Source organism: Lynx rufus, unplaced genomic scaffold (assembly GCF_022079265.1).
Source record: "Lynx rufus isolate CCGP_SWC_20201006 ecotype Redwood Valley unplaced genomic scaffold, mLynRuf1.p SCAF_44, whole genome shotgun sequence".
NCBI classification, from domain to species: domain Eukaryota; kingdom Metazoa; phylum Chordata; class Mammalia; order Carnivora; family Felidae; genus Lynx; species Lynx rufus.
Window position 1 is genome coordinate 1484113 of NW_025814861.1, and position 118788 is coordinate 1602900.

Here is a 118788-nt window from a genome sequence, read left to right on the forward strand (position 1 = left end):
CACCTCTGCACTAAAAACTGCATTTCATCAGACCAAGGAAGGGACGGGACGTCGGGCAGGCCTCAGGTCTGCCCTCTGCCCCGAGTCCAATTCAAAATCTGCATCTTAGTGGGAAAGAGACGGCAGCTCGGGCACACGGAGGTGGTGAATGCACTGAACTTCACATGCAATTTCCTGGCCTTTCCTGCACAGAATAATTCAGACATTATATATAAATAGAGCAGTGAAACATTTACTGGTTTTCACCTAGACCTACAACATCAATACATATAAATAAATTCTAGTGTTTTGTGTTTTTTTTTTTTTTTTATTGGGGAGGGGGAGGAGAGAAAATACAAGGGTAGAGAGAAGGGCTGGAGAACAGGTGACCTTGTTTTTATTTTTTCTCAAAACAGGGAGGACTGTCACCCTGCCGGCAGGTCTGCCTGCAGGGTACGTCTTCTTGAGTGTGTAACAGCATCCACGACTGTTCTGTTGAATTTCAAAACGAGAAAACCTTTTTTTCCTTTTGACATACAACGTGCACCGGAATTAGGTGTGAGGGTGTGGCCGTGTTTCTAAGTGTACAGGGGAGCGAGGGTGGCTCCTGCGGGGGCAGGTGGTGGCAGAGGGGAGCTGTGGGCAGGGCGGCTGGTCACGGGGACAGCAGTCACACACTTGCAGGGGAGAGAAAGAGCAGGGGCGCACACGGGGGCGGTTGAGTGCGGGCAACTCCTCGAGTGAGCGGCCCTGCGAGAATGGACCTCAGAGTAAGCTGAGCTTCAGGCATGAAGGTGACCAGCTGGTAAGCAAGGTCTGAGGGTGGAGGCAGGAGGGGGAGCGCGGCAAGCTGCAGACTAAGCAGCAGCCCTCTCCGGGTGAGCCCCGCAGACGCCCGGCACCCTTGCGGGCAGGACGTGCCCCCGCTTCCTTAGAGCAGGGAACGGGGACAGGGAGTCGCGTGCGCAGTTCCTGAGGCCCTGCCCTGCCCGGTTCTGCACTGAACATACAGCTCAGAGCCACAGGGTGTTACACGTCTGTGGTGGCACTCAGGGTGGACTCTGCGGGGCACGTCCCCACTCACCGGCTGCTTGTCCTCTGAGCCAGATCCTCCCAGGAGCCGCCAGCGGGCTGGCTGGTTAGATGCTCTGCAGAGCACGTGCATTACTTGACATTTCCCTTCCCCTCTCCCTGGAATGACAAAACCTGGGACGATTTCCTTCTAGTTCTTATTTTAAGAAGAAACAACAAAAAAACCAGCATAAAATGGCTCACACAAACAGTTTGCCAGAGGCATCGCTGCAGACTTAAGAGGCTGTCGTCTTCCCCCGAGGCCGCCCCCAGGCTGCTGAGGAACAAGGGTCAGCCCTCAACCCTCCCTGGCCCGGGACCCTGCCCCAGTCGTCCGCAGAGACGGACACCCGCTGCCCAGCTCTCCGGTGCCTCTGTCCCAACAAGCCGGGTCTGCCAGTGGGAGCCAAAAAAAGAAAAAAGAAAAAAGAAAGAAAGAGAAAAAAGAAAGGGACCCCTCCCAGCAGCCTTGCACGCCACACGCCTCTGCCGCAGACCCAGTCAGACAACCGTCCGTGCGCCCCTGTCCCCGCGAGAAGGGGCCTCACGATCTCCGGGGACGAGCTGGGCGAAAGATGGCAGGACAGGAAGATCCAGACAAGAGACAGGCTCAGCAAGAAAAGAGGAGGGCATGTCACGGAAGGCTTCGAGAAGGGCGTGCGGGTCAAACAGCAGCCCCCAGGTGCTGGAGCCCCAGACGCGGAGGCGCCGCGGGGCCCACGGTGCGGTCAGCTCGCACCGTCCGGGTCACACCGGGAAACGCCGGTGACTGTGTATCTCCGTGGTTTCCCTCAGGTGCCCAGGGGTCAGCATGTCCACCGGCCGTAGAAGGGTCCAGGACAGAGACTCTGTGTAATTCCTATGCTAAAATCGTCATCAGCTTCACTGGGCTGTCCCTAGACTCCAGGGGTCCTCAGGCCAGGGGCGAGAATCCAACCGTGACACCGACCCACCTCCCCTGTCTCTCTCGCTGCTCCCAAGCAGGCAGCCGCCCCCGGCGTGGCCCGGCACCGGTTCACCGACGGAGGAAGCGCGGGGGGTGGGGGGCGCCCGCCTGCGTCAGGTGTTAAGGGATCGCAGCGACGGACCAGAGGAGCGGCAGACGCGGTTAAGGGTAGGACCGGAACAGGAGGAGGTGAGGGAGAGGATGGCAAAGTAGAAAAGTTCAGCTACGCAGACATAGCTTGTGTTTTTGTTTTTCTTTTCCTTCCGCCTTTGTAAAAACTTCAGCTGCTTTTTACAACAAAAAGCCTCCAACTACAATGGCCCTGCTGACAAACCACTGTGCCTGGGGCCGGGAAGGCTGGGGACCCAGCGGCGGAGCGGGGTGGGCGGGGGGCGAGCTCATCTGTACTGCACGAAGGTGGGAGTCACTCCACAGTCACGGTGGAAAGGAGGCGGGGACGACGTGGGGTCGGGGTCATTTGCTTGCTTGCTTGTTTCCTATTAAAGCGAGCAGGTCAATGTCACGTATCCACGGGGGCAAGCCGGTTGGACGATGGAGCTCTCAGGAGTGGAGAAGAGAAGGGAGGTCTCTCAGTCCGGGCCAGGTGGTTGGACGGTGGATCTAGTGAGATGTCAAGGCCAAGCGGGGGCCCTGTCCTCAAGGCGGGGGGCGAGGCGTGGCCAAGCACCTTCAGGCCTTGCTCTCCTCCACTTTGACCGCCCGAGGCTTGATTGCTCCGGTTCTCTTCATCTGGGAGGCGGCCGAGGGGGCCTCCTGAAGTTTCACAGCTCCCAAGCTGGGTTTTTCATCCACTCGTTGTTTGGCCTTTGGACAGATGAATGGGGACAAAGACAGTTACCCTTCTGCAGAAACACCGGTCTGGATACACAGCCCCCACCGCCCCCTGACTGCTTCTGAGTCACAGAGAAAAGCCACCCTAAGAAGCCCATCCTTTGGTGGAAGGACCGGACTGAGAAGGAACTGGCGTGAGTAGGAAGGACACTGGCGTGAGATGCTCTCTCCCCTCCCACGGGTGCTGAGGGCGGTGATTCGGAGAGGCAGGAAGAGGCTGGGTCCTCCGGGAAGCATTCTGTGATGCCCACGGGCCTCTGAAGGAGCAGCACTTCCCAGGCCGACCCGAGAGACCTTTTCAAATCAGTGCCCCCCCGTGGCCCGAGGGTAAAAAGCCCCCGAGCAGATCCAAGTGCACCCCACGAGTCGGAACTCCCGGATGTTTGCCGAGGGGCACGGGGCCACTAGGTGGACTTGGTCCTCCCCGATCTCGGACCTCCCCTGCCTCCCGCTCTGTGGAGACCTTTCCCCAGGACCCTAGTATGCCCTCGAGATTCCCAGCCAGGGTCCCATTGACCTGCAACTCTGCGCAGTGGACGGGTCACAGAGCAGCCAGCCTCGACTCTGCCCCCCCCCCCCCCCACCGGGGTGCAAACTCTGGAAGAAAGCTTTAGCAGCTCAGTTCAAGCAATTCAAGGAGCGACCCTCCAGGGAACCAGTCAAACTTCCACCTCCACCAGCCAGGAATGCGGTATTAGTAAAAAACCACGCCTGATGCGTGGGAGCTCTGGAGCCCCATCGCGTTTTAGAGCAGTAGCCGAGAACGGTGCCTGAAGGCAGAGACCCTGAGAAACCCCTTCTGTCACAGAACGGGAAGGCGTCGTTCCACGTGTAATCCCACCCAGCCAAGACAGAGACGAGACACAGCACTTACTGGAGCCGGCACGCGCACGCACACACGCGCACACACGCACATGCACACACGCGGCTTCTAGAGCTGACCCACAGACCTAACCGAGTCCCAGCGCCTTCACAGCCCAAATCGCTGTGGAAGGAGAGTCCACCTTCTGGCACCACCTCCTCAGAGGAATCCGCATCCTCCCTTCTCTGCAGGACAAGGAAGGATCCAGACGCCCGTCAAGAGGAGAAATGCCTTCGCCAGGAGGGACTCAGGCTGCCGGCTGCCGGCTCCCGGCGCCACACTCTAAGCGCTTAGGGCTCGTCTCTCTTTATAAGAGGAGCACTCAAATGGGTTGGACACAGTCCCTTCTCTTTTGGCGCCTGGAGATGGGCCTAAGCGTCCGGGGCTGGAAGGTCTGGAAAGCCATCTTCTACCTGTTGAACGTAGTGTCCCTGCACAGAGCCCATGTTAACTGCTGATCCAGAGGGCTTCCCACTGGGGCTAGCAGAGCTAGGCCTGAAAAAACCAAAGGCAGGGGGTGAGAACACGCGCGTCGCCAGACAATGGAGTCAAGCCTAGCACACAGCGCGGCCCTGGCTCGGGCGGCACCCTCTCCGACAGAGGAGAGCCAAGACCTCGGACAGCCAGAGTGCAGAGGGTGCCGGGGCGGCTCACGCAGACGCACCCGAGGGCACAGAGGCCAAGGCCCCTGCCGTGGGCAGACACTGACCAGACGGGTGGACGGGCACCGACCGTCTCTCAGGGTTTGGGGGGGTTTGGGCCAATGGGATTCTGTGACCCAGACACACGGTCTATGCAGCTGACTTAAGGGCGGTGCGGAGTATTTTCTTAGGTTTTCACTTTTGTATACGATGGGGGTGGGAGGGGCGGAAAGGGAAACCAAGAGCAACAAAAACCTTTCAGGACGTCTTTCTGAATGTGTTCCACTGACTGGACAATCAGTTCTCGTGGACGCTAATTGCATGCCACGTGGAGAAAAAGATTCTGTGGTCAAAAGCTTGAGAAGTGCTATGTGCTGAGTTTGTCAGGACCCGCGATGGCAGGGGTACCTAGACCCCCCTCGTGCTGAGGAGCATGACCCCCAATAAGCACGTCCGAGGACCTGACCGGAGGGCCCTTTTGTGGCAGGACGTGCCTCAGAAGCTCTGCGTCCAGAAAACATGGGAAACACTGCTCCGTGAAAATATACCAACTTTCCCAACCCCACTAACGTGCCGACCGAACAAAGGCTATCCGTTAACGTTTATGTTTTCTACATAGTCTTTCTCCAAAGCGTCGGCTGCTGCCATTCCTACGCTAAAGAGACACGGACGACTCCTGTTATGTGAGTCTCCGTGTTCTGGTTGGTCTCTGTCCTTGGATGCGGCTAAATGCCACCTGTGGCAGCCGCGGAGACACAGCATCTGTTCATCTGCGGAGCTTCCTCTAGTCCCACCTGCGCTCACTGTTTGTGTGGCTGTCTGGCTGCACCTTTCCTACAGTTCTGTTGTTTTGACCTTTGTGAAAAATATGGCTGGGGAACAAAACAAATAAAGAAAAATAAGTGAAGCCAAGAGAATAAAAGAAGAACAGAAAAGATGATGAAATGGGGAAAAGGTCACAAAAAACGCCTTTCTCTGGAAATGTGGAAGTATGGAATGACCAGACGGACGGGACGGAGGAGAAACACAGCCTCGACACTCCAGGAGCGACGGGGCAGCGCGGCCACGGCACGAAGACTCGAGATGGCGACCTGATGTGCAACAGCGTTCCCTTCAAGGGGCCCGGGCCGCCCCGGAGCCGGGCTGCTAACCTCTCACAGGGCAAGGGCGCTGCGAGCCGTGCACGTCTGTTCTACCCACCCCCTGCCCTGCAAGCCCGAGGGCTCTCCAGGCTTCTCCCACATGAGACAAGAGTTGGCTGCACCCACCCGTGGGCCCCACGCCACAGCATGCTGCCTCCCGTCCCCGCACACTTCTCCTCAGGGGCGAGCAGGTCAGCGAACCACTGGTTCTGCCACTTTCTAGTAGAAGGAATTCAGCACAGGGATTCACACAAAGCCACCTCCAGACCCAGCTAAGTAAGGGACCTGGGGCAGCTATTGGAGGCAGAGACCGAGGCCAAGGACGCAAAGAGAAGGTGCCGGTCCGCGCTGTGGGGAGGCACGGACGCCCCCGTGAGGCCAGCAGCCACCGGCCTGGCAGGGCCAGAGGCCCGGTGCAGGGGACAGGCAGCCCTGAGGAAAGGGAATTCTCCCCGCCTTCCAGGGCGTGTACCTTCCTGGCCAGTGAATCCTTTGTAAAATCTGGTGAGAAAGCTGTGAGCAGTCAGGATGGGCCTCACACTAGTAAAACATCCGTTGTTCCTTTTCCTACCTTTCCAAAAAGCTCTCCCAAACCAGAGCATTTTATTATGATGATTAAAGGCAAACTGCTCTGACAGTTCCTGATTTCTCCATGGTTAACTAAAACAGGAGCGTGTCCCAGCACTGAAACTTCAAGGTGACACGTGGCCTCCAAGGGGACCCAGCCTCAGGGCCCTTCCGGGGCTCTCCCTGGTCCCTTAGGACTCGCCAACACCACTGAGTCGCATCTAGACCAAGTACTCGGCGATGCAGCATCCGACTCCCAGGGCATTTCTTTACCTGTAAGTCTGCGGCGATGGCACGGAGCCTCCTGAAGGAACATTCTGTTTACTGTCGGCAAAGTGGAAGCCCTTCATCTCCATCTGAGAGGACTAAAGACACCAAGAAGGAATGAGGGGTCACTTGATGGCCCTGGAGACACCTGGCCCTCACTGAACCACCCGTGCAGAGCCGATGAGGACTTCTGCGGACAGAGGAATTCTCTAAAGAAATGCGTACCCCCCTGCCCCCCAGTCTAGGCTCAGGAGGCGGCTTCTTGGAAGTGGGAACCGTACTCTGTGTTTTTGTTTTTTTGAAGTGCAGTGGGAAGAGAGGCCTGTGCGTCACCACCAGGACGGCCATCAGCAGAGCCCAGGCCAGACACATTTTCTGGGGATCTGGGGGACCGGTCTCTGAAATGGCCCCACAGCGGCTCCACAGGCCGAAGGGCCCAAGCATCAGCATCAGCTACCACACTCCTCCCCTCTGCTCTGGGCCTTGGTTCCCATCGCTAGCTTACACAGGAACCAAGGGGGTCCCACCATGGGGTTCCCCACGAGCAGGAAACCAGTGGTCTGGTGAGGCCAAGAGCTTGGCCCTCACCTAGACCTCTGGCACTTTCTGCCACAACAGTGGTTCCTGACTAGCCAATAAGGGTTCTCCCCAGGACGCGACAGGATGAAGTCATCCTTACCTCTCTGCTGGTGTTAAGGACCGAAGGCTGGGACCCAGGTGGAAGGATTCGTCGGGGAGCCCCGACGGAGAGGCTCTGCCCCTGTGGCAGCTGGATGGACTGTGGCAGAATCAGGGGCTGCTGCCCGGAGCCGTACCGAGGCAGAGGCAGCTGGGAGCCAGGCAGCGGCATCGTCAGCTGCTGGATGACAGGGACAGTCAAGAGGAGGCATGGATGTTGGGGAGAAAGCCACAGACTACTGGTCACACCTGCCCCCAAGAGTAAACACAGATTATGCTTCAGGTTCTCGTTTCAAGACAGCTAAAGAGAGGCCTCTGCACAGCCATAGGTTCTGGGTTTCTGTTCGAGCACACCCTCTGAGGGAGGGGCAGGTCTGATCGCCGGAACAAGGCAGGGGGTGAAGATAAGCCCAAGGCCACGCACGCGGCTCCTCTCTAGGGCTGCAAGAGCCACGTGCACCCCAGACCTTCCTGCTCGCACCCAGCAAGGGTCTGCTCGGTGCACGTTACGTGCCGGGGAAGCACCAGGACATGGTCAGACCAGAGCAGCAAGGACCCAGCATGTGGAATGTGGGCGGCAAACCCCATGTGCGTGGGGGATGGGGAAGAGGAAGGGAAGGTCAGGAAGGCTTCTTAGGAAGCAACGTCCAAGCGAGCCCCCAGAGACGAAAGCTGTGTGGATGTGTATCTTTGGCCTCTTTGGTGCAGCACAAAAAGGCAAAACTCCTCTGTTGCTTTGCTGTTGCTCTAACGGGGATACAAAACGAGACACAGCTGGGTTCTGGGGTTCTGGGGTTCAGGGGTGCTGGAACTGAACTGGAGACTCTGGATCCTTCTGAAGGCCGTTGTATCAAAAGAAAGTGGGGGTGGGGGGGGTGACAGGGAGGAGAGGGGCCTGGAGACTCGGGACTGCGCAAGGAAGCCACTTGTCGTCTCTCAGTCACTCTCCTCTTCACCCCCTGCGTTGAGTCCACAGTGGAGGGTCCGAAGGATCTACTGGAATCGCATCACTGAGACGAGCAGCAGCCAGAGCCTCCAGACCCCAGACTCCTCCCCGCACACAGCAGGGAGTGGGACGAGGGGGAGGACAGCGCTGTACTTCGGGAGACTCGTGTTCCGGGGGCACCCTGGCTGGTGTGTGGAGAACAGACTGTCAGGCCCAAGAGCAGAGGCGGGAGACCAGGGAGGAGCCCCCACAGGAGCCTGGATGGGGAGGAAGGTGGAGGGCGGGGACGAGGCATGGCTGGATTCGGAATGCTCTCCACAGGTAGGGCCAACAGGACCCCTGCGGAAGGATCAGAGGCGGCGCGAGGGGAAGTGGTCCGGGACCTACAGGGGACACGGACACGACAGCCAGGAGGACCAGGAGAACTCAGGTCTTGGACACGGTGCCAGCACGTGTCACGCAGGAGATGCCGCGAGACGCCAGAGCAGAGGCGACACGTAGCCCACGGGCTGGAGAACACAGCTGGGGGGCAGCGGGAAGACAGGTTTGGATGGGACGTAGAGCCGCAGGGCCAGACAGGGGTCGGAGAGCAGAGCCCGCGGGACACGGAGAAACCACAGACCAGGCGGGTAACGAGGAGGGTTTCGCCAGGACGGTGCCCGTGAACTGAGCGAAGAACAGGACTCTGGGGGAACGAGCATCTCTGGGTCAAGTGTGGCCGACGGGGCAGCAGGACGAGAGCAAAGAATAACCATCGGGAACTGATGCGTGTGCTTACACAATTTTGTTGTTTTTTTTTTTTTTGAAAGGAGGAACAATAGGGTTGTCTGGGTATAATCCGGAGGACCCTCCTCCCCAGAAGGTGGCCCTGCGAGCAGCTCGTCTGTGTGCTGACGGGACATGTGCTGTAGGAGCGAGCAGGAGGCTGGCTGGAAGGGACGGGGGGGTGAGGGGGCCTCTCCCGGGCACGACTAGCCCACCCTTGTGGCAGGAGACCCGACACGAGATCTCGTTTCTCTAGGGACACGTAAGCAAGATGCAGACGGGTGGAAGGTGGTGAGAGGAAGCTCCAAGTCAGGAGCGGGTGCTGGGGCGGCGGGGAGGGACCGGGCCTGAGTGCGGCTGCCGGCGTGCAGCCGCAGGTGGTCTGAGCGGGGCTGGTGTTCTCCTGGCACAGACAGTTGTGCAAAGGCGGGACTGGACTCCACCAAGGTGGAAACACTGCAGGGGGGCCCAGAGAAGAGAAGAAGTGAGCAGAGAAGGAAGTGAGCCCATAGGGGGAAGGTGATAAAAAGGTGGCTGGAGCCGGGTGGCTAGAGGGAAAGAGCTAAGAAAGCAGAGGCGGTGACTAAGTAGGACCCTTAATCTTGAGATAAAGAAAGAGGTACAGTTTCTAGCAGTGACCAATCCAGACAGGATCATGGGCACAGCGGACCGCTGGCGGCAAGAGGGCCGCGGTACCGGTGGAGGGAACAGGTCTGTGTGTACAGAGACGACGTATCATCTACGCAGACATCGAAACCACCAGCAGCTGTAACAGGAGCTGTGTCGCAGAGACTGGGCCAGGGGCCAAAGGAGGAGAGGGGTGACCCCCGAAGGTGTCTGATGTTGCGGGCGGTCACGGGAGAGGATGACATGAAGCCAAATGCTAGATTCAAAATGTGGACTCACGGCAACACGGAGGCCAGTGCGGTAGTCCAACACTATGGGCTCCAGAGCTGGGGTTTCAGGGAGAAGGGAGGGACGGCGGTCTAGAAGCATCGGTGGGAATGCCAGGAGGACGCGCACACCTCATCTCCAAGCCCCCCAGGTTGAGGGCGGGAGAGAAGCCGCGGGAGAAGCAGCACTCTTGGGATAGGCACATGAGGTGGGAGACCTGGCCCCAGTTCTAGCAGCCCGAGGACCAGTCGCAAACAGCACGTAAGTCAGCACGCAGCGAGAGGCAGATACGAGGGAGAAAGCCGTGGTGGAAGAAAAAAGCCCAGTGTTTTGGGCGAGAGGGGCTGAATTCCTGACCTGTGGAAGCTGGGAGTCCAACAGCTGCGAGGCACCCAGGCCAGCAGCCTGGCCGAGCTGGCCCTCGTAGACCAGGGCTTGGTTTCCGCTCATGGGCTGGTAGGGGGAGCCGGACTGGGGCTTCACCATCTCCAAGGGCTGCATGCCTGGGAAGGCCGAGTAGGGAGGCTTCAGGGCCGTGCCTCCAGAGAGGATCATGGTGCTGGGCGGTGACAGGCTGGGGTGCATGTACACCTGAGATCTGCAAAAGCCAGACAGACAGTGGGTCGGGTGCAGGACTACCCCAGGGGGTCTCAAATGAGGGCACGCCCCACCATCCCCCAGAGGGCTTGCTAAAACCCACACTGCTGGCCTCGCCCTCAGAGTTTCTGACTCAGAAGTGCCTGGGACAGAGCCTGAGGATTTGCATTTATGACAAGCTCCTAGATGGTGCCGATGCTGCAGGTCTAGAGACCACAGTCTGAGCATCACTCGATTACACGAGCGAAACCATCCAGGCTGCACAAGGCACAGGAAAACCCAGGGGATGCCAAAAGCACAGGACCTCAGATGCGTGGGAAGAGCCCACCGAGGCTGGCGGGAGACGGGAAGCGGAGGGGCTCGGGAGGGGTAGGGTGACAGGGAAAGGAAAAACAAGGCCATCCGTCGAGTGCTATCAAGCCCACGGCAGCTCCTGCAGCAGGTCAATGACGACCCTGCAGTGCCGAGACCACCACACGCCCCGACCCACGGCCAAGCAGAGAATTGTGGAGCGGCAACAGTCCAGAGGGGCACGTCCACAGGCCGCGGGGGCCCGAGCTTCTGGCTGCACCTCACCTGAAGGGCTGTAAGGAGCTGAAGATCTCCTGAGACTGGGAGACGGGGAGCCCGCCCCTCAGTCCAAGCTGGGCCTGAGCCTGCAGAGACGTGTGAAGGGAAATCGGGATCTGCTGGGCAGCGGCAGCCTGCGGTGGGAAGCCGGGCAGGTAACCGCAGTGCCCTCCGGGGTGGGTGTCTGCCCCCCGCCACACCCCCTGCTCCACGCAGCAGCTCAAACACTGCCCCAGATGCAAACTGGAGCATGGCCTTCCGGTGCTTTCCTTGCTCTTGGGGAAAAGGCAAAAACTGGGTAACAACCCCAAACCATGATTTCCTACGCTGGGTTCTATACAACAGCAAGAACGAATTCTGGCTACAGCTGTCCACAGAGGTGCATTTCAGCATGCACCTGTCAACGGGAAACATACACGAAAACTACATTCAGTATGATCCGGTTAGGTGAACATCGATACATCATAAATCTCGACAATGTAACGTTTAAGAACATGTTTCGTAAAGAGATCAGGACAGGCCAAGTCCTCTGTTCTCTGTCCCCAAATCTACTTCTGCCCAAGGGCCCCACCATCCAGGCACACAGGTCCATGGGGTGCCAGACCATCAAAGGCCCCACGCCAGGTTCAGGAGGGAGACTTCCAGAACTCTGCCCCTTGCAGCACAGAAAATACGCCCATCCTGCACGAAAACGAACACCTGCACATTTCTAAAACTACCTCTTTCTAACGCATCCATGCCTGGGAGTCTAGGCCTTTCTTCTCTTCATCAGAAGGATACCTGATACCAAAGGATACCAAAGAGAATTCCATTTCAGCTAATTCCCCAGCTAGGACACAGGAGGAACTGACAGAGGGGATCTAGGAGTCTAGAGTGCCAAGCTCCATTCCTCTTCCCTGCCTCTCCTGTGTTCGTTCACCAAACACTTCCTGCCTGCTAGGATGGGCTGGGTGCTGGGCGGTCCACGTGAGGGGACACAGAAACAAGACAGTAAACAAGTCGAGGAGGGAAATTAATTCCACCGTGTGCTGCATCCCCATCCCCCACGGGGCCACCCGTCCGGCTGTCATCACCTGCTGGTAACTCTGCTGCTGAGGTATCGTCTGAGGAACCAGCCGAGGCTGACCTGCAAACACGTGGCCGTCCAGGTACAGAGGTGGCAAGTGGCTGCCTGCAAACAGAACCCGAGAGCAGACAGGACAGAGTCAAGCCTCACCCCTCCTGAACGTCCACGCACGCACACTTTCCTGGGGAATCAGTGGGAGGGACGGAGTGTGTGCAGAGCCTGCACGGTCCCCTGCTGCTGGCCCTGCGCCCCACAGCCCCACAGGGAACACGGGCCCAGGGGGGTGGACAACTGACCTCGCTCACCAGACCCCGGGCCCACTGAACCACACCCTGGGGAGGGGCTCCACTGCAGCTCAGGCAGCCCTGGTCTCAGCCCCCTACTCCTCTGTCTCCCTGCACGGAGTCCGTGGTGGAGAGCAGGGTGGTCCACTGGAAATGCCATCGAGGCCCTGGCAGCTGGGCCCTCAAAACTCCTGCCCTCTCCCTTGGGGGCACCAACACAGCGGTCTACCACTGATGGGCCACCTGTGAGGGCTTGGCTGACACCAAGCACTTTGCAGGTGGACTCTGTGTCACGAGCTAACAGCCCAGAGACAGCCAGGTGTATCTCACAGAGGAAGGAAGGGGCCGTGGCCCGGAGGGCTGAGCCACTTGAAGGCGGAGAGGACACAGCCCCTGCGTGTGACCCGGCTCTGACTCCAAGCCCTGTCTCTGCTTGCCCCTGGTCTGCTTCCCACACCACAGAAGGGACGCAGGGTAGAGGGGAGGGCCAGGGGTCTGTAGCACCTGGGAGGCCAGGACCACCCGGCCCATCAACAAGCTCCTACTTTTGCACACTCAAGTCAGGGTAGGGGGAGGCGCTCAGGGCCAGCACCACTTTTCTCCTGACAGCGAAGGGAGCCTCCCTGAGCTGGTTCAGGTGAGGGAGGAGATACCTGGAAGAGAAGCAGAGGGTGCTACGGAGGCCACGGGCATGGGCGGCATGGAAACTCCGCCGAACGAGCTGTAGCTGACGCCGTTGGAGGCGCCCACAGAGGACGGGGGCTGGATTCCCGAGCCCGCGCCTCCCGGGGAGCTCTGCTCTGGCAAACTGGGTGAATTTTCCCAAGCCTTGCGTGCGGACTCCATCTGGAAAGCAAGGGGAGGGAAGAATTACTTCCAAGAAGGCGGGGGACGGCACAGATCGAGGCCCCAGGATGGGCGGGCGGGCGGGCGGGCGGGGCTGCGTGCTCCAGCCCTCGGCCAAGCTAAGGCGCCCCGCAGCCTTCGCCTAGCGCCGGCCTGGCGTTACCTTCAGGGTGAGGTCGGCGGTGGGGAAGGACATTTGGGAGAGGCCGATGGCCCTCTGGATGTGATGATCACGCCGGAGGATGGGAATACTTTGTGTTAACCCAGCCTGGAAGGGGAAAGGAGACCATGGAACACGACAGGCACAGGGCCAACATGACAGCAGAGCAAAACGCACCTTGGGTTTTGCCCGCGGGCGCTCAAGACCCCTACGGTGAACCTGCCGGGAGCAGACACCCAAGCTGATCTGCTCCGGTCGGTGGTCTTCCCCGATTCTCTCAACAGAAGTCTGTGGAGAGCCACCTGCACACCCACAGCCCACGGAGCACTCGGGCAGGGGCGGCCGCGCCAGGCACAACGACCGGCTGCCCGCACAGAGGCGCCGACGCCTGGCGTGGAGACCCCCAGGTCCCGTCTCCGCCCCCCACCAGAAACTGAACGAGGTCCCTGGTAACGTTTCTTCACACATGTGGCCAACAGACCCTCCCATGTGTGCCCAGTGCCCCTCAGCGTATCAGAGGGATTCTGAGTAAACACATTGGTTTATCCCAGCACTACCAAACATACGTAACTAACCACAGAACGTCAAATAACCCGGACCTGAGAAGTTCTGTTTTCCCGTGGTAAAATCACAAAACCGGGGCACGGGACATTTACGCAACATGCCCGAGGACACGCAACCAGCTAGAGAACGCGCTGTGCCACGCACCCAGGTCTGCCTGACCCCAAAGCTGGTGTTGGCCCCCTCCTCTGGCTTCAGAGCCCCCCAGAAGCCTTGCTCCTTTCTCTCCAGGGCCTGCCAGCACAAGAAACAGAGGGAAACGCACACTCACGTTACTGGCCAAGGCGTCCTGAAGTTTGACGACCGGATTCCCTGCGGGACCAGAGGCAGAGCCAGGTGGCAAGCTGAAATCCGAGTCCTGAAGAGAAGGAAGAGCTCACTGAAATCATCTGCCCGCTTTTCAGAAGAGGCACACATTAATTTGATCCAGTCTCCAAGACTCAAGAAATCTAGCGGGCAGCGTCCACCAGATAGCACCCAAAAAAGGACGCCACCCCATGACCCTCCCTCCGTGCTCCCTGCCTATGCCCACTGGCCAATCCCGAAAGAGACAATGAAGATCACTAGTGTGCCCAGCCGGAGAACCTGGCTGGTGTCAGCATAATCTAGAAGGCAGCTCAGTGGCACCCGCCTCATCCTGCAGGCTGACACACTCCACCAGAGAGCTGCTCAGCTTCTGTCCCCCGGCTCTTTCTAGGTGACAGCCCCGTCTCAGCACCTCCCCTCCCTCTCCAAGTTCAAAACCACGGGGGACTTGTGAGGGGGGCTGGGGGGTGGGAAAGAAACACATCCAGGCCTCACTTTTGGATTGACTCCAAATTCAATGGGCGGCACCGGCAGCACAGAGTCCACGTGAATCTCCACCCCGTTCACGGGCGGGACGACGGCTCCCTGCAGCCGCTCGGCCCCCTCTGAGCCCTTCCTGTTTTTCAGAGAGCGCTCATTGCCAATGGGTCCCGGTCTGTGCTCCTTGCTCTGTCCTGAGCCTTGATCTGAGTCCTTGATAGAAAACCAGAGATGCTGAGAAACATGGGCTGGAAGGACCCCAGTCCCAAGCTCCTGAGCACCAGGAAGAGGGGAGAAGACAAGGGACGGCAGTCCCCGGCCCAGGCCTCCACGGAGGGACTTCCAGCTGACCTTTGGCTCGGGCTGCTTCTGGGCCTGCTCCTTGTGGCCGTCAGCCTTGGGCTCCAGGCCAGGCCCGTTCACGTCCTCGGGCTTCAGAGTGCCATACGGGGAGCTGCGCTGGGAGGATGTCGCAGACGACTCCCGAGACTCGGCGCTCAGGTCAACGCCGCTATCCCCCTGGCTGCTCTTGAAACCCTGCTGTGCAAGGCACAAGACGGGTGAGAACCCTGACCCCCAAACTCCAACACGGGACTGCCCGGGAAGTGGGACCAAGTGCGTGGCTGAGACACCCCCCCGTAAGCCTGTCCTTTTTAGCCCCGTCCTGACTTGGGCCCTGACCCGCCAACAGTACCCAGCAACTGAAGACGCGATCAAAACCACCACGGTATGCAACGGGCGCCAGGGACGGGGCCGCCAAGCTCATTCCCTTGTGGCCAGGTCAGACAGGGCGACTGCCACCACGGGCCCGGTCGCCCACCCTCCCCAGAAGTCAGGAACAAAGACCAGTGCCAAGCCAGGGCCAGTGGAATCAGGCTCTGGGCCAGGCTCATCGGCGCGGCGAGGAAGAGCTGGGCTGGGCAAGGGTGCACGAGGCCCAGGACGAGCCGGCCACGGGGGCGGCGGGCTCGCGCGCTGCCCGCGAGTGGCTCAGTGGTCACTCACCTCGGCGGAGCCAGGCTCGGCGCTGTTGAAGGCAGTTGCGGCTTTAGTCCAGGAGTCGCTGGCCGGGGCCTGGACGGGGAGGGCTGCCCGAGGGTGCAAGACAGAGAGTCAGGGCCGCGCAGGGGAACCGCCTGGCTGGCGCAGCCCCTCCCAGCTCTCCTGCCCCATGCAGGGCACTGGAGCTGCTCTGGTAGCTTCACCCGACTTCCCAACATCCTCACACTCCAAGAAGCGTGCTTCCCTTTACTTCATCCGCTACTTGCTCGGGAAGGCACGCCAGCAACTTCTCGTTCACATCCGTGAGAAAGCTGTACCGCTACTCCGTGTACTGACGTGGTCTTAATCTTAAGCCGACTGTTCGTTCCTACAAGCCTGGCAGCTTCACAGAGTCTCTCAAGGATCTAGGCTGGTACTACTCAACCTCTGTTAGCTCGAGGACCACTCCAGGACTCCCACCAAAGCCGCAGACCCTGCGTATGTATGCAAACCCGACGTGCTATTTTCAGAGCCAGGGACCCTCTGAAGCCGTGCACGCGCCCCCGGGCTGAGCGGCCAGTGAGGCGGGTCCTGGCAGTAAAGGCCCGAGGGCAGGGGCTGGCGTCCAGCCTGCTCCGAGCGACAACCTGGGAGGTTATCTGTGGACGTTCGGAGTGGGATACCCTGCTCACGTGTGCTACCAAATCAACTCACAGCCATATTTTATGAAGAGAAGATCATACTTCGAATCAGAGGTGAACGTCGTCCAGTGTTATTTGTAACGTGTTGGAACCTAGGTTTTAGCCCGGAACGTGACAGGCCAGGAGGGAAGATTCAAAGAATCAACACCTAGGACCCAGAACTTTGAGTGTGTGTCATGTGGCTCTGGGATCACGTCACTGCACTCCAGGGTCCTCGGCTACTTTGTTTAACACACCGGAAATGGGTAATTTCTCTAGGCTCCCCTGGGAAGCATCATGCTTTTCTTCACCTGTGTACTCTCCAGGGCTCTGCCTCAAGCAGGCATTAATGAAGAATCTGCTCGATTAACATGGTTTTGTATCTCAGGAACACCTGGGTGGCTCGGTCGGTTGGGCGTCTGACTTCGGCGCAGGTCATGATCTCACAGCTCGTGAGTTCAAGCCCTACGTCCGGCTCACGCTGTCAACGCAGAGCCTGCTTCTGGTCCTCTGTCCCCCTCTCTGCCCCTCTCTGACTCGTGCCCTCCCTCAAAAACAAACGCTAAAAAAAAAATTGCTTTTGTATTTTAAAACGAAGAGTTACCAAAAAAAAGAGCATTGGGTTTGAATTTTTTTTTTTTTTTTTTTTTTTTGAGTTCAGGAAAATAAATTTTCCAAAAAGTGAGGTCTCCTCACTTTGGTCTCAAGCCTGTCTGGCTCAGGAGAGCATGAGGAGGAGTGGCCAGGAGCGCCCGGCGTCAAGGCCGGCACGCGGCACAGACAGGAAAGCTTCGGACCCGCTCCTCCGCCCTGGCGGTCACCTGGTGCTCCTCCACAAGCTGAGTTTCTTGGGTGCCTGACAGGGGCAAAGGAGTCGAGCCAACTCCCCCCGTGACCGGAGCCGGGCAGGGACGGGGCCTCCCTTGTCCAGATCAGTGGACGCAAGGAATGGTGCGCTCTTGCCCCAAATCGCAGGCAGGGGAGTTTCCAGCTGTTCAGGGGCTGCCGGTGGTGCCGAGACGGTATCTGACACCGTGGCTCCGGAGAGGAGGCAGGAGACAGGCAAACCCCACAGGCATGCACAGCCCCAAAACAGGACGCTCCCAGAGAAGAGACCCCCTGCCCTGGGGACAGCCGTGGACCAAGCAGCTGAGCCCAAGCACCCAACTCTTACCCTGGCCGCTGCTCTCCCAGATCTCCGTGCCCAGGCTGCTGCCAGGCACGGTCACGTCACCCTGCTCCAGGCACAAGTTGTTCTGCTTTTTAGCAAACCGAGGAGGAATACGGGAGGAAAGACCTCGACCCTTGACAGGCACCTAAGGAGAAAAGAGGTGACGCTGTCCGGCCCAGACGTGAGGCGTGAAGCACGAGTTCTCCCCGCCAGAACCACACCACGGGAAACTGCCCCAGGGGTGCAGGAACGCTGGCATCTCAAGGCCTCGGCCACGGGTGAATGGCAAGGCCAACCACACCATCCCCGGGAAGGGCGACAGGCCGGTGCATGCAGGCTGCAGAGGCCAAGGGTGCAGGGTCCAGGCCTGACTGCAGTTTGAATACAGGGTCCCCGGCCCTCCAGACGCCCCGGGTGACAAATCTCATCCCACACAGGCTGGAGTGGTGGGAGGAGGGGGGCCTGAGGGAGGCCTGCGTCCTGTTGTCACCTGGGATGAGTCACCTTCTCCAAGCACTGGGCTAACATCACCTACTCCCACACGACAACAGGGTTGGTGATGTCGGGGGCACAAGCACACTGCTGTGCCCGCCTTCCCCTCTTCTAGCTTGGGCCCGATTCAGAACTCTCTCTCCTCGCTCTGGGTTTCTCTGTGCCGGCCTGCCCTCCACCCCACACCCCCTACCTGCACGGCCTGCTCCTTCTTCCTCCTCTCTTCTTCCAGCAGACGGCGCTGCTTCTTGGTCAGGACCTCAATGAAGCCTTCACCCGCCATGGGGCCCACCTCACTCTCCTCCCCAGGGCTGGACCCGCAGTTTTCAATGATGGAATCTGAACCCAGATTTCACAAGAAGGGACAGTGTCTCCATTCATCGGAAGAAAGAATAACCCAACCCTACCGGTTTCTGATATCTAAGGACAGCTCAGCTCCGAAGGTCGGGCGGCACCAGGCCTGATGCCTCCAAGGAGCAGACTGTACTTGGAGTCTATGGAAATCCTGAAAGGGTCCCTTCTTCCCCCCCCACCCCCCCCCCCCACCCCAGGCCTCCTCGGCACACGGTTGTCTCACACCGCAGACAACAGTAACACTACAGTTTAAGAAAAGATGCTGGTGACCGAAGACTCTGCTCTGGTGCTAGCCAGCCGCGTGACCCTGGACACACCACACAGCCTCGCTGGGCCTCGGGGTCCCCCTCTGGAAAACTGGGGCACCGGGGCTGCTACGGGGGTGGCAAGGCTGTGAGCAGCAGGAGGGCAGGAACCATATCCGTTCTGCTCACCAGCGTCGCCCTGGAACTTGGCCCACCACCTGCCCAGAGGCCACGATGTTCAGAGAACAGATGGGCAAACCCAGCAACCCTCGAAAGCCACCGTGGCCCCCGGTTTTGAGGGGCCCGAAGATGTGAGGGGACAGACTCACTTCCATAGTTCAGGTCAAACTGTTTCATGGTCTCTCCCTGTTCGCCCGCCCTCTGAGCAACCAGCTTGGCCGCCTCCTCCGCCGTCTCACAGGAGGCCTCGGGGATGTCGGAGGCACCGTGGGCCACCCGCTCCAGCACGTAGTGGCTGCTCCCACTGCTGCAACTGAGACCCGCGGGCAAGGCCTCATCTGGGGACCTAGGAAGAAGGAAGAACCGTGTTAGCTCAGAAGCGGCCAGAGGCTGGGGAAGGAGAGAAAGGGACAATCAGCATGTGCACACGGCACGCCCGTGGACACGGGGCCCTGACCTACAGCGCGCCCCCTCTGCGCAGTCGAAGCTGCTCCCCAGCGGCAGCCCTCCTACGGCCACACTGCCAGCTCACGGGGACAACTGCTCTTCTCTGACCCCTTCCAGGGCTCAGTGCCTCGGTCCTTTCCCACTGCGTGCCAAGCTCAGCAGGGCTGCAGACAGGAGAGAACAAAGGGGAATGCCCAGAGCAGGGCCACAGCCCTTACCACTCCTGGCACGGGAGACTGACCAGGGAGTCAAGGAGCCGGGCCAGGCCACACAACAAGGCTCTCAGCAGAAGTCAGAAGCAAAGCCCCGTGTCAGCAGCTGGGGCCTGGAAAGCTAGGCCAGCCCAACACCTGGAAAGATCAGCATTCCCCTAGGGCTCCTTCTTTGGAGCTGAGTGGATTCCAATCCAGGTTTCTGGCCCCCAGGTTTCTAAGGAGACTGGGAGGTAGGAAGCGGCCTTCCTCCTCAGGCGGAGGCATGGATCAGAAAAACAGGCTGCACGAGTGAGTCTCTGCACGGGCTCTCCCCTCTCCCGGATTCCAGGCAGCCTGCAGGCAATGAGCCACACAAACCTGAGCCACCTGGATGCCTCCAGATCCCCTGAGAGACGCTCACAGGGCCTCAGGCAGCTCACCTGCTTTTGCCACTGCCTGGCTCTTCCCACCAGGAGGTGGTCAATCCCTGAAACGGAGCCGCATCTCCTCACCGCCAAGAGGCAGAGCCACTTGGGAAGAGCTGTCCCTACAGGACCAGGAGGCTAGATGGCCCAGCAGGACGCGGGGGGAGAGCAGTCCAGGGGCAGAGGAATCTGGGGGACCGGCACCGTGCACAGGAAGCGTCCCCCTCGGCGGGGCGGCAAAGGGTACTGTTGGAGGCTGAGCTCTCCTGACGGGTGCTGGGGCAGCCACCACTCGAGGACCAACGGGCTGGGGCTCTGGGTTTCGGTTTCAAGCCACAACAACAACAACGACAACAACATGCCACGAGAGAGGCAGACAAGCAGTGTGAGAGCAAGTGATGGAGACGCCCACACACAACGGCCTGGGTGGGCAGCGGCCCTCCTGGAGGACGACAGAGGGACGGAGTCGGGGCGCCGGACACACGGCAGGGCATGCATGCATGGGTGCTGCTTACAACAACAGGCTTGGTAACAGAACAGCAACAGAGAAGAGCCTGGGGTTCGGTCTGCATTTTACCTTTTGGCTTTCAAAGGCGTCCCATTCTGTTGGCTGTCATAACGGGGAGAGGCGTCACCACCACCTGGCCTAATGGACTTGTCCCCAAACCCCCCCGGCTCCAGCTTTCGGCTCTGCCTGTCGGCCAGGGGCCTCTGGCTGGAGAAGCTCCTCTTGGCCAGCTCCTTCTTCTCACCCGCGGCGGCCCCGGGCAGGCTGCCGTCCGCCTGCGGGTCGGGCTCGGCCCCCGGGCCCTCGCGCCGCTCCCGCCGCTCGCTGAAGTCACTGCTCTCGGAAGCCGTCTCCCACTCCTCGTTGGCGTGATCGGACGAGTTCTGGTACGAGAGCTCGGGGGACCCGCTCTTGTCCCCGGGGCAGAGCTTGGGCCGGCCCGGCCACGGCCCCGCCAAGAGGTGCGGCTCCTCCTCCGGCCCCCACAGGCCCAGGGACTCCCGCTCCTGCCGGAGGCGCCGGAAGCGAGGGGGCTTGTCCTGACGCGGGGGGCGCCTTCTCCGGAAGGGCCGGTTCTCGGCGCCTTCCGAGTCGGCCGCGTGGTCATCGGGGAAGAAGGGCCTCTTGTCCTCCAGGCGGCCGTCCTCGAAGGCCCTGGCGCCAAGCGAGTCAGAATGTCTGTAGGCGTCAGGGACACAGTCTCTGTCTGCGGGTCGCCGGGACCCGCACGTGTCTGGGGAGCTGTACTCCTGCCAGGAGGCTCCCGGGCCCTTGCTCTGCCAGTGGGCGGCCTCTTTGGACACAAAGGTTCTCCGGCCGTAGCCGCAGCTGCTCAGCCGGGGAGGGAGCGCCCGGCCGAAGGCGCGAGGGCCTCGGCTCTTGGCCTCCGGGCCACCGTGGTCCTCGGAGCATGCCTTGGTGGAGCGCCAGGAGTCCCTGAAGTCGCCCCTCCTCAGGGTGCTGCCCTCCCGCTCCAGGAGCGAGCCCTCGCTCCCGTTCTCCGAGCCTCGCTGCCGCCGCCGCTTGGGAAGCTCTTCGTACTCAGAGCCCTCGCTGTGCGTCTCGCTGGCGATGCGCCGTCGCGGCTTGGCCCTGGGGAAGTCCTCCGGCTGGCCGAAGTCCCGCAGCCCCCGGCCGCGGCCACTCCTCTGGCCGCCGCCGTAGACGCCCCGCGCCCCGAGCATCCCCCCACCGCAGAGGCCTGGGCCACCGCCCGCCGGCCGCCCTCGGAAGGTGAACTCTCGGAAGCCACGGCCGCGGCCCCGGGCCTGCCCTCGGCCCCCGAAAGCTTGCTCCTCGTCGATAAAGATCCAATTGTTCCTCTTTGTCACGGGCGTGTCACTGGACTCCCGGGAGGGTCTGCCCTCCCAGGCCCTGGCCGGCTTCTCGTCCTCGTCACACCTGCTGGCCTCGCGGCCCACACTAGCACGGGCAGGGCCCTGGTCCTCCAAGGGGGAGGGGGAGGAGTTGGCCAGCGCGGGGTCGTTCTCTTCATCCTCGTCCTTCTCTGCCTTGCGAGCCGGCCCCTTCTCCTTGGCCACTCGGGCGCTCTCCTCCCCCAGCTCCTGCTTGATCTTCTCCAGTTCCTTCTCCTTGTCCTCCACCTTGAGGGCTTTCAGGACGGGCTTCTTGATGGGTCCCGACCTCCGCGTCCTGCTGGTCTGCTCCTGGTGCTGGCTGCCGGGGCCCCGGGGCTCGGCAGTCCACTCGGGCTCCAGGGACTGCTGTTTGTTGGGGCTCCCGTCCTTCTCCCAGGAGGAGACGTTAAAGGGTGGCTCCTCCCGGGGTGTTCCCTTCTCGATGCCGCTGGCCGTGTCCGTGGACTCTGGCGGGTGGCTAACGTCCCAACTGCTATACTCTGGCTTTTTCTCCGCTGGGGCAAAGTCGGGCTCCAGTGGGGAACACCTGAGGTCTGGGCTGTGACCCCCAGGAGCACCCGCTTCCTGAACATTTTCTTGGGGTGGAAACAAAAGCTCCTGGCCTATTCTTTGAGAAGAGACACAGCTGTCAAAGTCTGCTGGGGCCTTCTTGTCAAAAGCACTCAAGAACTCCTCCCCTCTCTCCTCAAGGAGATCGCGCTGGGCACCTACACCCCCTGACCTTCCGGGGGGGCCAGAGTAAGAGCTTTCATTCCTGAAAAGGAACCAGAAAAATCAGTCAATGTGATTGGAGCTTGGTTCCTGGTTTCCATGCTGAACACAGAGCTTAGTTTTAAAAAGAAAAAAAAAATCTTTTTTAAAAAGAAAATGAAAAAGAAAAAAAAACCTAAGCACCAACATTTGCTCTAGCTTTAAACACGTCTCAGAGCTGCTGGGCCATGGATTGGTCGGCGGCCCCTGGAGTCCAGAGTGAAGAACGCGGGGGCTGCTGGTGGCCTCAGCGTGCCACCTGGAGGCGTAGCAGCTGGGGATCCTCTGGTTCAAGCGACAAGCTGGAGGCTGGGAGTCCACGGAGAGTCTGGGGCCCTGGGCCAGCAGGGCCAGCTAGCTTGCTCCACTTGGACAGGAAGGAGCCACGACCCGGGCACGCGGCCCCGCCAGACCCCACCCCTCGCCCTGACCCAAGGTTCAGCAGATCTGCCTCTGACCCAGGACCTCTCCTCGGCCGTCAGCCCCGCCGGCAGGTGAGCGCCTCTCACACAAAAGCGTTCCAGCAAACCTCCTCGTACTCCCCGTCCACGGAGGACACTGCCTGCGGGGACAGCGCCCCCTCCCGGAGCCCCGCACGAGCAGGATTTGGACATCCTGCCTTCCCTTGCAGGCCAGGAGGGCCGAGTTCCAGCTCACCTGACATGCATGTCCACGGCCAAAGCGTCGTTTGATTTCGGCTGCGGAAGCGAGTAGCCTTTGCTCTGCAACGCCATGTAGCCCTCTGGGCTCCACACGGGGGCCGGATCGAGGGCGGCCACTTTCCTTTCTTGCAGCGGGGGCACGCAGTTCTGGTCCTCAGAGCGACAGCCAGTCCCACCGAGGGAGTCTTGGGGCATCATGGGTTTCATCAGTCCTGAAGGAGGCACAGGCAAAGAATCACCCGCATCAGCCAGCGCAGAGAGCCGCACTCCAACCTCGGGGGCAACCCAAGGCCCGAGGGAGACCGTAGTTACCAGTTACCCCATCAGGCGGACACAGCACCCCACCTGCTCGCCATCGCCGAGCCCTCCGTGTTCTCTCAACACGGAACCTCTGAAGGCGCACGAGCACGCGACGGGAGGGGTCTGCGGATCCATTCTAAGACCTGTGAAGTCCAACCTGCGCTCCAGGTTCAGGACCCCATGCCGAACAGTGCCTCAAACTGGCAAATGGAAACTGGAAATATCTAACTAGAGAGCCCATCATGTCAACAAAAGGCTAGAGAGGTCAACCCGTCGGCCACGAGGGTCTGTGTGCGGGCAGGGACGCTGAAGTCTCCTGCCCAGGCGCGAGGAAGACCAGCCGTGTGGCCAAGAGGCACACGGACCAAGAGCTGCCGTCTGCAGGCTTCAAACCCCGAGCAGCAAGCCTTAGGAAGGGATTCTGGTTTCAGTTTTGTTTTTTTTTAATGTTTATTTATATTTCAGAGAGACAGAGAGAGAGAGAGAGAGAGAGAGAGACAAAGAAAGAGAGTGCACAAGCAGGGGAGGGGTACAGAGAGGGGGAGACACAGAATCCGAAGCAGGCTCCAGGCTCTGAGCCGTCAGCACAGTGCCCGACACGGGGCTTGAACTCGCTAACTGTGAGATCGTGACCTCAGCCGAAGTCGGACGCTTAACCGACTGAGCCACCCAGGTGCCCCCATCAGTTCCTTTATTTATTTTTAAAAAGATTTAATTTTTAAGTAATCTCTACACCCAACATGGGGCTCAAACCCACAACCCTTAGACCATTTAGAGTCGGATGCTCTTCTGAACAAGCCAGCCAGGTGCCCCAGTTCCTTTTATCTCTAGCCCTAGGACTGACTGCCACACTCCACGTTTTTATACGGTGAATGGGGGTGCACAGATGACAATAAACTGTTTAACGGGCCTGAGGTGATTAAGACACAGAGGACACCTCGGTCCCTCCAGACATAAGCTAGCAGGGGAAAGTGTGCCACCACCCCCCTCCCCGCCACCGTGGCCTATCTGTCCACGTCCATCAACCTGGGGAGAGTGAGGAGGGAGGTGGTGCAGAAATTAAACGTCTCATCAGGCCTAAGTCTGTGGACAGAAAAAGATCTGATTTTTCAGATACTTTCTTCACAGAGCTTATTAGCATACACACATGTTGTGTGGCTTTTACACAGAGATAACCTGGCCAGAAAACGGCTCTGCGTTAGGCCGGTGCGTTAAAGCTTTCTTTTAGCTCTAGAGCGCCCTCTTCAAATGCCACTGATACGTGACTCCAACATACAGTTAGTGTGAGTCAGCCGGTGGGGACCCTCTCTGGAACCCTGAAATTACACACCACTCATTAAGTACTCATTATGAGGCACACTGGCTTCTTTTCACAGCTCTTATTACCTGGAAAACCCTGCTACCACAAACGTGCGGGGCAGAATAGGTCATTACACATATCACTTGCAGAGCTGGGTTCCCAAGAAATTGGGAAATCCCCAGGGAGTTGAAACCACAGCCACCGGCCAGCGCCACAAGCCGGTGCTTCCTGGAGGGGAGCAGGGGAATACACCTGTCAGTCCTAGTAACCATGGGCTTGGACTCTGACCCCCGGCAGCACAGGGGATGGAGCTTTCTGCACAAGGAGAAGCTGCTCAAGACAGAGGCCCTCAATTCAAAGGCAGATTTAAAAATCCATGCTCTTTTGGGGCACCCGGGTGGCTCAGTCGATTGAGTGCCTGACTCATGATTTTGGCTTAGGACATGATCTCACAGTTCGTGAGTTCAAGCCCCACATCAGGCTCTGCACTGGCAGTGTGGAGCCTGCTTGAGATTCTTTCTCTCTCCCCGCCCCTTCCCTGTTCACATGGGTGGCTCGCTCTCTCAAAATAAACAAATAAAAATATTAAAAAAAAAAAATATATATATATATATATACACACACATATATATACATATACCTACACACACACATGCTCTTTAGTACAGGGAAACAACTTAAGTTTGTGTCCTGGCCTGGTCCAGTTAGGGAAAAATAGTTAGCTGCTAGGAATGTATAACTGTGCTGGCTTTCATGCAGGTTGTGGGGAGGAGGGTTTAGATGCATTCCCCAAGAGTGGTCCAGAATTTTCCCAAGTTAGAATAGCAAGGGGTTCTAGGAAGGCAAGAGAAAACATAACTGGAGAGACAGACTCTCCACTCGAGCCGTACCGGATCCCCACAACAAATACAGCTCTGTTGAAAATGAGCTCACAATCCAAAATTCCCAGCATGTGTGGGAAGCTGCCCACCACTAGCCCACAGTGAACCCACAGGGTTACCTGCCTGAGAACTTCAGATAACAGAATAATAAATACTAGAAATCAGGTTTTAAGTTATTAAAAGCATAAAAAAGGAATTAAAACCTTAAGAAAAACATGACACACACACAAACACACACACACTAGAATTGACAAAAGAAATTCCAATAATAAAAAATATAGTCACTGAAAAAACTCACTGGGCAATAAAATTAGAAAGAGAGAGAGAGAGAGAGAGAGAGAGAGAGAGAGAAATTGGACACAAGCAGAGAGAAAATGGACACAACACGGGGAGACGAAACCACAGAGGAAAGAGGAGATCTTAAAGAAGCCAGAAAGAACACAGAGTGGGTTCCCCAGAAACGAATCACTCTGAGCAGCCACAGAACCAGAAGAAAATGTACTACCTTCCTGGTCCTGAAAAAGAGACGTGCCAACCCAGAATTCTACACCCAGCCAGAGAAAGGGTGCCATAAAGACTTTTTCAGGCGAAGAAAACCTTCTGCCAGAAAAACTTCCTGAAGAACTCGACAGAATGTACCTCACAAAGAAGCGTATCGCACCCAGATGGAACACACGGGAAGGAACTAGTGAAGGGACAGGCGAGTCTGCAGAAGCAGACTGCAGGAAGCAAGAGAAACAATGCCCGATTTGGTGGCATAAAAACAACTAAAACTCGAGGGAGAACTCAGAAGACAGACTGATGGAGCTAATCAGCTCGGGTGAAGGGTGAGAACGCCCATCAGCCTATGCCAGTCACAGGTGCGTCTCAGAACGTCACGTAACCACGAACACAGTACAAACAGCACGCAGAAGTAAAACAACCGGAAGCATAGGAAAACTTGATCCAAAAAAAGGAAGAAGAAAAGTAAGAAAGGTGGGATCAACAGAAAGTATAAAGTAGGACAGCAGAAAATCCGAATATCATAATCCCCCCAAATCCAAAGAGAGGCACTTTGGCAATTACAGTCACAGATTTTCAGAGTGGGTAAAACCATACGCATCTTGTACCTACAAACGCCCCCTGCAAAAAAGGGCTCAGGGAGGCGGATGGTAAAAAGATACCAAATGAATCTTCATCAAAAGAAACCTGGAATGATGACATCAGTATCAGACACAGTGGACAGGAGAGGTGGAAAGCACAGTTAAGGAGGACAGTGCTGTGTGAGGATAAGGAGAACGAGATACATCAGTCCAAACCTGTTTGCTTCCAGACAGAGCGAAGCCCGACAGGCTTAGGGATTCAACACACCTACAGTCACAGTGGGAGATTCTCACGCACCTCTTAGTAAGTGATTGGGGGGGGGGGGGTAACAAATCGTGATGGATGTGAGAGAAACTCGCACAGCACAGCCAGCAAGTTCGATGGAATGGACCACATCCAATTGGAGAATATTCTTTTCAAGAAAACACAGAATGTTAAATAAAGAGTATGTAATAGCCTACAAAAAAAAAATCTCAACAAAACACCAAGCAATCTCGATCGGGAGCTAGCTGGCATACGAATGCCCTTGAGTGAAACCTGACCCGCCACCTGTTTTTAAAAATAATGTTTTACTGGAAAGCGACCAGACTTGTTCAATCACTATCGTCTTTGGTCATTTTTGTTCTACAACAGCAAAATGGAGTAGCTGTTCAAAGCCCAAAATATTTATTATCTGGCATTTATAGAAAAGCTTCCTGACCCCTGTTCTAGATCATACAGACAATGGTATCTGACCACAAAGCAGCCACGTTAGAAATTAACACCATCCGGATATTCTTAAAACTCTGTATTTGGAAAATTTATGCCATACTATTAAAAACCATCAACCAAAGAAAGGTAACAAATCAAAATCTGACGAGCACTGAAAACTGTACAGTAACAAAAATGCTGTATCTTAAAACTCCTGTTCATAGCAATTTACAACTAAAGTAATACTTAAATACTTACATCTAAAAATCAGAAATTACTGGGCTAAGTATTCAACGCAATTACAAAAGAGTACAATACTTTCAAAGGAATTAATGAGGAAAATTAATGAAATAAAAACCAAGTAAGATAAAAGAATTAAGAAACCCAAAAGTGGCTTTTTAAAAATGGCATTTTAAAAATGGGGAGGAGAAATCAAGGAAAAAAAGAGAGAAGTCACAAAAAAACATTAAGAATGGAAAGAGAGATACACTTCAGTAAGAAAAAAAAGAAAGAAACAAGAAAAAAAAAAAAGGAAAGAGGAACAAAAGGACGTTGCAGGGACATCAGAACTAGTTAAAACAACATATAATGCATCATCAGAAAGACTCTGCCCAGTAATTCTTTGCGACTGGTACTATCCATGCCCTCATGGTGCCAACAACAAAGTTCAAACTCAGACTGGTCACGTGAGTTACAGGAGCGGCCGGCCCGGACCCGGGCGGGCCTAAGTCCCGAGGCAACACCCCGAACACCACACCGTCCTGGACTCCACTGGTGTGGCCCACTGGGGCTCGCTTACCCGAGGGATGGAGGGCGGACGGGTAGAAATCCACTGGGGCCCGAGTGGGCGGGATCCGTGGGTCCATGTAGGAAGGCATCATCATCCACCTGGGATCGAAGCCCAGCATTTGGGGGTGGTGGGGGTAGAAAGTGCGCTGTGGGTGGGAAGGTGGGGGGTACACGGGCTGCCAGTGCTGCATCTTATATAGCTGCTCCTGAGCAGACAGAGAGAGAACAGGTCAGACCGGCGCTCGGGGCAGAGACGCACATGTGTAGACACGCACATGCACGCACTCTCACACATATACACACCACACACACACGCACACACCCCCACCCCACCCCCATACACACACACACTCACACACACAGGCACACTAACCCCGGGCTGTAGGAGTCTCGGATGGCTCCCCACAGCTCTCCATGGAACAGCCCGAGTCCCACCAGGCCCCACGTGACCTGCCCGACCGCCCACCAGCTTCACTGCACACGACTGCCTGCCCACATGGGGCCCTGGTTGCACACTGGGCCCTCCGTCTAGGAGGCTTCCTACTCCCTTGCATCCCGGCTCATCCCTGCTCCTCCTTCAGGATTCCGCTCAAAACGCCCTTCCTCCGGGCAGCCACCCTGAGTCCCTGGACGAGATGAGGCCCCTGCCTCTGCTCTGCAGCACTGGTCCTTCACCTCTGTAGCACTGACAACGGGCGATCATTTTGAGCTGCCGGTCTCCCTCACAAAACCGTAAGAAACTACACACCGGGTTCACTGTCGTATCCTTGCGGCCTACCACCAGTCACGGCACATAGAAAATCCAGGGCACAAATGGATGAATATCAGCAAAACCTTCAAAATCTGGTCCTAGACCCCGTGGGGGCTCATTTCCAGCCCTGCCCCTTCACATCAGTGACCTCCGGGGCTGCCCTCTCCAGTGCACCCAGAATCAGCATTCCGGCAGGACCCAGGTGCAGAGTCAGACAAGAAAAGCGGACCGGGCCGCACCCTTCCCATCTGCGAACAAAAAGGCCCGGGCTGGATTCCCAGGACGGCTCTGTGGGCCTCCGCCCAGAGCTCCTCCTCCTCCGTCTGGACCCCAGGCCCCCCCGGGGAACCTGACCAGACAGTCTGCCTGCCAGGCTCCTTCGGCAGTCCTGGTGCTTTCAGACTCCTTTCCCTTCCCGAAGAAGGACTTACCCGTCCCCGCCCCCCAGAAGCGTTACACACAGGAGCTCTCGCTGCTGTGTCTGGCTGGAGTCACCCCAGAGACCTTCCTGGTCAGTAGTTCTCCACCAAGCCGGGGAGTAACTGCACAGTGCTGGCTCACACTGTAACACCGTCAAAGCACACAAGGAACACAGCTTCGTGTTTACCGCTCAGGACCTGATGAGCTTCCGGAAGACCCCATAGGGGCCCAGGGGAAGGAGGGTCTGGGGTGAAGGTTTTACAGGCAACTAAATGAGATTCTGGAAAAGGCTGGAGACGCTGGAGATCCTGATTTGTGTCCCTAAGGCACACATGTTCTGCACCGGGATCGTTGTTATTAAGGATGATTTACTGCACATCTAGCTGCTGGGCTACGTGATGTCCACGTCTCATCTGTTTCCCACCCGAGTGCTGCTCATCAGTAATCACCTGTTCCCTCATTTATCACTCCTGGAACACACACGATCACCAACGGTGCTTCCAGCTGGCCACCAGAGATCAGTACGATTACAACCATCACCCACGTAATCTTCTCTGGGGCGAAGAGCAGGTCCCTTTTAAAGTTCACAAAACACTAATAAAGATGACACTGATAACGCCGATCCACCAGAATGCAGGTGCCACAAAACCCTCGCTGCCCCTCTGAGGCCGGTACTCGTCGTTCCTGGGCCATCTGAGGCCACACTCGACCCGAGAAGCTGCACGATTAGGACCAGGATGCACAGCAGTTCAACTCAACCCCTACAAACCCCCGTGCTTATCCCAACCTAGTACACCTCTCTGCCAGCTTTCCAGGCCCTCCCGGGCTTCCTCACTCCTTGGGACGGTCCCAGGGCGGACAACGCTGGCCTATGGACAGGCTGCAGTGCACTGCTCTGAACGAAAACACCACTCTTCAGCGAAACTGCACTGGGTGAGTGCACACCCCGCTGCCACTGCCTCACCAACACCAGACGAGGGAAGACGCCACCAACAACCGTTCTATTCATCCACGGGAGAAATCACTCGGAAAAACAAAACACGGCCAGGGATGATCTTCCAAGGCTGTAAGTTTTCAGGTGCAGCCCCTAACATCCGTGCCAGTGATGGGGATATTCGAGTTGTTTCTTTTCATCGAAGGGGGAGGGGACCAGAGGAGGAGACAGGGGACATCCACACTCAGCCGTCCGATCTGTTTACCTGCTGTTGCTGCTGCTGCTGGCGCTGGAATCTGGGAGGAAGAGACTTCTGGTACTTGCTGAACTCCTGTGCAGGGGACCCAGCCTCCCTGGCGCCCTCCTCACCGCCGCCACTCTGAGGCACAGCTGGAGGAGCCGCGGGGGCTTCTTCTGAAAACGTGTTGGGGGTTCCCTGGGCAGGAAACTCAGGGGAGCCTAGAGGACAAGTAACCAGAGAAACGGCTGCGGTGAGCTCACAGAAGCCGGGCCAGTCAAACGTTTACGGCAAACGCTTGCTCTCGTTGGCACGGACGGTGCACGAGGTCATGGACTCCCCACGACGCCATCGCTTCAGAGGTGAGAGAGAGCTAAGGGTCGAGAGATCAGAGGAACCACCAGGGTTCCAGAAGAGAAGGGTTCTATTGAAAAGGACCCCAGTAAATGAGAGAGCAGCCACCAGCTCGGCGATAGCCCACAGCCATCATCGGAGCGACATGAGTCAATGCAGCCAAAGGCCATGCTGGCCACCAAGTCAGCACGCATCCCCTGGCTGGTTGCCTCACCTGTAAAGGGAGGACAGCCACTCTGTCCATCCCACAGGCCTTTGTGAGCCTTAAGGGAGACAATCCATGCAAGGCCGGTAGCAAGTGCTCCACACAACTTCCCATCTGTATACTCTCTGAAATTCCCTTCTTCCTTACCTCAAGCCACCTTTACAGCTTTAACGGAGTAGAAAAGACATCGGCATTCTTGATTTTACTGCAGGGGACACCCAAACCCTGATGCAAAGCCTCAGGGACCCAGCGGTGCAGCGCAGGGGGAACACGGAAGAGCACAGAGCAGGTGCCCACACACCCCGAAGGCCAGTCTCAATTGAACACACTCACACCATGGCACCCGCGTCCTGGACTCTCCACTGCCCGTCTCAGCGAGTGTGGACACCAGCACAGGCTGCACTCGGGCCACAGTGAGAGGCGATGGGCAGGACAGTGGCGGTTTCTCGGTGTTCCTTGGCCAGAAGGGGGCCGAGGACCGGCAGACCATGACCATGAGTAAGACTCACCTGAGAAGCTTTCAGGGTCTGAAACTAACATCGGGCCCCTCTCTCCTAAACAGAGTTGGTTTTAGTTCGTTTAAGAAGGTCCCAAAGAACAAAGCTGGTCACAAAGAACATGTTCTTTACAACTGCTACAAGGCACTTTCCGACATGCAATGCTGTTCAACATCTCTTATGGAGCCGTGTGTATCCAGCCCTCAGAATCCAGGCCAGGAGAAACATACTCTAACAAACAGGCGGGCTTCTCCCCAAGGTCACAAAGATACTTTGTGGTTCTCTCTCTCTCTCTCTTTCTTTCTTTCTTGAGATAGAGTGTGTGCGTGTGCGAGCACAAGTGAAGGAGGGGCAGAGAGAGAGGGAGAGAGAGAATCCCAAGCAGGCTCCGTGTTGTCAGCACAGAGCCCAACTTGGGGCTCAATCCCACGAACATGAGATCATGACCTGAGCAGATATCAAGAGGTGGACGCTTAACCGACTGAGCCACCCCGGCGCGCCCCACTTTGTGATTTTGGTTTTTTTTTAAATGTTTATCCATTTTTGAGAGAGACAGAGAGACAGAGCACGAGGAGGTGAGGGGCAGAGAGAGAGGGAGACACAGAATCCGAAGCAGGCTCCAGGCTCTGAGCCGTCAGCACAGAGCCCGACGTGGGGCTTGAACCCACGGACCGTGAGACAATGACCTGAGCTGAAGTCGGATGCCTAAACCGACTGAGCCACCCAGGCACCCCACTTTGTGATTTTGTTAAATGAACTCAGAGGACCCTGGGCTTGCATTGAGGCCCGCCACTATCCGCATCTTTGGTTGAGCAGTGGCAGGGGTGAGAATGGCCACAGGGGTGAGAATGGTTGTACGGAATGACAACCAAGCGGGCAGCGCGCACACTTTCCGTATCTAGAAGCTGCACGAGGTGCTTTCTGTACGTTATCTCACGTGCCCCTCAGCGTGTGGCAAAGTGCGTACTAATTCCAGCCCATTTTACAGATGAGGGAACGGGCACCAGGGAGGTAAGTGGCCGCAGCCAGCCGGTTTCAGTCCCTGACACGGGATGTGAACCCATGCCGAAACTCAACGGCCGGTGCTTCCCCGCCCCCTCCAGCTGCCCGCCACAGGCTGAACCAGTAAGGCAGGGAGGCACCCACAGCCTAGGGTGTCCAGTTGATGGGACAAGGGCCCAGCGCCTACCTTTGCGGACAGCAGGGCCATTCTCCTGTGGGGGCACCTTCTCGGTGCCTGGAGATCGGGGCACTTCCTTCTCTGCCGGTTTCGGGGCCTCGCCCGCCTTCTGAGCCTGCTTACGCTTCTGGTCCAGCTGCTTGAGCTTGGCGGCACAGGCAGCCAGCCTCTCCTCCCGTGCTCGGCGCTCCTCCTCCTCCCGGCGCTTTCGGGCTCGTTCCACGGCCTCGGACATCTCTGACTGCACGAACTTCTGCCGTGGAGGTGGCTTGTCCTCTTTGTCCTCGACAGACTGTTGCCGGAACACGCTGCCCAGCGAGGACTTCTGCCGAGAGAAATGAAGTCTGCTGGAACAACAGACCCCAAACCCAGGAGACGGGGCCACCCCAGCATGGGAGCGGTTCTGCTTCCCAAGATCCCCGAGCACCTTCGAGAGGCAGCAGTCACGCACGCCGCAGACCTGGGTCTCCAGGCCCTTTCCTAACCTGCAGTGAGGTCTGGGCAAGTGTCAACCCTCCCTCCCTTAGCTCCCCACTGCAAGCTGGGGATAGAGGCGGCCCTCGGGATGGTGAGTGTGCAAGGAAGGATTCGCACCACACTCTGCATGGTGACCAACAAAGAAAACAGCACCCTGGTGCTCCCACCACCACTAATGGGCACACAAGATAAGGGCCTCCACGGCTACTGGACGGGAGCAGGGACCACACGCTCATCCCGAGTTGCAAAACGGCTCTAGTCTTTCTCCCGTAAAAATACAGAAACCTCTGGGAATAAAGAGGTACGAGAAATTAAAATGAAGTCAGATCGACGGTTACAAAGTGACGCTTCATCTAAAAACATCTCTTCTGGCGACTTCATCCACTCCTGAGTCTCTCTCACCGGTCACCAGTTACCGGACAGCAACAGAGAGAAGCCCACTCAACACCGGGAAGGTTCCTCCCTGATCTGCAGGGAGCACCCAGAATATGCACCAGCACGGACGACGGCCAAGTTCAACCGATCCCCAGCCACTGGAACTCCAGCGAGGTGACCGTCACAACACACAGCTTCCCATTCTGAGTGCTAGTGACGCACAGAAGTGTCACGAGTCCTCAAGCATAAACAAACACGGTCTGGGCCTTCTCCGGTCTGCTCGTGAACCCTCCGCAAAAGCGCTATGCGACACGTTGACCGCAGTCAAGGACTTTTCCTCCGGAGAGCTGGCTTCTCATAATCCAGAGACAACGGTGACAATTGTAAAAGATCAGAAACCTCTGACCTGGAAGCGAAAGTACTTTCACACGATGTAACTGGGGCCGACGTGTGCACTGTCCTTCACGTGGCCCTTGACCAGCCCCGGCCGCGCTCTGTAGCGCTGGGCACAGTGGCACCACAGAGCCTCCACCATCAGCCCCCAGTGCTCCCAGAGAGGAAGGAGCAGCACTCAAAGTGTATGAATACTTCCATCGAGACGGCTGACGTGCCTTTCCAAACTCCCCTAACGGTAGCTACCATTTCATAGACTCCATGCTCTGCAAAATACTTGAACTTTTCAGAAATCGGAATGCAGAAAACTACATTTTTTTCTTTCCCGACTCAGTTAATTCACATTGTTATGAGATCAAAACGAAATCTTCTTTGAATACTCACCAACCCCGATATATGAACGAAATCTGGATTCATTGCAGGGTAATTTCCAAGAATAGGTCTGTGTCAATTTGTTTTTTAATGTTTATTTGAGAGAGAGAGAGAGAGAGAGAGAGAGAGAGGGAAAAAGAGAAAGAATCCCAAGCAGGCTCTACCCAGTCAGCGCAAAGCCCGACGCGGGGGTTGATCTCATGAACCTGGGAGATCATGTCCTGAGCCAAAATCAAGGGTCAGATGCTTGACTAACTGAGTCACCCAGGTGCCCTAGCTCTATGTCAATTTTGTTTCGTTTTTGTTTTCCCCTGTACCTAGCACAGTGCCTGGTACTCAATTTAAAAAAAGCAAACAAACCTGAAGATAAAGTATTTTCATTTTATAAGATATGGAACCAGACTCCCTTAAATGGCAAAGTGCATTAAAAATGGCAAGTTTTGGGTGCCTGGGGGACTCAGTCAGTTGGGAGTCTGACTCCTGATTTCGGCCCAGGTAATGATCTCATGGCTGGGCCTGCTTAAGATTTCTCTCTCTTTTCCTCTGCCCGTCCACCGCTGGTGAGCTCTCCCTCTCCCTCTCTCTCTCTCTCTCTCTCTCTCAAAAAAAAAAAAAAAAGCAAGGTTTGTTTTGTTTTTTTCCCCCCAAATATATTTAAATTAATGCCTTTTCTACCCCTAATACTGTGCCTCCTGCACAATCCAGTCCAAAGTCATGAAGTCATGAAGTGTGGCACGTCTGGCACCAGGAAGTCATGGTGGCTAAGAGCAGGTGGTCGGAACCCGGGCAGGGAGAGGAGGATGTCCGTGTGGAGATGTGGCTGGTGTGGGAGTGAGGGCCCCATCAAGCTGGGTGAGGAGGCAATTCATAAGGAGAGGCGGCCTAGAGGGGAGATTCAGGGCATCTGTGGGGTTGGGAGTGGGGGAACGACACGGATGGTTGAGTGAGTGAGGAGGGCATCTTTACAAGGGAGAGAGGGTGGGGGCAGAAATGGGAGACGGGTCACGTATAGGGGAGCTGATCGAGGAAGTGTGAATACTGGGGACAATGGGAACAGGTGTCTCACTGTTGGAGACAGGAGTTACAGATACGCGGTGGGAGAGAACTAGGTTGGAATGTGTGGAACCAGAGATATTACTGTGAACTCATAGTTCTCCACACAGATATAGGAGTAAATAATAAAGACAACACGAACATGTACGTACGTGTGCACGCACATATCTATCTATACACACACATTTCCTCACTCTGTCCCCCAAAAGGACCCAAGAGCAGGGAGCACTCCTGGTGACCACATATTGGTTTCTCAATATCACAAGGGCTGATTCCAGACCAAGGCAGGGTAAGGACAAAATGAGCTTGGGAAAGGTTCTCCTGGTGGGCCTGAAAAAAAAATTTTTTTGAAAGGGAAAGAAAAGAGAGAGAAAAAAAAAAAAGAAAAGAAAAAAAAGCCAACCTGTCTAATCAGCAAGGCATTTGCTCCATAAGGATGGAGACACATAAAGACAGATGCAGCTTGAAGAGGTTCCAACAGCCAAACCGAAAATACTTGGGACTTCAGAGCCAACAATCAGAGGCACAGATCATAACCCACTGGTATCAGTAAATAAATTCGAAGTTTCGTAAGAAACAGGACATTCATAGCCTCAAAGTATCTCCCCACAAAATTCTCATCAATTACGAATGTGGAAGAGAGAAACCCCACAGCGTGAAGTTCGGCAGACATTATAACCTTAGTCAAGAGATCAGAGTGAAGGCTGTCAGCAGGTGGGCAGAGTGGAATCAGTGACCTGGCGGGAGGCAATGAGCCAGGGTCACTCCTGAGAGATTCTAGCCACAAACGGAAACCTTGAACCTAATCGTGAGGAAGCGCCAAACCAACCCCACTTGAGGTACATTCTACAAAATAACCGGCTTACAGTCCCCACAAGTGTCCAAGTCCTGAACGTTAAGGAAGGCTGAGGGGCTATCCTAGACTGAAGGCGGCATGTGACTCTGCACCGATTCTTCCGTACAAAGAACACCAGCGACACAAGTGGTACAAGACGGAGGGGGTCTGGGGATCAGATGGCAGTGGTTATCGACGCTACCTTCCTAGTTTTGACTGAGGTCACCCAGGAGGTAGAAAATAGATGCCAACGTGTTCTGCGGTGACAGGGCCTGGTCAGCCCGGCAACTTACTCTACAAAAGGTTCAGAGAAAAATATCCTTTGTATCCAGCTTCCAGCTTTTCTGTAAGTTTGTAACTGTTTTGAAATTTTCAAAGACAATTTTTTTTTTTTTTTAATTAAAACAGGAGAAAGAAACGTCCACCTAGGACTTTTATGTACGCGTGTGCACCTTCCAGGCTAATCACATGCACAGAACCCCTCCAGTGCCCACGATACCTGGTAGTCTGGGCCAGATGCCCAGCTGTGAAGCTTCCTAGAAGGTGGCTGAGGTTCTGGCACTTTGCGGACAACACGGGCCACACCCGCTGCTTCACCCCAGTCCTTTCCTTCCTCTTGGGGACGCTTAGCATCAGCACTGTCCGCGGAGCTCATTGACAACTGCCGCTGCCGTCGGGGGTCCCAACTGTTCCTAGGACAAACCACGGTGAATGTGAGTTTTCCCATTCAGCCCCAGTGCAGTCTGATCTTACCCATCACAGGGCCTCAGGAATTCCGAAGCCAGCTGCCCACATACCAGTGTCCTTCCCTCGAACAGACCCAGCCCCTCACGGCTGAGAGGACACGCCCAGAACACCACAATCCGGTGGCACCAACATTTACCAAGTCCCTCTTGCACACAAAGCTCTGGGCAGGATGTTTCACACCCATTACTTGGTTTACGGGAAAACAAGTCCTCACCCCCACTTTAAAGGGGTGGTAATGGAGTGTCAGAGAGGCTGGGGAGCTGCCTTCCCAGGAGGAGTGACTAGACTGGAACCTAAGATCCCAGAGGAAGGTCTCTTTCCTCATACCAGGGCTCCTTCCCTGTGCTTTGCATAAAGGAGGTGCTCGATCGATTTTCCTCAAAATAGCAAAAGAAGGCTCACTGAATAATGCCGTAACAGAGACCAAGAGGAGGAAAGCAGAGCAGACTCCACGTGAGAAAGGGGAGAGGTTCCAAAGGGAGGCTCGGAGGGAATGGAGATCCAGACCGTGCTCACCTTTACCTGCCGCGGGGGAAACAAAGGCACCAGGGAAAAACACTGTGTGCATTTACCAAGCACCTCGTGTATGCAAAACAAGTGCCCAGCACACCTCCAGGAGTTCCGAGAAAAGCAGGGAGTCAGGTGTGGCCCGCACGTGCGTGTCCGCAGGTGTCCACACACACACGGGGGGGGGGGGGTGGGGGGTGGAATGAGGCTGCGGAGGTGGCTGAGGTCACGGCAGGGCACTAAGTGCTAGTGACTACTGCCTTCACCTTGAAAGGCGCAAAAACCACACGAGGCTCCCGACCCCCCAGGAAAGATGACAAGGGCACAGTGTGAAGGAAGGAGGCGAGCCGGCTAACCTCTGAGTGGTCTGGAAAAGAAAGGATGAGGTCCCAGTGACCCAGAGACAGTGAGCGGGAAGGGCTGGGATCCAGGGAAGTGTCAGGAAGCCGTCACAGGTGGGGAGACAAGATGTAAGGAAGACCTGGGAGCTTGGAGGAGGAGACTCACAACCAGCTCAAAGAACACCGTGGAAAGATCAGGTTCAGCAGAGTGGGGTGGGGGTGGGGGGTGGTTTGGGGATTCTCAATTTGAGATGTCCTTGGTCACATTAGCAAAGCCGCGTCCAAATCCATGCCTAACTCTTTCGGTTGAATATTCAATTCACATCAACCGAAAGAGACAAGGAACAGAGTGTCCTACTGTTCCAGAAGTCTGTAATATTTTATGTCTTTGCTTTTGATTTAAATTCTTGCTCACAATTCCTTCTGAGCTTAGTGTTCCAAGAACTGACCCACAAGATATTTTCCCAAGTGCGTCTAAAACTTCAGTTAAAATCACACAGCATTAAAATAAATTAGAAAAGCCTCAAATAGTTAACTGTTTGTGTATCAGTGAAAAACTAGCAGGTCACTACCAGCTCCCTCTAGAATGGCTTTTTTTTTTTTTTTAATTTTTTTTTAACGTTTATTCATTTTTGAGACAGAGAGAGACAGAGCATGAACGGGGGAGGGTCAGAGAGAGGGAGACACAGAATCCGAAACAGGCTCCAGGCTCTGAGCTGTCAGCACAGAGCCCGACGCGGGGCTCGAACTCACAGAGTGCGAGATCGTGACCTGAGCCGAAGTCGGCCGCTCAACCGACTGAGCCACCCAGGCGCCCCCCTCTAGAATGGCTTTGAAGGGAGGAACATCGAATAACCAAAAACAAAACAAAACAAAACAAAAAACAAACCAAGGCTCGCAAACTTGGCCCTCTGAACATTCAGTTATAGACAATAAAATAGACAAAAGGAAAAACATCAAGGGGTGCCTGGGTGGCTCAGTCAGTTGAGCGTCTGACTTCAGCTCAGGTCATGATCTTACGGTTTGTGAGTTCAAGCCCCATGTCAGGGCTTGGAGCCTGGAGCCTATTTCGGGTTCTGTGTCTCCCTCTTTCCCTGCCCCTCCTCTAGTCGTGTTCTCTCTCTCTCTCTCTCTCTCTCTCAAAAATAAACGTTAAAAAAAAATTTTTTTTAAGGAATAACAGCATAGTATTAATATCTAAACAATATATAACATTGATCACGTTTTAAAGGAAATACACTAAGTCCAATAAATAAATATGCAAAGAACATAGGCAATTCCATACAAAAGAAAGCATCCATATTTGCTGGTATTCAACATAAATAAATAAAAAACAAATTAATGCAGCTGTAGGTACTATTTAAAAAGAACCAGAGGCGCCTGGGTGGCTCAGTCAGCGAGGTCCGACTTCGGCTCGGGTCATGATCTCACACTCCGTGAGTTTGAGCCCCGCATCGGGCTCTGTGCTGACAGCTCAGAGCCTGAACCTCCTTCGGATTCTGTCTCCCTCTCTCTCTGCCCCTCCCCTGCTCATGCTCTGTCTCTGTCTCAAAAATAAAAAAAAATTAAAAATTAAAAATTAAAAATTAAAAAAAAAAAAAGTACTAGCCACGGACACCTGGCTGGTTCAGTGCATACAAAGTGTGACTCTTGACCTCAGGATTGGGAGTTCGAGCCCCACGTTAGGGATGGAGTTTACTCCAAAAATAATAAAAACAGGGCGCCTGGGTGGCTCAGGCGGCTAAGCATCCGATTCTTGGTTTCGGCTCAGGTCATGATCTCACAGTTTGTGAGTTCGAGCCCCACATCGGCCTCCATGCTGACAGTGCAGGGCCCGCTTAGGATTCTCTCTCTCTCTCCCTCTCTCTCTGCCCCTCCCTTGTTCATGTTCTACCTCAAAATAAATAAACTTAAAATAAGTAAATAACTAAAAATAAAAAGTCCTAGCCAATCATTCTACCATCAATCTATTACGACAAAAACTAGAGGGACCAGACTACAATGCAGTGATTTTGCAAAAGGTGTCATAAGTAAAATGAGCCCAACGAAATGACCCAGAAAAGGGAAGACCGAAGGGGTCGAGGAAGCTCCGGAAACCTCGTATCCCCCGTCCAGTGCTTCTCCCAAGATCCCTGATGTGCACTCTAGCACGCACAACCCCGGGGTAAACGGGTAAGTTGAACCCTGGTGGTTTCCCAAACGCGCTTGGCTAGAGAAACCCTTCTGGGCACCACACCCACAGAAGCGATCTGTGGAACAAGCGGCGTATACACACACACTCGGGGGGACACCGGCACAGCGGCTGAAACCACCGGGACTCAGCCGGCCCGCCAGCCACCCGGCCAGCGCACCCTGGCTCCCGTCCCACACGGCTGTGCCACCCGCAGAATGGAAACCAAATCTGCCCCAGTGAGGCTGCCAGGGCGACGAGGCAATGCGCCTGGCACAGTGACCGGCACTGATGCGTGCGCCTCCGGCCACGGTCAAGCCCCAGGGTGCGGTGCCACGAGCAGGGCTGGGGGGCATCCTTACCACTTGGGCCTGCCGTCCTTCCCAACTTCCTCCTCCTCTTCATCATCACTGAACTTCAGTTTCTCGGAGTAGTCCACTTCCTCATGAAGACCTGTAACCAGGGAGGGCCACGGAGAATGGGCAAAGCCAAGACTCAGCAGCGCCAAGAGCGCCACACGGGGCGAGGGGTGGGGGGGCTTCCTCCGGTCGGAGCTCGTCCTGGCCCAGCTGAGGAGGAGAGCCACCCAGCCAACCGCAACCACCAGACAGACACTGCAGATCAAGTGAGGGACAGCTCCGGCTTCGGGTGACAGCAAGGCGGCCCCGTCAGATTAACCTTCCCGCAGAGGACAGTTCTTAAATCTGGACAAAGTATTTTGGAATTATATTGGAAGGTGCAGAAGAGTGAACGAAAGAAAGCAGGCAAAAACAAGACAGGACCCAGATCCATCTGGCAACACAGAGGCTTGGCCAGCGTGATTCGTGGGCTGCTGCTTGTGCCCTAGGGCACTCCCCGGCCTGAGCAGCTCAGGGGCAGAAAGTGCCCATCAGCTGGCAAGTGGGCACACACACTGTGGGAGATCCACACAGGGGAATGGTACTTTGGCCACAAAAATGAATGCAGACAGGGGCGCCTGGGTGGCTCCGTCAGCCGGGTGACCGACTTCAGCTCAGGTCATGATCTTGTGGTTCGTGAGTTCAAGCCCCGCATCGGGCTCTGTGCTGACAGCGCAGAGCCTGGGGCCTGCTTCCAATTCTGTGTCTCCCTCTCTCTCTGCCCCTCTCCCACTCGTGCTTTGTCTAACTCTCAAAAATAAACAAACATTAAAAAAAAAAAAAATGAATGCAGACACACCCCCTCAACAAGACAAACCTTGAAAAACAAGCTCAGTGAGAGAAGCCAGACGTGAAAGGCCACATTCTATACTGGTGCCTCCATTTATATGAAATGTCCAGAATAAGCAAAACCACAGAGATAGAAAGTAGCTCAGTGGTTGCCAGAGGCTGTGTGCGGGGCTGGGGGGTAAGTGAGAGTGACGGTTAATGATACAACACTTCTTTTGTGGCTGATGAGAACGTTCTCGAACTGGACAGTGGAAATGGTTGCACAACCTTGTCAATATACTAAAGATCAACGAATTGCAGACTTTAAAAGGGTACATGTTATGGTATATGAAATTTGTCATATGCACCGTATCTTAGTAAAAAGGCAAAAAGCCCAATACAATTACAAAGCAGATTTAATGAAAAAGCAAGGGCAACTATATGCTGTCTAGATCATCCATTGAAATACAACCACAAATGGGTTGAAAGGAAAAGGATTAAAGAAAAAAGACACACCGTTTACACAGTAACACCAGAGCAGTAGTAACACAGGACAAGACAGACTCCAAGAAGCACTTCCAATGATAAAGGACATCCGCAAACAATACCAAGGGTCAATGTGTCAACTCATAAAAATTATAAATGTGCATATGCCTAACAATAGCTTTGAAATCAATGAAGCAGAAACTGATAGAATTAAAGGGAGAAACAGATAAATCCACAGTCACAGTGGAGAATTTAATGCTTCATTGTCTGAGAGGATCATACAAAAACATCAGTCACTGTGTAAGGTCTGAAAGACACATTCCACAACCTTGATAGTGACTAAATTGAGATGTACAGAATGTAATAATCAACAACCGTAGAATACGCATTCTTTTCAAACGCACTTGGAATATTCATGAAGAAAGATCATGTTCTGATCATGAAACAAGTCTCAGTAAGCTGAAAAGAACTGAAATCATACAGTGCATGCTCTCTGACTATAATGGAATTAAATTAGAAATCTAGAGAGCCCCAATAATTAAAATGAACAGATAAAATGAAATAGAAACAATCCAACAACGGAGAAAATGAAAGCCCAAAACTGCCTTTTAGTAAAAGATTAATAAAACCAATAAGCCCTTGGCATAAGTAAGAAAAAGAAGAATACAGATTACCCAATTAATGAGAAAGAAAGAAGTCCATCACTACAGAGCTTACAGACATCAGAAAGAAAAGGAATTGCTATCAACTTTATACCAATAAATTCAATCACAAAGAACAAATAAATCCCTTGAAAAACACAACTTACCAATATTGACACAAAACAACAAAGGGAATCTGAGCAGCCCCATTAACTACTCACAGAAATTAAATTTATTATCACAAATGTCACCACAAAGAAAATACCAGCGCCAGGTTATTTCACTGGTGAATTCTATCAAGCATTTATGGGAGAAATAATCCCAAACTTACAGAAACTCTTTCAGAAAGTAGAGAAGGAACATTTTCCAACTCATCTTACGAGCCCAACAAAGAAATTAAAAAAAAAAAAGAAAATTATAGACCAATATCCACCATGGACACGGAGGCCAAGAACCTTAATAAAATATCAGCACATTGAATCTAGGTATACAAAAAGGTGTAGCTTAGTCTAGGAATGCAAGGTTGGTTTAGCATTAAAAAAATCAGTTGGTGCAGGGCACCTGGGTGGCTCAGTAGGTTGAGCATCTAACTCTTGATTTCGGCTCAGGTCATGATCCCAGGGTCGTGGGACTGAGCCCAGCATCAGACTCAATGCTGAGCAGGGAGCCTGCTTGGAATATTCTCTTTTTTTTTTCCCTCTCTCTCTCTCTCTCTTCTCTTCCTTGCTCATGTACATAGAAGGAAGGAAGGAAGGAAGGAAGGAAGGAAGGAAGGAAGGAAGGAGAAAGAAAGAAAGAAAGAAAGAAAGAAAGAAAGAAAGAAAGAAAGAAAGAAGAAAGCAATCCACCAGATTACCAAAATAAAGGAGAAAAACCTTATAATCACAGCACAGGAAAATTTATTTCACAAAATTCAATACCCATTCGTGATTTAGAAAACATTCAGCAAGCCAGAAATACAAGGAAACCCTCAATCTGATAAAGAACACCCAAACCCTACAGCTGACATCAGATTTAATGGTGAAACACTAAACGCTTTCTCCACAAGATCAGGAACAAAGAACTTGAAACAACCCTGTCCTGGAAGTACCACACAGCATTTAGGCAAGAAATAAAAGGTAGGGGGCGCCTGGGTGGCTCAGTCGGTTAAGCTGAGGCTCAGGTCATGATCTCACAGTTCGTGGGTTCGAGCCCCACGTCAGGCTCTGTGCTGACAGCTCGGAGCCTGGAGCCTGCTTCGGATTCTGTGTCACCCCCTCTCTCTGCCCCTTTCCCATTCTTTCTCAAAAACAAACGTTTACAAAAAAAAAAAAAGGAAAAAAGAAATAAAAGGCATATAATCTGAAAAAGAAACATAAAACCATCCCTATTTATAGACAACATGATGGTTTATGTAGAAAATTCTAAGAAATGGGGGTGTCTGGGTGGCTCAGTTGGTTAAGCATACAAGTCTTGATTTCAGTTCAGGTCATGGGAACTAGAGCCCCACGTGGGCTCCACACTGAGTGTGGAGGCTGCTTGGGATTCTCTCCCTCCCTCTCCTCCTTCCCCCCTTATGTGGTGTGTGCACTCTCTCGCTCTTTCCCTCTAAAAAAAAAAAAAAAAATCTTAGAAATTCTAAGAAATCAACAGAAACTAGTAAAACTAAAGAGCGTATTCAGCAAAGTGCCTACAACAAGGTCCACACACAAAAATCAACTGTATTATCTATAGGAACACCAAACATAAGAAATAAATTACACTTAAAAAAAAAAATCAATGCCATTTACAGCAGCATCCAAACAACATCAACTACTTAGGAATAAACTCAACAGAAGATGTTCAAGACCTCCAACACTGAAAACTGAAACAGAACTGAAGAAAGTCAGAGATTCACCCAAGTTCCTGGATGGGAGATCCAAGGTATCATCTACCCAGAAATACATTCGACGCTGTCCTACCCAAACTGCCTCTAGGCTTTTTGTAAATACTGACAGGCTGATCCTAAATTTATATGGGAATGAAAAGATCTTACAGTCAAATAACATGAAAGGGAACAAGGCCAGAAAGCTTACGCTACCTGAACTTTAAGACTTACTATAGAGCGACAGTGTGGTGGTGGCGTGAATGAATCAATACATCCAGGACACAAACAGCGTCCAGAAATAGATCCACACTTATCTGGTCGATTGATTTTTGGCAGGTGCCAAAGCAATTCAATAGGCAGAGGAAAGTTCTCCCAACAACTGGTGCGGAACCGGATATCCCGACGGATTAAAACGAGCCTCAACTCCATCTTATGTACAAGAATTAATTCCACGTAAATCACAGACCCCAAAACAAGGGTTGAAACTATAGAAAATAAGGGAATATCTTTGCTGTCAGGGAGAGACGAAGATTTTCAGATAGGACGCAAAAGAAACAACCATAGAAAACACAAACTTACAAATCAACCTTCATCAAAATAAAAAAACCTGCTCATCAAAACAGTGCTAAAAAAAAAATGAACCAACAAGACAAGCAATGGGGGAAATATTTGTAAAAAGTAAGTGGCCAAGGACTCGTATCCATGGCTTACTTGTAACCTACCGCTCAAAGAAACGAGAAAATCTACCAGTTGCCAAATAACACAAGAAAACTTATTCATCAGCATTAGTCATCAGCAAAATGCAAATGAAACGCACAATGAGACACCACTACACACCCACCAGAAGGGCTAAAATTAAAAAGACTAATCACGTGGAAGCGTCGTGAGGATACAGGGGACCCGCGTTCCCCACAGCCACCGTGGAGAAAGGGTTAGGTGGGTCTCACGGGCCCGATCACACACCTTCCCTCCGACCTAACAATTCACTCCTGGGTACCGACTGAACGAACGTACTATTCGACAGGAAGTCCCCTCAGGAGAGGGGAGGCCCTGGGGTGGGAGCGGGGAGTTGGGGGGGGGACGTCTGGGGGGAGCGGGGGAGGGGGGACATTCGGCACACATGTATCCGTTTGTCAAAACTGCATCATTAAAATGGGCACCTGTCGATGGAATTCACATGTACGTGAACGCAAATAAAAACGATTTTAAGAGAAAATCATCAGGTTGGCAGATGGGGCACGGTAGTTGTTGAAGCTAGGTGATGGGAAGCTGGGGGCTCATTACCCCATTTACAGTTCTGTTTAACTTTCCCATTCCAAAAAGTCTTTTCGGCAAGTTAACAAAATCTCCCATGGATCTGAGATCAAGACCAAAGGCCAACAGGAGTCAGTGCTCAGAGAGGAAGTCACCACTGGCGAGGTGGCTGGCTGAGGGACGCACACCTTGCTGCCGGGGGGCCTTCAGCCCTGGAAAGCAGAGGCGACCCCGACCCTGAAAGCCCCACAACCCACCTGCCCAGCCGTCGTCGGCGTCGGCGTCCAGGTCGTCCAGGCCCTTCAGGTTTTCCGCGTTGATGATCGTGGGCCGCGGCGCCCGTCCCACCAGCTGCCTCAGCGGGCGGATGGGCCGAGTCGTTCCCAGCCTGCTTTCTTTTCTGATGAGGGCGAGAAGAGTAAAGATCTGGCCTCGTGTCAAGTGCACAGATGGAAGCAAAAGCCAATACTTTTCCAAAAATATGTCCCACATTGCAAAGGTTCACGGTTGCATTTAATATTTAAATCCTCTCCTTTAAGGGAAAAAAAGAAAAAAAAAAACTTCTAACGGGGGCGCCTGGAGGGGGGGGGCTCAGTCGGTTAAGCGTCCGATTCTTGGTTTCGGGTCAGGTCATGATCTCTCGGTTTTGCGGGTTTGAGCCCCACGGCGGGCTCTGCGCTGGCAGCGCGGAGCCTGCTCGGGATTCCGTCTCCCTCTTTCTCTACCCCTCCCCCACTCGCATGGCCTCTGTCTCTCAAAATAAATGAAGAAACTTAAAAAAGTTAAAAGAAACTAATAATGAAAAGATAAAAGAAACCTATGCCGAACAAATACGTCCCAGAGAGTATCGCCTCATTCCACAGTTTTATACACTCGGCACTAATGCCCAGCGTAGCAGCCACAAACACATGCCAAAACTTCCAACTCTGTCAAGAACTTGCGATCATAATACAACCTCGTCTAGCTCCAGATCCCAGCCACCCCACACACCCTGGAGCTCTGAGTTGGTTTTCAGAGTCTCCAGGACTCTGAGCTCTGAGTTGGTTTTCAGAGTCTCCAGGAGACAAGACACCTTCGCACATGAGCCCACGATGTTGTGCAATACAACCACCGGGGGCAATTTCTACACACGGGACTATTAATGCAGTAGCCTTACCCATCTTGGTCATTCATCTGGAACTGTCTAAAAGGGACACGGGGCTCAAGACGGAGCTGGGGGAGGGGGAAAGGTCCTCGTTCCACGGTACCCTGGTTCTCTGATGACTGTGGCGAACACATCTGAAACATAACATCAATGAACAGGATTTTCCGGTAATGGCTCAAATTCTAAGTTCCCCTTGCATTCGAATTTGTTTGGGAAAAATGGAAAATGGGAAAAAGAGACAGGCAAGTCTTGGAACTTCCCAGTTAATCCTACCACCATCTCCCCCATCTGTTTCCTGCCATCAGTAAGTGAACCTGGGGACTTGTGGTGTCCGGGGCAATGCCTGCCTCTCCTTTTTCTAAAGAACCAAGGCTGAAACAGTATCTACATCACCAGGGAAAGAAGCCGAAGACCCTTAAGATCTGAAAAGGGGGAGAGCAAACGCAGAAGTAACGGACACTTCCAAGGCAGGGTACATCGGGGCAAAGACACTGGGAGGGGGAACCGAGGTGGATATTCAACCACTTAGAGTAGGTTCTGCCTTCGCAAGCAATCCGACTCCATGGGAAAAAAAGATATGCACACTCTGAAAACTTACAAAAGCAGGAAGCATGTCATGGTATGTAGGTGGGTGGTATACATTTCCCATGAACTGTGAAGCCCCTTTGCGGACAGGCTGAGCCGGGCGGAGAGAGGGGTCCTTAGAATCGCTGGTACATGCCGAGGAGGGGGCTCCGTCTCCCGCACTCGAGTTCCTGCTGCCCAGCTCAGTCGGGGAGGCGCTCAGAGACGTGGCAGAAATTATGTTTCGCCCACCGCCCTCCCTCCAGCTTGTCACATCTGGAAATCGAAAGGGGGCAAAAGGGGAAAGGAAAGAGGAGGGGGGGAGGAGGGATTGTATGAGGGTCTGAAGGTCAAGGGACCCCCTCATTCACCAAAAACAAAAGCCCCAAAAGTGCAGAGTCGAGTCAAGTGGTCGAATCTGTCACGGAAGGTGGAGGACGGACACCTGGCCAATGAGCATGAACTTGCTGCGGGAAGCCGGGCGTAAAGAGAAACACAAAATAAGGTCCACTCACAGAGAAGGCAGGTAGAAGCAAGACGTGGTCTTCATGGGTGAATATAAACCACGCACACCCACAGATCGACCACCCCAAAGAAATCAGGACAGCCCGGATGAAACAGCGTTGGGCCATTTCTCCCACGATCACTGGCCTTTACGTTAAAACTGGACCGAGTCCTATGGTACCTGGCTAGAGGAGCGTGCAACTCTTGACCTCAGGGCTGTGAGTCTGAGCCCCACTCTGGGTGTAGAGATTACTTAAAAATGAAATCTTTAAAACTGGAGTAAGTCCTGACATGTTTCAACTCTGATTCAAGGTGACATCTCTAGTCAGACAGACTCCCCAGGTCATAAGAAGCAGAGCCCCTCTCCCTCCAAGTGGGGGCATGAAAGGGTCTGGGGCCCTACCCACCAGGCCTTCACCCGAATTGGTCCTGCTCCAGCCCATAGGGCTCTCCTGCACGTCACAGATTAAAACCTTCCCACCTAGCGACCTTCCTAAGATGACGTTTCCCACTGCCAAACATAGCAAGATGTGGGGGAATTACAGGCCAATGAGAAATCAGATAAGCCTGCCCCTTCTCAGTCAACGTATGGCTAGGAGGTGAAACACGAAGCCCCTGAGTACTTGACCCTCAAGAGAAAGAGACACAGCACAGGAGCCACAAAATCAGGGTCAGCTCCTGGCAATATGACCGCCTTGAGTGTGACCTTGGGCAAGCCCTCTGGCCACTGCTCTGGCCACTCCTGCTTCTTCTCCTTCTCCTCAAATGAAGAGATGGAGCTGATCCCAGAAGCCTCTGCTAGGTCTAAATTTCTGTGGTCCTACAAAGCAGGTCATCTTAATCCCAGAAAGCTATACAGTTCTCCGCCTGAGAATTTGGTTACCTATTTGGAGCAGACAAAATAACCCACCACAGGCCCCTGAAAAGGCAGCATGCTCATTAAGGAGCCACCTAGTGATCATTTCCTTTATAGGGTGTCAGTTCTACCTCTAACCCCGGGATACCTTGGGGATTAATCAGGACAGGCAGACAAAAGTCCCTCCATTTCAAGACCTGATCAAGCCCTCCCCTCCCCCCCATCCCAAACAAACAAAATACATAAGAGCTATTTCACAATCCTTGCTTAGAACAGATGGAAAAATCTCATTCCTCAAAAAACCTTAACCTCTAACCGCTCAAGGCCACTGAAAAGAAAATCCTACCTGCAAGTATTGCTATATAGTCCTGCCAACTCCTTGGCTAGACCCCAGGTGAGGGAACTGTGGAGACAAATCCTAGACTGGCTACCAAACAATCCCCAAGGGAACATGTTAAAAAACGGAGATTCTCGGGGCACGTGGGCAGCTCAGTTGGTTAAGTGGCCGACTCTTGATTTCAGCTCGGGTCATGATCTCACAGTTCATGGGTTCAAGCCCCTGCAGTGGGTCTCTGTGCTGACTGACAGTGCAGAGCCCTCCCTCTCTCTCTGCCCCTCCCCCAGGGATGAGCTCACTCCCTCTCTCTCTCTCTCTCTCCCCCTCTCAAAATAAATAAACTTAAAAAAAACACACACACAAGAGATTCTAATTTGGCTGAGGACGGAGGAGGGCTGGAAATCAGACTTTTTAACAAACTCCCCAAAGGACCCTGACAGGACTCCGCTAGGTTTAGGAACCACTGGCTTAGAAAACAAGCTCCTGGCTCGGGGAAAGAGTTAACGCGCCCTCAGTCTGTCTTTGCCAGGACCACCTGAGCAGAGCAGAACTCACGTCTGATGACAGCTGGGGAAGCAGACAGGCCTGGCCCAACCCAAAGGACAAGAGAGGAATGACCTCCGGCCCAGCCTGGGGGGCAAATCCCACAGAGGCAGAGAGCAGACAAAGGGTCAGTAGCCATGCTTTCCAGGCAGGGAGCCTGGGCCCCGGGAGCTCGGCTTGCTGAGGACACGAATGCTTCTAACAGGCAGAGAGGCAGGAAGATGAGGGGGAGCCCCGCTGTCCCCACGGGGGCCCGGACAGGGACTGCAGCTCACTCACTCTGAGGGCGGAGGCTTGGTCCTGGCCCATACGACAGATCTAAGACGCCCCTTTCTTTGCCAGCCTTGTCCTGCCCTCCAGCTGCTTTCAGCGTCGGAAATTCCTCGGGAGAGAAGGATAACAGTCGGCTTGAGCCCCTTAAACCTGCCAAGAAAACCAGAAAGACTCAGTTAGGGAGCAAGTGAGATGGGCATCGACAGTTCTCTGCTTCAGCCGCTCCACGGGCCGGAAGCCACACTGCCCTGGCGTGGGCTCCTGTTAAGTGCCCCATCTGTGCTGGCATCTTGTGCTGGCAGGGTGGCACTGGAGACCCCATGTGACGAGGAGAGGCCAGACGCAGGCTACACCAGGCCCTAGCAGCTAACCTACGGGAGCAAGGGAGAGGACAGCACAGCCGCTCCAGCTCGGATCCTTCACGCTGCCGGAAGAAGGCAGTAAGGCCCTCCTGGTGGCCCCGGGGGACACACAAGCAGTCTTCAGGGAAATCAGCCCAGGGAGATCAACTGCTTTTGTGTGGAGGTAATGCCAACAGAAAGGTCTGCACCCTCGTTCCACTCTCATGAGCACCGGACAGCTTACACCTGCCACCTTGGGATCGATTCCCTCCTTTGCTGTCCCATCCGTTCCCCAACGCCACAGGCCCCTGAGAAGAAGCCCTGCTTTATCTCTGCAGGAGGAGCCCCTCCCGGCACTTAACACTGGGGACCTCTGATCTATTCTGGACGAACAGATAATAACAAAAGGTGCATTCTATGGTCCAGAGTGGGATCTGGTGCTTTTATCTGGACCAAATGCCCAGCACCATCTAAACTTAACACGACAGTAACAGCACATGGCCCATGTCTTAACTGAGAAATGCCTCGTTCCCTAGGCGATAAAACCAAACTCTCCCCCCTCTTCCCCACCACTGTTTCACGGACCCATGAACTACAGCAGACTTTGCAGAAAGCAGCAGCTGGGATTGGTGCAGACGCACAAGGCATAACATCCCTATTTAGCAAAAAGTCCCAGGGTCAAATACACCCGCCAGGGTGACACAATCTCCCGGTGTCACGAAGGAGCTCCACTACTCTGCGAAGGGGGACTTGGACCCAGGTTAAAAAATCCTTGGCGAGGACGAAATGTGAAAGTCATGCCTTAAACACACGCAGATCTGGAGCTTGAAAACAAACACTCAGTACTTTTATCTACCTCAGCAGTCACGAAGGTCTTACTCTATGCGTGAATTAAACTTCCCTTCCACAGACCAGAAGGACAAAGAACCCAAAATCTCAAGCCAAAGCAGCAGCATTCCTAAGGTTTTCAGTGCTCTACAACGTTCACCACCAATGCCGTGTGCTATGTGATCTCTGCCGTGAGAATCTGAGGCTGGCATGTCAGGGGCTTCTTCTAAGGTCCCAGATGGAACCATCCCCCTGGCCTCCACCCGCACCAGTCAGGCCGCCCACCCCGCCCCGGTCTGACCCAGCTGCAACAGGCCCAAACACCACTCTCCGTGCAGTGGTCTATCGACGCAGGAAGAGCCCTTCTGAACTGCAGAGTCTGAACATGTGTGTGGGCAACACCACCAAGTGCCCACCGCCCTGATGGCACCACAGACTCGTGACGGCAGCACAGGACGGGGAACCGGGGGCTGCTCCCACCTCAGCCCCAGCAGAGGCCTAGGATGCATCTGTCCCTCCTCCCGGGCTCCTGGGCCCTGTTGCCTCCCAGATGAGCAATCACACATTTACAGAAGGTGCTGCTGTGTTTTAGAATTCTTTTCTAGATCACTTATTTTTCATAAGAAACACAATCACATGGTTCAAAAGTAAGAAGCATAGAAAAGTACAAACAGACGACTCCCTCCTGCCTGCGTGCCCACCTGCCTACTTCTGACGCCCTGAGAAAACAGGCGGCTTCCCCCCCCCCCCCAGGCTTCCTTCCGGAGACTTTTTTTTTTTTTTTGATGGCACGTACATTTTCTATAAGTACACTTTCCCTCGTCCCAATTTTTTTTCATGAATAGTAACATACTCTACATATTATTCTGAACTTTTTTTTTCATTTAAGAATATATCCTAGAGATCTTGCCAGATCCGTGGAAAACTACTTTTTTTTTTTCCCTAGAGGCAAGTAGTATTTCTTTAAAGCACCAACATTTAATGGACATTTCAAGTGACTGTTTCCCATCTTTCCCTACCACAATTTTGCAATGAGTATCTTTTGAATATACACCATTTCTCACATCGGCAAGCATCATTTCTGGGGTGATCTTCCTCCACGTGGAAATGCTAGGTCAAAGGGTGCACACATTAGTATTCTGATAGCACCAAGCTGCCCGCCAAGGGGTTGTACCAATTTACTCTAGTATTTCTTTGTATTATTTTTTTTAATGTTTGTTTTCTTTTTGAGAGAGAGAGAGAGAGAGAGACACACACAGGGGGGCAGGGGCCGAGAGAGAGGGAGACATAGAATCTGAAGCAGGCTCCGGGCTCCGAGCTGTCAGCACAGAGCCTGACGTGGGGCTCGAACTCACGGACCGCGAGATCATGACCTGAGCTGAAGTCAGACGCTTAACTGACTGAGCCACCCAGGTGCCCCTACTCTAGTATTTTTTTAATACTCTCTCTGCAGGTTTTATTTTTTATTTTCTTTTTAATTTTAATGTCTATTTTTGAGAGAGACAGAGTGCGAGTGGGGGAGGGGCAGAGAGAGAGGGAGACACAGAATCCGAAGCGGGCTCCAGGCTCCGAGCTGTCCGCACGGAGCCTGACGTGGGGCTCAAACTCATGAACTGCGAGATCATGACCTGAGCCAAAGTCGGACACCTAACTAACGGAGTCACCCAGGCACCCCTCTGCAGTTCTTTTTAAATAAAAATGAATGCACGTGATTTACTTTAAAAAATCCTAACCCACAGAGTAAAAGCTGTAGAAAGCAAAGACCACTGTTAACACAGTCTAGTGAGCACTCTCTGTAAAAAGCCTCTTTAGGGGCGCCTGGGTGGCGCAGTCGGTTAAGCGTCCGACTTCAGCCAGGTCACGATCTCGCGGTCCGTGAGTTCGAGCCCCGCGTCGGGCTCTGGGCTGATGGCTCAGAACCTGGAGCCTGTTTCCGATTCTGTGTCTCCCTCTCTCTCTGCCCCTCCCCCGTTCATGCTCTGTCTCTCTCTGTCCCAAAAATAAATAAACGTTGAAAAAAAAAATTTAAAAAAAAAAAAAAAAAAAAAAAAAAAGCCTCTTTAAAGACCTAATTTTAGGGGACTGAAATGCTGGTCGCCGCTCCCCTTGCCCCCCACCCCCGCTTATCTTGCCCCCTCCACCTCACCCCATGGACTGGAGAATCCGTAAAGCTCCCTCCTGCCCTTAGCCCCTCCACAGGAGCCGGAGTCTGACGTCAGTGGGCACACTGACTGACGTGTTGGGGACAGAGCCTCCAACCACACAGGACGCCCGCCCAGAAGGGGCACGTGCTGGGTAGGAGCGGAGGGTTTAGGGCAGGCAGGATGTTCACTGTTTCTCTACACGAGCTACAGAAGGCAGCTGGCGAAGTCTTGGCCGCCAGGGGCACGCAGAAGGCCAAGGGCGCCGCGGTGGGGAGGCCGGTGGGGGGAGGGTAGTGGGAGGAAGAGCAAGCGTGGCCCGCCACTCCCACCTGCAGCCCTCTCCTTCCCGTGCGGGGGCATCGCCCAGTTTGGTCCGTACAACATGCTAGAAACATTCGAGCTATCAGTGGTGGCTGGGGGGTGGGGAGTGGAGCAGTCTGGCCGCCCTCTCTGCCCAGGTGGGCCCTCCCCTCTGCTCTGGGCCTGCCCGGGAAGCCCTCTCACCATCTCCCCCTACTGCTCCTCCCTGCCATCTCCCCTCTGCACAGCTGCCGCGGCTGAGGTCCTGCGGGCAACACCTCTGACACTTCCCGTGTCGGGCGCGACATAAACGGTACCAAGGACCGTGTGAGCCGTGAATGCTCTGGTGTCACCAACCAAAGAGCAAGCAGCCCAACTCCCAGGGCCTGGCTTATTTAGAAACCCAGGCCCGAAGCTCGCCCCACACCACACCACACCTCCTCCTTGCAGGCCCCAGGGAGAGGAAGTAGGTGCATGTCGGCCACACCGCTGAGCAGGTAGCAAGGGCACCAACCACACGGCGGAGTCCAAGAGCAGCAGGGCCAGCGCCCAGCCTCTCCACAGCCCCCAGGGGGGATGTCAGGAGTAATAACGTTCAGTGAAACCAGGGAGCGGACGGGCCTGGCAGACACAGCGCCCTCACCCCCGGGGGCAGAGGTAAGGCTCCTCAGGGTAGCAGCTCACTCGGGTGAGAGATCCCACAAAGCTTTGGCCAAGGGCTGCCTAGACCCGGACAGAACCGTCTGGAAAAGGCACTCCTCCCTCCCTCCCACCCAGCCCAACGCCACCCGACCACACTTACCACCTTCGTGTCCTGCTGGCTTTCCATTCAGCTGTGCCCATGACTTTGGTCCACCTGGCACTGAATTTGTGTTCTGAAAGAAGGAAGGAAATGAAAACAAAGCCAGCCCGGTCGGCCTGCTTTCTACCCAGCTCCCCACCCGGGCACGGCAGCCTGGGCCCCCGGCACGGGGGGGCGGGGGCAGCTCCCACGGCTGGTTCCACAGCCCAGCCAGGACTCCAACCCACGTCCGCTTCGTGCGACACTCCGGAACACCGGCAGCTACGAGACCTTGCTCCAGAGATAAAGACCAGACCCCAATTCTAACACGTGTCTCAAAACCCGTGTGCCACTGCGAACCGAGGAGCATCGGCACGGGAGGCTGGCGTGTCTGATCTTCCGCTGGAAGGGCCACCGCACCGCTCTCCATGATTACTGTCGTTCTCCAAGGCACAACTACTCAAGTGAGAGGCCTCCCTCCTCCGCTAATCCACACTTGCCTGGCTCGCACACAAGCCGAGGAGTTGAGCGTGCTGAAAACTCACTGCAGGCGAGGCTTTGTGCTGGGCACACCCTGCCTGAGCGAATCCTCCCACACCCTGGGAAGGTTCTAGTCCTATCCCAGCGGAGGCTCAGAAAGGAGCGACCGGGCCCAGCCCAGAGGGCAGGACCAGGACTTGGCCCCACTCTGCCTGTGTCCCAAGCCCCGGGAGTCCCCAACCACTGAGCCCATCTGCCCCTCCCGACAGCATTCAACCAACGGCCTTCCCCTCCAACTGAAGGTGCAAACATACAAAACAAAGCTGGGGCAGCACTTCCTGGGTCAGACCTCACGTTAAATAATCACCCTTTCTCAGCACCCCCACCTCCAGTACCACCAAGCTCAGGGCAGACGGCGGCGTCTCTCACCTCCCACGTGGAGCCAGCCAGGCGTAACAATCCATTTACCCATCAGGAGTTGCCCTCAGCGCCCTGGGGTAGCCACAGGCCCCCCGCACACACGCACACAGACCACAGAAGGGATGTGCCCGCAACGTCACAGGGCAGTGCCACCGGGGCTGCCAGGTCCCCAGGAGGCACAGGGGCACCGCCTGTCCCACAGCCTCCCACTCGGCGTCCGCAGGCCGCACGAGGATGCCCCTGCCCTCGCCCACCAGAGGCACTGACCGGTTAGAGAAGGGCTCCCGGGGCCGAGGAGGGGTTACTAACGTTGCCATTAGAAGGCTGCCGTGCCTGAGGCGAGGCTTTAGGGGCTGGGAAACGCTGGGGGTCCCATTCCCACCACGGCGGGAAGGGCTGCGCTCTGGACGGAACGAGCGGCGTGCCAGCCCCAGGACAGGGCTCTGACCTCCAGCAGTTTGCTGACAGATGCCGGGACCACACCAGGCCCCAGCCTAGACCCCGCCGTGCTTGGGTACGGCCACGTAACAGACACCCTTCGGGCGGCTCTGAAGGGGAGTCGGACATCCAGCCAGGGCTGTCAAACCGAGGCTCTCCGATCTCTGAGCTGCCGATCCCAGGAGACAGATTCAGACTCGACTCTCTGCTCTGACTGCGTGACGGCACCCATGGATGCAGGCCAATGAATACAGAGTTCCGCATGAATGTGGACCTCTCTTTCCTTTCCCTTTAGTTCCAAAGGCACAATTCAGTGTTGGGTGGGGGAGGGTGCCCTTCTGGCAGACCCATACACTGTCCCCCGTGGTTGGGTGGCACCCCAGACCTTCTGCTGCCCAGGGCACAGAACGAGAGCACACCGTTCAGGTTGTCTTCCAGAGAGCTGCCAAATGCTAGGTACCCGTCCACGCGCCTTGCGGTTTTCTACAGGATTAGGAGACCTCTCATCCGGATTTCTAACTACCAGCTAAGTACACCCTCCTGCTGGCCGCGAAACCCAGACGGACTTGGAGGGGCTGAATATATTACAAGCCCCGGCTCGGTTAAATCCTAACTTCCTGCTTAGGAAAACTATTTATTTATTTACTTATTTTAAGACTTTATTTTTCAAGCAATCGCTATACCAAACGTGGGACTCAAAACTCACAACCCCGAGATCAAGAGTTGCGTGCTCTACTGACTGAGCCAGCCGAGGCCCCCCCGGGGAAAACACTTTAAATGCATCAACAAATAAAGGGTCACAGATCAGTATTTCCCAAGTGTGTTCTGAGGGACACTAGTCTCTAAAATCAGTCAGAAAGATTTCCCAGGACAAATGAGTTGGGGGATGCTGTCCCCACTGTGTCTTTACAGAGTCACAGCACACGTCAGCACGTTAAAGACACTGATGAGAAGTCTGACGGTAAAGGAGCATGCTTCATTTTTTCAACTTACCTGACCCCAGATGTTCCCGTGGCCTAACCAGTCCCCACGGAGCACATTCAGGGGACCCTGACCTAGCGTATAGCTGGCCCCAGCGACCGTGCCTCCAGGTAAGTCACCAGGAAGCAAATTAGGTGTCCGTATTCCGTTCTGCATCTGGGGTCTTTCTCCAAGAGCCGCGCGTTCAGGCACCTCCCGGGAACCAGGACAACCTCCCACGCTCGTTTTCCGCAGCCACCCGCCAGGCTCACCCCTGGAAGGAGCAGGTCACGCGGCACCTACCTCCTGGCTGCTCGACTGTGTCGGCTTCTGTAAGCTGGAGACAGGCCTCTGCAAACCCGGCTGCGGCAGCGACTCCGGCGGCTGAGAGCCCGTCGCACTGGAACTGGACAAGGCAGGGGGCGCAGGGGTCAGATGGGCACGCGCGGTCCCCTCCGCGCTTCCCACAGCGGCGGCTGCTCGGTGGCCCAGGGGCAGCACAGAACCTCTCCAGCAGACTCTGACGCCTCAGAGCCCACAAGAAGCCGGGCCCCATCCGAGGCCTGCCCGCTGACGTCTGCCGGGCAGGACGGTCCTCGGCCCCCTGGCGGGGCTTTCCTGCAAAGGCTAGAGGTTCCCTACAAACAGGTGCTGCAGGGGCTGCCAACAGGGAAACTGAGTCAGCACAGCGAAGGGGCTCTGAGCCCCTCGCTCCTGACCAAGAGCTCACAGCTGTACAGGGGACTGATTGCTTCGCGACGTGATTTTTTTCTTCTCCTGGCTTATAGAAGAAATACATGCCCATAGTGAAAATAAATGTATAAATATAGAGAACACAGGATTTGTCACAATCTCATCCTCCAGAGAGAGATGCCAAGCAGATTCTTCTATATATATATATGTATGTGTGTGTGTGTGTGTGCGTATATATATACACATATATATATATACATGAACATAGTATTTTTTTTAACACCACACATACAATCCGTAACCTGTTTCCTACTTACTGTATCGAACATGTTTTTAGGACAATGCCTGGATCTACCTCTTCATTCTAGTGACACAGTGTAGCCGGCTAGATAGGCCCTAACTTAACAATCCCCATCTTTTTTTCCCATTACCGGCGAAACCGCAATGAGCACTTTTTACACATAACTTGGCACCCTTTTGTGTAGGTAGTCCAGTAGTCTAAGTTCTTAGAAACAGGACTGCTGGATCAAAAGAGGTTTTGAAGCTTAAGAGATATTGCCCAAGCGTGCTCCCCAGAAGGCGGGGTGAGTCGAGACACAGTCCCCAAACAAAAAGGGGCTCCGAGGAAGACGTCTGCTCACCCAGAGCCTTCCAGCCCACTCCCTCATCCCGATGGGACCCAAGGAGGGCAGCAGTCTACTCCGCCAGTCGCCCAACGCCAGGGGCTCCCCAGTAAGCTGAAGCCAAATGCTCCACACACAGGCTTCCAGGGTTTATGTGATCCAAGGAACTCACCGGGCAGGATTCCTACGTAATGAAGGCCACTCATCTCTTACTTCACCTCCTACCTACAACAGAAGCTTCCAGCGAGTGTTGCTTTTGTGTTCTCCAAACCTCAGCATGGAGTCCCAGCAGCTGTGGCCCTCACTCTGTCACCTCCCTGACACTCCGAAGGAGGACGTGGCCCCGGGGCAACAGAGGACCGGCGCCTGGGGTCCACGGCCTTGTCCAGTGTTCTGTTTCTACCTCTTCCCTGGCTGGCATGCTTCAGCGCGGCCGGCCCCATGAGAGCCGCCTCATCCCTCCCGTGCCCGTGTCGGTGGGAGCCGATCCAAGGAGGAAGCGATGCCTCGTCCTCTCTCTGGAACTTCCCGTAGCAGCAGCATCGCAACACTCGTGCTGGAATGTACGATGTCCGTTTCATCAGAGAACCTGTAGCATCTACCGTGTGAACTCTAGAATGACAGGGGTGGTAGCGGCACCTGCCCGCGCGTCCTCTGCCAGGTTCTGTGCCAGGTGCCTGACTCGCGCTGCCCGGTCTATTTCTTACAACCACCAGGCAAGGCAGTAGTCCTACCGCACAGAAGGACGCCGGAGCGCACCGATCAAGCAATTCTCCGAGTTCCACAAAGCTAGTAGTAGGTAGCCTGGCCACACCCCCGGCCCAGTATGACCCCTAAACAAATCGTGAGAGAAGTTTTAAAAACAGCTTTCAGACCCTACTTTGTTACTGCTACCCTATGCTCATCCGAACGAGTTACGTGCTCACTCTCTACATCTTGTGTGAAGTAACTGTGCGAAGTTTTACAGAAGCTACCGCGGCCGTTCCCAGCGAGAGAAAAGGACACTGGCTGGCAGGCTGCACCCTGGGTCGTTTACTGTCTAGATCCCGAGAGATCCAGGCAGCCAGGGCACAAGAGATCGAGGGCAGGAAGACGCACGGGACCGAGTTTTGTTCTCATCCCCCGATGGGCAAACCCCAGCATCAGTGTCCCATTCCTCTCTGGTCCCTTCCCAGTGCAAATCCCAAATCCTCTCCCCTGGCTGGCGCCCAGAAGACTTGCAGTGGAAGGGGAGGGACACGGACTTGGGCAGGAGGGAACGGCCCAGGTTACGTGCCCGGGGCAGAGCTGGCACCGGCCACACTACGCGGCAGCAGCCACGACATTCACTCCGTTGCCGTGATGGGGATTTCTGTGCCAGACCCTGGGCCTCCGAAGGCTCCCGGAGGTGGTGTGCTGGCAGAGGGGTGAGCCTACAGAGGCTGCACACCCGCCCCCAATAATGTGGATTCTGGGTTGCCACCCTTCATAACTGGGTCTGTTTGGAGCAACTAACCGCAGCAGTCTGTGTGGGACGCCGCTGACCCCGCACTTAGAAGTCGGCCTCCTCAACCCGGAGCCCAGCACGCAGGATGCCCCAGAATGGAGCGTTCAAGCACCCGCTCTGGCCACAGTGGCCCTTACTGGCTCAGGCACTGGCTCGAGGCATTGCATAAGCCCCTCTGGGGGGAGGAGGTCCTTCCTAATAAGGCACAGGGGACACTGGTCACTGGGGACAAGGCGGCCCACAGAGGCAAGGCTGCATCAGCTCCAGAAGCCAGGAAAAGCAAAGGCAGGGAGGAAGAACCAACCAAGCGGGGGGGGTCCGGGCAAAGGCAGCCTCCCTCCTCTGGGGTCAGCCGGTTCTCCAGCTCTGCCTTCTGCAGAAGGAAAGGGAGCTGCCGGGCTCCGTGAGGCCCCGGCTCGCCACCCACACCCGCCCCCTCGGCTCCCACCTCTTTGGGCCTTGCTGATCCTGCTTGTTTGCCCATCCCGTTCCGTCCTTGGGAACTATAACGATGTTGGGGTCGTTTCCTCTGTTTTCAGACTTCAAGCTTGGCAGGTTTGCAGGTGGCGGCATACGCCGGGCTGTGGCAACTTTCCCGAGACTCTGTAAGCCATGTCGAGGAATAACTGTAGGGAGAGAGGGGTGGGGGCAGGGGAGGAGCTTCAGAAGCTCTCGCAAGCTCTAAGCGACGACGACAGACGGCCAAACCACCACCAAGGGTGGCCCTGTGCCAACAGACCAAATGGCCCGGTAGCTGCTTTCGCCACTTTACGAGCCCTTCACCGAGGCCTCAGACACTTGGGAGCTGCTGAGGTCTTCAGAGGCTTCCACTTTACTAGCGGGCAGGAGCAGGCGTGGGGAGTTTATGACGGGGCGGGGAGCCGGGCCCAGAAACCTCCGGCCCACACGGTAACCACCTCTCCGCAAGTTGAGACTGCTCCGGCCTCCCTGGCAGGACCCAAGGGCCAGCCTCCGCCTAGCCCCGGGGCCGGGCCCGAGGCTCAGCAGGGCCCTTGACATCCACAAAATCCTCCCGGGGTGTGGACAAAAGGTCCAGAACGTCAGAACCCCGAAGCCTAAAACTGGTTGCTCTGATGCAAAGTCAGTTCCGTTCTACCTCACAGGGGAAGAACTATCTGTGGCCAACGAGGTAAGACGGTTAAGGAAACAATCCCACTGTGGCAGAGATGGGGTATTCCTGCTCGAAATCGGACATCGAACAGGAGCAGGGGGTGACTGCACGTCCCCAGAACTGCCTGGTGACCACTCCATGCCCCGAAGACCATCTGACCAGGCAGGGACCCTGGGTCCTCACAGTTCAGGACCTGGAGTTTCTCACGGAAGGGAAAGCATAAAGAACTGGCCTCCAGCCCGGTTCTTACCTGAGGATCTGACCGCGTCTACTGATTTTCCTTTATACTTATCAAACAGGCTGAGAGTCGAATACTTGCTTTTCCCATCCTTGCCCTTGGTTATTTGCCCCAAACGATCGGACATTGCGATGAAATGTCATCTAGTAAGGAAATTTTTCTCGGCACCGCTCCCGATCTGCCTTTGAAATGTAAGAGAGGAAAAAAAAAAAAGAAAAAGAAAAAAGAGTGTTAATCCGCCAAAGTCCCTGAGCCAGGGGGCTGAATCCTTCAGGGATCATGGATCTCCTTGACGACCTGAAGAAAGCCCTGGATTCTGTCCCCAGAAAAACACCCTCACCGTGCACAGGCTGTTTCGCCCACATTTAAAGAGCGTTTCATTGTAGGTACCTTCCCCAACCCAAGTTCAGAAGTCTTACTCTGTCTGAACTGACCAGAGTCTACTGCTCGCCAGTGACACAGAAACGTAAACTTTTCCACACAGAGTCCTCCGGCCAAGTCAAGGACCGCTCTTCAAGATGGAAAAACAAATCCTCACCACTGTATCGACCTAACGTGAAAACTAAGGCAGAGCGGGGAGGTACGCAACCTGCTTGTGGAAGGCTGTTCATTTCAAGGATGAGCAAAACCAAATCAAAGGGAAGCCACCAAAATCAGTAAGTCTTCAGGAACAGCTGGGTTTCAAACTAAAGAACCAGCCTCCAGAGAAAAAACACCTGCGAGGGGAACAGAAGCGGGGTTCTCTGGGGCGCAGGCGTAGAAGAGGAAGCAAGGACTTCCCAGGGAGAGACCACTTGGGGGGCCATAGCGATGACACCGCCCTCTCCACTCAGAAAATCTTGAGGGGATGACCAAGAAAGAAGCCCCTTCCCCCTGCCACTTTCTGACTTCCTACGGTCTTCACCGAGTCTATTAGCCGTTAAAGCATTAATTCACTCACTCATGCATTCACTCCAACACCTAGTGTGTGCCTGCGGAGGCCGGGCGAGTGCCACATGGCAGGCACTGGGGACTCAGGGCCACAGGTTCTAAAACTTGATCATGATAAACTCGGAGAAGTGCCCACCACTTCCCGTTGGAATTAATGGATGGGAAGAAAGCTAAACCATCCACTTAGGCATAGTGCTGATGTCTTTAGTGACAAAATGGAGGGAACCGTGAAAACATCCACTGGTGATAAAAAGACCTTGGTGGCCGCAGCAGTACGCTTTGCCGTCTTATACCATGCCGAAGCCACGCAGGCCAGAGGGAACACGTGCAGTGTGCTGGCAAAGTGTTCTGCACCCCCCAGAGATGACTCTAAGATAAAACCCTATATATTATGGTCCAAGACTTTGTATAAAGCGCAAGGGGCAAAGAGGCAAAGATCAATTATAAACCGAGGCCAAGAAAAGCTAACCAGGGGACAGTGACATCACACGGAGCCTGGTGCCACGCCAAGTGTGAACCAAGCTGGTTCTGACACAAAGCCGGGAACATCCACCCTTTCATTCAAGAAATCCTGACAGTGAAAGAGGTGTGTAGGAGAATCAGCCTCCACGAAGAAACCAACCAGAAACGCTCGAAAGTGCTCACAGCTCCCAAGTTTCCATGTTACATGCCAGCAACCCTCCCCCAACGCGCCTGCCTTGTGTGCCAGGAGCAGAGTGACCAGGAATGGAAACTGGCCAAACGTGTCCAATTTCTGATTTTGGTGCCCAGGGGTTCCATAACATACCCCTTTCTTTAAATTTCCCTCCCCGGAGCTGGCTCCAGGGAGTTTCTGCCCTGCCAGGCCCCAGAGTCCCAGCTAGGAACAACATCCCTCCCCCACGCTCAGGGCAAGGACTAGATTTCATTTTCATCAGAATAAGTGGCATTTAACAGGCTATCAAATGTAAGTCAACTTGAAATTCTCTATTAAGATCAGAAGAGATCTAACTTCTAGACACTTCTATTAAATCAAAAGATCATGCAGATAAAAATACAAAACACCACACCCACACACCCCACACTACTAACAAGCCCTGGAAACTTCCAGGGTGGGCGGTGATGGCAACATGTGGAGCCTGCGTCACAGAGCTTACAGTCCCAGTCCCCAAGGGGTGGCAAACACTGGTCAGCGACCGGCCAATGGCCTGTCTGTCATAAAGCCCTCAAGCTAATAAGAATGATTTTTTAAATCCGTTTTCACCTTTGTTTAAAAAAACAAAGAATGTGTGATACCCCCATGTGGCCACAGGTAAGAAAACTTTGTTGACCCTGAGCCTAAAAGAAAAAGCCTTGAGCAAGCACTTTGAAAAGTCTCCAGGAGGGAGGGGCGCCTGGGTGGTTCATTCAGTTAAGCGTCCAGACTCTTGGCTCAGGTCGTGATCTCACGGCACAGGTTCGTTAGTTCGGGTTCGTTAGTTCGTTTCCAGTTCTAGTTCTAGTTCTAGCCCTGCATCGAGCCCTGCATCGGAGGCTGCTTGGGATTCTCTCTCTCCTTCTCGCTCTGCCCTTCCCCTACTCGCTCTCTCTCACAATAAATAAGTAAACTTAAAAAAAAAAAAAGTCTCCAGGAGGGAAACAGATGGGAGTGGGGAGAGCACCAGGGAAGAGAAGAGGCCCTACTGCTCAGCCAGGAGACCGGGCAGGGCTCAGCACAAGGGGGAGGGGCCCAGGCAGGGCAAATTATTCCCTGGACTGTGAACTGCGCCCTTAGGGACTTGTCTACTTAGTACTTTTTACAAACTTGTGTAGCATGCTGCAAAACCAAGAAGTTCACATCCTAACTCCCGGACCTGTGACTTCCTTACCTTAGCAGCGAGAAAGGGATTCTGCAGATATGATTCACGTAAGGATCTCAAGATGGGGATATTATCCTGGATTATGTGGACAGGGCCACTGTAATCACAAGGTCCCTAGGACATGGAGCGGGAGGGCCAGAGTCAGAAAGGCGTGGCATCCGGAGCTAAGGCTGGGGGGCGCGCTCTTCGAGGGTCAGTGGGGCCACTGCAGAGAGGTGCAGGAGCCCCGAGGAGCTGGAGAAAGCAAGAAAACGATTCTCCCGTGGAGCCTCCAGAGGGAACCAGCCCAGCCCACACCTTGACTGTATGCAGCCCAGTAAGATTCACCTGAGACTTCTGACCTCCAGAACTGTAAGAGGATAGGTCTGTGTTGTTCTAAGTCACTGGATTTACAGTAACCGGTTACAACAGAGAATACACTCATTAACAGGCTTTTACTAGGCACTGCCTTGTGCCTAGCACTGAGCTGGGCCTGGGATGCGGCAGACAGCAGGCTGGGCCCTCCCCTCCCCATGTCCAGCCCGCAGAGACGACGGGACCACCCCCAGTCACACAGCTAATCAATAAGGAACCTGTTTCAGAATTTTTCACTTGGGCACCGTGATGAAAACTGCTCCTCTCTGCCACCCCTGACCACGGCTTTCACCTGACCCGTGAACCTACACACAGTGCTGAATAAAACCAGCGTGAATAAAGCCCCCTTCCTGGCCACATGCCTTGCGGGACTACACATTTAGCACTGTTAAACTTACGTAACTACAGAGTCCTTTACTAAATTAAAAACCAAACTGACAAAGAGAAGAAAAAATTATCGACCAGCCTATCCAATTCCCACATGAAACCTTAATGGGCTTGATTTTGACACATCGAAGGTCTTTCAATTCTGAGACCTGGCGGAAAATACTTGTTTCCACAGATAGTGATCAAAAGTCCTCTTCAAATCTGTCAGTCCAAACTCCTGCCAGTTCATGAATACAAACAGGTCTTTCTTGGATTGATTCCGCACTGCCTGGGCCCACGGGCAGAGGTCAGAGTGAACACAGGTGGCTCTCTTGGGCCTTCCTGGGGACAACACACTTCTGAGAACTAACCTGTCCGCACCGCCACCCCCAGGAAGCACTGGGAGACCGGAAGCCTGACCGCACCCTGACTCCTGGCACCCCTGGGAAAAATTAAAGAAAAACCCCGGGCCAAGGGGATCCACTCTCCCGGGAACTGAGAATTCTGTCCACGACCATTAGCTGGACCGCAGCTGTGGCCTGAGGCCCTCCCAAGAAATCCAACCATTCAGCAAATAGCTGAGTCCCTACTGCGCTGGGACCCCTTGCAAACGGGGCTTCAGAAAAGCCAGCACAAGCACGCGCTGAACTAACGCCCACATTCAACCTGCGCGCGCAGTTTTTTGGTGCCCCCCCCCCCCTCCTCCTGCTTTCTCACCCGAGCTCTGCACCTGCGGGCCACGTTAGTGGCCTCTCTTGCCCTCAGCCTCCCTGTCCACAGAACGGAGGGGCCACAGCAAGATTTCACAAGTGGCAGCCGGTTCTAAAAATCAAACACGCCAGCGTGAAAAACCCACAGCCACAGCATTTAGGAATGACTCCCGGTCAAGGCGGCCGTCTCTTGCCACACACGTGCTACTGCATTCTATCTTCCGACCTAACCTGGGATGCTGCCGGGCAGTGCCACCGAGTCACCGTTGCTATGGAGACAGCACCTGTCGGGGAGGGGCCGGATACCTCTCATTCTAACGCTGGGGAAGACCGTACAGACGCAGGGTCTCCCGGCCCCCGTTTTCCCTTCAGAACTGGGGTCGCCGAGTTACTGACAGTCCGAGGCCCACAAAGCGTAACCTATTTACCGTCTGGCCTTTAGATTACAGACACCAGCCTGACAGCATACCAAGTTCCTTTCATTAGGCCAGATTTCACTGGACACAAATCTAAAACACAAATATAGTCACTCGGGTATTATTGCCATACTTGGGGCCCAGCCCAGCCCCACACCCAACTGGCCACTCTGCCTGCCCCTTGGTTTTCATAAACCTCAGGCCGAGAGCATTAACTGTTAACAGGAGTTTGAACGGCTTACAGGTATCTGCTGAGTTGCTACCCACCAACACACACACATACACACACAACATGCTTGACTGGCCTCATCGGATGGCAGAAAAGGGCAGGCAAATATCTGGCTGTGAATCATGAGGCCGGTCAAGGCGAGAGAACGTCGTTCTCGGTGGATCAGAAGCATGTTCATTCAAGCCTGACTCACGCCCGGATCCGTGGGACAAGAGCTGGCTGAGACGCACCAGGTCCTCGCAGATGGGCATGACCACGCTTGGCTTGTAGCCACCGCTTCCTCTCCCTTTTGTAGGTAACAGAATTAATTTTCTTTCTCCAAATAAAACCCAACTTGGACCCTCCGTATTACATGCACAACAGCCAGGGATGCCCTGACAGGAGGGGTCCGGCCTACGCCCCACCCCCTACACTGTAACCCACTCTTTCCCACAGCAGCCACTCTGAGACACCAGGGAGGCACGCCGCAGGGTCCTGGAGCATTTTGGAAATGGCTGGCCTAAATGAAAATATTGCCATTAGACACAGAAAAAAAGGGCCTAAGATCCATGTGTGAAGAGAGGCACACCTGGGCGGCTCAGTCAGTTTAAGTGTCTGACTTCAGCTCAGGCCACGATCTCTAGGGTTGTGAATTTGAGCCCTGCATCAGGCTCTCTGCTGTCAGCCTGGGGCTGGCCAGCTTCTGATCCTCTGTCCCCTGCTCTCTCGGCCCCTCCCAGCTAGTAAGTGGGCATCTTGCTCTATCAAAAATAAACCAACATTTAAAAAAAAAAAAAAAGGTCTGCATGCATATTCTGGCAAGTTATCTAAAAAAAAGCTCAAGAGGCCCAGGATTTGCTGGCATAGAAACAACCAGAACGATTCGCCAACAAAGGCAACTTAATACCCAAGCCCTGCCTCCCCAGACAGTAGCCCCACCTGTCAAGCAGGTTACTGAGCCGGTCTGTTATCTGCCCACCAAAGGGAAAACCTCCCTGTACTCCCATCTTATCAAAAGCTGTTTCCGGGAACACGATTAATTTCACTCTGCCTGGGTCCCGGCCAGAGTCAGAAGCCCCCCTGGCCAGGTGATCTGGGATGGCCTATAAATCGCCCGGGGACCACTGCAGCTACACGTTCACTCCTGAGAGCCAGGCACCCTGCTGACCAGCCACGACTCACGTGCCCTCACAGGGCTCCTCCCAAGAGCCCTTTCTGGAAGATGCTACTGCCACCAACCTGCTTTACAGAGGACGCGAAGGCGTAGTTGGGGCGGAGAAGTAACTTGTCCAAGGTCACAAGACGACAGGACTTTATTTAACCCTCAGGACACCCGGAGACAGCACCAACACTGAGGAAGGACCCACTGTGTGCCCCAGCTCCAAGATGCTCTCTCAGAGCAAGGCCAATCGATCACGGACGAGCCACGACCCACTGACACAGTGCCAGAACAGTGCGGCACAGGCAGAACTCCCAGACCAGGGTGGGGGGAAGAGGCGGCAGAATGTCCCTGTAGAGAAGGAACAGAAAGACCCCACTGCCACACAAAACATGTCAAAAACCCTGATCCGACAGGAGTGGAAACTGAGAGCGGGCTGGAAAAATGCTTGAGAAAACAACCAGTGGGGCCGGAAAGGACGTGGTCATTGGTCAGTACACTTGTTAAATCTCAGTCAGACGTGAAGAACCATCGCCACAAAAGCCAGCTAGAAGAGTAATCAGTAATTCCACCCTTTTGCAACACGCCAAAGGCACGTTCTCTTCTCCGAAAGAAGAGAACTTTAATGTAAGAAAGGCACCGCGCCACCTACTTCAAATTCTCAGACATTTTTTGTGTCGGCAATGAGACTCCAACCTTGTCCCCAGAACCCTTTTCCTGTGAAAGGACAAACAGTATGTCAGGCTTTGCGGCCGCAGTCCCCACCGCGGCCACTCCACTCTTACCAAGGCTGTCACTGCAGCACAGAAGCAATCACAGACAACACGCGCAAAAGGAAGAGTCGTGTTCTCATAAAACTTTATTTACAAAAACAGGAGGCAGGAGGATTTGGAGCCGCAGTTTGCTGACCCTACTCTAAAGGAAAATGATGCGCTACAGTTAGACGGATTCAACTAAAAGAGGTTCGCATACACAGCAGGATAGAGCAGGGGCATGAGACAGACGTGGGGGTGGGGAATCCTGGCTGGGTTTCGCAGGGGAACTCTGCCGCCTCCCCCTCAGCCACAGCAGGGGTCAAACCTTCCACTTCCCCCCCCCCCACACACACACACACCCCCCGCTTTCAGAGGCTCCTTCTGGGGCAGCAGTGAGAAAAGCAGGGACCTGTACTTGTGCGTCCCCTGCCAGTCTTTCCACCTGCAAATGCCCGGCCTCGAGGTTTCTGCAGGAAAATTATGAGGGGTGCCTGCAGACGACAGCACAAAGGGATGAAAACGAGGTTTCTGGTCCCCACCATTGGGCACCAGAGCCCCCACCCCCAGCCCCCCAATTCCCAGACAGCATGTTCAGGAAGCGACAGAAATTAAAGATAAGAAAGAAGGCATGTGCTGCAGGGACCCAAGCACTTCCCAGGCCCCTCTTCTGCACGCTGGGTTGGCAAGCCCCATCCTTGATTCCCTGGACCACACACAGAGGCTCAGCTCTCTCGGACTGGACTGACCCTCGGGCCCCCTCCAGGATCAAAGTCCATCTGGAGCCCCGGCTGTAACTCTTTTACCGGCATGGCATCGGGCATTCCCACCACGGCACAAACAAGCCCGATAGCCTGGCCCCAAACAGGCCCCTCCAGTCTCACCCCCGCGCCACCAGGCTCCGCTCTCCAAAACAAGCTGTTTGTATCTTGACTCCGCCCCACACTGGCTGTGACTTTAGGCCTGTTTCCTCGTGGATTAAACAGAGATGAACATACTGTTATCCACCTCCCAGGTCTGACGTCAGGAATAAATGAGACAAGGAACACAACACACGTGACCCAGAGCTCGCCTGCCCTTAGAAGGTTCTCAGCCAAGGGCAGCTGTCACACTGGCTCTGCACAGGCCAGCCCTCAAGCTGCCCCGCCCCACCGTCAGCCTGGCACACAGCACTCCTTCCTCCGGATTCCCGTGCAAGCAACGAAGCCTTCGTTTTCCCCACCTCTGGGCTCCCACAGGCCTGGGCGCTGCCACACCTGGGACGTGTGCCCGCCTCCTCCTGTGATCAAGGGACCTGTCCCCACTTTGGTGTGTCACAGCTTAAGAGCCCTGATGCAGAGCACAGGCCTCTAAAACCACGGCAAGAAATCTGTTCAATGTTCAGGATCTGTTGGTGAACCCCATAATTAATTCTCAGGAGACAGACACACTTTAACTCTCAGAAAACCCTCTTGAGATAAAGAGTCCGCAGCGACTACATTTTAAACAACACAACTGCCCCCGCTTCAGGGCAATGAAGTTTCCCACTTCAGGGCAACGAGCATGGTATTCAACGCAATCCCACACCAGTGTTACAACAGACCCCCTCAAGGAGGGGGTGATCCTAGCCCCAGTTCCTTTCTTTATCTGTAATATTCTTCAGGAACAAAAGGAATACATACTGGTCACAAGCTTTACGACATACAGGAAAACGGGGCGCCTCGGTGGCTCAGTCGGTTAAGCTTCTGACTTCAGCTCAGGTCACGATCTCGCGGTTTGTGAGTTCAAGCCCCACATGGGGCCAGCAGGCTCTGTGCTGACAGCTCAAAGCCTGCGGCCTGCTTCGGATTCGGTGTCTCCCTCTCTGCCCCTCCCCTGCTCACATACTGCCTCTCTCCCTCTCTCTCGAAAATAAATAAACGTTAAGAAAATATATATACAGCCAACCACCTCCCAGCTACACTGGCGTTCTCCCTCTGCCAGTATGAGTACTCTGGCCGCCTGCCTCCTGTTCCGCTCTTCTGCTCTACTTTTGTTTCCTATTTCAAAAGAGTTCGGCAAGGAAGGTCATATAAAACACTGTCACTAAATTCTAAACCGATATGCTGCTTGTGTAAAAAAACTGCACAGGGGTGCCTGGGTGGCTCAGTGAGTCAAGCGACTTCTGACTTCCGCTCAGGTCGTGCTCTCACAGTTTGTGGGTTTGAGCCCGTCTGTGCTGACAGCTCGGGGCCTGGAGCCTGCTTTGGATTCCATGTGTCCCTCTCTCTCTGCCCTTCCCCCACTCGCACTCTATCAAAATAAATAAACATTTTAAAAAAATTTTTTAAGAGAATTCCACGAATGACTTTAAGGATAGCTCCGAGAGGCACAGGCGGTGCACAGGCACACAGAAGGAGAGTCCCAGCAGTGACTTTGTTGACAGCCACAGCCTCCCCACAGGAATGATGTCACAGCACAGGCTGGAAGCTGGGCTAGAGGAGGGAGGACCGTGGGCAGAGAGCATCTTTCTTCAGCCCAGGGGAAAGCATCCTGCCACCTTCCCAAAGCCCGCGTCCTCACAGATCCGTGGCTATAAACACACAGGATGGTGCAGGGACAGAGCCTGGTTCTACAAACGCCGGACACCAGCCACCACTGACCACATCGCTTCACACCTGCCCCAGTGACCACTAAGGGGCTCTCAGGCAAAGCACCCCTACCAAGGGTGAGCCCCCTCTAGCAGACAGTAGCACCCTCTACACACACGGAAGCAAGTGCCAGGAGTCCAAGGGCCACCTCAGCCACTTCCGTTTGCTCCTCTACACACAGGGACAGAAAGTGTATTTCAGCGGGTTGTTAGAAATGCCGGGCGCAAGAGGTGATACAAACACGCCTGGTGGAGGACTCGCGGCTCCAGTTACTCCCCTCCCACCCTCCTCCCTGCGCCGGACTCCCGCCTGGACTCCCTCCACAGCGCCTGCAGCCCCAGAAGCCTCCGGCTCCCAACCGTCTCAAGAGAACTGGAGGGGAGGGCAGAGTTCACACTCCACACGCAAGGAGGTGGAGACAAATGACCAGGGATCCCAACCAGCCCTTTCACTGTAGCGGGGGAGGGGTGGGGGACGACAGCAGCAGCAGAGCGGTGTAACTGACAAATACGCACACATGCACACACGAGCACACATTCAAACACGCGCACGTAAATATGACCGAGTATCTATACATGCACGTACACATCCCTTAATTCAATTCCATCCAAGAAACACTATATAGAATATGGGGGATTCTGGTTAAACACGGCAAAAGGACAACAGGCATTTCTAGCTCACCCTTCCAAAACCCCCTGAAATGAAAATACACAAAGGGCACCCAAAGGTCAGGGACAATATTGGCAGACAAGAAACAGACACACGAGTGGAAACCGATTTCACAGACTGAAACATCCTCAGACAGGCCTGCAGGACACTAGAGAGAGCTCAGGAGGCACTGGGAGGCGGTGGGCACCTTGTAAGACGGGGAGGCAGGGATTTGAAGGTGGGACAGCTTCTTGAAAGACCCCTCCCCCGCCTGGATAAATTAAACAAGAGAAGTCTAGACTTGAGAATGCCAGGGTCAAAGGGAACGGAAATGAGGAAAAGACCTAAAAAAAAAAAAAAAAAAAAGCTAGGTGAAAACCTGAGTCACAAAGCGAATCGTGGGGTGCCTCAGCCCTCTCTGCTGTGGGCCTCATTGCAGGGTGGCGGATAAACACATTCTGTCCCTTTCTCCACGTCCCTGGCAAAGATGAAGGAGTCTTCTCTTGAAAACCAATAGACACAAACACTTGGGTCTTGAGAAAAGAAGGCCGGCTTCCCACCCACTCACCCTACAGGGAGGTAGGCCACCCAGAGCCAGCCACCCCATCCTCAATCAGCTGTGTGTGCCCAAGACCACAGTCATCTGAAGGGCCTCACAAAAAGGCTGATACGAAAAACGCAGACAAAAGAACCTGGAAGAAACAGACAACACCGGGAACCAAAGATTAAAAAAAATAAAGTAACATAAAATTAGGGGCTCCGGGGTGGCTCGTCGGTTAAGCGTCTGACTTTGGCTCAGGTCATGGTTCTAGCCCCACGTCAGGCTCTGTGCTGACAGCTCAGAGTTTGCAGCCTGCTTCGGATTCTGTGTCTCCCTCTGGCTCTGCCCCTCTCCCACCTTTCTCTCTCAAAAATAAATAAATTTTAAAATAACAGTAAAAGAAAAAAAGAAAGTAACATAAAATTAATATCCTCAGGAAATCGGAAGATCCTACACCCATCCAAAAAAAAACAGGGTTTCTTTTCTTCAGGGACAATCAGAAAAAGCCCTAGGAGGTATTAAATACAGGACAGGCCAAACCCCACCACCTCACGTGAATCATGAGAAAAACAGCAGACAAATCTCAACTGACAGATATTCTAGAAAATACTGGGCCGGTACCCCTCAAAACTGTCAAGGTCATCAGAAACAAGGCAAATCGGGTAACGGTCAGTCTGGAGGGAACCAAGGAGGCATGAACACTAAATGTGGTACCTTGGAACAGAAAAAGGACATTAAGTATAAAAGTAACAAAATCTAAGGGGCACCTGGGTGGCTCAGTTGGGTAAGCTGCCAACTCTTGATTTGGGCTCAGGTCATGATCTCACAGGTTAGTGGGATGGAACCCCACAACAGGCTCTGTGCTGACAGCACGGAGCCTGCTTGGGATTCTGTCTCTCCCTGTCTGTCAGCTCCGCCCCTGCGTGTGCACAGGCTCTCTACTAAAATTTCAATTAATAATAACATATCAGTACTGGTAATTAATTGGGACAAAGAACCGTACTAACATTAGAACTTTGTAATAGGAAAAACCGGCAGCACAGTATACAGAAACTACAACTGTTGTGTAAATCCAAACTCTTCTAAATTTTAACTTCAATTTCAACAGAAAAAATGAAAAATAAAGGGAAGAAAATCTCAGGAAATTAACAAAGAGATGAACGCTAGTCTTTCCGTCAACCCAAAATTAAAGGATGGACCCAGGAGTCCAAATTTAACCAGGAGTGATAAAAACAGAGAGGAAAAGAGGGGAGAAGAATTTATCAAATGAAAAAAACATGAAAAATCCCCAGAGCTGAAGTGCCCAAGATTGCAAGGGCACCCCTAGTGCTCAGAATAACGGACGTGAAAAGAACAGAGTACAAGGTGACATTCCAGTATTATGAGGGACAAAGAGAAGAACCCCAAAGTTTATGAAAGCACCCCACGTACCAGGTAGAAGCAATGAGAACAGCCATGAAGACTCATGAACAACAATGATGTGTGTCTGCATTTCTCATCCACATCGTTCCCCTCCCTGGAAAAGGATTTTCAACCTAGAATCCAATACTCAACTGACCAAATCAAATATGGGCATAGAAAAAGATACTTTCAGACTCACATGAGGACTCAAAACATATACCTTCATAGAAAGTTCCAGAGGAATATACTCTAACAAACGAGAGAGCAATCCAACACAGAAGCAAACGTCATAGATGTTAATTCTCCCTTCCTCTTTCCTAGAGGAAAAGTGATCCCGTCCTTCCCCAGCCTGAGGGGGCTGACCCACACCCTGCTGGGGGGGGGGGGGGGTGGTATGCAGGGTCTAGAAGCCCATTCCCCTGGCTGGGCTGGGCTGTTGGCTCAGCGGCTCAGCATGGGTTCATGACCCACCCAGACAATTAACATACCTGGTTCCTCTGTCAATAACGTCCTGTGGTTCAAGGCAGCTTAAGATAGTTGCAATTACTTGATGTTCAAATTACCCGACTGGTACACACGTGGGATCCAGGAAACAAGGGATCCAGCACAGAGGGACAAGGTCCCAGGATGACATGCAAAGGAAGCCCAAGATGGCCACTGCACGACAGGCAAGAAGATGGGGAGGGTTCCAGGAGGTAAACAGAGCTCACAACTACCTAATGTATCTGTGCAATCTGAAAACAGCATTTGCTGCATTTTACTGAGCATTTGCAAGAAAGGAGAAGATTCAAGTTTTATTGTCATTCAATTTATCAACCAATGTATCCGTTCTGGTGTGCTTTCCCACGTAAGGAATTTTGTCTTACCTGAAATCGGAAAGATATTCTCCTATGTTTTCTTCTAGAAGCTTTACTGTCTCATCTTTCATGGTCAGCTCTATGCTCTATGTAAACCTGATTCTGGATATGATTTGAGGCAGAAGATTCATTTTCCCAGTACCTTTTTTGAAAAGGCCATCTTTTCCCTTTGTCGTGAGGCACCCTTGTTGTAGACGGACTTCTGTGAAGTCTGTTTCAAGATCTCTCTTCTGACAGCCTATTGTCTATCCTTCTGACAACACTGTGCTGCCCTAATTACTGCAGCGTTTATAAAGTCTTGACATCTGGTAGGATAAGTCCTTCAGCTTTGCTATTCTTCAAGACTGCTTTATTCTTGGCTCTCCGCATTTTCGTATAAATTTCAGAATCAGTTTGTCAATTTCCAAACAAAACCACAATAAAAGAAAGTCTGCTGGGATTTTTACCGAAATCACACGGAACCCAGAGTTCAAATTCGGGAGAACTGACATCTTCACAAGGCCAAGCGCTGGTGATATGCGTGGCCAGGACAGCTGCCCCGCACTGCCAGTGGACGTGCCCGTTGGTAAAATCACTGGAAAACTGGCAGCCGTCCGTTAAAGCCACACATATGCCGACCCTGCGACCCAACCTTCCCATTTCTGGGTACGTACCCAACAGAACAAGTTCGCACACACGTCCAGGGATATTTGTTTGAAGGTGCACGGCAGCATCATTCGGGAATAGCTCAAAATGGAAACTAACGGAAGCTGAAAGTCTATCACCACTAGAACAAATAAATATCATACCCACATAATGGAATGCTATTCAACAATGGGAATGAATAAACTGTCACACACAAACCACACTGATGAAACTCACAGATATCACGCTGAATGAAAGCACGTACAAAAAAGAAGCAGAACAGAGAGTCATTTTATAAGCATCAGGGGGCAATCCGTAACGAAAACACAGACTGGCGCAAACCTATATATGCAGAGTAACTTCAAAACGAAAAAAAAAAGTCATTGAAAAAAATCATTGTTAAATAGAAAACACTGGGGAAAAAAATCTCTGCACCTTGGTGGATAAAGCCCACTCAAAAGAGAGAAGATCACAGATGGTCTGATTAAGGTAGATCAGCCAACATGTTCAGAAAGGGACTACACGGCATCTGCCTCACCAGGTCGATGAAGCGCGCAACTCTTGGTCTCTGGGTTGTAAGTTCAAGCCCCACATTGGGGGGCAGAGATTACTTAAAAATAAAGTCTTAAAAAAAAAAAAAAGAAAGAAAGAAATTACTACATATGAAACTTTAAGGAAAAACCCAAATTCTGAAAAGCAAAACTCTCTGACCACAGTGCAATAAAAGAAGACATAACGAGGGGCGCCTGGGTGGCGCAGTCGGTTAAGCGTCCGACTTCAGCCAGGTCACGATCTCGCGGTCCGTGAGTTCGAGCCCCGCGTCGGGCTCTGGGCTGATGGCTCAGAGCCTGGAGCCTGTTTCCGATTCTGTGTCTCCCTCTCTCTCTGCCCCTCCCCTGTTCATGCTCTGTCTCTCTCTGTCCCAAAAAAATAAATAAACGTTGAAAAAAAAAAAAAAAAAGACATAACGAAAGCAGAAGTAAAAAAATAACACTACCGGTTGGAAAACTTAAAACACTCTTAAAAAATTCTGAATCAAAGGGAAATTCAAAACCATAGATGCAGAATCCCTAGAAAACCACAAATGGAGGAGAGAACACTATAATATCAAAACTTTTAAAACAAATTTATACTCAAAGGAAATTTAATAATCTAAAAACTTTAAATTTCCTTTTTTTTTTTTTTAATTTTTGCCTATTTATTATTGAGAGACAGAGAGACACAGAGCATGAGCAGAGGAAGGGCCAAGAGATGGAGAGACACAGAATCCAAAGCAGGCTCCAGGCCCCGAGCTGTCAGCACAGAGCCCGACGCGGGGCTCGAACTCACAAACCGCAAGATCATGACCTGAGCCGAGGTCGGACACTTAACCAACTGGGCCACCCAGGTGCCCCAAAAAACTTTAAATTTCCAAGAGAAAAGAATGAGATTAAATTAAGCATCCAATTCTAGAAGTCAGAAAAAGACACAATGGAATGCAAAGGAAAGCAGAAACAATGAAGAAAAATGAACCGAAAATAATTAAATGAATGTAACTGAATACACTGGAATAAAATGGAATTAAGAACAGTTCTCTGAACCAAGAAATAAAACAGATAAACCACTGAGAAACAGTTATTTGTACCTCATTTCACAGACAGGACCCCAAGTCTGTGAGGTTAAAAGAGTGGCCCAAGGTCACTATCAACAAGTTAGGACGTTGTAAAACCTGAGCCTAAACCCAGCTCAGTCTGACATTCAGGTCTGCTCTGAAGCATGGACCCATGTGGGCACCAGAGAATGACCACGTGGCCACCAGAATAAAATGCCCACAGTACCCCCCAGCTCTCCCAGTGCTCCTGGGGCCGTGGTGAGTGTCCAGGTCAAATGTGGGCTGGGGTGGGGTCTGAGGAGGCACCACGTCAGGTGAGGGACTCTAACAAGAGTCCTGTGGCCCCAGCGGGTGTGCCAGCAAGTGGGGGGTGGGAGGGTGGGGAGGACGGAGAGAGAGGGAGACACAGAATCCAAATCGGGGCTCAAACTCAGGAACCGTGAGTCGGAAGGACGCTTAACCGACGGAACCACCCAGGTGCCCCTACAGGGGTCTGTCTTGAGTCTCTAAGCCACGGTACCTGAATGGTTCCAGGGACCCTGTCATCACTCCTGACCAACTTAAACTCTGTATGGCTCCTTTCTTCATGGGCCATGGGGTCAGTCACTACACACCCAGCTCACACGCACACAGGAATGGGCTGAAGCCTGCAGAAGAGTCTGCTAGAAATCCCTATGCAGCCTGCAGAGTTCCCAGCCAACCTCACCTTTTGAACATACGGTAATTTACTGAGAGAAAAAAAAAAAAGACAATTTCAATTTACAGCTGGAGACGGTCACTCGGGATAGACATGCCACACACAGGCCTCCCTCTCCAGGGTCAAAACTTACCAAGGACTGGGTGCATGGGTGGCTCAGTCTGCTGAGCACCTGACTCTCGATTTCGGCTCAGGTCACGATCTCAGAGTTCATGATCCAGCACAGAGCCTGCTTGGGATTCTCTCCCTCTCCCTTTGCCCCTTCCCCATGAATACTCTTTCAAGTGCTCTCTCTCTCTCTCTCTCTCAAAATAAATGAACAGTGAAAAAAAAAAGAAACAAGAAGAAGAAAAACTTACCACAGACCTGGCAAAAAAAAGAAATACGTAAGACATACACCTTTATTTCAGTTTCTCCTTCCTCTTCTACCTCCCGTTAATGGTAAATTAGCAAGTGAGAAGCACTTTGCAAATGCCACCAAAATCCATGTTCTATATTGTAAGGTCTGATTGAGCAGAGAACAGAAACTGAGACGGCATTTGAATTGGATTGTTCTTTCTAACCAGATCAACAAAGCGGTTTCCAAGGGCCATGAACAGAGACACATGACTGAATCAGGTGGATTCCTGTGAACCGTCAGGGCCCCAACACCAGGAGCCGGGGCACTCGGGATGAGGCTGAACACAATACTGACCCTGGGTGAAGCTGTTGCCGGAAAAGAGCCAGTAATGCGCGAGCTGCCCAGTCCTGGCCCTGACCACCCACAAGCACGCATGTCTGTTACGCTTGTACGCGCCTTCGCAACCAGTACATGTTACTACCCCGCATCCAGTGTAACAAATGCAAATAACACGACAAGTCAATCCAACTCACTAACGTGGTGGACGTCCTCCATACCGTTTCTTCTCAGCTCGCGCAAACCTAGCAGCGGCCCGTGGTCTTCGAGTTTCAGCCCACCAACGTGGGAAGTTTCCATATTATGCTGTAGCTCACTCTCTTAGTACACTGGGGTCATCTTTCCAAGAAAACACATACAGATCTATCTCATCGTTTGAATGCCTAATCGTATTTCACGGTGTAGCTGTGCCTTTACCCACTGCCCTACAGACAGATACATAAACAACTTCCAGCTGTGTGCTATGACGAATAATGCTACAGCCAACATCGCAGTCCACACACCTATACGCACTCGGGCCAACACTTGCGGACCATCTGACATTTCCACCGAGCAGGTTTCTAGTTTGCGCCCAAGGAGCTGAGAGGCAGCAGATGAGAGCTGTAACCCGGCCCCGCGCTGCGGACTCCAGACCCTTCCCCCGGTGAACCTCCCGGGAGACAGATGCCCTCTGGCAGGGGCGCCCTGAGGGCTGCAGAACGCGCCCCACTTGCAACAAAACGAAGACCCCATCTTGCAGCCCTCCTCCAACGGTGGCACTCTCATGGCTGCACCCTGAGGAGGCAGGGGGGAGGCAGCAGTGGCCTCCTGACAAGCCCCAAAGGAGACTCCCTAGCAACAAGCCATGCCACCCGGAGGTGATGCGCCCTTTAATCCGGCGAGGAAATACTTCACCAGGCTGCCTCAATCACGGTCACAACTGCACAGAGGACCCTGCTAACCACCGCAGAGGTGGGTGTCCTAACTATCACCCCCACGTGGAGGCCACAGGTGAAGGAAGAACAGGCCCAGGTCACTCCGTTCTGTGTTGTGTCACTCAGCAACTCATGTCGACCCAGAGGCGAGCCGCACACGGTAGGGGGTGTGCTTACGCAGAGACGTTTCATCAACAACTCAGCCCCTGCAAATCCACCTTCTCTTTGAAGAAAATAAATTAACAAACCCAAATATGCTGAAGGCGGGGGCGGGGAGGGGGGTGGTGCTAAAAGGGCTCAGTTGGTTAAATGATCTCCAACAAAGCCCAAAGCAATAGAGCCCCGGAACCCACGGGCTATTTATTCCCCAAGCCTCAGACACCACAGGAAACCCAGGATGATTACAGCCACTGGGCCTCCAATCGGGCAAGACCAGGTCTGAAGTAACAAAAAGGAAGAACCCCAAAATAAGGGCCAAGTGTCCCCAGGGGCTCTCACAGGCGGGCCAAGCCAGTCACAGGTCAAAAGGAACATGTGCGCCCATGGCTGACACACCACCTCCACTCACTTATCATTCGTAACAGGTCTTAGAGACGTCACCCCCACCGATGGAGCTCTATTCTCACAAATCCCGGGCCCCCTCCCCGCTCCATCGTCTCCGCACCATCCCTGAACTACCACAGGCCGTGTGTGCTGCTCTCCACCCTAACAAGTTCACACCACAGACCACACGGCCCACCTTGTTCCCCACTCCCCGTGTCAACACCGAATCGCACAACCGCAAGATCTCTGCAGGGCCACACTGGCTCATTAAATCTCCTCTTGCCACTGCTCAGTATGACCGGCAGAGCGTCATGACTCACCCGGGGTGCAAGGAACTACAAGGGCCTTTTGTTTTATTCCTTAAGAGAACAAGAAAGGACCCCCATGATAATATATAGATTATATAAATATATATTATAGGAAATACCTAAATCTGTAACACAGCCAATTATACATTTAACATATACATTAAATATACAACATATATGGAAACCACATATAAAATGTCTTTTATTTATCTTTGTTTATATTAAGATATACCTATAAGCACCTATTAGCTCCTATTTTCCAGTGGTCACTTCCGATTTAGAATTCATATGCATAAAGCATTCCCATTAGTGGAAAACAAAACTGCTCTCAAGACAGCACTCATCAACTGATCTGAAAAAGGGACGGCGGTCTATGGCCATCCCACCCCGAACGCGCCCTATCTCATCTGAAAGCAGAATAGTGGGCGGGAAGAAGTGACTCATTTTCTACTTTGGGCACTTCTAAAGCGTTTGGGCATTTTTGTAACAAGCCTGTGTCATTACTGATACATTGTTTTTAAGGTCTGGGTAAACTGAGCAATACAGAATCAACACCTTACACTGTTTGAGCTGAGTAGGTGCCGTGGTCACCGCAACACCGTACGACAGGTTTCATCCCCATCTGGCAGGAAACGGAGGCTTGAAGGGATGAATGGCACTTGTTCAAGGTCCTCCAGCAAGTAGATGGAAATGATGGAAATGAACACTCCCGTTTGCCTGATGCCGAGACAGGTCGTAGCCCAGCAAGCTGCAGGGCCTCCCTTGCACCCGTGAACTGCCTGAGTGCACCTATCTCTATTCCTAGCAAGACATTTACCTGCAACAGCACAGGGCGCCCAGCAAGTGACCAGATGCCAGTATTTACCTTGAACGAAGACAAGTATGGCAGAAAGTGCTCCGATGCACCTGCCCCTCGGGGAGGCCCCTGCTTAAGGTGTCTGAGCTCCTGGAGGTGAAGACAGGGGCTATCTGATTTGGGTCTAAATCTTCTGCACGTAGCACAGGACTTAGCACACTATTAGAAACAGCCACATCTAGTAAACAAATGAGCCCCAAGTGTATACGCCTGCCTACTCCAAACCCCCAGGCCCTTGACTAGTGCTGTATCCAGGAACCATTAATAGCTACTGTTTACTGCGAGCCTGCTTGCCTCCTGCCTGGTACCTTTCACACACTTTGAAATCCCACTGAATCCCTCCCCCCTCCAGGAGGATGGCATTACTACCCCCCGTTTTGCAGACAAGAACAGAGACTCCAAAAGACTAAATAACCTTAAATCACCCAGCTCACAAGTGGATGGACGAACCTGGATATGAAGCCAGTGGACCTCAAAGCCGAGGGCTACTCTCCATCAGGAAAGGGAGCAGAGGAGAGGGCAAGGCATTCCCAACTCTGCCAGCGACTGCTTCCAGTTCAAGCTAACAATAACAGCCCTCAAGGGCAGGAGCAGTATAATCCCAAAGGGTACCTCCCCTGGGTACAAGCACAAATCCTTCCCAACCCCGCCTGATGAAATACCATCCAGGCACTTCCAGGGGCTTCCTTTCTGCAGTCACTTCGCCCAGGAAGTGTGACTTCCTTGAATAGCTAGAAGGGAGAGAGACGGGGCCCTGAAGCCAAGCGGTTGAGCGGATCTGCCTAAGAGCCATTATCAGGAAATGCAACGGAGAGCTGGCCTCCAAATAAGTTCCACACAGTAAGAAATATTAACAGCAACAAAACCACCAAGGGCTGCAAAACGGGAGCCTCAGAAATCTCCAGAGAGGCTAGGCTCCAGTGTGTAAAGGCTAGAAGAAAACATCTGTGCCAAGAGGCTACCTGTGCCTCTCTCCACAACCTCCTTCTGGTTCCCACCCTGACCTTCCCCCAGTGAGGTGCCCAGGGCACCACTCCAGCACCAGAAGACCACAGTGAATACTGCTTCCATGAAAAAACCCTAAGATTCGACACTGACTACTAGAGCAAGTCCGAAACAGTGACTGCTTTTGATTTGGGAAACCGTGCTCATTCATCCAAAATGACAAGTTAAAGTCCACAGTCCAGAAACATCCGCTCTCAGATTTATACTATTATTTACAAATGGGCACAAAGTCGGGTTTAAACTTATTCTTATTTTTGAGAGACAGAGGGAGAGAGAAAGTGTGAGTGGGGTAGGGGCAGAGAGAAAGAGGCACAGAATCCGAAGCAGGCTCCAGGCTCCGAGCTGTCAGCACAGAGCCCGATGCGGGGCTTGAACCCACGAACCGCGAGATCATGACCTGAGCTGAAGTCGTATGCTTAACCCACTGAGCCTCCCAGGTGCCCCCGACACAAAGTTTTTTGAAGAGGAATTTAGCAGAATTCTTTCCAAAATGCTATTCATCTCGAAGGGTCCACACTACAGAAACACATGCAATTATGTACAAATTATACGTTTCTCAAGAGAAAACTGGCAGAATTTTACCAAAACTGTGCAATATCCAAAAGTTAGAAACAGCCCCAATGTCCACCAATGGGAAACAGATTAAACCAAGTGTATGTACAAAACATCCTCTGCATTGCTAAAACAGACGACGTAATCCATCTGTACGGACTGTCGTGGCATACATGTGCACAATTTTTTTCCGGAAGGAATGACAAACTTCTCACGGTGGTTTCTCTACAGAGAGACTGGGGAAGAGCCCTTACGCTTTTAATACAGCTTAACTTTCCTAACTCTTTTCTTGAAAAAAGTCAACTGGAAATATCTGAGTCGTGGAATTACTAGCTGTTTTCGTTTTTCTTCATACGCTTGTAGATTTTTTAAAAGCTTCAGAAGTATTATTTTTAAAATGTTAGAAGCGTAACACACTGGTACGCATTAATATGAAAACATGCTCTTGATGTGTTTAAGAATGCATGTTGTGGGGGGCGCCTGGGTGGCTCAGTGGGTTAAGCGGCCCGCTCTGGGTTTCGGCTCGGGTCATGATCTCCCGCTGACAGTGCGGAGCCTGCTTGGAATCCTCTGGAGAGCACTCGCACGATCTCTCTCCGCCCTTCCTCCCCCCCCCCCCCCCCCCCCCCCGCCCTCAAAATAAACAAACTTAAAAAAAAAAAAAAAGAGTCGAGTCTGGGAGGATAAACACACTGAGCTGTAAACAGTAGTTACTGCCTGGAAAGCTAGAGGAAAGAGCTTTCATTTTCCCTCATACACTTGCTTTTTCTTTCTTAAGGAGTATGTATACTTTTGTAATTAATTTTCTATCAGGGAAAAAAAAAATTCCACTTTCTGCCTTAGGACAACGTTTCCACTGTCCCCAGCTATTTCTGAACACTCAGCCCATTCACTCCCCCGGCAGGTCGGCCAGGCAGCACCGCTCCCAGACAGGCCTATGTTTCTGTAGCGCCTGAAACAGAGCAGTTCTTTAAGCTCTGAACTGTATGTAAACAACACCTGCCGAAAAAAGCGCTGGAAGACACAAAGGAGCCGTGGAGAGAGTGGAAAGAGTGCCGGGGATGACCTCCTTTTCCCAGTTGGTCCTGCGGCAACGCATCCCATCCTTCTACACAAAGAGATGATCTCGAAGCCCCGGTGGGAGAAGTCGACTCGCGCTTCCGAAGTCCTGTCTGCCCTCCCCCGGGCTGGCCACCAGCCACAGCAAAGTACTCGCCTAACAGGTTCCCGTCCAAAGGGCTCTCGCGTTCTGCAAAGCAAGCTGACCGGCAAGTTTTCTACCGTGGCTCACACGGTTCTGATTCCAACTTAGAAACACATTTTTAATACTCCAGGGGGCTTGGCATACTGTTTTCAACAGGTGCCTGGTTCTTTTTAAGAATTTTTTTTTTTCTTAAAGCAATCTCTACACCCAACATGGGGCTCAAACTCACAACCCTGAGATCAAGATCACATGCTCTTGGTCAGGTGCTGATTTCAAGTCTGCTGTAGTTTCCAGAAGGTCTTCCCTGACCACCCCACACCCAGGCTGGGATGGCCTTGACTCCCACGCACCTCATCTGCAGCTCCACTGCTTCCGCACCTGAGCCCCCTCCCTGTGTCAGACACAGAGCACAGCAAACAGGAAACAGAACGCTGCTTCCTGGCCCCCCCTCCCTCACTCACCCCACTGGGGAAAACGTACCCATCAATAAAGAGCAAAACTGCATTCAAAAGCTGTCATCACTGACAGATGAAGGGGTGAACAAAATGTGATATATAAACAGAATATGGAATACTATTCGGCCACCAAGAGGAACGGAGTTCGAACACCCGCCACAGCCTGGGCAAACCCTGAAAGCATGAAGTCAGACACAAAAGGGCCAATAGTGTATGATTGTATGATTCCTCTCAGAGAGACATAAAGCAGACGGTCGCTGCCAGGGGCTGAGGGACGGGAAGTGAGGAGTCAGTGTTAGACGGGCACAGAGTTTCGGTTTGGGAAGGTGACAACTTTCTGGAGGGGGGTGGCGGTTACACAACACTGTAAATGTACTTAACGCCACTGATCGTACACTTAGAAATGGCTAAAAGGATAAACCTTACGTATATTTCTCAATAAAATAACTGTTTAGGAAAGTGTATTTAAAGTTGTGAAAAGAACTACAGAGAACAGCAACGGAGAAAAGGAAAGAATCAAGGGAGATGATGACACAATCGGGTTGAGAGGTCCGGAGGCCTCTTTAAGGAGGGGGCTCGCTTTCTCCCCACTGGACAAGCTCCCAAGGAACACAAACGTGGCACCAACAGCCATGTGGCCTCAGACTGGTAAATGTTGAAGTCAAGACACTTGGTTCAGACTCAACCCAGTAGATGGATTAAAACCCCAAACTTCACTCATCAGACAGCTTAGCCAGGACTGAAACGGCCAGGTCCGAGACACCCAGAACTTGGTGGCTCAGGCAGGAAGCCACCTTGGGAGTCAAAAGGGACAAGGGCTAAAGGAGACAACAGAACTGAAGAAGGAGCCTGCATTCTCTCTGGCCAGGAAATGCCACTTATGGGAAATCATGAGCAACATACACCAAGATTTACATGGGAGGATGTGCCCTAAAATTTTGTTTACGTGAAGGAAAAATGGGTAACAACAACTTAAATGTCTAACAGAATTAAAAAAAATCATGGCAAATCCATTTAAAGCAATTACACAGTTACTAAAACGTTTTCCGGGGGCCTAGTTGGCTCAGTCAGTGAAGCGTGCAACTCTTGATCTCAGGGTTGTGAGTTCAAGCCCCGTGTCGGGCAGAGAGCTTACTTAAAAAAAAATAAAATAAAGTAGGGGCGCCTGGGTGGCTCAGTCAGTTAGGCGTCCGACTCTTGGTTTCGGCTCAGGTCATGATCCCACGGTGTGTGGGTTCGAGCCGTGCATCAGGCTCTGTGCTGACAGTGTGGAGCCTGCTTGGGATTCTGTCTCTCCCTCTTTCTCTGTTCCTCCCCTACTTGTGCACGCACGCACTCTCTCTCTCAAAATAAATAAACTTTAAAAAGTTAAAAACATAAAATGAAATAAAATAAAAATATGTTCTCGATAAGTTAAGAAAATACCCTCTAACGGTAAGAACTATAAACCATGGGGGCACCTGGGCAGCTCAGTCAGTCGGTTGAGTGTCTGACTTCGGCTCTGGTCATGATTTCGCGGCTCATGAGTTCGAGCCCCACCTCGAGCTCACGGCTCTCAGCGCAGAGCCTCTGTCCCCCTCTCACGGCCCCTCCCCCATCTGTGCTCTTTCAAAAAATAAATATAAACATTAAAAAAAACAAGAACTGGGGCGCCTGGGTGGCGCAGTCGGTTAAGCGTCCGACTTCAGCCAGGTCACGATCTCGCGGTCCGTGAGTTCGAGCCCCGCGTCTGGCTCTGGGCTGATGGCTCGGAGCCTGGAGCCTGTTTCGGATTCTGTGTCTCCCTCTCTCTCTGCCCCTCCCCCGTTCATGCTCTGTCTCTCTCTGTCCCAAAAATAAATAAACGTTGAAAAATAAATTAAAAACAAAAAACAAAAAACCAAGAACTATAAATTGTGAACAGCGTATATAGTATTTTCCTAACTTTGAAAAAACAAATACGTAAGCCAAGGAAAAAAATACACCAGTCTTGTCTGTAGTTCTCTCCATATGGTGAGCTTAGAGGTGTTTTATATTTTTTTATCTTTATTCTTTCAGTATTTCCCTTTTTTTCTTTAATAAAGATGTTATTCTTATGAATAGGGAAGAATGTACTCCTAGGGCCTTGCACAACGCCTGGCAAACAGTACACGCTCAAGGAGTAGCTGGTGCAGGACAGTGACTCTTAAAGGCGCTACATACTGCCTCGCCACACCGCCACCGAGAGGAAAGAGGCTGAGAGGGAGAAAGGATCCAGAGCCCGAGCTCCAAAACCAGCTGCAGAGGTGGGAGAAGAACGTGCTCTCAGAGGGAACGTGAAGGGCCGCCAGCAACCTAAGATAGACCTCACTCTGCCCACGGACCGCTCCCGCTGCGGGCAGAGAGCTCTACAAACCAGTGCGGCTGCCAGCATCATACAGAAGCAACCCAGCCCTCAGCTCAGGCCACACGGGGCGGGGGACAAAAAACAAAATCAACAAGTACAGCTAACAGCGACACTCAACCCGGACTTCTGGCTCAAGTCACCAGAGCAAGCCTCTCTCCCGGGGCCGAGGCTTCGCACACGCCAGCCACAGACACGATCGGTGACACAGATCCGACAACGGAGCCGGGGTCTTGGAGCTCCCAGGTGAGGCGGCCTGGTCCAAACGGCACCTCTGAAGCCTAAAGGCTTGTCATCCACAATTTACGTCCACCAGAAAGCTCTCAGTCTTTCTCATCCGTCCTGAGCACCACAAGCTTTATTTCTCCATCCAAATAAACGACAGACGAAAGGTTCCCAAGTCCACACAAGGCCCAGAAAAAAACGAGACTTTCTTAAGAAACTTGAGTTACGACTTGAAAAGCAGTCTGGTTACCCCTGACCGAACTCTTGAGATTCAGAGCACAAAGCCCCACAGCTCTCTGCCGGAGACTATTTTTCAAGGGGAGCGCACGGCCTTAAGATCTAGTGTAGACAGGCCCCACTTAAGATTTGCCTGCCCATAACAAGACACATACGCCTGATAGTAGAGAAGCCTCATTATCAAATTTAGAAATACGTGTCCTGACCCACCCGGCCTATTCTGGTGTGAAACAGAAACCAACACAGAAATGATCAATCTTAAATGGTAGAATAATGAGACATCCAACCAGCACACAGCCATTAGCAACATGAGTCAGTACTTTGTGCAAGCCAAAAAAAAAAAGAAAAAGAATAATCTTTCAAGTACAATAAAATAATCCTTCAGGAGAAAAGAGAACTGAAATTTAAAAGGGGGTGGGGGATGGTGAAGGGGCACAACAAAAATCCCTCGGCAGGGCCCCAGGCAACCAGTCCGTGCTGGAACTAGTTCTGACTTGCCATTCCTGAAATTCTACTCTCCCAGGGCTTTCTGGCTCTCCCTTCCCCAGGCTCTTTACCCATTTGGGCTTGAAGGAGACTGCAAAGGACCCAGGCCGATGCAGGCAGGCCCCACAATGGGCAGAAACATGGCCCCTCCATAAAGCCTTGGGTAACTGAAATTCACAGGTAATCCAAAAGCTTAAGGGGAAGGACAGCGGATTCTTCTCCTTCCCTAAGTAATAGTGCAGGGCCAGACCTAGCCACAATGAAATCAGATAGAAAAGACAGGCCAAGAGGCAGGAAGCTGGGAAAACTAAAGACAGGGCCCCCGCTAAGATGTCTTCAGTCCCGCAGCCAGTGGGCCTGGAGGAGGTTCCAAGGAGGTTTAAAAAAAAAAGAGAGAGAGAACACAACAAAACCAAGATGGTTGGGGGAATGCCAGAATGTACCAAAACAACTGCCCAGGAGACTGCAGAAGCACAGTGAGCCCAAGCAGAGCGTCTCCAGGGCCGTCTACAAACATGCTACAGGTGTGGCCCAGACATAACCTGGGTCTCGGCCCTCACCCACGACCGAGACCGGGGGTCAGTTTCCCTTGCATTAGCCTCAGTCCTCCCTACGGTCTCTAATAAACACCCCGGGGCAGCCTAGCTGTTCTAGGCCGTTCTATTGCTTCCAGGCCCCGAGTAGTGGCCGTGACACGCAAATACCAGCTAAGGATAGAATCTGGGGTGGGGAAGTCACTGCGCCATCAGCCAGGAGAACAGGAGAAAAAGTTCAGGAGCTGAGAAAGGATGAGAAAAGCGGGAAATCAACAAGAACAAGACACATTCTCGTCACCCTCCCACAGAACGAAGCGGTTTGCTGTACACACAGAATATGAGGCTCACAAGAGCCCCAACAGATACTCCAGGCAAGGCATAATCATTCCCATTTCACAGATGCAGCAGCCGCGGCTCAGAGACTTGCCGAGGGTAAGCCGATGAAGACCGGAATGCGGGCTCCAGGAGAGACACTTGCCCGAGCAGGCACAGGCTCCCCAAGTGGTCGTCTGCCATCCCCAAAGGAAAGCAGTCATCCTCCAAAGTCCCCGGCCTCTGCCTGTTCTCAGCATCTCTCACTGTTCTAAGTCTGCCTTAAACAAAGCTGTAAACGTGCCTGGGAGGGGGCAAGCAGCCCAGACCGGAGGACACGGACTTACTACCATCAGTTCCTGGGAGCTCCACACGCCACTCTCTCCCATCCTTGTCTCCCCATAGAGGCTGAGCACCGAATAAGCCGAGTGCTCCAGAGACGTTCGGTGCCTTCCATTCCTCTCCCGTCCACGCCTTAGCCCAGCACCTGTGGCATCTGCACCAGCTCCATCAGGTCAGTCAGCCCTACGGGTGGCATCACGGTGGCTAAATTCCATCCTAGGGCTTGACGGCAGTTGCAGAAACTACTACTAAGCACTAACCTGCGGGCCGGGCCCTTCCAGATCTTTCACCACCTCCCTAACTCTACAAGGTGGAGGATGCGAAATTTAGGCCAATGACGGCTGTCTGAACCCTAGATTTCTCTGGCAGAAGGATTTGCACCCCGAAGCCCGGGCCTCCCCAGGCCCTGTTTGCACCACACCGCCGTGTACAGAGCGAAAAGGCTCAGTTAGATTCGGAGAAACCACGCTCCGACTTCACACGGCTGGTTCCAAAAACCAAACTGGATAAATATATACACAGCCACACAAAATGCACAGAAAATCTTGGGGGGGGGGCGGAGAAAGAAAAACCTCAGGGCCAATTTAACAACCCCGTAAACCAAAGGCTTCTAAAGGCTTCTCCCTGGCAGCCATCGAGCAAATGACACCGTCTGGGGAGCCTCCCCAGCCCCCGTTTCCCCCCACTTCCTCCGAGCTACCCATTCCCTCGAAAAACACCTCCTCTTCTCGCCGAAAGGTGGGCTCGGACCTCCCGCGGTATTGAGAGAGAGAGGGAGGAAAGAGAAAACCGCCTTCCAGCTTTGTGTGTGGGCAAATCCACTCCAGAGGCCCACGGTCTCGACAGCGCCGTTCCTCACTCCGGCGAAAGGGGGGGAAAAGGAAAAAGAAGGAAGGAAAAAAACCCCATCTGGCAGGCCCTGAGGAGCGACATCCTGTTTATTATTAAACACGCTCAGTAGCAGAGCATGGAGTATTTCGAAAATAATCCTGTCGCTGGCGCACCGAAAGGGCGGCCGGCGGCGGCGAGCCCCCTGCCCCCTGCGCGCCCCCGGCCGGCGACTCGGCGAGGGGGAGGGGCACCGCCGCGCCCCCCGCCGCCGCCCCCCACACCTCCCGCCCGGGAATGGGGGGAAGGGGGGGCGCCCCGACCCCGGGACTCCCGGGCGGGGTGGGGCCTCTGCGGGCCGGCCCGGGGGGCGGGGGGCGCAGGAAGGCCGCCCCGGCTACTTCCAGGCCAGAGGGGCGCTCCGGGCCGCCGGACCCTGCGGGCGGGCGGCGGCCCCGGGACGCGGCGACTCCCCCCCCCCCGCCGGCCCCGACCCCGCCGCCCGCCCGCCCGCCCAGGCCGCAAGGCGCCGCACAACAATGGCGAGCCCGGGCCCGGCCGCCCGCCGCCCCCGGGCCGGCCCCGCCCGGCCCCGCGGCCCTCGCCCCGGCCGGCGGGGCCCAGGCGGCGGCGCGCTCGCGGACGGCGGACGGCGGGCGGCCGGGCCCGGGCTCGCCGCTGTCAGTCAGCCAGCCAGCCGCCGCCGAGACAAAGCCCCGCCGGGCCGCGCCGCCTCCATCTTAGCGCCCGACCGCCGCCCCGGCCCCCGGCCCCCGGCCCCCGCCCCGCGCCGCCGCCCCGCCGCCCCGGCCCACCTGGTCTGGTTCCGCGGGCGCGACTGGGCCGGGCGATGGCGGTCGGGCGGCGGTCGGGCGCGGAGGCGGCGGGATGGCGGCGGATTGCGAGGCGGCGGCGCGGCTGCTCGCTCCGTCGCTCCCTCGCTCCCTCCCTCCCTCCCTCCCGGGCTCGCTCGTCGCTCGCTCGCTCGCTCGCTGGAGCCTCGGAGCCTGTGTCTCGCCGCTCGCCTCCCTCTCGCGCTCGGCTCCCCGCCCCCCGCCTGCCGCCGCCCCCGCCTCCTCCGGGCCTCCTCCTCCCGCCGCCCGCCCGCCCGCCCGCAGCCGCGCCTCGGCCCGCGCAGCGCCCCCTGCCGCGCCGCCCGGAGGGTGGGGGTGGGGCTGGGGGCCCCGGGAGGGGAGGGGCCGGGCGGCGGGGGGAGGGGCGCCGGAGGAGGCGGGGGCGGGGTGGGCACCCCCCCCCCCCAGGAGGCGAAGGGGCCGGGCAGCGGAGGGGAGCGGCCCGGGAGAAGGGGGTTTGGGGTTCGGGGGAGACGAAGGGGAAGGGGCACCGGAGAAGGGGGGGGCTGGGGTCCCGGGAGGGGAGGGGAGGGGAGGGGCCGGGCCGGGCCGGGCAGCGGGGGCGGGGGAGGGGCACGGGAGGAGCGGGGCTGGGGTCCCGGGAGGGGAGGAGCCGGGCAGCGGAGGGGAGGGGCACGAGAGAAGTGGGGGGCTGGGGTCCCAGGGAGACAGAGGGGAACGGGTTCGAGAGATGGGGGGCTAGGGTTCTGGGGTGGCTGAGGGGGCTAAGGGGGAAGGAAAAGGGCCGGAATTGGGGCTGGGAGACTAGGGGAGGAAGCTGGGAGAAGGCGGTCTGGGAAGCGGGTGGACTTGGGCTGGAGGCCCAGAGAAGGGGTCCGGGGAGAGAAGGGGAAGGGGTTCTTCGGGAGGGGAAGGGGAGGCGGTCCTGGGGAGGAGGTTGGGGCGAGCCGGGGGAGGGGGGCGGGGAGGAGTGGTCCGGAAGAAGGGCTGGGCTGGAGAGGGAGAGGGCCTGAGGTGGTGAGGCCCAGACGGAAGAAGGGCTGAGAAGGGAGGGGGTTTGAGCCTGGATCCCCGCCCCCTCCCCTTCAGCACTGCCGCGCCTCCTGACCGACCGTGAGCCCGGATTTTGTTATAGGATACGTACACAGAGAGGAAACAGAAACAATACATTGTTAATTCAAAAGCAAGGTTGTTGCACGATATAGATACTTTATCCGTTTTTGGAAAATGAGAAATAATAAGCCAATCGTCTTCGGTGTTTGTGTACTTGCGCCAATGCAAAACAAAAGGTCTGGGAGAATGCACTCTTGTCTCGGTTACCTCTGCAGTCTGAGGTCTGGAGAGCCAAGAATTCTCGCTTTTCATTCTCAGTATATTGGCAATTAGAACAACAAACAATCTGCAAAAGCAAACAACATAAGGAAATGTGGCTGGGACCTGGAATCCAAATCATCTGCCCCTGTCTCTGGCACTTGATCACCTACACCTTAAACCACAGCCGCAGGCCCTACCCTGTGTGCAACAGTTTGGAGCGGTTTGCCTCATTTAATCCCACCCCTGAGGCGGACGTTATTTTTTCCAATTCACTGATGAGAAACGGAGACTCTGAGAGGTTAAGTAACTTGCCCAAGGCCACACAGCAAGACCTGACAGGAAAGCCAACCTACTGCAGCCTAACGAATAAGGTTAGGGGTTGCCACAGAGCACAGTGCCTGGCACACAGTAGGCGCTCTATAAATGCTGGCTGGTTTGTTGAATGGCAGAATGAGTGGCTCTTAGAGGCTGGTGGGTAGAGACTCCCTAAGAATCGGGGGGTGGGGGGAGTCTCTTTTTTAATGATCTGCTAAGAGAGAACCTAAGATGAAAAGCTTCAGCCTTGAGTGCTCCAGGAAGACAGAGGAGGAAGTAGTAAAGACCACAAAGGGGGTAAAAACCAAGTCTACAAGTGCTCTGCTCTGGCAGGTCTGGTGTAGGGGAGTGACGCCCTCTGGGGACAGGAGGGCTGCTAAGTTCCTGGGACTTCAAAGGCAGCAGATGCTTCACTCCCGCAAAACCCAAGGATCAGGTTGCATCCAAATCGCTTGCCCTGCTCGAGAAACATTTTTCTTTCTGCACTTTCCTGGGGTGACAACAGCAACGATGCTGGGTACCACTTACTGAGCACCTTTCCTGGGCCAGCCAAGCCTGGCCAAATTTTCGCAGAACTAGGGACCCAGAGAGACCAGAGGGAGGGAGGAAGGAGGGAGCAGACCAAGCAGAGAGTTGACGGGAACCAACGAGCAACCATTTATTTCACTTGCGTTACTATTATTATTATTTTTTTTTTTTTTTACTTTCCAAATATTAGGTAACTTGCAACTCTGCAAATGGGTGGAGAAACCCCTTCAGACCTCCAAACTGAACAGAAGGGGAATTTCATCCATCCCCAGAGACCTAATGCAGATTTTATGTCTACAGAATTTTATTCTTCCCAAAATGTGATTGATGATTTTTGTTACATTGAAATTTAATATTTTTGTATAAAACTTATAAAGTTTTTCATCCATTGTTTTCTTTTTTATTATGTTAAAAGAATTTTTAAGTTTATTTTTAATTTTTTTTAATGTTTATTTTTTTTTCAATGTTTATTTATTTTTGAGACGGAGACAGAGCATGAACAGGGGAGGGTCAGAGAGAGAGGGAGACACAGAATCTGAAGCAGGCTCCAGGCTCTGAGCTGTCAGCACAGAGCCTGACGTGCGGCTTAAACCCACGAACTGTGAGATCACAAGCTGGGTGGAAGTCAGAGGCTTAACCAACTGAGCCACCCAGGCGCCCCATAGGTTTATTTTGAGAGAGACAGAGAGACAGAGAGAGAGAGAGAGAATGTGGGGAGGGGCAGAGAGAGAGGGGGGGACAGAGAATCCCAAGCAGGCTCCATGCTGTCAGCACAGAGCCCCATGTGGGGCTCGAATTCACAAACCATGAACCACAAACTGAGATCGTGACCTGAGCTGAAGTTGGACACGACCGACTGAGCCTTTCAGGTGCCCCACATCCATGATTTTCTTTGTTGAGCCACAGTATGACTAGACACGGATCTCTTTCACATTAATTTCTTGTAGAATATACAAAACCCTGGGGCGCCTGGGTGGCGCAGTCGGTTAGGCGTCCGACTTCAGCCAGGTCACGATCTCGCGGTCCGGGAGTTCGAGCCCCGCGTCAGGCTCTGGGCTGATGGCTCGGAGCCTGGAGCCTGTTTCCGATTCTGTGTCTCCCTCTCTCTCTGCCCCTCCCCCGTTCATGCTCTGTCTCTCTCTGTCCCAAAAATAAATAAACGTTGAAAAAAAAAATTCAAAAAAAAAAAAAAAAAGAATATACAAAACCCTGCCATGGTCACATTCTGTGTTTTGTTTTGATTTTTTTTTTTTAATTTTTTTTTCAACGTTTATTTATTTTTTGGGGGACAGAGAGAGACAGAGCATGAATGGGGGGGGCAGAGAGAGAGGGAGACACAGAATCAGAAACAGGCTCCAGGCTCCGAGCCATCAGCCCAGAGCCTGACGTGGGGCTCGAACTCACGGACCGCGAGATCGTGACCTGGCTGAAGTCGGATGCTCAACCGACTGCGCCACCCAGGCGCCCCTTGATTTGTTTTTTTAACTCATCTAAAAAAAACTATCTCCTTTTATGTTCTGTTTCTTCTTTCTCTTCCCTGTGCTCTGGCTTCTTCTTCTCTAACACTCTGACATTCCCTCTATCACAGCCTCTATCTGGCTGGTGGTTGTCATTTCTATACATACCTCTGTCCCCTGTATACAAGACCAGGAGCTTAGCCAAACGGAGTCACTGAATTATTCAATATTTTTAAAAAATTAATTTATTTAGGGGTGCCTGGGTGGCTTAATTGGATAAGCATCTGACTTCGGCTCAGGTCATAATCTCGCGGTTTGTGGGTTCAAGCCTCGCGTCAGGCTCTGTGCTGACAGTTTAGAGCTTGGATCCTGCTTCCGATTCTGTGTATTCCGCTCTCTCTCTCTCTCTCTTTCTCTCTGCCTCTCTCTCTCAAAAATAAACAAACGTTAAAACAATTTTTTAATTAATTTATTTGAGAGAGAGAGAAAGAGCAAGCAAGCAAGGGGGGGGAGGGCAGAGAGAGAGAGGGAGAGAATCCCAAGCAGGCTCTGCGCTGTTAGCACAGAGCCCAACACGGGGCTCAAACCCACGAACCTCGAAATCATGACCTAAGACAAAACCAAGAGTCAGACGCTTAGCCATCTAAGCCACCAAGGTGCCCCAGCACCTGGCACACAATCGATGGCATATAGTAGGTGTTTAATGAGAAGTTACTGAATGAAAGAAGAAAAAATTTAAGGCAGAGAGAATTGAGAATCTGACCTCTGCAGGTACCATGTCCAGTCCTGGCCTCAAAGGGAAGCCAGAAAAGCTTCTGTGAATCACAGCCTCCTCAGCAGGCTTTGCGACTTAGGGTCTATTATTACCCCCATTTTACAGATTAGTAAAATGAGGCGCCAGGACATTCACTTACCACTGCTTAGTTCCCAGAAGCTTATCATATCACTGTGGTTAGGAGAGCTTTTCTGGTCACCCAGACTCCAGAGCCAGCCTTTAAAAGTGCTAGCCCAGGCACAGAGCCCAGGGGCAGGCCCAGAAGCCTCTCAGGTGGACCCTGTCTAGTGTCAAGGCAAGCCTCCCTCCAGCTCCTCTGAGACTGAGCGTCGTGCACAACATGGGCATGCAAACTGACACTGACTCCACAATACACAGAAGCCCAGCCAGGTTCATCTCAGCTCACCTCCTCGGTGGGGCCTTTCCCAGATAAACCCAGAAGCAGGCACTGGGTCTGTGCCCCTTCCCTGGGCTGGCCCCCAGCATGGAGCCACGGGTAAGAGTCCAGAATTTGGAGTCAGACCAACCTGATGTGAATTTTGTCTCTCTCCTCATTTACTGTGTGTCTTTAGACAGGTGACTGCGACTCTCTGAGCCTCTGAAAATCGGGGAGGAGGACCGTTGTGAGAGTTGAATGAGAATTCTGTGCACTGCCTGTCAGCACGAGCTGGCATCTGGCCGGCACTCAATGCATGTCTGTTATCACAGTCGTTCCTTCCTATTCTCAGACACATCGGAGCCCCTCTTGCAGTCACTCATGCTGCGTAACAAAACGGCCCCCAAATCCAGTGGCTTAAAGAGTTTGTTACAGCTCATCATTTGGTGGGCTTGGGAACGGTTTTCCTGTTCCACCTGGTGTTGACTGGGGTCAGTCATGCTGTCACGCTGCCTCCCCCCCCATGTGATGTCTCATCACCCTCCAGGAGTCTCCATGTGCTCCCCGTCCAGAAAAATGGTCTGGGCTTCTTCGAGCATGGCAGCTGGATTCCGAAGGAGTGAAAGAGCAAGCAGAGAGGCGTCTGTCTTGAGGGTGTCGCTTCTGATGCATTGTTTTGTTCATCAGAGTGAGTCACAGGGCTAGCTCGGACTCCAGGGGAAGAGGAGATAACCCCCCTCTTGAAGGGAAGAGCCACATACGTGTGCAGGGAGGGAAAGGTTGGTTGGTGGATAAACCTTCAGGTTCTCAGGACCTCTTGCTTTCCCCCGCCCTATGCCCTCCACCCATCCTGTCCAATGAAGACATTCGGTCCGACTGCAAAAACGACACAAAAACAAAAAACAAAAACACTTCATGCCGAGATCAGTCATGGCCAAGCCAGTCAGAGTGCTGGGAAACTGGCGAGAAGAGAAAATACACACTCCCTATGCTCAAGAAACTCCCAAATTAAGGGGCATGAAGAACAAAACAAAACAGCAATAATAAACACTGACATATGTGGCTCTCACCACCTGCCGGGCACCTGCCTGAGGTGGGTCCGAATCACCAGGGCCTGCTTCTGACTGGGTCTGGTGCTTCCTCGTGGCCCAGGACTGCAGGAGGACGCCGGGCCACCTGCCCACAGCTATCCGGCAATATACTCCAGGAACAGGAGGCCTGCCACTTGTGTAGCGACCATGCGTCCCAGGATTCCTGGAAGGGCCTTGCTTTCGTATTCACTGCACCTGTTCTCCGAAGGGCACTGTCTAATGAGAGAGCGAGCGAGTCCCCGTTTCAGTCATCTGAATGGGGGCAGAAAAAAGGGTAATAGTCCAGGGAGAAATGGATTGCAGCTGGGGAGACTGGGCAAGAACATTCCAGATGGATGGGGCCGGCTTGAACAAAGGCCTGGAGGTAGGAGTGTCTGGGCAGCGGGAGGGGCCCACGGGCTGGCTGGTAGCCATTGGAAAAGTGGCCCCATCCCAGGGAATGTGCATTCCAGTAAGGGTGGGAGCCTTGAGCTAAAAATAAGACACGCGGGTCTGAGCACACAGCGGGGGGGGGGGGGGGCCTGCCCCTGCACAGACCTAGGGGGGCTCAGACCATGGCAGACAGCAGCTGAGTCTCAGCACCTGACGCACAGAGACTAAACGCAATCTCCTTGGAGAGGCTCAATGACAAGGACAGTCCAGGGCAGAGAGCCCTGACACCTGTTCACATCACACGGAATTCTTACAAATTTGCCCTCCTTTTCCCATTGAGGAGACAGGGAGGAAAAGAGCCAACTGGGAATAAAAGAAGATTGAGGCAAAGATTTAAAACTTAGCAACTTCAGCTGAGAAAAAGCAGCGAAAAATTATTGAGGGGTGGGGTCTGAGAAGGCAAAGGAAGGAAAGGAAGAGTCAGCTCTTCCCGGGGGCTCCCAAATAAAGGACAGGGAGAGCAGACACCGGCCAGACAGCCTACCTGCTCCCTTTCCGTACCCACGCCTCCTCCCCCGTGAGCCCCTTCACCGCCTTCCTCAACACGTTGCTCTCCGGAGGTTCATCGGCAGGGGAATTTAGTTATCAGGTCTTGTCCTCTGCAGCCACTGGCTCTCCGAAATGTGGGCACTAGAGAAAGAAGAGATCTCCAAATCTAACTTGATTTCAAGAGAGAAGACAACCCACAGAATGGAAGGAAATGTTTGCAAGCCAAATATCTGCTAAGGGTCTGATCTCCAGTAAAAAGACACCTGCAACTCAAAGACAGAAAGACAAACAACCCAATATAGAAGTGGGTCACAGACTCGGACAGACACGTCTCCAAAGACATACTGATGGCCCACTAGGATGTGAAAAGACGCCCAACATCATTAGCTACCTGGAAAACGCAGGTCAATAGCACGGTGAGATGCAACCTCATAGCCACCAGGATGACTGTAATCTAAAAGATGGGCGATAACAAGCATTCACACGGATGGAGAGACATCGGAATACTCCTAGGCGCTGGTGGGGATGTAAAATGGTACAGCTGCTGTAGAAAACAGTCTGGTGGGTCCTCATGAAGCTAAACAGAATCATCCTTCGAGGGGCGCCTGGGTGGCTCAGTCGGTTAAGCGTTGGACCCCTGGTTTTGACTCCGGCCATGATCTCACCGTTTGGGAGTTCAAGCCCCACGTTGGGCTCCGCGTTGCCGGTGCGGAGCCTGCTTGGGATCCTCTCTCTCTGCCTCTCCCCTGCTCTCTCTCTCTCTCTCAAAATAAATAAATAAACTTAAAAAAAAAATTATCCTATGACCCAGAAATTCCCCTCCTAGGTATATCTGAAAGAATTAAAAAGAGATGTTCGAACAAAATGTACACAGGCAAGTCTACACCGACACTATTCACAAGAGCCAAAAGGTAAAAATAACCCAATTGTCCGTCCACTGATGATGAGTGGCTAAACTAAATGCGGCAGATCCATCCTGAAACATTATGTAGCTGCTGAAAAGAACGAAGGACTTTGCACGCTACAACACGAACGGATCTTGAAAACATTATGCTAAGAGAAAGAAGTCGGACACAGAAGCCGCATAATTGTATGAACCACTTAACATGAAATCCCCAGAATGGGCAAATCCATAGAGACAAAAAGCAGATTAGTGTTTGTGAGGGGAGGTGGGGGGGGAGGGGAGGGGGAGCGACTGCTTAACGGGTGTGAGATTTCCTTCCGGGATGATGAAACAATCCTGAACCAGACAGAGGTGAGGGGTGCAGAACACTGTGAAGGTACTAAGTGTTACTGCATTGCACACTTTAGAAGGAGTTAAAAAGGTAGATTTTATGTCGTGTGTCTTTTACCACAACAAAAGTAATCTGATTTGAAATGGCATTTTTGCAGGGATCTTGGTCAGTTACGTTACCATCATTCGTTTACACGTGCATCATTTACATTTCCAAACTTCCAGGTGATATTTAAATTTTAAGGAAGATACGCAACTTTCTGTCTATTTCTAAAAGACTCACGCAGCTGAGTCCAAGGTGAGGTGAGGTATTTAAAGCCGGGGAGCGGGGGGGGGGGGGGGGGGGGCTCTTTCCTGAATGGCATTCTGAGGAGCCTTCTGGGTTAGCTTCCGGGCCGACAAGGCTGGCAGATTGCAGGGTGGGCCGGTGGACGGCGGGTCCTAGAATTGAGTAAGAACCCCTGGGAGGAAATTCACTGAGGGAAGGAGGAGCCCAGTTGAGGGGCAGAGAGAGGAGGACAGAGGATCTGAAGTGGGCTCTGTGCTGACAGCAAACAGCCCAATGCGGGGCTTGAACCCACAAACTGTGAGATCGTGACCTGGGCAGAAGGCAGATGTTTAGCTGACTGAGCCACCCAGGCGCCCCAGAAGCTTAGGATTTTTGAAGGGAGGTGGCTTTGGACTCCATGGTGGCAGTTAGAGACTATGGAATGGACCGTTCACACAAGCTATCACATTGGCTTGATCTAAGGCTCAGATGACAGTATGCATGAAATGCTCTGAACAGTTTATAGCACGTTGTAAACAAAGTCAGTGCTTCTAAACCTTCTTGGTACTAGAATTCCTTTTCAATCTTAACACAACCCCGAAGAGATTTTGTTTATACGGGTTATAACCATCTCTATTTACCATATTAGAACTTAAAACTGAGAAAAATTCTAAATATTATTTCAATTAAAATTACAAGCCCATTACATATTAATATAAATACTATGGTTTTATGAAAATAATTCCATTTTCCAAAACACTTTTTTTTTTACCAAGGAAATTGGCATTAAAAAAATTTTTTTATAAATCTCTTTAATGTCTGACTTAACGGAAAACAGCTGGATTCCCATAGCTACTTCTGAAATCAATCTATTGTGATATGTTGTTCTGGTTGACATATATAAGGAAAATGCAGCCTGACATAAGCACCCCGTTGGAGAACGGGGGGCTATTTCAAAAGCCTTTGCCGATCACTGTGGATATTATTCTCTAACAGTGCACCAAAACTCGTCGAGTTTTAGTTTCTTGGCGGCAATGTTGAAGCTGAAACCATAACGATGAACTTTCCCTACTCTGTGATCTCGAGATCCATTGGTCTATCTTTCCCTTTCAATGGATCCTTTACTCATCTTGTAGTATCGTGCATTGGTCATTTGGAAAATACTGATTCACGGATTCACGCAGACCTGCCAGGTGCCAACAAACTTAATCTGACAACACTTCCAAATCGCATTTGTTCAAAGCACCCCCAAAATCTTAGAAACTAACCAGGAAACTGTCAAGCTCACCGTGGCTGGTACACGTTTTCCAAAATTCTAACTTTGGCCTGCAATTTCAAGTTGTGTCAGCGAAAACAAATCCTGGCCGTTGCTTTCCTTGAAAGGACAGGCCCCCTTTGTTCACTTTCGAAAACAAATCCGTCTAGTCTCGATCGCCATCGTTTGTCAGATAAAAACGGTGGTCCACTTCAGCTGACAACTCCGTCCTCCGAGTGCTGTTCTTGGAGACAAGCACTGTACATTCTGGTATGTTGCAGAAAAGTGCCTTCTGGGTACTTCTCATCTTGTCAGACAAAGTACCGTAAAGGTATGTCCTCAAGGGTTGAAATTTAATAAAACGATTCTTACTGCTTCATCAAGGACACTCTCGAATAGAACTGGCTTTTATTTTTTTTCCTGCAAGAACGTGGCAATTGAAGAATGCAATGGTCACTAATACAGCTTGGAGGGACCGCCTTGATTCGCCCTAAGGGGCCAGCTGGTTTACCGACCTCTGTGCAAAAACGTCCACACACAGTGAAAAAGGCAAATCATATCTCAGTATTATTATAAAAATAATGTTCACCCTTGCAGGTCCCTGAGATCTCAGTGACCCCCAGGAGTCTGCAGACCATACTTTGAAAACTACCTGTTTTAGCTCATTTCCTTCATGGTAATTTAAAAGCAGAACAGATAAACCCACCCAGAAGAAGCAGACTCACTTTGAATTATTTATGGAGCACATGACTCATAGTAGGAGCTCAATAAACATTTTTAAATCTTTTTTTTTTTTTTAAGTTTACTTGAGAGAGAGAGAGAGAGAGAGAGAGAACAAGCAGGGGAGGAGCAGAGAGAGAGGGAGACCAAGGACCCAAAGCAGGCAGAGAGCCCAATGCGGGGCTTGAGCCCACAAACAGCAAGATCATGACCTTAGCTGATGTCAGATGCTTAACCCACTGAGCCATCCAGATGCCCCTTGAATCTTGAATACTGGCTTCCTCCTACCATGCCAAATGATGTGCTAAACATTTGACATACACTGTCTTATTGAATCTAACATCCCCATTCTACACATGAGAAAAGCAAGACTCATAGAAGATAAAAGCCCATGGCAGCCAGTGATGACCACATCCAGGAGTTAAACCCAGTTTTGTCAGACTTCAAAGCTAATCCTCTTAATAACTGTGCCATACTGATTCTGTTTGGCACCAAAACCTTTGGTCATAAGTTAGATCAAGGGGGAAAAAAAGGAAAATAATTAAAGGAAAGTTTTTGTTTTTTTTTTTTTTTAATTTTTTTTTTTTCAACGTTTATTTTTGGGACAGAGAGAGACAGAGCATGAACGGGGGAGGGGCAGAGAGAGAGGGAGACACAGAATCGGAAACAGGCTCCAGGCTCTGAGCCATCAGCCCAGAGCCTGATGCGGGGCTCGAACTCACGCACCGCGAGATCGTGACCTGGCTGAAGTCGGACGCCCAACCGACTGCGCCACCCAGGCGCCCCTAAAGGAAAGTTTAATATTGTAAATAAGTTTGAATAACTACGCTGCCTATATGAATCTATTGTTGACTTCCCAGAGCCAACAAAATGAATTCGCCTGGGCCAGAGGGTGAGTAGCTGTGTACAAGGCTGGTCTAAAGAAGGTGTATTTTTTTTATTTAAAAAAAATTTTTTTTTGGAAGCGCCTGAGTGGCTCAGTCGGTTAAGCGTCCGACTTCGGCTCAGGTCATGATCTCGCAGCTCGTGGGTTCGAGCCCCGCGTCGGGCTCTGTGCTGACAGCTCAGAGCCTGGAGCCTGCTTCGGATTCTGTGTCTCCCCTCTCTCTGCCCCTCCCCTGCTCATGCTTGTCTCTCTCTGTCTCTCAATAATAAATAAACATTAAAAAAAATTAAAAACAGTTTTTTAAGTGTATTTATTATTGAGAGAGAGAGGGAGAGAGAAAATTCCAAGCAGGCTCTGCACTGTCAGCACGGAGCCTGATGCAGGGCTCGAACCCAACGAGCTGCGAGATCATGACCTGAGCCAAAACCAAGAGTCGGATGCTTAACCGACTGAGCCACACAGGTGTCCCAGGTGTGTTGTTTTTTTTTAATGTTCATTTATTTTGAGAAAGAGAGAGCACAGGCCAGGGAAGAGCAGAGAGAGAGAGAAAGAGAAGGGGACAGAGGATCCGAAGCAGGTTCTGCACAGAGAGCAGCGAGCCTGATGCAGGGCTTAAACTCAAGAACCGCAAGATCACGACCTAAGCCGAAGTCAGATGGTCAACCAGGTGAGCCACCCAGGCGCCCCTAAAGAAGGGATATTAAGAATGATGGGCTGTGATCACAGCGAGTCCCGTGTCACAAAGGCTGGGTGTACAGGTTTTCATAACCCCAGTGGAGCACCTGACACAAACAACAGCCGGGGGCAGGAGAGGGGGGAAGGACGTGCCAGCGGGGCCCAGGTGTGGAAATTAAAATGCAACAAGAATAATGAGATGATTGGCTTCCCTGGGCTGTGTCCCCACAGGTCAGGTTCTACACCTGCAGAAGTTCTCCCAGCATGGCTCGAGGTGGCTTTTCCCAGGTGCTTATCCCCAGTCCCGGCCCTGAGAGGCTGAGCTGGGAATTAACCAGTGAAATACCAGTTGGAAGTCTTTCTGACCAGGTCTTCATGCCTTTGGCCGTATTCCTTGGCATTCTGGAATATACTCTGGCCCCTCCTGACCTCTCCAGCCTTCTCTCTACCTCCTCACTTTCCAGAGTCATGGCTTTCTCTCCCCGCCAGACTTGGTACCTGTTCTCTCTGCCTGGAATAAAGTCCCCCCTTGCCCACACAACCTCCTTCACCTGGGTGAATCCTACTCAATCCTCAGGCCTCAGCTTGGACATCACTTCCTTTAAGAGCCCTTCCCTGTGGGTGCCCACCTCCAAACTGCCTTCTCACCTCTATCACTTGGCCAGCACCTGGGCCAGGGATGCGGTGACTTACAAGACATACAATGTTCATGATGTTCACGGGCCAGTGTTTTACATCAATGACACTGTGTGCTTGTCTTCCTTGCCCGTTAGACTGTAAGATCCGGTGGACTGGGATGGTGACTGAACGTTCAGAGCTATGCTTCTGAGTCTCATACGGTGCCCGGCCCAGAGTAGGAGCTCAACAGATACTTGCTAAACCAATGAGTGAATGGATGAACAAAGGAATCCATCAAAAAAGGAGGGCAGGGGAGAAGTAGGTGAAATAACAAGTCAATGAAGTAGGAAACAACTTTTGTGCCCACGTCATCATCGGTGGCGAGAGATACTTACCACTCTCATCATTCCACGGGGATTGCCGGAGGAACTGGGCTCTGTGAATGTGAGGCACAGGGCAGGGGTGAGGGCACAGAAAAGATACAGAGCTCAGAGAGGGGCTTCCAGTCGTGCTGAGCACACATTCAAAATGCCCTCACAAAACAACACACCCTCAAAAAGTACGATTAATCTTGTGGCAACTGAACCAGAAGTGCTGAGGGAGAAAAAGAAAGTTAAGTAACAACATTACAGGAATAATAGAAATGACCATGTATTCGGTTGACCCGTCACAGTGACAAACAACCGCAGCATCTCAGCGGGGCATCACAATAAAAGTCTATGTTTTGTTTTCCTCCCAAGTGTGTTCCTGGTCGAGCTACTCTGTTCCAAGAGGTGTCGCAGGGATTCAGGAACCCGCCACTGTCACTCTCAGCTGTGCAGACACAGCGACGGAGAGGGAGGCAGGCCTGGGAGTGTGCAGATCACGTCTGCCCGCGTTCCACTGGCCAGAACTCAGTCTTGTGGCCCCACGTGACTGCACGGGAAGCTGGGAATTAGTCTAGTGGGTCCCCTGGAGGAGAAGGGGCTTATTTACCGAATGAGCATCTGATAAATGTCAGACACCGTGCTGGAGAAGTCACACGCATGTTGTCATTTTATACTTGCGTCCGCTCTCATTGACAGAGGAGAAACTGAGGCTTAGAAAGCTTTCGTCCGTTTTCTGAGGTGAAAGGCTCATGCGTGCAGAATCACTGTGGAATCTGATCTTTTCAACTCAAAGCCTATAATTGAAAGGCAAGCACAGGGGCCCCTGGGGGGCTCAGTGGATTAAGCATCGGACTTCGGCTCAGGTCACAATCTCGTGGCTTGTGAGTCTGAGTCCAGCGTTGGGCTCTGAGCTGACAGCTTGGAGCCTGGAGCCTGTTTCGGATTCTGCATCTCCCTCTCTCTCTCTCTCTGCCCTTCCTCCGCTTGCACTCTGTCTCTCTCTGTCTCTCAAAAATAAGTAGACATTAAAAAAAAATTTTTTTTTTAAAGAAGAGTAAGGACAGATGACACTAGTGAGCCCCTACCTGCTCTGAGACCCCACCCACCCACTCAACATCATTATCACTGATTAAGTGCTGACTTTAGATTCGGCATTGTTCTAAGCACTTTCATATTAACTCATTCAATCCTCACAAGAACCCTGGGACGTACTGTTAATACTCTTATTTTAAAGTTGAGGAAATTGCACAGAGAGGTTAAGTGACTTGGCTGAGATCACTCAACAAGTACGCAGCAGAGACAGGGCTCCAACCAGGTAATCTGTCTCCAAAGCCTATTTACACATTTACCCCTTTCCTACCTCTTTACAGACAACAAAAGAAATTGTTCTAGAGCAGAGTCTCCGAAGTGACGCGCTAGTACCCTGGGGAGGATGCCAGCTGGTCCACTGGGGCGCGAGGGGAAAATAGGTTCCTTCTATTCATGCTTATCTTTATTCTTTAAAAAAAAAAATCAGAGAGATAGACTTTACTCATACGTATGATACAGATTGACCCTGGTGCCTTCACTCAGCTGAGGACCAGTCTGCATAATACATATTAGTAAAATGTCATGCGCTGTGGGTTTTGTTTTGTTTTTTAGAATAAACATAAATAGAGGCGCCTGGGTGGCTCCGTAGGTTAAGCGTCAGACTGCAGCTCAGGTCATGATCTCACGGTTCGTGGGTTCAAGGCCCCTGTCAGGCTCTGTGCTGACAGCTGGGAGCCTGGAGCCCGCTTCGGATTCTGTGTCTCCCTCGCTCTCTGCCCCTCCTCTGCTGACGCTCTGTGTGTCTCTCTCCCAAAAATAAATAAACATTAAAAAAAATTTTTTTAATAGAATAAACATAAATAGAAGGTGTCACGTGCAGTGCTTGGATAAGTGGATCAGCGCAGTAAGTTTGGTTTTAATTAAACTGGCTCTCACAGTATGGACAGGTGGTTTTAAAAGATTCCTACAAAGAAGGGTTGAGGGACAGACACCCACCTTCGATACCGCCGCCGCCGCCTTATTGCCCCAGGCTCCCTCACGCAGGCGCACCACCTCTCCTTCAGAGTGGAAGGCGGGGCCTTGTGGCCACACCCCTTCCCTTTTCCCCGCCTTCCTTGTTTCTCCTGGAGGCGCCATTGGCTGCTTCACCTTGCGATTCGGCGAGCCCCCGGGGTCGGTGAGACGCGATTGGACGGAGTTGCCGCCTCTCGCCCGGTGGCCAGCCTCGATTGGCCGAAGTGCTGCGGGGGGGCAGGATTTGCCAAATTACGTCTAGGAGGCTGCCACCCCAGGGGTCTGCTGGCGCCCGAGGGCCGCTCTCGCTTCCGGGTGCTAGTTGCTGGGCTGCGCGCGGCGATCCCCAGGCCCCAGGGGTCTGGGAGCCGATCAGGTGGAGAGGCCTGAGGCATGAGGGGCTAAGAGGGCTAGCAGGAGAAGCGGGGTGTGGCCGCCGGCCCGCGAAGGACCGAGATGCCGGCTGGACCTCTGGTGGAGGACATGCGATGACGCCAGGTGGCGTGGTCGACACGGGACACCTAGCAAGGTCCCCGGGCTTGCCACCGGGCCTGGGAAGCCTAAGGGTTCGGAAGCCGGGATCGGAGGCTTCTGCTCCAGCAGATAGATGCACAGGACCCGTCAGGAGCAGTTGCAGGAAACTGAATCTGACCGAGCAGGTGGAGAGCTTCTGGAGCACACAGAGGTCCGGGAGCAAGGGAACTGGACGGAACACAGCAAAAAGCTGATTACTGGCAGCGAGCCTCTCAGCGCTCAGACTCCTCTCAAGAGGCAAGTGGTTGGCGGCGGGGGGGGGGGGGGGGGGAGGAAGGAGGATTGAGGACATTTGGCCAAGGGGGAAAGATCCAGGAGAAACGTGACCAGCGGAAATCTGCGCACAGGTGCTTCTGTCAGAAGCTCCGTGGCCTGTGGGCGAATAAACCCTGTCCCGGACATAACTGTGGTGGCGGAAGAAAGAACATCTGTGGGAATGAGCTTGTCTTGCATAGATCGTCCTGAAGTTATTGAAGAAGTTACACGAAAGACTCGCAAGAAATCCATCACTACAAAAAGCCAAAAAATGTTTTCCTGCACCAAGATTGTTATCTGTGAGATGCCCGAGGCCCAGGAGAGATCAGACTGACTTTCTGAGAGGAGGTTTTCCTGCAGGCCTATGGGAGGTGCTTCGTCACTCAGGGGGTCCTTGCTGCATGACAAAGACAGGTAGTGGCAAAAATGGCAACAGCAACAGCCAGAAAATTGGGCAGTTTCCATGTTAATGGAAAGATAATGGGAGATCCTACGTGTGACGCCACCTGATTGTATTCAATAAGCTGCAGCTTGCTTTTCGAAGTGAAAATCCCTGCAAAGACCACCCTCTGCTTGTGGCTTGTTGAACGAGGGTAACAGACCTTGAAAAAGACGTAATGATACTAAGAAGTGAAGTCCCCCTGGGTCAGTCCCTTGCATGATCGAATCTCCAAGAGACCCCTGGAAACAGGGAGGCTTACGCGTATAAAGGGGTGCCACGTAAGGCGACCTGAACAGCATTCTTCCTTAGAGTCGACTTGACAATATTCCCAAATCAGGTCATTAAGAGCATTCCAGATCACTTAAATTTTCTAGGGTGGTGAAAACACACAAGATTATTCTGCCAGCAGAGGATTACCCAAAAATGACCCGGAACTTTTACTTAGGTCAAGTTGCTAAATAAAAAGCTCATTGTGTTCTTCAGAACCAGCAGGGGGGAATCCACATTGAAATACTAATAATCATAATTAGTACTAACGACACAAATAGCTACTCCTCTCCATGTGCACCCAGGCGCTTTGCAAGTGCTTTGCATGCTTTAGTTTGTTAAGTCCTTACGACAATCCTATGAAGCAGATACTCTGGTCACTCCCACTTTAGAAAAGAGGAAACCGCCATTTGCGCACCAGGTAAATGACAAAGCAAGGGTTTGAACTTAGCAACCGGCCATGGAACCTCCACTTTCCACCATTAGGCTACACCACCTCCCCAAGATGGCACACAGGGCTATGCTCTGGCAAAGGACGGTGGTCCCTTTATGCCCTGGCACGTTTTGTGTAATTTCAATAGGACAAGTAAAAATATCAGTATTTGCCTTCTCAAAATGGATCCAGTAAGAAGATTATTGACAGTAATGGATGAGAAAGATTATAAATGTAAGGTGTTTTAATCCCACGAACTCTGTCCCTCCTGACCGGTTAATTGGTGCTAAGTTACAACACGATTTGTGAATATGATCGGCTCTTTCAAAACAGTGTCTTAAGAAGAATACGAATTATTTGCCATAAGTTAGCTTTCCAGATCCCCAAAATGGACCCTTTAAATCCCAAAGTTTTTTTTGTGTTTCAAATGACAATCTTATTTATTTATTTATTCTTTTTTATGTTTATTTATTTTAGAGAGAGCATGCCAGCGAGGGAGGGGCAGAGAGAGAGGGAGACAGAGGCTCCAAAGCAGGCTCTGCACTGAGAGCGCAGAGCCCGATGTGGGGCTCGAGCTCACAAACTGTGAGATCATGACTTGAGCCGAAGTCTGACGCTTAACCGACTGACCCACCCAGGTACTCGAAATAGCAATCTTTTTTTTTTTTTTCAATTTTTTTTAACGTTTATTTATTTTTCAGAGAGAAACAAAGCGTGAGTGGGGTCGGGGCAGAGAGAGAGAGGGAGACAAAGAATCTGAAGCAAGCTCCAGGCTCCAGGCTGTCAGCACAGAGCCTGACGTGGGGCTCGAACTCATGAACCATGAGATCATGACCTGAGCTGAAGTCGGACACTTAATCGACTGAGCCACCCAGATGCCCCATAGCAATCTTATTTTTTTTAATCTTAAAAAAATGTTTTAATGTTTATTTATTTTTGAGAGAGAGAGAGAGAGACAGAGCACAAGTGGGGATGGGGCAGAGAGAGAGGGAGACACAGAATCCAAAGCAGGCTCCAGGCTATGAACTGTCAGCACAGAGCCCAACGTGGGGCTTGAACTCACAAATGGTGAGATAGTGACCTGAGCCGAAGTCTGACGCTTAACCGACTGAGCCACCCAGGCACCCCTAAAATCTTTAAATAGAGAATCTTGGACGCAGTTAACCTTCTCTTGATCACTTAGCACTATTATTAATATTTATTATCATTCTGTGTTTTAATAGAATTCTGTCTTATTTTTTGGATTACTGTTACCTTAATATCAGGCTGCTAGATTTGTGGCCATAGTCTGTCTCAAATAATACTTTTCTCCAGCCCTACTCTCTTCACCCTTATCCCCATCAGTATGGCTGATAAAATGCTTTGGGCTGAGAAATCAAATAAGTTTGTCATGAATTGTATTTCTAAAAGATTATAATTTAGCATAAGATCTTTGTGACAGTGATTTCTTGCCCCCAGAGATCTTTTTTCCCCCTTTACTTCTGGTTTAAGAATATGGTATTTTAGGGGTGCCTGGGTGGCTCAGTCGGTTAAGCGGCTGACTTCGGCTCAGGTCATGATCTCGCGGTCCGTGAGTTCGAGCCCCGCGTCGGGCTCTGTGCTGACAGCTCAGAGCCTGCAGCCTGTTTCAGATTCTGTGTCTCCCTCTCTCTCTGACCCTCCCCCGTTCATGCTTTGTCTCTCTCTGTCTCAAAAATAAATAAACGTTAAAAAAAAATTTAAAAAAAGAGAATATGGTATTTTAAAAATATTTTATTTTTTAAATTAAAAATTTTTTTTACATTTTATTTATTTTTATTATTATTTTTATATACGTTTTTATTTATTTTTGAGAGAGAGAGAGACATAGAGCAAGAGGGGGAGGGGCAGAGAGAGAGGGAGACACAGAATCCGAAGCAGACTCCAGGCTCTGAGCTGTCAGCACAGAGCCCGACACGGGGCTCGAACCCACGAACTGCGAGATCATGACCTGAGCCGAAGTCGGACGCTCAACCAACTGAGCCACCCAGGCGCCCCAAAAACATTTTATTTTTTAAGTAATCTCTACACCCAATATGGGGCTTGAACCCACAGCCCCGAGATCAAGAGTCACATGCTCTGCTGACTGAGCCAGGCAGGTGCTCCAAGAATATGGCTCGAAGGTCTGTGTTGCTGGAAGACTGACCAATAGATAAGCAGTTTACGTATGTATTTACCTACTAGTTGCTTGGCAAGTATTCTCATGATATAAGTTGGAGATTCCTTTTTCCAAAAGGCTAAATTACTCTAGCCTTTAGGGGTTGGCAAAACAAGGGCTAGAAAGTGAATATTTCAGACTCTGAGGGTCGTGTGGTCTCACTGAAGCTGCTTCCCTCTGCTATTACAGCGTGAAAACACTGCAGACGATTAACAGCCAACAAACGAGTGTGGCCATGCTCCAAAAAAAAACTTTATTTACAAAAATAGGCAGCGGACCAGATTTAGACCAGAGGCTGTGGTCTTCCCCACTCCTGCTGTAGCATTTGATAATCTGAAATCTTCTGCAATCAGAAATAGGCAGGGGCGCTTGGGTGGCTCAGTTGGTTGGGCATCCGACTTCGGCTCGGGTCATGATCTCACAGTCCGTGGGTTCGAGCCCCGCGTCGGGCTCTGTGACAGCTCAGAGCCTGGAGCCTGCTTCGGATTCTGTGTCTCCCTCTCTCTCTGCCCCTCCCTCTCTCCCCCCCCCCACCTCTCTCAAAAATGAATAAACATTAAATAATTTTTTTTAAAGCAAAAGAAAGTGCCATTTGCATGTGGCATAACTGATGGGTGGCAAACCTCTACTGGGTACCCGTCTGTTAGTTTAGACACAAGTACCTCGTGGGTTGTGGTGCCATTATGCACAGGACTTTTTACAATTCAATGTCCGGGGCTCAGTACTGGGGTAGCAGCCAGCCCCCATGAAGGCCGTCAGCGATTCGCTCTCCTGCTCTCCATTCCCTCGAGTGGTTAGTGCCCTTACGCCCTGCGTAGAACTACCTATGCAGCCAGCGGGATATGACAGAAACGACAGACTGTGACTTCCACAGTTCAATCATAAAGCATAAAATGTTACAGCTTCTGCCCTGCTCTCTCTTGGTGATGAGGACATCAAGGGAAGTGGGTCCTCCTAGGTCCAGTCAACCCATCAGGTGACAATGCAACTCCAGCCAACATCTTGACTGCAACCTCGTGACAGATCCTCAGCCCCATTTCTGTATTCCTGACCCATAGAAACCACGTGAAATCATAAAAGTTTGTTGTTTCAGGAAGCTAAGTGTTAGGATGGTTTTGTTACTCAGCAGTGGGGAGCTAATGCAGTTAGCATACAGAAACACAACTGACTCGTGTATGCTGACCTTATATTTTGTAACCCTGCTAGACTCACAAGTTCTAGTAACTTCCTTGTAGATTCTTTGGGATCTTTCTTTCTTTCTTTCTTTTTCTTTTCTTTTCTTTTTTTTTAACGTTTGTTATTTTTGAGAGACAGAGCGTGAGCAGGGGAGGGGCAGAGAAAGAGGGAGACACAGAATCCCAAGCAGGCTCGAGGCTCTGAGCTGTCAGCACAGAGCCCAAGGCAGGGCTGGAACCCCCTGAACCGTGAGATCATGACCTGAGCCAAAGCGGGATGCCTAACCGACTGAGCCACACAGGCGCCCCCATCTGGCAGTTTCTTAAGAAGGGAACCCTATACTAACGTATGATCCAACTCTCCTGCTCCTAGATAAACTCAAGCGTATGTCCACACAAAAACTCAGACACCAATGTTCATTGTAGCCGTAACAGACAGAATAATGGCCCCCGAAAAATATCCCTGTTCTAATCCCCTGAACCTCCGACCGTTACCGTACACGACTCTGTAGACAATCTGATTAAGTTAAGGATCTTAAGATGGGGAGATCAGCCTGGGTCATCTGGGCGGGCTCACTGTAATCACTAGTTCTTAGAAGAGGGAGGCAGGGGGGTCAGAGGCAGAGAGGTGTGACGTCGGGAACGCGGGCTGGAGGGATGCCCTCTGAAGACGGAAGAAGGGCCACGAGCCACGGAATTGTGGATAGACTCAACGTTTCTGGGTCTCGGAAGAAGTAGACTGAACGAAAGAGGCCAGAGAGTACATGACACGTGAGCCAATTTATACAAAATTCTAGAAAATGCAAACGGATCTAGAGTGATGGATCAGTGGTTGCTTGGGGATGGGAGGGGGGGGGACAGAGGGTGACAAAGGGGCCCAGGCAAACTTGTGGAGGCGGGGGAGATAGACCGATGTGATGGCTTCACACTGGGGCGCCTGGGTGGGTCAGTCGGTTAAGCGTCCGACTCTTGATTTCGGCTCAGGTCATGATCTCCCGGTTCACGGCATCGAGCCCCGTGCTGGGCTCTGAGCCAATAGCACTGCCCCTCCCCCATGCTCGCTTGCGCGCGCTCTCTCTCAAAATAAATAAACTTAAAACAACAACACACATCACACTGTGCACTTGAAACTTGCAGTTTACTCTCCAACAATTTTACGTCAATAAAGCAATAAAAGAACAATGAAGCCATCTAGGGAAAAGCAAACAGTGGCTGAGGGTGGTGATGATGATAAAAACTGAGCTACAGTAAGACGACGTCAGAGCCGTCGGCCCTTTTCCCTGTCCCAGGGCTTGGATTAATCCAGAAGACTATTCGAGATGGGGGGTTTCCAGCCAGTCTATTTTTTACTTTTTATTGTCTTAAGATTTTATTTTTTTAACTTTTAAAATGTTTGCTTTGAGAGAGAGAAAGAGAGGGAGAGTAGGAGAGGGACAGAGAAATGGAGAGACTCTCAAGCAGGCTCCACACCGACAGTGGGATGTGGGGCTCGATCTCAGGACCCACAACATCATGACCTGAGCTGAAATCAAGAATTGGACGCTCAACCGACTGAGCCACCCAGGCGCCCCAAGATTTTATTTTTAAGTAATCTCTACACCCACTGTGGGGCTCGAACTCACGACCCCGAGATCAAGAGTCACATGCTCCACTGACTGAGCCTGCCAGGTGCCCCAAACAGTGTCTTTAAATGGACATAGAATTGGCCTTGAGATATATGTTATACTAGGTTATATGATACTCAGCCATCCCAAGTTGGAAAACATGTAAAAATCAAACGTGTAGACAAACCTCCACAGTTTTTCCAAGAATGTTTAAAGCTGTGTCATACTCAATATTTTCCTTCCCCCAAATTTCTTTAAACTTAATGTAAATGTTTTGAAGTCTTCCTTGGAGGTTTCTTTTTTTATTTTTCATTTAAAAAAAATTTTTTTAACGTTTATTTATTTTTGAGACAGAGAGACAGAGCATGAACGGGGGAGGGTCAGAGAGAGGGAGACACAGAATCTGAAACAGGCTCCAGGCTCTGAGCTGTCAGCACGGAGCCCGATGCGGGGCTCGAACTCACAGACTGTGAGATCATGACCTGAGCCGAAGTTGGCCGCTCAACCGACTGAGCCACCCAGGTGCCCCTTGGAGGTTTCTTCACGACAAAAGCAGAAACTTAAGTACCGTTGGGAAACCTTTGTTCTTCCTGCTGTGATAAAACTGTCTGTGGTGAAAACTGTAACAAAAATAAAAAAACAACTTGGCAAAGAACCAAAATGTATTTCATCTATTTCCTTTTTTTTTTAAGTTTATTTATTTATTTATTGAGAGAGAGAGAGAGAGAGACAGCACAAGCAGGGGAGGGGCAGAGAGAGAGGGAGAGGAGCCAGGATCCCAAGCAGGTTCTGCACTGACAGCAGTGAGCCCAATGCGGGGCTCGAACTCTTGAAACCAGGAGATCACGGCCTAGCCAAAACCAAGAGTCTGATGCTTAACGACTGAGCCACCCAGGCGCCCCTATTCCCTCCTTTAAAAAACGTATTTCTTCACCAGCAAATATTATCGGAAGGCTGGGCAGAAAGGGCGGCTGAAGCCACACGTACTGGGACATACTGTGCAGGCAGGTGGGTGTTACAGGTGTTTTCCCCATGTCTCTGCTTTAAGGCATTTGCCAGATTCCGCATCACTGATGAAAGACCAGAGCACTACTCCTTAATTTCTGTGAGTCTCAAAAGCAAAGATGATGTGGTCTGCGTGGTGAAGTGACTCATTTAATAAAAATGGTGATGCATGGAAAAAATAAACCTGACTGGGTGAGAATAGTTATTGATGGGGCAGCTGCTTTGGACCGGGGCAAGCCGAGGATCCTGGGATGACATTATTGAGATAACAACATAAACATCACTCCATGTATCACTCCTGGGGAAGAAAGGAAGCCAGAAGTACATGGAGTACAGTTTTGGGTTTTTTTTTTTAATTTTTAAAAAATAGTTCCTGGATTTTTAAGAACTAAAAAAAAAACGTTTATTCATGTTTGAGAGACAGACACACACAGAGTGTGAGCAGGGGAGGGGCAGAGAGAGAGAGAGGGGGAGACACAGAATCTGAAGCAGGCTCCAGGCTCCAAGGTGTTAGCACAGAGCCGGCCGCGGGGCTGGAACTCATGAACTGTGAGATCATGACCTGAGTGGAAGTTGGACATTTAACCGACTGAGTCACCCAGGCGCTCCTATTTTATTTTTTAAAATAAACTCGAGCCCCAACGTGGGGCTCAAACTCACCACCCCGAGGTCAACAGTTGCGCTCTCTACCAATGGAGCCAACCAAGTGTCCCCAAAGTATACTTTATATAATAGAATCTTCCGATTTTTTTAAAGTTTATTTATTTATTTTGAGAGAGAGAGAGAGAGAGAGAGAGAGAGGCAGAGAAAAAGGGAGAATCTCAACCAGGCTCCTGGCTGTCAGGGCCACGAAACTGTGAGATCATGACCTGAGCCGAAGTCAAGAGTAGGACACTTAACTGATTGAGCCACTCGGGTGCCCCCCAATGTTTTTTTTTAAGTAGGCTCTATGCCCCATGTGGGGTCCAATGTGAAGCCCAATGTGGATCTTGAACTCACAACCCTGAGATCAAGACCTGAGCTGAGATCAAGAGTCAGATGCTTAACTGAGCCACCCAGGCACCCCCCCCCCCCTTCCAACGTTTTCCCATAAGGTAACGGAATGATCATAAAAATGTTGGCATCACAGAGCAGTTCACTGGTTACCCCAAGGCAAGGAATTCACATGGACTGTGTAACTTACACAAGGGTTTCGCATATTTCTTTTACAAAAAGTCCCATGCTCCCAACTTCCTGGCCTTTGCAGCCAAGACAAGTGGTTCTCAGCAGCGTGCTACCCAAGAGATCTGTCATAATAAACATGGACACACGCTATCTGAAGTCAAGGCAAAGAATGGTACAAAGATTACTTTTTGACAAATGTTTGCTACAGAGAGGGCGTTATGAAAAACGGACGTTCGCCATGTTTCTAGTATTACGTGATTTGGTCACACATAAGAGCTCTTATATCTGCAAACTTAAGTAACTTGGGCATGGAGTTTTCTAATCTGTTTAAAAATCTTCCAAATAGGGGCGCCTGCTTGGTTCAGTGGGTAGAGCGTGCGACTCTTTATCCCAGCGTCGTGAGTTCAAGCCCCACATTAGGTGTGGGTGGAGCCTACTTGAAAAAAAAAAAAAAAGCAAACCGAAAATCTTCTAGACAAAGAATTTAAGTAGATTTTTGATGAACTTGTTGGATTTTTTTTTTCCTACTTGTTAAGAACATAAAAACGTGATCCCTTTATAGTTTTTCAGGGAAATTAGTTGACAATGTGGAAAAGGAAGCTTTCTTTAATCAAAGTCAGATATTCAGGGGTACCTGGGTGGCCCAGTTGGTTGAGCAACTGACTCCTGGTTTTTTTTTAAGTTTATTTATTTTGATGTTTATTTTTGAGAGAGAGAGAGCGCGCACACACACACACACACACACAGAAGCAGGGGAGGGGCAGAGAGAGAGGGAGACACAGAATCGGAAGCAGGCTCCAGGCTCCGAGCTGTCAGCGCAGAGCCTGACGCGGGGCTTGAACTCATGAAGTGCGAGATCATGACCTGAGCTGAAGTCAGACGCTCAAGCGACAGCCGCCCAGGCACCTGCTGCTTTTTTTTTTTTTTTTTAAGTAATTTCTATACCCAACACGGAGCTCCAACTCATGACCCCAAGAGCAAGTCACACACTCTACTGACAGCCAGCCAGCAGGCTGAAGACTAGCTCTCAGTGAAATACTGGGTCCCACAGTTGCATACTCGTGATAAACTCTGGTTATTTTTACCGAACTTGTGATGGAACCATTTTGGGAAGTTGAGTGTAAGCACTTTGGGGGAACGCAGGGAAGGTGAGCTGGGGAAGGAGGGGGTGAGGTAAGAAAGTTGAGCCCTGACGAGCCCTGGTAGGAAGCTAATAGCTAGCGTTTGAAACTCACAAATCCAGAAGGACCTGGGCAAATGTGGATTTAGAAAAGGCGGAGGGGATTGTTCAGGGAAACAGCTGGAAGCCTGAGGGCTGTGTCTCGGTGCGGGGGGGTGGGGGGGGATGGCCTGGGGAGGTGGAGAAAGGGGGACAACGATATTCCAGGATAAACCTTCTCATGCCCTTTTTTTTTTTTTTTCCTTTTCAAACTCTGTTCTTTCATTACCTTGTTAAAAATAAGCTAGTAGAAATTAGTTTGGAAGAAAGAGAGCCTCTCCGGGTTGGAAGAGACACCCGAGTTCAGCCAGTTTGGCTCTTTCTCCAGTGGGCTCACCTCCAACACGCGGGCCGAGCGGTCACCGCTCTGCAGAGACACAACAGGGAGGTCCCTGCCTGCTCTGGGTAATCACGGGACACATTATGCTCCACGGAGCTCAGCTCCCCTGTGGCCTGTGCTCACTGGCCCTGATTCCGTTCTCAACAGCTCCAGAGACAGGAAGGGTTTTACTGGGGTGGGGGGACGGCCAAGACGAAGAATGCAGATACTTTCCAGGAGATGCAGCCCCCACCCCCGGGAATCTTCAGCAAATGGACATTCATTTAAGGACACGGGGTCCTCAGCCTGTGGGAGGAGCTGGGGGTGCTAGGAGGCCGGGCAAAGACAGGCTGGGTCTGCTGGGAGCAAATATTTGTTCCAGTCTGGCAGCCATGGCAAGGGACCCTTCCCCCTGGGGGCTCCAAGCCTTCTGCATCTGCAACTGTCAGGGCCCCCGGTTGCCCCGGGTGCAGACCCCTGGTCACCGCCGCTTCCTGAATGCCTGCCTCCTGGGTCTGGCCCTCTAGGTTCCATGTCTCATCCACAGATGAGGTCAGGGAGGTTGTGACTCGTCCAGGCTACAGGGAGCAGGACCCAGGACAGGACTGGACAGAGGTCATTGATGCCAAGGCAGGCTGAAGGGAATGGGTCTCCTTCCTCTTAGCCTGACCTCCTGTGCATAATAGGGACCGTGAACTTAAGTCCATCAGCAAGGGCACATTTTAGACTCCTGGGGGTTCAGAAGGAGTACAGCCCACACGACCGGCAATAACCACACTTCCCCACCAGAGGGCACTGTGGTACAGAAACCCAGTCCGGACCCGACCAACCAGCTGTCAGTGGCCACCCGCACCCGATGTGGTGGTGACAGGTGAGAAGGAGCGGTCATTCCCGAGACGGGCCTTCTGTGACAACTACCTCCTGGGGCCCTCACTGCAGATCTAGGGCTAGGTGCTCTTAGGACCCCTGCTTTACGGATTAAGGAGCTAAGGCTCTGTTAAAGGGTTTGTTCCAGGTCCCCACGTAGTGAGTGGGAGAGTGGGAGTGTGAACTCACCTCTGACCCCGAGCCCCAACAATTGACCCCTGCCCTCTGTCCCCTGTCCCCATGCGTTTTGGCTCCATCTTTCCTTCTGGGTCCCTTCTAGATGGTTTCCTTAACCTCAGCAGGATTTTCTCAGGCATGCTCAGCGGGTGGGGAGGGGTCTCCTCCAGGAGAATCACTGCCAGGAGAGTAGGGGGCAGGGCAGGGGATCAGGAGGGCCTGGGGAAGAAGCTGGAGCTTTGGGACCAGCTGGGGACATGGGGAGGGAGATCCCAGGCCACAGGGCTCAGTCTTCCGGCTCTAGCCCCTGGCAGAGCCGGCCCCCTGGGAGCCCGCCAGGCTTATTAATATCCTGCTGAGTCAGGGGGCTCTTGAGTTTCAGCATCACAAGACTCAGGGGCTGAGCACGGCAGGAATATTCCTGACTCCCTGGTGCCCTATCGCTCCCACCTGCACTGCCCACCGCAGGCCGGACGCCCCACAGTTCTGAGTTGCCACGTGGCCTGGGGGGGGGGGCAAATCACTTCACTTAACTGTGGAGACAAGACCCCCCCCCCCCGGGGCTGAGGTCAGGCAGCGTTCCTAAACCACCTGGCACATGGCGGGGGCTACGAAGCAAGAGCTGTTCTTCCAGAAAATGCTTTCTTGAGGGCCTGCTGTGCGCCCAGCCCTGTCCTGGTCCCTGGGGGTCCTGTTGCCCACCGACTGCCCACACGGGGCCACCAGCTGGCTGTCACAGCTGAGTGGCCTCAGCAGGGGACCACACAGAAGCTGGTCTGACCATGAACTCTCCCGGGCATTTGGAACTGGGCCTCGGGCCCTCCGGTCCTATGGGGTGGGCACTGGCTGAAGGAAAGAACACCACACCAGGATTCGGGGAGGGGATAATGAGGGTCCGTGCGAGGGGGGCCATGACAGCAGAAGGGGCCAGACTGCAAAGGACGAAATGAGGCAGGTGCACCGAAAGACAAATGCCCCAGGGGACAGGCCTGCTAGGTTCAGGTTCTCAGCCCTCTGCACCCCTTCCCATCCCAGACTCCAGAGGGCTGCCCTACACCCTCACGCAAAACCCGCATTGCTGCCTTAGACCCCCACACGGCCCCGCAGTGGCAGGCGGAGCTAAGATCGTCTTTGACCACCAGGCCGTCAGAATTCCTGAGTCACGGTTTAAAAACTTGTTTACTGAGGATGGGCCAGACCCTGGAGCCCGAGATACACACGTCACCCCCTCAGATCCTCATGTTTGTTCTCCCACTTTACAGATGAAGACATTGAGGCCCACAAGGCAAAGTCACAGGCCACCAAGTGACAGAGCCAGGCCTTGAGCCCACGTCTGGCTAATTCCACAGCCTTTCCTTTTTTTTTTTTTTTTTTTTTAACATTTATTTATTTTTGAGACAGAGAGAGACAGAGCATGAACGGGGGAGGGGCAGAGAGAGAGGGAGACACAGAAGCAGGCTCCAGGCTCTGAGCCATCAGCCCAGAGCCCGACGCAGGGCTCGAACTCACGGACTTCGAGATCGTGACCTGAGCCGAAGTCGGACGCTCAACCGACTGAGCCACCCAGGCGCCCCGAGCCTTTCCTTTTTTTGAGAGCGAGCGAGCATGCAAGCTGGGGAGAGAAGCAGAGAGAGAGAGAGAAAGAAAGAGAGGGAGAGAGAATCTCAAGCTGGCCTCACCCTCAGCATGGAGCCCAACGCGGGGCTTGACCCTGGGATCATGACCTGAGCTGAAATCAAGAGTTGGACACTTGACCCACTGAGCCACCTAGGCGCCCCCAGAGTGAGCCACCTAGGCGCCTCACTCTTAACCTTGATTCTCAGCTCGTTCATTCAGCCTGGCCTCTGTAACATTTGTTGAATAACTTAATGGATCATTAAGAAAATTTCATCACTAGCAAATTCTCCTTTTAATGGCCCCCTCCCCGCCATAGTTGTGCTCCCCGCATGGGAATTCGGCAATGTTGGCCCCTCCTCACTCCCTGCCTACGGCTCATGTCGTTGGGCCTGCGGTTCTGATGCCCTTTAGAGCCCTTATCTGTCAGCACCACACGTCCCAGAGCCCATGGCAAGCAGCCGCCCGCCCCAGCCCCTCACAAGCCCTGTTATCAGGGGACACATTCCAACCAGGCCTCTCCTCCCAGGAGGGGAAGATAAAGCCTGCCACTTTCCGGCCCTTCTTCAGAGTTTTGTCAAGTGGGGAGGGGGCGCTCCTGGGGCAGGAAAGGAGGGTAGGGAAACAGGAAGCTCCTGAATTTTGCTTGTTTCTTCAGCCAGCCTGGGAACACACCAGGGGCTGGGCTGGGGGGCCCAGAGGCCTAGAACATGATCCTGACCTCGGGGGGGGGGTGGGGGGAGAGTGACCTCCCACCTCCTTTGGAAGCCCAGAGGCCCAAAGAGCCAGGATGTGGTTGGTGAAGAGGGCTGGGTTTCAGCCAGAGGCTGGAGGGCTCCTCTCGAAGCACCCACCTTTCTCAGCTGGCTACCCACCTCACGAGGCTTCCACGTACCCCCCCTTCAATTACTGATAATCGAAGTCTTACCTCTTAGGGCTGAGGCAAAAACATGGCGATGTGCGTAAAGGGCCCAGCATGGGGGCGCCCGGGTGGCTCAGGTGGTTAAACATCTGACTCTTTAAAAAAAAAAACATTTTTTTTTTAACATTTATTCATTTTTGAGAGACAGAACACAAGTGGGGGTGGGAGCAGAGAGAGAGGGAGACACAGGATCCGAAGCAAGCTCCAGGCTCCGAGCTGTCAGCACGGAGCCCGACGCGGGACTCGAACCCACAAACCGCGAGATCACGACCTGAGCCGAAGTCAGAGGCTCAACCGACTGAGCCACCCACGCGCCCCTACATCTGCCTCTTGGTATTGGCTTGGGTCGTGAACTCATGGTTCATGAGTTTGAGCCCCGCATCAGCTCTGCACAGACGGCATGAAGCCTGGTTGGAATTCTCTCTCCCTCGCTCTCTGCCCCTACCCTACTCATTCTCTCTCTCACCCCGCCTCAAAATAAATAACTTCAAAAGAAATTTTTAAAAAGATGAAAAAAAGGGGGGGCCTAGCATGGAACCTGGCACCAGGAAGCCCTGTTGAAAAGCTCTCTGTGGGTCACGCACACACACACACACACACACACACACACGTTTATTCAGCTCTAGCCAAGTGGCCGTCACACGCCGACCTGTCTATGTGGATAAGCTCACTCACCAGCCACCAGCACTCCAGGACTATGATACGATCGTTATACCCATGGTGCGGGTGAAGAAACCGAGGCTCAGACCCAAGAGTGGGCTTGCTCAGGGGTCACGCAGCTCTGAGCGGAACAACCACTTGGGTCCCAGTCGGTCTGACCTCAAGGCGTAGGCTCTTCATCACCACAGTCCCAGGCTTTCAGATGAATTCACTTATCACCCTGTCTACATAGCAGGCATCTCATGACCCTGGAGGTCCCCCATCCCCAACTGTAGCCGAGAAAATAGGCAGAAAAAAGGTGGGCACTGTCCAAGTCCGTGGTGAAGGTCTGTGCTTAGATCGCAGGTGAGCCTGCCAGACCCGGCCGGGGCTCCCGTGACCGTGCACAGACCCTACGGAGCCCAGGCCCCGTCTGCAGCGTGTGGAGAAACCTGAA

At 52.7% G+C, this 118788-nt stretch overlaps 1 protein-coding gene and 1 non-coding gene across 6 annotated transcripts; both read right to left on the reverse strand.

Annotated features, from left to right (window-relative positions):
* Positions 1-354: 354 nt before the first annotated feature.
* On the reverse strand, positions 355-88761 carry PRRC2B (proline rich coiled-coil 2B). 5 transcript variants are annotated; one of them, XM_047098163.1, is made up of 32 exons: positions 88676-88761; positions 60331-60500; positions 59397-59574; positions 56450-56552; positions 53870-53942; positions 49461-49604; positions 46976-47217; positions 46390-46511; positions 45491-45633; positions 40203-40293; positions 36575-36767; positions 32580-32895; positions 30362-30555; positions 28002-28197; positions 22944-23160; positions 20227-22290; positions 18733-18929; positions 17998-18143; positions 17316-17457; positions 15486-15568; positions 14832-15017; positions 14496-14693; positions 13966-14052; positions 13137-13241; positions 12781-12973; positions 11851-11948; positions 10784-10911; positions 9968-10208; positions 7007-7183; positions 6334-6425; positions 4124-4205; positions 355-2821 (listed from the first exon to the last, which is right to left on the reverse strand). In XM_047098163.1, the coding sequence occupies exons 2-32, from the start codon at positions 60443-60445 to the stop codon at positions 2687-2689; spliced, it is 6681 nt and encodes a 2226-aa protein (XP_046954119.1). In that variant the 5' UTR covers positions 60446-60500; positions 88676-88761; the 3' UTR covers positions 355-2686. The 5 variants fall into 5 exon arrangements, with proteins under 5 accessions (XP_046954119.1, XP_046954118.1, XP_046954116.1 ...); XM_047098162.1 differs by having other exon boundaries at positions 14832-15020; XM_047098160.1 differs by having other exon boundaries at positions 7007-7186; positions 14832-15020.
* Positions 7938-8021, reverse strand: LOC124525660 (small nucleolar RNA SNORD62). The gene has a single exon (XR_006965543.1). It is a non-coding gene; the product is annotated as a small nucleolar RNA SNORD62 (small nucleolar RNA).
* Positions 88762-118788: the final 30027 nt, after the last annotated feature.

Coding starts and splice junctions, on each gene's coding strand:
- PRRC2B (XM_047098160.1), bottom strand. CDS start 60,445: ATGTCCGATCGTTTGGGGCAAATAACCAAGGGCAAGGATGGGAAAAGC. Junction 30,556..32,579: donor TGGCCCTGCTGTCCGCAAAG/GTAGGCGCTGGG, acceptor CTTGTCCTCTAG/GCTCCCCTGAGTTTCCTGCC. Junction 14,694..14,831: donor AGAAGCAGCCCGAGCCAAAG/GTCAGCTGGAAG, acceptor TTTTCTATCAAG/GACTCAGATCAAGGCTCAGG.